We start from the raw sequence: 141,008 nt of genomic DNA on the forward strand, positions 1-141,008 counted from the left end.
AAACCACCCACCTTTGGGGAAAATTGCAGGGCAGGGAATGGGGTTGGAATGCTGTATCTGTGGGCACTCAGTTGGCTCCAAGATTACAAAGGTCAGGGCTAGATATTCATTTCCCATCTAAACAAAGCCCACACATGGTCCAGCCTGGGAGGAAGATGGACATAGTCCAGTCTCAATGAAGCTATTCCCTGAGGCCAAGCATTTGCCTCCCAAAGAACCAGATCCAGCCCTGAAGGAAAACATGGTCAATGGCCCAGAGGTTTTTAGTCTAACAAGCCCAGAATAGGGATGAGGGATCCTCTTGGTGAGGCTGTTTCTCATTATGTCTACTACAGAGGTAGGACTGCTAGGAGTAGCAGGAAAACACCCCCACTAAAGGCAGCCAGGCAGGCCATGGTGCTGGGCCCTCAGCTGTAGCTTTGACATGACCATGCCCTGGGCATGTGACTTGAGGGCAGTTGTGTCTCCAAACACAGTGGTGTTTATGGGGTTGACCTCAGTGTCAGAGGCTGGCTGGGGAGCCATTATACATGTAACATACAAAAGTGTGAATTGACTGATAACACATAAGGCTTCTGGTCAACAAATTTAACAATAGTTTAGTTTTGGGGGAGTCAAAATGTGGATATGTGGATTTTCTTTTTACATCAGGGTCACTGTCCCTAACCCCTGCATTATTCAAGGATCAACTGTGTATGCAGAACCATTTCTCATCATCTCCATCATTTCTAAGCTAATCAAAGCCACCATCATTTCTCATCTGGAATACTGCAATAGCCTCTTAATCTCCCTGCTTCTACTCTCACCCACCTTCAGACTGTTCTCAACAGAGCAGCCAGAGCAAATTTTTAAAATGTTATGTCATCGATTGAAACTTCCAAGTGTGGTTTTTGTCAGAATGACCAGGGACTATGAGCAAGAAATTCACAGAATTTTTAGAACAAGTTTCTTGGCTTCTTTTGTATCTAATAGTTAATAAATTTTGGATATGTGGCAAGAAAAGAAAAAGGTAAGATCATGTCACTCCTCAGTTCCAAAACCCTCCAATGTTATTACTGACACATCCAAAGCCCTTATGGTCTATAAGATCTGAAATGTGCCCTCCACCTCCCTCCTGATTCAAGGACTTCGTTCCTGATGTTCCCTCTGTTAGGAATACTCTTCCCCCAGATGTATTTATCATTGCATCCCCTGACTTGAATGTAAGCTTTATGAGGCAGCAAGTTCATTTTCTTCACTACCTCATCTGCAGTGTCTAATAAAACAGTGACATCCTAGGCACCCCATACGTATTTTTATATGCTACCAGTAATTGGGAACTGATCCTGGCTTTGAGGCTGAAAGGCGCGGGATTTGTGGAAGGAAAGATGACTTTTCTGTAGCAGGGAATGTGACTTCAGGGAGCCTCTCAGATGGAGAAAGGCAGCCTGCCCCCCTAGTTGATTGGTTCCTCTTCCCGCCCTAACCACGTCTCCCTCCCAATCTCCACCCCTTCTAGAGCCCTCTAGAGTTAATTGGCTGAACTCTCCAAGCCCTTTCACCCTCCCAAGTCAATGGTAGGGCAAAAACTGTGCGGGAGGCGGGGTCGGAGCTCCCGCGAGGCTGGCGGACTCCTGAGGGGGGCGGGAGGATCCAACCTCCGGGGCACAGAGAGGCCGAAACCTCCAGATGCCTAGAAGGGCCGGAGGGTAAGGTTGAGAGTTAGTGGGGAGTCAGTGACGCAGTTCCTTCTCCGCTGTGTTCCAAGATGTGGGCCGGGCGCTCTCGATGAGGGGTATGTGGCAGCCTGGCTTGGGGGTTCGGTCCGTGTTCTGGGAGAGGGTGGGCAACACAGGCTGAGACCCAGGCCTGCTTTAGCGCAGCCCGCTGCGGCGACGGGGAGGAGATCTCTAGGGGTAGTTGAGGGCCTCTCCCTCCCCTCGTTCGGTGCTGTCCCTTTGTCTGGGGTCTCGTCTCCCACACAGCGTAGCTGCTCGCTCTGACAGGGCTGATAATGGTTATAGAACTTTGTCATCCCCGCTCCTAGCCAGCAGGCCACCCTGGTAATAGCAGTTCCAGCCACGCTCAAAGGACTCCACAACCCCAGTTTGAATCGGATCACCAGTCCAATCCCAGGTGTGTTCCCAGTGAGGAACAGAGTTTTGCAGGAAGTTACTCATTCACTCATTCATTCATTCATTCAATACTTATTGAGCACCTACCAAAAAGTGCTAGGTCCTGAGGTTACAGTGTGGACAAAGAAGAGGTATTTTCTGGTAGGGAAGAAATGGAACAAGCTTGAAGGGCTAGAAGCCCAGTCTGGGAATCTGGAGGGGCTGAAAACACAAAACAGATTTTGAGGGCAAGTAATCCTAAGAACTAGGTAATCGTTAAAAACAAACAAACAAACAAACAAACAAACAAAACCAAGAAAACATCCACCTTTTATCCTCCTTTTAAAAACTTAAGTATTTCCTCTCTAAAGATACTTGACTCAAAAAGTCCCCTTCTCATCTCCCTGCTGCAAACTTTGGCTGGAAAGCAGGATTGCAGTTGGAATGCATTTTGCAGTTAGAGAAGAATATGGAGACTTTTAGATATCAAACAGAACAGGTGAAAAGGAGCAACTGTAGTTTGATGGAATGAGGATTACCTTCAGACACAGAAGATTTGTCTCTCACCAGCTATACGACCTTTGGCAAGTCATTCAATCTCTGGGAGCTGCATTTCCTCATCTTCAGAATGGGAATGATCATCCTTACTTTTCACAGTTCTTAGGAAAAGAAGTTGCCCAGGGATGGGACACTGCTCTGAGTGCCTGCTTGGAGTTGAGCTCTCAGAGAACTCAATCATTTCTATCTGTTTACAGTGATCCAACACCCCATTAGGAACTTCCTCACCAAACCCAAGGAAGGGATCAGGCAAGATTTGTGCTGGGCACATCCTTTGGAGTGAGGCTGTGCTGGGCAGGTGAGACCTATACTGTGAAATTAGTTATCTGGGGACAGGAATCCTGCTGACTAGAGGAAGGGGACCATGGCTGAAAGGGAGCATTTCTGGATGGCTATTTATTCAGGAGGAGAGAAGCAGAGAAGTGGGAGTGGGGCCTCTGGACCTTGAGGAGTACACTTTGGGGATGGGAAGAAAGGTAATATAGTTGAACTCAAATTTGGGTGTCAGGAGACTTGGATTTGAGTTGCAGCTTTCTTCTAAGTTTGTTTCCCCATCACTACATTTTGATAGAAGACACTGGGAGAGCTGGGTGATTCCTTCCAGCTCTGACATTATGAGAATCTCTGAGTAGTTAGACAGTCAGTATAGAATTGGGGCCCTGTTGGATGGCCCTGTTGAGACAGCATTGCCAAGATTGTAAATATACTGTCATGGTGTTCAGACAATATGCAGTACAAAAGGGATGAACAAGTGAAGGAAGGATGGTGGTGGTCATTGTGTGAAGAATGCTGTTCTTATCATCCCTGCACCCAGATAGACTTAGAATCTTGAACTTGTTTAACATTTCAAATCACAAAACATTTACTGAGCCCTCTTTGTGCTAGGTACTTTGTGGAATTCCACCTATGAATACCATGGCCCTTGCCCTCGGGGACTTAGAGCTTAATGTATACTTGTGAGGAGGAGTGACACAGACATACACCCAATTAATTCTAGTATAGGGCAACTCTAGTTTATATTACAGATTTGTTATGGTATTTTTTTGAAGTGCAGGAATTTCTGTATGATCAAATCTGCTTTTGTTACGATGTCGGGCTTTGTTTTATGCTTAAGGCATAGGCCTTTTGCTTCCTGAGATCAAGTAGTCTCCTGATATTTTCTCCCAGTTTTTTTTTTTTCTTTCAATTTTTATATTTCGTTCATCTGTCTTTGGAATTTTTCAGGTATTCCCTCTTACTCCTCACTCCATTGCAGCTAATCAGTAACCAAGGACCATCTGACTACTGCTCACAGAAACCTGTACAGGCAGGTGCTGCTGGTGAGTTAAAGGAATACAACCTCCCAAGATAAAACCTCTTTCTCTCTCTTTCTGGGAATAGGACTCTGCCCTTTGTGAGTTTCTCACAGCCTGAAGTGAATGGTGGTCCTAAGATCAGAACACTCACCCATCAGTCTCAGGGATTTGTAGGTCAGAGATTTGTGGGGCTTCATTTGTTCTCATCCATTTGCCAGTTGTCTCTGAGATTATGCTTTTATTCAGAGTTGCTTGGATCTCTTTTAGTGTTCTACTGGCCCTGTCCCTCCTTTTACTTCTCCAGCCAAGAGTTCACCTTCTCTCCTAGTGCCTGGGAATTCTTTCAGGGTTTTTTTTTTTTTTTTTAAGATTTTATTTATTTATTTGACAGAGAGAGAATGAGAGACAGAGCACATGAGAGAGGGGAGGGTCAGAGGGAGAAGCAGACTCCCTGCCGAGCAGGGAGCCCGATGCGGGACTCGATCCAGGGACTCCAGGATCATGACCCGAGCCGAAGGCAGTCGCCCAACCAACTGAGCCACCCAGGCGCCCTCTTTCAGGTTTTTTGAGGGAATTTCCCATCCAGTCAGGCAGAGGACAAATAGTTAGGTTTCTTTTTGACCAACCTCTCCTCAGACTGGCCCTCCCTGATCTTCTGATAAGTCTTGCTTCCTTCTCAGGCCCCCCAGAACCACCTTGGGCTTCCTTATGGCACATCCTTGTGCATTTCTCTTTCTCCGTTCCTGCTCTTCTAACCAAAATCTCTATCTCAGTGAGCTTCCTTTGCATGACTTCCTTTGTCCCTTCTGTCTTATTCTCAAATTTGCATTCCTGACATATTCTTCCTCTTCTCATCTAAAGTATTTTCCTACATCTTCATTTTCTTAGTGACATTACCATTATTGATATTCAGACCTGGATCTGATAACCTTGAATTCTTTCTTTTAGTCATCCTCTATGTCCAATCTGATACAAGTGTATGCTTTCCTGGAAATTGCTGGATTTCATTGTTCTCTTTCCTATCATTATCCTGGATTAGGGTCTCACTGTCTCATTCATTTGTTCAGTCATTCACAAACATTTATCGGATACCTAGAAAGTGGCAGACTCTCTAGTGGTCACCCATACTGCATTCCTAAACTTGTCTCCCAACTCATTTCCCTTCCTCCATTCTTTTTTTTTTTCACCTCTAATCCATCTGGGCTAATCTTCCTAAATCATTTTTTTAAAAAAATGTTTAATTGAAGTATAGTTGATATACAGTATTATACCCTAAAGCGTTCTTTTCCTAATTTCACTTTTAGGCAGGATGATATGAAATATATTGTCCAGACTGGAATATTTTTGTGAGTTAAGGGGGCCACTATTAATAATGATGCTAGAATGATGCTAGAAACTGTATTCTTGACAAGTGAGAGAGGAGAACGAGGTAGAAAAAAAAATGTAGAGTGGGGAAATAAAATGAGGATGGCTTGTTAGCCATTGACCATTAAATTATATCAATATATGCCCCATAATTTCCGTGTTCTGGCTCATATCACTTCAGGCAACTTAATTCTTTCATTTGTTCATTCAAAAAAAATTATTTTGGTGTCTACTATATGCTTGGAACTGTGCTAGATGCTGGGAAGACAAAGGTAAACAAAATGAATAAAATCCCCACCATCATGAAGCTACGTGATAGTGTAATCTCCCACTTATTTCTGAGTACACTGGCCCTGTGCAACCTTCCTTTTTTTTTTTTTTTGCCTCCCTCTCCCCCACGAGCTTCTTTTTGAGGAAATAATTCCTTCATGTTCTGGGGCTCAGCCAAAGGTTTGCCTTCTTAAAGCACCTCTCCCCGATCATTCCTCGCCCCAGTAATTGCTCCCTTCCCTAGCACCCTTCACCTCCTGGTTGGGTACTTTGTAAATCTTAATTTGGTCTCCTCATTTTTCACCATTTACTCCACTGTAAGCTCCTGAAAGGTAGATGTAATATTTCATGCTTCTATTAGTGTGCTCAGGCTGCCATAACAAAATCCCACAAACTGGGCAGTGTAAACAACAGATACTCCTTTTCTCACAGTTCTGGAGCCTGGAAGTCCAAGATCAAGGTGACCACCTGATTCAGTTTCTGGTGAGGACTCTTTTCCTGGCTAATAGATGGCCACCTTCTTCTTGTGTGCTCATGTAGCTATCCTCAGTTTGTTGGGGGGAGGGGAGGTAGGAGTGGAAGCAAAAGTGAGCTCTCTTCTGTCTTACAAGGACACACTAATCCTATCAGATCAAGCCCTTATGATCTCATTTAACTTCAATTACCTCCTTAAAGGTCACATCTTCAAATACAGTCACATTGGGGGTTAGAGCTTCAACATCTGAATCTGGTGGGGGGGGAGGACACATTCAGTATGTAACAATGCTTTATTTTATTTCTTTACTTTTTTATGTCCAGTAATGGTATTTATTGCTTTGTGATGGAGCCATGTAAATACCTGGCTATTAACAGTTTCCACGGACACCTCTTTCTTGAAAGCCACGATACTGATCTTTACCATAGCAGCTTTTAACAATAGAATAGTTACTATAGTAGCTAGCTAAGACGATTTAGATCAGTTATGCGTAGAAATGAGACATGCTGGTGTTGGCTTCAAGGCATTGTCTCATTCTGAATCTCTAAAATGTTTTGTTCTAGTAATTATGGGGATCCTCTAAGGTAATTTCCCAACTTTTCATAAGAAACACTATAAAAAGAATTAAAAAATAATACAAGTTAGCAGAAGACAATTTGCTAGCAAAATGAGAGGCCTCTATCATAGTAATTATATAAACTTACCCACCTGTTCATCCATCCATTCATTCATACCACAAATAGTTATTTTCTACTTTTCTGTAATAATGCTTTTTATTTATTTATTTATTTTTTAAAGATTGTATTTGACAGAGACACAGTGAGAGAGGGAACACAAGCAGGGGGAGTGGGAGAGGGAGAAGCAGGCCTCCCGCAGAGCAGGGAGCCTGATGCAGGGCTCGATCCCAGGACCCTGCGATCATGACCTGAGCCGAAGGCAGACGCCCAACGACTGAGCCACCCAGGCACCCCTGTAATAATGCTTTTTAAAATTTTCCCTGTTAGATCCAAAACAGAATATACAGAGTAGAATGCTCAATAATTACTACTTTAAGACATGTATGAAGAAAAGAGTTTCAGAGAAGATTACAAATGGAAAAGAAACTCAGAACCATCAACCTTCCCAGAGAACTCTGGAAATGGCTTCACTTACTGTTCTACTCTGCTCTGCAGGCACCTGGCTTCTCACTGAGTTTTCTCCTCTTTGATTAAGAGAGGTAGCAACAGCTGGATGTGAGTGTGCTTCAGGATCCTGGCAAGAATCCACCCCCCTACCACCATTTTCTCTGCCCCCCCTTTTCATCTTCAGCACACACATCTGTGTGTCCCTGTATGGCATCAGTGGCAGCTATATTCCTGAACTATGAACTGTAACCTCAGTTGGAAGTTCTCTTCCTTTCTTGCTGGTCTTGAGCACTCACCATTGGACATGTTCCTCCTTCAGAGTGTGACTCAGCTTATCAAAAGCTGTGAGACAGTGGAAACTGGTCAAACTTTTTTGAAAAGCAATAGGCAGTACTGCAAAAAAATTTCATTCCCTCTGACCCAGTAACTCCTTTGTGGAACTTTTATGCTAGGAATATATTTCATTAGGAGGAAAACTTTGCGTAAAGTGATCATGATAGCATTATTGAAGTGGTTAAACTGCAGGGAGCAACAAAAACATCTAACACTAGCAAAATTGTAGGTAAATCGTAATGAATTCAATTGGTAGTGTATTATATAATCATAAAATGATCTTATAATGATGAAATAGCAATGTAGAAAATTACATGTGGTAGGATGCAAAATTATATCTACCGTATATTTGTAACCATATATACTATAAAAATGGACACGTTTGGAGAGGAACATAGTAAAAAGAACATTAATTATGTGTTAATATCATGGAGTCATCTTTCCATTTTCTTTTATGACCCCGATCCCTTTCTGTGTATCCCAAGTTTCATGTCAAACCCGTTAGGAAGTTTCTGCTCGTTCCTGACATCGATTTCATGTATTGGCCCCTTTTGGTTGTGCTGTCTCCTACTTTCACCCTTTTGCCAATGTTAGATACTTTACCATTCTACCATGCAAGGTCTTATCAGAGCATGGCCTTACCCTGCCATGCTTTAGCTAGCCCTGTTCCCCAACTCAGCCTCTCAGGTTTGCACAGTAGATTGGGTGATAGCTTGTCAGAGTGATAGCTTGGTGAGAAGCAGACAGACTGAGCGCATGCAGCTGGATCCAGCTACAGAGCAGTCCCTACAGAGTAGGCTATGGTGTGACTAGGCTCCAGTAGGCTCTGGTACTGGAAGAACGGTATTACCCCTTATTAAGACAGGGCTTAAGAACAGAGATATAGGGGCGCCTGGGTGGCTCAGTTGGTTAAGCAACTGCCTTCAGCTCAGGTCATGATCTCAGGGTCCTGGGATCGAGCCCCGCATTGGGCTCCCTGCTCGGTGGGAAGCCTGCTTCTCTCTTTCCTACTCCCCCTGCTTGTGTTCCCTCCCTCGCTGTGTCTCTCTCTGTCAAATAAATAAATAAAATCTTTAAAAAAAAAAAAAAAAAGAACAGAGATATAGATAGGGGCCTCACACTTGGACTTAGAGCAAAAGATGAAATCTTAGTCATACCCTAAGGCAATCCCAGTTGCTGATCTATGAAACAATTCTTGAGCATCTATTTTGTGCCAGCCATTATATCATTGGTATTAGGGGAATAGGTCAGCAAGAACTAAAAGCCAAACTGATTTGAAGAGCTACTGAACTAAGGATCTTTCAGTTCATTTTTTCTAGGGACGAGATGAGGAGTTTGATGGCTCCAATTCTGGGAGTAGAGTGTGAGACAGGAGGAAACCTGGGTGGATTTTATATTACTCATTGCTTATCCTGATGCTGGACCTGTTGGGTTCCCCTCCTATCTTTCCGTAAGCCTTTACCTTGGCCTCTGGGTCTACCCTCATTTTTCTCATCTCGTTTTTGATCAGTTCCCTCTGTCTTTGAACACTTCCCCTTCCAAGTGAGACCTTGTGGTATACCACATCTTGTTATCTTTGGATAGAGAATAGGTGACATATGCAATTTCTGTTTCTTCTGTCAGATGGTGGAACTGGGACTGAGGAGGTGTTGATTCCAAAGTATCACTCCTGAAAAATCAGAATCTCACACTTTCAAGAGAACTCCACAGAGGTGTTGCCAGGGAAGTCAAAATTTAGAAAGCTCCTTCTGAAGAGAAAGAGAAGATTCAACAGGCCACTGTGATGCTTCAAGCAAGACAAAATGAGAAAGACAAGAAGCTTCAGGCATAAGACAGTTAAAGACAATGAAACACTTACAGAAGTGAGTGAGCAAGAATCTGAAAAAGATGGTAGTCAGTGCTTAGATCCTGCAACAAACATGAGAATTCAGGCTGAAAAGAAACAGTATGTATGTACTGAGTGTGGGAAAGCCTTTAGTCAGAGTGCAAATCTTACAGTACATGAAAGAATCCACACAGGAGAGAAACCCTATAAGTGTAAGGAGTGTGGAAAAGCCTTCAGTCATAGCTCCAACCTTGTTGTTCATCGAAGAATCCACACTGGACTGAAGCCCTACACATGCAGTGAATGTGGGAAATCTTTCAGTGGTAAGTCACACCTCATTCGGCACCAGGGAATCCATAGTGGGGAGAAAACTTATGAATGTAAGGAGTGTGGGAAAGCCTTTAGTCGGAGTTCAGGTCTTATTTCACATCATAGAGTTCACACTGGGGAAAAGCCCTACACTTGTATCGAGTGTGGGAAAGCCTTTAGCCGTAGTTCAAACCTTACTCAACATCAAAGAATGCACAAAGGAAAAAAAGTTTACAAATGTAAGGAGTGTGGGAAAACATGTGTTTCTAATACAAAGATTATGGACCATCAGAGAATTCACACAGGGGAGAAGCCTTACGAGTGTGATGAGTGTGGAAAAGCTTTCATTTTAAGGAAGACCCTTAGTGAACATCAGAGACTTCACCGTAGAGAGAAACCTTACAAATGTAATGAATGTGGGAAAGCTTTTACTTCTAACCGAAACCTTGTTGATCATCAGAGAGTTCACACTGGAGAGAAACCCTATAAATGTAACGAATGTGGAAAAACCTTCAGGCAGACTTCTCAAGTTATTCTACATTTGAGAACCCACACTAAGGAGAAACCCTATAAATGTAGTGAGTGTGGGAAAGCCTATCGTTATAGCTCACAGCTTCTTCAACACCAGAGAAAACATAATGAGGAGAAAGAAACATCATAAATAACATATATTGTTAGTAGGCCTAATTGCTACTTTTTGGAAAAACAATTTTTCATTATTCTCAACCTTAATTCAATTTCTAAGACTCCATACAGGGAAAGTAACCAGAAGCAAACAAAGATGAACAGAGGGATATTCATGCTAGCATCATATATAACTGAAGGAAGAGAACTAGATTTTCAGTAGTATAAGGTTTAAATAAATGATAGTCTATCTAACATGATGGTTTTGCAGCCATTATAAACATTCTTAAAGAATATTTAATGTCATGGGGAAAATTATTTGTATAAAATGGAAGATAAAAAACAAATTTGATCCAAATTTTTAAAAAATATTCACCTATAGGAGAAAAATGGGAATGAAATAACACCAAACCAAAACGTTGACAGTGATTATCATTGGGTGATAGGATTATAGGTGATTTCTATTTTCTTTATACTTTTCTAAGCTTCTTAGATTTTCTACAAGAATGTAGTACTTTTATATTCAGGAAAGAAGTACAATATTTTTTAAATGCAGTGAGTACATGCTCATTTTCACTCAGCAGTGTTATGAAAGGCATATAGAACATGGACCCTAAACTCATGGGATTCCACCCTAATACTGGCACTTGGTAGCAGTGGAAGCATGAGCAAGTCACTTCCTTTTAGAGCCTGTTTCCTGTTTATTAAATAATAAACACCAGTCGTTGGTCTTTTGCAGTTTTAAAATAAGCTGACTTTTTTTAACTCTTAGGTTAAAAGAACAACAAAAATTTACTGCATTCTTCTATCCCACAGTTGTAGAAGGCAGGTAATAGAGACTTCATCTTTCCAATATATATCTACAAAACCAGAAAAAACCCCTTACAAAATTGAAACAATTGCAGCTGCATAACCTGTAAAGATGTGGTCAGCATAATCTAAAATGAGGGGAAGACTCTGCCTTCTCATGTACAGTTTAATAGCTTAAAGTGCGAACTTTGGGATCAGAGATATGTGTTCTGATCCCAGATCTGCCACACATTAGCTTGTCAGTTTTGGACAAGTCACTTAACTATGCTGAGCCTTAGACTTATCTGTAAAAAGGGAATAATGACCTACCTAACAGGGTTGTGAGGATTTAATGAGATAATGCATGGATTGTGTGACAAAGCTGGCCCATAGTAAATGAAAATAGCTCAAGTATGGGACATTGGAGCAGTGTTTCTAAACTCTCAGAGTGATTCAGGAAGTTTAACCTGAGGTAGCATTTAGGACATTTTCAGGTGTAATGAACACAATATCACGTGCTAGTAGCTAAAACCTTAAGAACATTGATTGTTTATTTATGGGGAAGTCTAGAGGTATGCAGTTCCAAATTTGGTTTGGCAACTGAGCAATTCATAAAACTTAAGTCTTAACTCCATAATTTTCAGCATATAGGCTTTCATTTTTTGCAGCCTCTCGGTTGTAAGATGTTGGCCATAACTGGAAGCTCTTAACTGGAAGCTCTTCTCACACAACTCTTTCAGAATCAGGAAGTGAGGAAAGGAGCTGAGGCTTTCTGATCTGTTTGCTTTCTCCCTTTTATCATTGAGGAAACCTTTCTCGGGAGAAGGGAAGGATGCTGTGCAGTCAGTACTGCAGGTGCTCACTTGCTTCCTCTGCCTTTCTTTATGTCCAGCCCTTTGAGAAGGCCTTAACCCATTTTCAACCAGTGTTTTAAACTTCTAAGTCCTTAGCTCAAAATACATCTGGGAACACTTAGAATCTGCCCACTCTTTTTTTTTTTTTTTTAAGATTTTATTTTTTTTTTATTTGACAGAGAGAGAGAGAGAGCCAGAGAAGGAACACAAGCAAGGGGAGCGGGAGAGGGAAAAGCAGGCTTCCCGCAGAGCAGGGAGCCTGATTCAGGGCTAGATTCCAGGACCCTGGGATTATGACCAGAGCCAAAGGCAGATGCCCAACGACTGAGCCACCCAGGCGCCCCAGAATCTGCCCATTCTTAAACGCAGTCACCTCTCTTTCTTCATATACAGTGAATCCCTAAGCCTAATGTCATTTGTCTTATGCACGTAGTGATTATTGTTATCCCATTCAATTCTTACAACATTTGTACAAGAAAATTGAGTCTCAGTGAGATTAGGTGACTGACTAGTTAGTGATTGGAGCCAGGATGTGAACTCAGATTCGAGTTTTAGGTCCATGCTTTCTTCATATACCAAAGTGCCTCTGCCCACCATGGCAGTTCTATATGTGAGTGGGAGACCAGTTGGGACTCTCTTGAGTAGACACCTCTATGAAAGGCAGTTATATCTGGATAATTATTTGATCATGGTTTCATAAGGAAGATGCCTGTCTTCTCTGAGTTCGATTTACAGCTTATCTCTGCACCTTGTAATTTAGTTTTAAGGATTATATATTTCTTCCTTGCTGTTACTGGAGACAAAGAAACAGAAGGTTGTGAAGGGTATAGTTGTGTGAAAAGGGATTGTTTGCTTTTGTCCTATTTCGACAGGATAGTGGCTTACATTCAATTTTGGGATGTAATAGTCCCTCTTTGCATGGTTATTCAAAAACCTTTGCAAGGTTTGGAGGTTAGTCCCTCTTTGTATAGTTATTCCAAACAAGGTTTGCTGCATTCAGGGATAGGACTATTGGGTAGACACTTCCCCAAGAGTCTGGGTGGATACAAGGGTAGGGTAATCCACATGTGGCAGTGGGTTACACTACTGCAGTAAGGGTCCTTCCGTCATTTTTCCCTTGTCACGTGTCCTTTTAAAATTAAGGGAGGTGTTTGTAATTAGTATCCCATGCCTTTTGTCATGCCAGCCATCCTTACCTGCTGATTACCTATGTGGAGGCTCCCCATGACTAGTGTCTACTGGTGGCCAAAACTAAGAAAATAGGCAGTTGGCTTCTTGTATGCCTGTCAGAGGTTATTTTTTGAACATTTATTATTACCAAGCAGATTTGTTGATACTTCCTATGTTACTAAGCAGGTATTCTCTGACATTTTCCTATCATTGTCTCATAGTGTCTGAGATTTCTTCTTTCAAATAGGCTTTCTTTTTCATCTTAAAAGATTTTTGTGATCTTCAAGAGTAAATACCTTCTGGAAGGATACTGTGTCATCTCAAACCCAGCAATCTGAATACAGATCTTCACGTATCTTGCCCCAGGCAAGGTAAGATAATAGACCCTCGCCCATTTTCTAGGCTGATACTTGTCTTGAGCTGCAAGAGTAAATGCTGATAAGTGGTCCACATGCCCTTTCAGATAAATATTCTGCAGCATAATTTAAACTGATTATCCACCTTCCTCCAGGGACTTTTCAAGACTACCAGCTGTTAACTTCAGTCAGAGTTTAATTATGTATGCAATTCTTACCATACTTTCATCAAACTTAAGTCTTAACTCCATAATTTTCAGCATATTGGCTTTTCAAGATGCACTCTGGATTCAGGGTCTCCTTATGTTTTTTCCAGCTTCCTGTGCTAATGGAAACCTGGTTGTTCCTTAATAGCAGTGCTTCCTCTGCAGCCCCTCAATTGTTAGTTTGTCTCCCTCAACCCATTTACCTCTCTTTATTGCCATTTTTTCTGTATTCTCCATCAAAAACCCAGCTCTTTTGAAATACACATTGCTAGACTACTGTGTATTACCCATCCCTGTTTTTGTTATCTACTGGCTTCCTGTGTACTCACTTATTCATTTATGTTTTTAGTACCCTGAATATTCTGGAGGAATATGAAGAGGCGATATTTTTAGCCATAGATATCCTGGTTATGTAGAATTGCTCTTGTGTGGAATAGAAATATATATGTCTCCTTTTAGTTGAGATAGTGTGAAATAAAATCTCATTTTATATAGCCTTGATTAAAGGGAAATATGAAAGACAATGAATTCTGCATAGAGAGAAGAGTGTCTCCCTAGGTTTAGAGATATTTTTTATTGATGGTGTATACTGTATTAATTCTTACTTGGAACTGAGAAGAAAATCAAAACCAGAAAGGATTTTAAATAGCTGAATAATTCTGTTGCATTTAAATCCCATTAAGACTAAATTTCATTTCAGTTCTGTATCCTCAGTGACAGACTTTTTTTTTAAATTTTGCCATTAAATATAAATTCCATTTAATATAAATAAATAAAATAGTATGCTTGTATTGTTAGATTGTTTTCAGAAACTAGACTGTTTTTAATCACCTCTGATGTTATAAAACTGTTTTTGCAGGACATAGTTATAATTCCTCCAATAAATCTGTTATTATTGTTATAAATATCACTGAATTTTTTTTCTCGTTGCTTCCTTTGTTCAGAATGGGAAGAAAACAGTTCAGTTTGCTTTTCTTTAGGCAGCTGTTTTTGAAATGAAGTGATATGGCTTATTTCTGATTTAAACGCAACATGAAGCTTGTTATTTTCATGCTCCTACTACATAAATGAGAGCTCTCTAGCCAATAGAAAGTGTCCTGTAATTTCCTTAGAGGACTTGTACAGCTGGTTATTGTCCCAGCTCCTTTCTCTGGGCCCATTTGTGTTCAAATATTTACCATTATGTAGACCTCAGACGGCTATATAAAACTAGCCATGTTCCCTGACTTCTGTTTTCTGCTCCAGAAGGTAGGTTTATGAGTGGTGTAAAGGAGATGGCAGACTCCTTTCTAGGCAACATAGATAAGGACCTGACTAGTTCCCACTCTTCCCACTGACCATTCAAATGCACATGGCACAATTTGACCACAGGGATTATAGACATGCAAAAGCTATAACCAGTCTCTGAAACTAAGACCAGTGGACTCCAAATTTGGGAACCACAAGAGGTAACAGCACACATACAGATCAATTTCTGAGGCCCACCAAATCTGGACCAGGGTCCAGGGATCTATATAAAACAATACTTTTGCAGTGGGAATTGAAGAAAATTTTTCATTAGGATCCTAGACTCTACATGACTACTGTGATGATTGTCCATTTTTCCTTCAGAAGAACCTATAAATTACAAAATTATTGAGACATATACTAAAGTTTGTATAATCATTACAAATTAGCAACCAGTTTACAGAGTATGAAATAAAATGCTGTCACATTTGCAGTGTTTGTTTTACCACGGAATTGAGCAGATATTCATGTCTTTAAAAGGTATAATAGAACAGTACGGCAAACTAGATAATTGTAAAGCCCTTTGGCTACAAAACAACCTAGAAATTCTGGGTAAAATTTAAACATCCTTTTAAAGGACTTTTGAGAAGGTGAAATAAGTGCACAGAACCTAAAATGAAGAGGAGGTGGAAGCCAGCAAGGTAAGTGGGTGGTGATACCTTGGGTGCTGTGAGGCAGTTTGGTGATATTGGCCACGAAGGGACATAGATTTTATCTGCTGCAAGGGCAGGATTTGAATCTGTGGGCTTGTAAGAGGTGGAGAATTGGAAGTGAGATTTCCACAAGAAGCCCAGATGTTAAAGGGCTATACCCTCAGTGAAAGCATGCATTAGAAAAAAGTCAACCAGGAGGAGCAGAGGAGTACATCAAGGAAGGTTGTGAGATTTGTCATGGGCTCTAAGTGGCAAATAAAAGTCTCGCTAATAATTGTAGTCATGAGTCAATCCTCATGCTGTTACCTCTTGTGGTTCCCAAATGCAGCAAATTTATTGGAGAGTATTCTTGTGATAAACACCTATAGAGCAGGGAGAACACTAGATTAGTAGTAGGAGAAGTCATCTGAGTTGCTTCAAACTTGGCCAGACCAGGCTGTCTTTTCAGAACTGTGTAGACCAGAGGTGAGAGGTCTAGGCCCTTATACCCCTTCATCAATCAATCACTGAATACAAGCTCCATCATACCATCCGAAAGGGAACCATGATCTTGAGTGAGGTAGACTTCTTCAGCTGAGGATAGTTCCTGGAGAGAACTTACAGTTGAGGGCTTTCAGCCTGCCCCTCTAGTGGGTGGAAGGCAAGGGGACAATCTAGGGAAATCCAGACAGTGCAACAAAATGTCTTCTACACTGATCATAATGCAGTTAGAAAAGAAATTAACTAACAAAACCACATACATTTGGAAATTAAACACAACATTTCTAAATCAAGGGTTGAGGAAAGCTTAATGAAAATGAGAAAATAGGGCGCCTGGGTGGCTCAGTCGTTAAGCATCTGCCTTCGGCTCAGGTCATGATCCCAGGGTCCTGGGGTCGAGTCCCACATCGGGCTGAAGCCTGCTTCTCCCTCTCCCATTCCCCCTGCTTGTGTTCCTGCTCTCGCTATGTCTCTCTCTGTTAAATAAATAAAAATAAAAAAAGAAAATGAGAAAATACTTAGACATGAATAAAACTGAAGGAGAGACTTCCTCTTCTGGCCATATTAGAATTAGAGGGACCAGAATTACATTCCTGCCTGAAACAAAAATCCCAGACAAAGTATATGAAACAATGATTTTTAACACATTGATATCAGCAACAAAAAACAAGGATCCCTGATAGATAGAAACAAGTGAAATGAGCCTTTATGTGCCCCAGTTTATTGCCTTAAGAAAGTCCACAGGGGGGACGCCTGGGTGGCTCAGTCAGTTAAGCGTCTGCCTTCAGCTCAGGTCATGATCCCAGGGTCCTGGGATCGAGTCCCGCATCGGGCTCCCTGCTCCGTGGGGAGCCTGCTTCTCCCTCTGCCTCTGCCTCTCTCTCTATCTCTCATGAATAAATAAATAAAATCTTTAAAAAAAAAAAAAAAAGAAAGTCCCCAGGCAGTAGCATAGGAGGAGCCAAGTAGAGTCTGGTGAAATTCTTGAGTTGAAGAGAGAGCTGAGAATCCAAGGAGACCAAGGCAGGTGGGGTTCACAAAATAGTACTGGAGTGGGACGCCTGGGTGGCTCAGTTGGTTAAGCGACTGCCTTCGGCTCAGGTCATGATCCTGGAGTCCCGGGATCGAGTCCCACATAGGGCTCCCTGCTCAGCAGGGAGTCTGCTTCTCCCCCTGACCCTCTTCCCTACTATCATTCTCTCTCTCTCTCAATAAATAAAAATCTTTAAAAAAAAAAAAAGCTCTAAAAAAAAACCCAAAAAACCAAAATAGTACTGGAGGAGAGAGAACTACACAGAGATTTCTGGTGTCTGTGAATTGTTCCCCCCGCCCCCAGGATATTCAGCAGAGTATTAATGGGCACATTACATGAGGAAACTTATCTAAGGCCGGGGCGGGGGGGGGGGGGGACATTCCAAAGGATTTGAGTGAACAATTCTAGGCACAAACGCAAGGCCAGGAATTGTGTCTTCCCACAAGTCAGACTGAAAAAATCCAATTCCTTTGTGCATTGGGTAAAGTACTCAGAAGGGGCTTGCCTCAGTAGTGGAGAACAATAAGCCTAGAATAAATCTGAAGAAAACTACTCCAAGATACATCACAAATTGCCCAAAACCAGTAAAGAAGAGAAAATTATAAAAACAGCCAGAGGAAAAAACATGTGCAGAGGAAGAAGATAGGGATAACAGATTTCTCTTTGTACACCATGCAAGCATGAAGACAGTGAAGCAGCATCTTTAAAGTACTGAAAGAAAAACTTGCCATCCTGGAATTCTAGACCAGTCAATATATCATTCAAGCATGAACCAAGACACATCTTCAGACATTAAAATGCTAAAAGAGGGGCGCCTGGGTGGCTCAGTCAGTTAAGCGTCTACCTTGGGCTTGGGTCATGATCCCAGGTTCCTGGGATTGAGTTCCACATCAGGCTCCCTGCTCAGCAGGGAGTCTGCCTCTCCTTCTGGCTTGTGCTCTCTCTTTCTTGCTTTCTCTCTCTCAAATAAGTAAAATCTTAAAAAAAAAAAAAAACTAAAAATTCATCAGTAGCAGAACTTCGCTACAAAAAATGTTAAAGTAAGTCCTTCAGGAAGAAGAAAAATGACATCAGATGGAAATAATGGGGTTTTTTCCAACCTTTTTCTTACATGTTTTTAAAAGTTTATTTAAGTAATCTCCAGTGTGGGGCTCAAACTCACCACTCTGAGATGAAGAGCTACACACTCTTCCAATTGAGCCAGCCAGGTGCCCCTGTCTTACATTTACATTTTGGGCTGTTGTGTTGGCTGTCCTGTGCATTATAGGACACTTAGCAACATCCATGGCTTCTACCCACTAGATGCTGGTGTTTCAAAAATATCTCTAGGTATTGCCCCCAGGGGAGAACCAGTACAAAGCAAGTTGAAAACCACTGGTATACAGAAAGTGGTATAATGTCACTTAAAAGTGGATGGAACTAGAGGGTATTATGCTAAGCGAAATAAGTCAATCAGAGAAAGACATGTATCATATGATCTCACTGATACGAGGAATTTTTAATCTCGGGAAACAAACAAGGTTGCTGGAGTGGTGGGGGGTGGGAGGGATGGGGTGGCTGGGTGATAGACACTGGGGAGGGTAAGTACTATGGTGAGCGCTGTGAATTGTGTAAGACTGATGAATCACAGACCTGTACCTCTGAAACCAATAATACATTATATGTTAAAAAAAAAAAAGAAGATAGTAGGAAGGGAAAAATGAAGGGGGGAAATCAGAGGGGGAGACGAACCATGAGAGACTGGACTCTGAGAAACAAACTGAGGGTTCTGGAGGGGGGATGGGTTAGCCTGGTGATGGGTATTAAAGGGCATGTTCTGCATGGAGCACTGGGTGTTATATGCAAACAATGAATCATGGAACACTACATCAAAAACTAATGATGTAATGTATGGTGATTAACATAACAATAATAATTTAAAAAAACTAATGATGTAATGTACGGTGATTAACATAATAAAATAAAATTTTAAAAAAAGAAAGTAGATTAATAAAGATACATACTATAAATCCCAAAACAATCATTAAAATAACAAAATTATAGTTAATAACAAAAAGAGATAAAATTGCATAGAATTATACATCCACAAATTAGCATACGTAAAATTGGTGAAATCTCAATAAGCTCTGTAGATTGTACCATTCACTCTCCTGGTTGAATTTATATTGTGCTCTAGTTATGCAAGATGTGACCATTGGGGGAAATTGGGTGAAAGATACACAGGAACTCATTGTACCTTTTTTTTAACTTCCAAAATTTTAGAAAAATCAATCAAATCAATAAACCTCCAGCAAGATTAATTAGAGAAGACACAAGTACCAATATCGGGATTGAAAGAGATGATATCAATTAGATGAGATTCTACACCAATAAATTGTTGTGATGGTTAACTTTATATTGAACTTGACAGAACTAAGAGATGCCAGATAGTGATATTTCTGGGTGCGTCTGAGGTTATTTCCAGAAGAGATTAGCATTTGCATTGGTAAGCTCTGGGAGTTAGGAAGGGTTCTGACAGTTTGGTTGACTGGATGAAACACAAACCAAAAGGTATCCCTCCCCCCCCCCACTCCATGAATGAAATGGAAATGTCCAACCTCCCTTTCTTTAATTTAAAGGAAAGTATTTAGAGGCTTAGAGAGATTGCAATGTTCAGAGTGGATTTGTCATTTAAGATGTACTCACCCACCCTGGGTGGGTCCATAAGACATCCTTGTTGTCTTTCAGATTCTTTAAAAGACATAAAATCTCATTACATCAAGTACCCTCCTTAATACCCTCCTTAATCACCCAATTACCCCGTCCCCCCACCTACCTCCCCTCCAGCAACCCTCAGTTTGTTTCCTACAGTTAAGAGCCTCTATGGTTTGCCTCCCTCTCTGTTTTCCTCTTATTTTATTTTTCTTTCCCTTCCCCCATGTTCATCTGTTTTGTTTCTTAAATTCCCCATGAGTGAAATCATATGGTATTTGTCTTTCTCTGACTGACTTCTTTTGCTTAGCATAATACCCTCTAGTTCAATCCATACTGTTGCAAATGATAAGATTTCATTCTTTTTGATGACTAATGTTCCATTATATACCTACAGACACACGCACCACTTCTTTATCCATTCATCTGTTGATGAACATCTGGGCTCTTCCCATATTTTGGCTATTGTGGACATTGCTGCTATAAACATTATGATGCATGTGCCCCTTCAAATCACTATTTTTGTATCCTTTGGATAAATACCTAGAACACACCAATAATGACATTGAATGTGAATGGGTTAAGCAACCAAATAAAAAAGGAGAGAGGTCAGATTGGATAAAGAAACAATATATGTATATATTTCTACAGGAGACACACTTCAGGTTCAAAGATACAAATAGATTAAACGTAAAAGGATAGAAAAGTATCTATCATGCAAAGACCATAAGAAAGCTGGACTGGTTATGCTAATATCAGACAAAATAGACTTTGAAACAGGAAAAAAGTCATTAGAGATGAAGAAGTACATCTCATAATGATATGAAATGAGATGAGTTAATCCATCAGGAAGATAAAAGTTATATATGCATCTAATAAAAGGCCCCCAAAATATATGAAGGAAAAACTGATAGGAATGAAAGGAGAAATAAGACACTTCAACAATAGCTGGAAACACCAATATCCTATTTTCAAGAGCAGTTAGAAAAATCAGAGATCAACAAGGAAATGGAGGACTTGAACACTTTATCTAAAGAGACCTAACATACATCTCTATGACACTCCACCTAAGAACAGCATGATATACATTTCTCTCAAGTGCACACAGTACATTCTCCAGAATAGACCATATAGTAGGCCATAAAACAAACTTCAATACTTTTAAAAAGATTGAAATAATAAAGTATGTTCTCCGACCATAATGTAACTTAACTGCATCACTCTCTAAAAAAAAAAGCTCAAGAATATTTATAGGAACAAAATATATCCAGCCCCGAACGAAGTAAAATTCAAAATATCTGACCCAGAACTGATACAGGTATTAGAATCAACCAACAAGGATATTAAGACAGTTATAACGATATATCATGTAATCAAAAACCCAGAGGAAAGATTGAACTTTCAGACTTAGAAGAAATAAAAAAAGATCCAAACTGAACTTCTAGACATGAAAATTACAATGTTTGAGATAAAAAATACATTGGATTGAAAGTTCTGCCTGATGGTTTTACCACACTCATTACATTCATAAGGCTTCTCTTCATTGTGGATTCTCTAATGCCCAGTGAGGGGTGAGCTCTGCTTAATAGATTTGCCACATTCACCACATGGATAGAATTTCTACACCTTCAGAACTCCTTGATGTTCTGAAGGACATATTAGGATGTTCCCAAAGTTCCTTATATTCAGCACATCCACCCTTTTGTGTGTTTTTAAGATTCCTTGTCTATTACTTCTAAGAAAGCACTTTCCAATCTAATTCCTTCTTCATGTGAGGGTTGGCTTCTAGTATCTCTAAATTATCTTTAAGGGCATCTAGCTTCTGATCGCCCAGGAACCACCCCCACAGAGTCCTCCTGATGTACCACTAGATGATTCTGATCTTTTAGAAATTACCTTCTTTGGAATCAACTCTGAACTCTGCATCCTGTTCCCATCTGCTGCCAAAAGAAAGAAGAAAACTACTTTTACTAATTTTTGTCCTGTGGTGGAAATAGGATCATCAAGAAACCTGTACCTCTAAACAAAAACAAAAACCTTCATATTATGGTTAAGGAATGAGGTGACATATTTAGAACAGGAGGGGAAATTGGAAACAGCTCATTTTTTTTTCTTCAGGACAGAAAAAAAAATAGAAAAGGAGAAATTGATCAATTCAGGGGAGTAGAAGAGATATCAGGACAGATAAATGTTGAACCATCCCAGTCAAGTTAGAAGGGCAATTGAAAAGGAAGAGACAAGTTTGTGGTGTTATGTTACAGAAGTAAGATCCTTGGTAAAATGATTAACTCTAAGGTCCTTCCCAACCATGACATCATATGGTACCATGGCTCTCAGAGAAGATGTTGGGGAGACAAAGAGGTGGCAAACACTTCAAGTCAAATATGCAAGATGACAGAGTAATCATGGTCATGATTACTAAGCATGAAAATGTTGATTCCTTTCAATCTAGTTTTAACCAGGACCATAAACTATCATGCCATTTTAGCATGTGAGAAATTGAAGATGTCTGAGTCCCTGACTGTTAAGCCCACCTTCTCCACAGTTGACCACTGTCCTCGCTTAGTCAATCACAGAAACTGCCAAAGGCCTCTTCCAGGAGGCTTTCCTGACCCAGTTTTAGCTGAGAGGGAAGCTGAGGTAACCATATTTTTTGCCAAGTGACCCTACTTATTCCATAATGGGCCACAGGTGATTGGACCAGAGCCAGGCACTAGACTCATGTGTAGCTGATCTCTAGGTTAGTTATCATCCTCTGCTATGGCTTGGTGGTGGGGGGCAGGGATAAAACTCTGCCCAGAGATGATATTTAATGGCTGAGCCAACTGGAATACCTCTCTATGGAAATTCTGAATTATAAGTAGGGCAAAAACAAGATAGTTAAAAGCAGAACTGAAGGTGGAATGATGTATGGGAAGAAGCTAAGCCATTAGGAGCCACAGCAAATAAAGTATGATGGAACAGAAATTGAAATGAAGAAGAAGCTATGAGGGAGACAGAAGATTCTTCTTCACAGCTGAGGAGCAGTGAGAAAAGTAGAAAGAAAACATATATATGGAGCAACTAAGTTACATTCACAGTGCAACACTGGGGTAAAGATTCATTTATTTTTGTTCTTGAGGCTCCCAGGATGCCATCCATTGAGGTGTATTCTCCATTAGTACCTGTTTCTCACAGTCTCTTCTAGCTGGTTGGGCTTGGATCCCTTCTCATAGTGGTAAGAAATTATAACCATAGACCCCTCTTTGACTAGGGATGCTTCCTTTTCCTCATTATTGTATCATTTAGGAGGATGAGATGTGTTAATAAAGCTTGATAATATGTGCCCTGTGTAAAGTCCTATCTAACTTAGAAGTTAAAGAATTGGCTTCTGGATCCTCTGGAACAAGATAATTAGTCTCTAATCAGACTGATACATGAGTGATCACAAAATTGGGCATTGTGGAAGGACACATTCTTATTTGAATATAAAATGTTGATTGTAAGTTTAGGTTTCTCCAAAAGCAGAGCCTGACACAAGTCCTTAGGGATAGGTAGGTTATTTGGGAGGTGATCCCAAGAAGCAGAAGGGAGGCAGCAGGCAGAATAAGACAAGCAATAGAGGACAAGCCAATAAAGTGTGAATTATTGAGTGATTCTACTGTGAGCAACTAAGGCTCAATCTCACTTGGTGACCCCTAAGGATCCAAGTAGGACATAGCTGAGAATTTTCTTGCCAAAGCGTGGGAAGCTTGGGCATTTATGCACCAATTGTTAATGGTCATTCTTTTAGGGTTGCCCTTGGGGCTGTTTTTCTCATCCACTTCTTCCAGGCAGTACCTGAGACCTGGCTGGAAGAGAAAGCCCTGAAGCAAAATAGACTGAGTTGTCATAGTGCACACTACAAATGGAAGGCTGTCAGGATGGATAGAACCATTCCTCAAGAGTTGCACAAAAATTACAGGTCAGCAGAGGTGACTGTGGTATAGAACACAGATGGCATATTCTTCAGGTAACAGGCAAAAGCTACTTTTAATATTTGACTCAAAGAATTTAGTGTCAAGAAATAATCCCTTCAGGGGCGCCTGGGTGGCTCAGTCGGTTAAGCGGCTGCCTTCGGCTCAGGTCATGATCCCAGAGTCCTGGGATCGAGCCCCACATCGGGCTCCCTGCTCCTTGGAGAGCCTGCTTCTCCCTCTCCCTCTGCCTGCCTCTCTGCCTACTTGTGCTCTCTCTCTCCCTGTCAAATAAAAAATAAAATATTAAAAAATAATAATAATAATCCCTTCACCTGTGTAGTAACTACTTCCATTATTTTCCAGTACCCCCAAAAGAAGTATCTGCACAATCTCTTGGACTGGGAAGGCCTCAGTTACATTTTGTTCTGCTTACCAGCCACTTCTAAGGCTAGGAGATACTAGATTGATTTCAGGACTACCGCCTTTGGGCCTCTCCGAACCATAGTGTACTGAAGAACCATGACCTTCTATATATAAGTCCAGGTGGTACAAGCTAAGATAGTAGATCCAACTCATTGAGGAGGTAACAAGCGTCCTGAGGGCCCGGGCCATGTTATTCATCTATGCATCCTTCAAGTCTGGAACGCAACAGCTCCCACCAGTTCGTTGGGAGAAATGAAAACCAAAGGGCCCAGAATCTCAGCCATTCTCGCCCCCTCCAAAGAAAACAAGGAATCATAGAGATGTGGCTTCCCAGAGAGCCAGGGATGGGAGGGGTTGCTGAGCAACCGGAAGTAGCGGTACTCACAGGTCAGCCATTATTCTGAGCTTCGGCTGCCGTTGATGCCCGTGTCATCTCTCGGCGTCCTGGTGCCCAGGAGGCGATACCCAGTGCCGGAGGCGCAGCGGGAATCCCCGGTGAGCGGGGTGGGCTCGGGTCGGGAGGGCAGGCGCGGAGGGCGGCCCGGGGTAGGGGCTTAAGCTCCGTAGGGCTGCGCAACCCTCGCCGGCCGGTCCCCGGCACTGACCCCCAGCGCGGTCCCTCCTTAGCTCCGTATTGGCGTGGACGCCCTGGGCTCGACTTGGGCAGATGCCGGTTTGGGGAAGGTAGTGAGGGCAGCACGTCTGAATCCGTGTGTGTCTGGGGTGCTCGAGTCAAACAATGAGGACAGCTGCCTCAGTAGCCAGGCCTTTCTGCTTTTCGTCATTCTTTTTTGAGGCTGGTAGAGACAGCTTGAGACTTTCTAGAGCGGTGGCAACCAGACTCCTAGGGACTTCTTTTTTTTTTTTTTTGGTAGGGATGGAATAATTTCCATCTTTTAATTTTGTATTATAATGGTAATTTAAAAACAAACTTACACCACCCATACCACCATTACTTAAGGGAGTATATTTTCACGCTAAGTACTGACACTGTAAACTCAGAATAAATGCCATTCTTTGCAAGAAAGGTCATTGCCAACCTCTATCAGTGACTGTGTACAGTTACTGTATTTTTCGTTTTACGGTTTGCCAGATTAAATCTTTATAATGAACTAGCGTTTGGAAACTATTGCTTTAGAATGAATGTTGTTTGGCTTTCAGAAGTCTCCAGATGGAAGTATTTTGGACTTTTGGAATTCGGTTCCGTGATTTCAGAATTTGCTCCCACAACTTAACCAGTCCAGTGGCCTTGAACTGCTTAGCTCGCCTGAGCCTTCTTTTGTTCTTACTTGTAGCTCACAAGCCTTTGGTGAGAAACAAACTGTATGTTTTAGGATTTATTTGTATCTGTGAAGTAAGATTAAATAGAATTCTAATAATTTACTATAGAAAATCCTTTTTTCCCCAAGTTTTATTTATCTCAAAATAAACTTTATTCTTGGGATGCCTGGGTGGCTCAGTTGGTTAAGCGGCTGCCTTCGGCCCAGGTCATGATCCCAGGGTCTTGGGATCGAGTCCCACATCAGGCTCCTTGCTCAGCAGGGAACCTGCTTCTCCCTCTCTCTCCCGCTGCTTGTACTCTCTCTGTCAAATAAAATCTTAAATAAATAAATAAATAAATAAATAAATAAATAAATAAATAAATGGCAGAAAGAAAATACAAAAAAAAAAACAACTATTCTTTAGAGCAGTTTTAGTTTCACACCAAAATTGAGCAGAAAAACACAGAGATTTTCCATATACTTCCTACCTCCATTCATGCATAGCTTTCCTCACTAATAACATCCTCCACCAGACTGGTACATTTGTTAAAATCAATGAACCTACATTGATATGTCATAATCACCCAAATTCCATAGTCATTACATTAGGGTTTACTCTTGGGGTTATACATTCTGTGGGTTTGGACAAATGTAAAATGACGTGTATAATGTAGCCACCATTATAGTATCGTACAGAGTGGTTTCACTGCCCTAAAAATCCTCTCTGCTCTGCCTATTCATCTCTCTCTCCTCCCAACCCCCAGCAGCTATTGACCTTTTTACCGACTCCAACGTTTTACCTTTTCCAGAATGCCATGTAGTTGGAATTGTACAGTATATAGTTTTTTCACATTGGCTTCTTTCACTTAGTAATAGGCATTTTAAGATTCCTCCATATCTTTTCATGGCTTGACGGCTCTTTTTAGTGCTGAATAGTATTCCATTGTTGGGATGAACCACAGTTTATCCATTCACCTACTGAAGGACATCTTGGTTGCCTCTAGATTTTGGCAGTTATGCGAAGTGTTGTTTATACATGTGATGTTTATAATGTTTATACATCTGTGTCCAGGTTTTTGTATGGACATATTTTTTTAACTCCTTTTAATAAATACCAAGGAGCACGATTGCCAGATTGTATGGTAAAGAGTATGTTTAGTTTTGCAAAAAACTGCCAAACTGTCTTCCAAAGTTGGCTGTACCATTTTGCATTCCCACCAGTAATGAATGAGAGTTCCTGTTGCTTCACATCTCACCAGCATTTGGTGTTGTCTGGATGTGTTCTGGTGTATTCTGGATTTTGGCTATCTTAATAGGTAGCCAAAATAGCCACTTAATAGTGGTATCTTACTGTTTTAACTTGTATTTCTCTGATGACATATGATGTGGAGCATCTGTTCATGTTCTTATTTAGAATCTGTATATCTTCTTTGGTGAGGTGTCTGTTAAGGTCTTTGGGCCATTTTTTAAATTGAGTTGTTTGTTTTCTTATTGTTGATTTTTAAGAGTTCAGTTCTTTATCAGATATGTATGTCTTTTGCAAATATTTTTCTCAGTCTGTGGCTTGTCTTCTCATTCTCTTGACATTGTCTTTCACAGAGTAGAAGTTTTAAATTTTATCTAAGTCACACCTTTTGTGTTGTATCTAAAAAGTCATCACCATACCCAAGATCATTGAAGTTTTCTCCTCTGTTATCTTCTAGGAATTTTATAGTTTTGCATTTCACATTGAGATCCATTCTGAGTTAATTTTTGTGAAGGGTGTAAGATTTGTGTCTAGATTCATTTTTTTTTTTTTACATGTGTATGTCCAGTTATCTTGGCACCACTTGCCAAAAAGGCTTTGTTCCACTGTACTGCCTTTGCTCCTTTATCAAATAACAGTTCTATTTGTGTGGATCTATTTCTGAGCTTTGTATTCTGTTCTATTAATTTATCTGTTCTTTTGCCAATACCACACTGTTTTGATTACTATAGTTTTATCGTAACTCTTCATGTGTGGTGTCAGTCCTTCAGCTTTGTTCTTCTCCTTCAGTGTCATGTTGGCTATTCTGGGTCTTTTGCCTCTACTATAAACTATAGAATGAGTTTGTTGGTATCCACAAAATAACTTGCTGAGGTTGTAATTGGAATTGCACTTAACTATAGATAAAGTAGGGAAGAAGTGGCACTTTGGCAATATTGAGTCTGTCTGTGAACGTGGGATAGAAATCCTTTTTGAAAATTCCTTTCCATCACCCCCAGATCAGTTATCAAGAACAGCTCAGTTTTTCTCAATTATTTTATCCCTAGTGCTACTTAAGTTTAGAACTTAATCATTTGTTTAGACCATTGTAAAAACTTTACTGGCCTTCCTGAGATCTAGTCCTCCCTCCCCCATCATTCCTCCCATATAGAATTTTGACCCTGTTAGTTAATATTTCATTCATGCTCAGAGCAGGAAACGCCTTTCTAAATATGAAACAAAACAGAGCATTAAGAAAAAGATTGGGTTGTGTGGCAAAACAAATATAAGCAAAGTCACATGAGGTGTATGGTAAAGAGATGAGAAAAGGAAAAATTTGCCACTCCCATTGTAACAAAGGACTAATTTTCTTAATGTAAAGAGTGTGTACACATTAACAAGACCAAACATTCCAATAGAAACATGAGCAAAAGATATGAATAGGTAACAGAAAATAAAATATAAATGACTCTTAAAAATCTAAGTTAGATTTGGTGAAGGAGTGAGGAGAAAGGCACTCCCATACTGCTCATGCTTGGAGTGTAAATTGTAAATTAGTTTAGGCCCAAAGAAGGACTAATTGGCAATATCAAAATGATAAAGTCACAGGGCACCTGGGTGGCTCAGTCGGTTTGGTGTCTGCCTTTGGCTCAAGTCATGATCCCAGGATCCTGGGATCCAGCCCCATGTCAGGCTCCTTGCTAAGCTTCTCCCTCTCCCTTCTGCCCCTCCCCCTGCTTGTGCATGCACGCTCACTCTCTCTCAAATAAATAAATAAAATCTAAAAAAAAAATTATAAGGTCACATAAATTTTGATCCAGCAGTTCTTTGAGGAACTTTTCATGTATATGCCTACACACATGCAAATTGATGTATGCTCAAGGTTTTTAATGATAATATTGTTTTTAATAAGAAAAGATTGAAAACTGCCCATCTGTGATGGAGTAGATAAATAAATTAAGATACGCCCGTATAGTGATACCATGCATCAGTAAAAAGACAGGAGGGGCTATTTGTGACAGGAAAGATTTCTAAGATATATATTTTTTAAAGATTTTATTTTTAAGTAATCTCTGCACCCAATGTGGGGCTCAAATTCATAATCCTGACATCAAGAGTCCCATCCTGCACTGACTGAGCCAGCCAGGTGGCCCTAAGATACATTGTTAATTGGAAAAAGGAAGATGCAGTGCATGATTCATGGTGTTTTGTGAAAAAAAGGAAATACAAAACAATATATATTATACTTAATTGTATAAACATAAATAGCTGGAAAGGTACATAAGAAACTAATGCGGAGAGGGAAACTTTACACAGTATGCATTTTATAATTTAAAATTTTGAACCAATATTACCTATTTAAAAAAATAACAAGGAAAAATATAAAGTAAAATCTCTTTACTGGATACGTATCGCATACAGTACATGATCACCCTCTTGTTCTGCCTCTTAAGAGCCTTTAGAATTTAACTTCTGTTTACCTCTTGACTCTACACCTACAGCCTTGCCTCCAGAGTTTACCTCCCTTCTCTGGTTTGCAAAGCATATTCCTTCCTCCCTCCCGCCCTCCTTCCCTCCCTCCCTCCCTTCCTTCCTTCCTTCCTTCCCTCCTTCCTTCCTTCCTTGTAAAGTGCATTTCTAATAGAGCTATATGTGGTATTATTCCCATGCTTTTGAAAATATAGTTCTCTCTTCCTGGAATGGCTTGCCTAATACTCCAGTGGTCTTTTTATTTTTCTTTAAAGTCCAATCCAGAATAACCTTTCATGAATTCTTTCTGTGCTTGTATGACTTCCTATTAATTTTATTTATATACTATATCGAAATTGTGTTTACATTTCTGCCTCCTCTGCTTAGTTATAGACATGCTCTGTAAGAGTCCAAGTTTTAAATGAAATTAGTGAGGGTGCTTTCATGTCACTGACAGTGATGTAACTGTTATAATCTCAAAAGCTTAAAACTGTTTGTACCTTCCAACCCAACAATTTTTTTTTTCTGGGAATTTTTCCTGAAAAAATAAGCAGAAATGTAACCAAAAATTCATTAGCAAGGATAGTCAATGTGGCCTAATTTATAATAGGAGGAAATAATAAATAATTTAAATGTCTAACAACAGGGGAATGTTTAAGTATGAATGGGTTTATATGCTCTTAAAATAATGATGAGGATTATATTAAATATATTTACAAGATAACATGTGAAAAGCAAGTTAGAGAGATGTACTGTTGGTTCCAATCTTGTGATCCAAATTGGTGCAGAAGATCAGAAGAACAACTCTGGTTTTGTCTTTTCTGATTTTACAAATTTTATGTTTTGTAATAGGAAAAATAAATGTTATTTCTTAAAAAAAGCTTTTTAGCCACAAGCCTAAGTTTTGTATAATAAAAGTCAAATTTATCTAAATATTTTGATTGATGTAATGAACAATTTTCAGAGAATTCAAAGTATGTATAGTAAAGCTAACTGAGTTCAGCTTTTCTTTGTTAATTGAGGTGTTAGGATTTTGTCTCGTATCAGGATTAAGACCTTACTTGTTGACTGTACAGAACATAGGAAAGAGTTCTAGTTATAGAAAGATAATAACTAACATTTGAGCCCATATACCAGGCACTGTTCAAAACTTGGGGAAATATATGTAAAGACCAAATTCTTACACACGGCTATACAGTAGGACCTATTATTACCCCATTCTTCAGGTTAAGAAACAGACTTAGAAGTGAGGTAACTTGTTCAGGGTCACACAGGAGTAGCCAGGATGCCCAATGTTAGAGTGGTAGATAAAGATTTATTGTAATTAGGTGGAGGAGATATTGTGAATAAAGACTAAAGGGATTTCATTACTTTGGTTGCAGCAGTGGTCTAGGTAACATGAGTGTCTGTGTCCTTAGAGCCTTGGGCAGGGGCTTCTGTCAGAGGAGGCACTGCCCGGAACCTAGAACCTTGCATTTAGGAAGGTTCTCTTCATTACAGGAAATTGACTGGGGTCTGGAAATCTTGGTTATTGCTTTGGGTTAACTTTATCAATGATTTCTTGAGGTCTTCTAGATGATATTCTCCAAGTTTTAAGGAAGCAAGGATTGAAGCAAGGATTGAAGGGGCCTGGAGAGGAGCCTTTCTTAAATGACGACAATGACAAGAGAAAATTGGGCCCACAATGCTCTGAGACAAGAGGGTCTTGTTAAAGGGAAGGATGATACCTGGAAATGGGGAACCAGCTTCCAAGGAAGCAGCTCCTCTGTTTGGGAGACCTCCCACCTGCACTTTAGACAGTTACGTTACCATGAGACATCTGGACCCCAGGAAGCACTGAGCCGGCTCCGGGAGCTCTGTCGTCGATGGCTGAGGCCAGAAGCACGTACTAAGGCCCAGATCCTGGAACTGCTGGTCCTGGAGCAGTTCTTGAGCATTCTGCCTGGGGAGATTCGGACCTGGGTGCAGATCCATCGCCCTGGGAGTGGTGAGGAGGCTGTGGCCCTGGTAGAGGAGCTACAGAAAGACCTCGATGGACCAGCACTAAAAGTGAGAAAGGGGGAGGGGAGAGATTTGGGATGGAAGGAAGGAGAGAATTAAGGCAGGGCAAGCTGGGCTGGAGGGTGATCCTGTAATTTTTGTAAACAATTAATAGCTCATTAGCAACTGTAATGCTTATTACAGCAGGCTCATGAGCTATTTCAGATCATAGAATATCTGCAGAGAAATGGATTTATGATTGGCATCTTGGGTCTAATTCAGAATTAGTACACTTTATCCCTCTGGGTGATGCTTGCTAATGCAGAGTTTGGTTGAATAACCTGAAGAACATAATGTTTCTAAGTGTTCCCCTAAACAGAAGCATATGTATTATTTGTATAAGTTTGTTAGGAATGATGATGTAAGCTTGGAGTATAAATGGCAATGGGACAGCAAGAATGAAGCTTTCTAAATCTGGCAGGACCTTCCCATGTGTGCCCCTACTGGGGATTATGTGGGCCAAGGAATTGGGTTGAGATATTTACTTCTGGAAAGATTTTATATTCTTGACCATTAAATTGGGATCTTAATATATTTCCTAGTGTGTGTGAGATCTCTTTCTGTCACTCTGTAGTCCACCAGAAACATTTGTATATAAGAAGTCTGAAACCTAACTTAAAACTTGGGAGTGGCACCAAGGATGGGCTTGTTTATTTTAATCATAAAAATGAAGATTTTTAGAGCTATGTATTTCATTACAAGGCACTAATCCATTCTTATTTGAGAGAGAGGAAAGTGGAGGCAGAGAAAGGTTTGCTGGATTGTCTTATGTCAGATATCTAGGTAGCAGCAAAACCATGTGTCTAGACTCTGGTGTTCCTTCTATTGGAGCAAGAACGGATAATAAAGGGGTAAATAAGTAGAAGAGTGTATTGAACCCAAGTCTAATCTAAAACCAGGTCTGAAGCTAAAACCCATACTCTTAATTATTACTTGTTACTTCCCATTCCCTCCTAGCCCACACCCAGATCTCGCTTCTGTTTCCACCGTTCTGTTCAGTCTCAGTGGGAGAGGTCACCAGTGCCATGAGTGGGGCTAGAGGGCCAGCTCCATTGTTCTCAAGGCAAAGCTTTACTGCTGTTTTGATGCTCCATACTTGAGGTGGGTCTCTGATCTCACAGTTCGAGATTGTGGGCAGAAAGAGGTCCATAGTGGTTAGGTGAGCCCGTTTTCTGGAGGTACAAGAAAAGTCAGCTTATTTTGTTTTGCTTGTTCCTAGGTTCCAGTTCTTGTTCAGCACCAGGACATTCTTCAGGAAGGGATGAACACTCCAGGAACAGCAGTTCCTCATGCACCCATTGGCAGCCGCATAGCAACTGAAATTTGCCAAAATCCTTTTACTGACCCAGTGATGTTCAATCTTCAGGATCCACAACATGGTACTTAGTGATCCTGGCTTTGGACTTTCTCAGGATCTTTATTATGGCTCCTCCAACTTGCAGTTAGTTGCCTCCTCTCCTGTCTTGTATATGAAACCCTTATGGTACCAAGTTCTTTCTGTTATTCCCCCACCTATCCTTTCCTGGGTCCCTGTGATCTTTTATCCATTCTATTTGCTGTTCTTTTATTATTCCAGTCCTTCACATGGGGGTTACTCAGAAGAGGTTTGTAAGTCATTTTATAGCCATCATTGTCTAGTCCTGGGAGTTCTGGGTCTTTCTGAATTCCTTGTTTGTAGAAGAAATGGGACTTGGATTAGTGGTCAGGAACAGCAGTAATTTCATGTGCAGCTTTTGCTCCTTCAGATTCTTCTGCCCCTGAAGCTTCTGCCCTTTCCCAGGAAGAGAACCCAAGAAATCAATTAATGGCCCTCATGCTCCTAACAGCCCAGCCCCAGGTAGGTTTGCATTCTCTTTCCTTCCTAAGGCCCTCTCTGCACTACCAAACTATGGCTGAGGTATCCTCTGTCATCCTAGTGTTTGGGGCCCAATCAGTTCCTATCTGTAAATCACAGTCCATGTGATTGGAAGGTAGACTTTGTGTGGGGTTTTCTTATGTCTCTCTGATAGCCCTTGCTTGCCTCATGGCCTCATAATGTGTCCTTACCCAGAAGTGAAAGGAACTTTTCAGTAGGGGAGCTCCTGGGCATGGATAATCTCACACATACCTGTTATTTCAGGAGTTGGTGATGTTTGAGGAAGTGTCAGTATGCTTTACTTCAGAGGAATGGGAGTGTCTGGGCCCGATTCAGAGGGCTTTATACTGGGATGTGATGTTGGAGAACTATGGAAATGTGACCTCCCTAGGTAAGGACTCTTTCTTCCCATCATTCTTACCTTTATTTCATTAGCCTTTGTTTTCTGATTATGAAAGTAGTATATACTTATTTTGGAAAACATAGAATATTAGAAAGAAGAGAATACAACTTAAACCCACTCTTTGTAGACAACTACTGTTTTGACATATTACCTTTCTGATTTTCCTGAGTTTTTTTTATTGGCTACAAAGTTTGTCCCATAATTCAGCCATTTCCTTATTTTAGATAATTTCTGTAATAATCATCTGTCTCTGTACCTAACGTCTTTCTTTATTTCTCATTATTTTTTTAGAAGTAGAATTACTAGGCCTAAGTGTTTGAATTATTTTAAGGTTCTTCTTTCATACTGCCAAATTGCTTTCCTTGGTGATCTCTGTCCTCATGGAGAGATACATAGCACTCCTTTTGCTCTGCCTTTATTGGTACTGCGTAATCCCATTCTTTTAAATTGTTGCTGATATGGGTGCCTGGGTGACTCAGTTGGTTAAGCGACTGCCTTCGGCTCAGGTCATGATCCTGGAGTCCCGGGATTGAGTCCTGCATCGGACTCCCTGCTCAACGGGGAGTCTGCTTCTCCCTCTCCTATTCCCCTCTCTTGTGCTCTCTCTCTCTCATTCTCTCTCTCAAATAAATAAATAAAAATCTTAAATTGTTGCTGATACGATTTTTTAAAGTTGTAATATCTTTATTCTCTAGTGGATTTTTATGACTAGTAATAAAGTAAGAACTTTTTTCTTTTTAAGATTTTATTTATTTATTTCACAGAGAGAGACGCAGTGAGAGAGGGAACACAAGCAGGGGGAGTGGGAGAGGGAGAAGCAGGCTTCCCGCCGAGCAGGGAGCCTGATGCAGGGCTCGACCCCAGGACCCTGCGATCATGACCTGAGCCTAAGGCAGACGCTTAATGACTGAGCCACCCAGGCACCCCTAAAGTAAGAACATTTAAAAAATATTTAGTAGCCATTTGTGCTTCCAGCAAACATGAAAATATCTATCATGTGATAGCAACTGTGGAAATGATTCTGCCCTTAAGTAGCTTATCATGATTTGGGAGATGAGCATAGAAAGAATAAACAAGGCAGAGTAAAATAATTAGTATAAGAGTGTGATAAACCTTTTAAGATGGAAATGAAGAGGACAAAGCAACCAATACCATTCCTGAGATTAGGAAAGGCCATAAAGGAGTTAGCTTTGTGCTGGACTTTGAAGAAAAGGGTAAGATTTTGTTTGGACAAATATACATTAAAAATTGAGGAATCAACTAATGCACTGATCTAATTTGAACTGAAATACAGATTTATAGTATAATTAAATAGCTGCATACTATTCCATTGTTTGTGTATCATGCTTTACATTGACAGCTTTATGATACTGAATTTCTATTCAAGAACATTACATGCCTTTCCATTTGTTCAGCACTGCTTTTATGTTTCAGGCCTGTTTTTAAATTGTCTTCATCTGGATCTTGCATAGTTCAAGAGAACGTTGATTCTTTGGAATTAGAATCTTCTGATGTTTTCTAATTGACTATAGTGTACATATATGAAAATACTGATTTTTTTTGGTATGTTGCAACCTTATTATTTTGTTTACAGTAATTTATACTGTAAATTTTTACGCTTAATGAGAATGTATCTTTTACTATCTTAGATGTGCCGACTGTGGGCCAAACATTCTGTAGATTTTATATTTTGATACATGTTACCAAACTGCTTTCTACCAATGATGTACCAACTTATTTTCCCATGAAAAGAGCAAAAGAGGGCCCATCTCCCTTATATGTGCTTATGATTTGGTCAGTGTTTTAAATCTCTGCTAGGTAGATGACAAATACTATTTTTTGTTTTTCATTTCTTTGATTATTAGTGTGGTGGAAATCTTTTCACATTTATTGGTCATTTCACCCCTATTCATAGCCTTTCTACATATTTCTTTTATTTATGAGAACTGCCCCTTTGTCAAGTATTGACAAGTGTTTTTCCCATTTGTTTGCCTTTCAGCATTATTTATGAGTTATTATTTTTAAGCCTTAGGAAATCTTTTATGTAGTATTAAATTTAGCAGTATTTTCCTTTATGGTCTTTGTGGTCTTCTCAGTAAAATTATTTTTATTTGTTTAAGATTTTATTTATTTATTTAGAGAGAGTGTGTGCAAGCAGGGGAGGGGGAGGGGCAGAGAGAGAGGAAGAATCTCAAGCGGACTCCATGTTGAGCACAGGGCCCCTTGTGGGGTTCGATCCCATGACCCTGAGATCATGACCTGAGCCAAAATCAAGAGTCAGACACTTAACCGACTGAGCTTCCCAGGCGCCCCAGTAAAATTATTATTTTTTTAAAAATCACTTGTATTGTTTTCAGGTACTTTTATTGTTTCCTTTTTATTCTTAAGCTTTACTCTATCTAAAATTTATCTTGATATATAGAATGACATATGAATCTAATTTGTTTCTTTGTTTTTTAACCCAAGTGGCTTTTAGTAGTTGTAATGCTATTTACTCAATAATCCATCTTTTCTAAGAATTTAAAAATATGTTTTATGAGTAAATTGGTGAATTTTATGAAAAACACTCACCATGGATCCATATAACTCATGCTATAAGCCAAAATAAATTCTAGATGGGTCTAAGAGTTAAACTAAAAAAAAAGAGAAGAAAATGGAATTGCTTATTTAGTCTAGCTCTTTGAGGAAAGAGAAGTTTGAATCAATTTTAACAAATAAGATATGCTTCGGGATGCCTGGGTGGCTCAGTCATTAAGCGTCTGCCTTCGGCTCATGTCATGATCCCAGGGTCCTGGGATCGAGTCCCGCATCGGGCTCCCTGCTCCGCGGGGAACCTGCTTCTCCTTCTGCCACTCCCTCTCCATGTGCTCTCTCTTTCTCTCTCTCTCTGACAAATAAATAAAATCTTTAAAAAAAAACAAAAAATAAGATATGCTTCAACTGCAATATTGTTAGGACTTTAGCAAGCAGTATTGTTACGACTTTAGCAAGCAGATACCCAGGGGTTTATGCCTTTTGACCTAGTGATTTTCATTTGAGGATGATACCTTAAAGAAATGGTTCAGAAAGAGGAAAATAACTAACATGTCTAAGGATAGTACCAGCAAAGTATATATAAATGGTTAAAAGTTGGGCACAACGTAATTCCCCGAGATAGAGAAAGTACTAATAAGCAAACCATTGTGTTTGACTTGGAGTTATACTGTGACACTATCAAATATGACAATTCTGTGCTCAATTTCCATGCACTGATAAACTATTTGGTAGAAAAGCAGATTCTCAGATGGCTTGCACACACTGTTTCAGTATGTAAAAGATTTGTATATGTTTTATTTAAGGGATTGGAATAGAATTTGAAGGAAATTCAGGAAATATTGAGTACTTCCCATATGTTAAGCTTAACTACCCCTGCCTTCAAACATTCAAGTTGGAGTGGTAGACATTTATACTAATAATTACAGTACAGTGTGACAAATGCTATGTAATAAAAGCGTGCACAAGTATGGGAGCCCATAGGAGCTTGGGATAGTGGGACTAGGAGAGTGGGGGCAGGGGTGGGTGGCTAAGGGAAAGATTTACGTGGGGGTGACTTTTTATTTTAATAACAGTTTTATTGAGCTATAATTCACATACCTTATAATTCACCCATTTAAAGGTTACAGTGCAGTGGTTGTTAGTAATACACAGAGCTGTGTGACCATCACCACAATTAATTTTAGAATAGTTCATCACCCCAAAGAGAAGCTTTGTACCATATAGCAGTCAAATTCATTTCACCCAACTGCCCCTCCAACCCAGCCTTAGGCAACCATTAATCTGCTTTCTATCTCTCTAGATTTGCCTTTTCTATGGGCATTTTATATAAATGGAATCCTACAGTATGTGGTCTTTTGTGACTGCTTTTACTTAGCATAATGTTCTCAAGGTTCATCCATATTGTGGCATGTATTAATACTTTATTCCTTTTAATGCTGAATAATATTCTCTTGTGTGTGTATATATCACATTGTATTGATTCATCAGTTGATGGACATATAAACATTTTGTTTCCACCTTTGAGCTATATAAATAACACTGCTGTGAATATTTGTGCACAAGTTTTTGTGTGGATGTATGTTTTCATTTCTCTTGGATATATACCAAGGAGTGGAATACCTGGGTGTTCTGTGAAAATATTCACAACAGCTGCGTTTTGGTTTCTAAAAGGAGAGAAAAGTTTATTATTATAGAAACCTAATAGAAACAGAAGAAAGGAATCTACACATAAATGAGAGCAATAGTAAGCAATAAATGAGAATAAGACAATGTTACATTAGTCAGGTAACACAACATCCAACCTCATTAGCTGGGGAAGCCCCATGGAGACAGCCTGTCTGGAGTCCAGATTGAGAGGCTTGGGCGGAGCATCCTCCACTCAGGTGAGACTTCCAACTGACCATCCCCATAAGGGCCATATTTATAGGGCAAATGATGGGATCTGAAGTTAAACATTTGTTCACCTATGTGCAGTTTGGAGTTAGCTGCGTTTCTATGTTATCATGGAGCCTGGGCTATATTTTCAAGGAGCTACTTGCCTCCCCTCCCGGGTTACATTCTGGGGAGCCAGCCCTGCTTTGTAGGAGGAGGGGATGTGAGGCAAGATTTATAACTCTTGGCGCCCAGAAGGGTCAGTTCTGACCTGGAGGCCAGATAATATAGCTTAAATAATGAGGCTTCCAAGGTTATTCACATAGCCTGAGTCTCACAAACAACATTCTGTAGCCTGCCTGCATACATTCAGGTCTAGGTTGTTGGTTATGCAAGACAAATCACAGAAGCATCCATCCTTATAAAACACTGGGTCAGGGCGCCTGGGTGGCTCAGTCGTTAAGCATCTGCCTTCAGCTCAGGTCATGATCCCAGGGTCCTGGGATCGAGTCCCACATCGGGCTCCCTCCTCTAGGGGAAGCCTGCTTCTCCCTCTCCCACTCCCACTGCTTGTGTTCCTGCTCTCACTATCTCTGTGTCTGTCAAATAAATAAATAAAATAAATAAAATCTTAAAAAAAAAAAACAAAAACCACGGGGTCAAATGGTAACTCTGTTTAATCATATGAGGAGCTGACAGACTGTTCCAAAGTTGCTGCACCATTTTACACTCTCACCATTGGTATATAAGGGTTTCAGTTTCTCTGATCTTTCAGATCTTTTTTTTTTTAAGATTTTATTTATTTATATGAGAGAGAGAGAGCACAAGAAGGGGGAGGGTCAGAGGGAGAAGCAGACTCCCTGCTGAGGGGGGAGCACGATGCAGGGCTCTGTCCTGGGACTCCGGGATCATGACCTGAGCTGAAGGCAGACGCTTAACTGCCTGAGCCACCCAGGTATCCCGCAGTTTCTCCAGATTTTCCCCAGCATTTACAATCTTTAATAATTTAATAATTTTGGGGCTCCTGGGTGGCTCAGTCGTTAAGCATCTGCCTTCGGCTCAGATCATGATCCCAGGATCCTGGGATCGAGCCCTGCATCGGGCTCCCTGCTCTGCAGGAAGCCTGCTTCTCCCTCTCCCACTCCCCCTGCTTGTGTTCCCTCTCTCGCTGCATCTCTCTCTGTCAAATAAATAAAATCTTAAAAAATATATATATAATTTAATAATTTATATCTTTCTGATTATAGCCATCCTGGTGGATCTAAAAAGATAACTCATTGTGGTTTTCATTTGCATTTCCCTGATGACTAAAGATGTTGTGCAACTTTTCATGTGTTTATTGGTTGTATGTCTTTGAAGAAATGTCTTTTCAGATTCTTTGCCTATATTTTAATTGGGTTGTCTTTTTATTGTTGAGTTGTAGGAGTTTATATATTTTAGATACAAATACCTTATCAGGTATGGGACTTTCAAGTATTTTCTCCCATTCTGTGAGTGTCTTTTCACTTTCTCAGTGATATCCTTTGAAGCACAAAAGTTACTAATTTTGATGAATTTCAATTTATCCTTTCTTTTGTTGCTTGTGTTTTGCTGTCGCATCTAAGAAACTATTGCCTAATTCAAGGTCATGGAGATTTATGTATGTGTTTTCTTTTAAGAGTTTTATAGTTTCAGTTCTTAGTTTTGTTCTTTGATCCATTTTGAGTTAGTTTTTGTATGTGGTGTGAGTAAGGGTCCAACTTCATTCTTTCCATGTCTCAGCATCATGTCTCAGCACCATTCCATTATCTCAGCAGCATCTTCCCCCCACTGAATTGTTTTGGTACCCTTTTGAGAATCAGTTAACCATAAATGTGGAGGCTCATTTCTGCACTCTCAATTCTGTTCCTTTGATTATATGTCTATCCTTATGTCAGTGGAACCCTGTCTTATTACTGTTGCTTTGAAGTACATTTTAAAATCAGGAAGTGTGAGCCCTTCAATTGTGGTTCTACTTTTTCAGTATTATTTTAGCTATTCTAGGCTTGTTGAGTTTCCATATCAATTTTAGTATTAGCTTGTCAATTTCTGAAGAGGCCAGGGGATTTATGATAGGGATGATTGCACTGAATTTATAGATCAATGTGGGGATCATTGCGATTTTAACAGTATTAAATCTTCCAATCCATGAACATGGAATATGTTTTCATTTGTTGAGTCTTTAACTTCATTCAACAGTGTTTCTTAGTTTTCAGAGTATAAGTTTTGTACTTCTTTTTAAAATTTATTCCTAAGTCTTTTATTCTTTTTTATGCTGTTATTTCTTAATTTCCTTTTAAGATTGTTCAGTGCTATTGTGTAGAAATCCCACTTTTTTGCTTATTTATCTTGTGTCCTACAACCTTGCCGTACTTACTTAGTTTTAACAGTTTTTTTGGTAGATTCTTTAGGATTTTCTACATATAAGATCTTGTCATCTGCAAAGAGGTAGTTTTACTTCTTCCTTTTCAATCTGGATGACTTTTATTTCTTTCTATTGCCTAATTGCTCTGGCTGAAACCTGCAGTCTATGTTGCATAGAAGTGGCAAGAACAGAAATCTTTTTCTTGAGAGTTCTTAGAGAGAAATCATCAATTGTTCACCATTAAGTAATTGATGTTAGCTTTGGATTTTGTTTGTAGTTTTTGGCTGAAGAACTTTATCACATCGAAGAAGTTCTCCTTCTATTCCTACTGTGTCAAGTATTTTATTCATCAAGGGGTATTGGATTTTACCAGATGCTTTTTCTGCATCTATTGAGATGACTATGTGATTTTTGTCATTCATTACATTGATATGTAATTAATTGATTTTCCAATATTATACCAAATTGCATTTCTGTGATAAATCTCACTTGGTCATGGTGTATAATTTTTTTTCATGTGTTGCTGGCTAGTATTTTGTTGAGGATTTTCATGTCTATATTCATAAGGTCTATTTGTAGATTTCTTTCTTTTCTTTTTTATTTTTTTTTGTGATGTCTTTGTCTGGTTTTGGTTATCAGGGTAATACTGGTCTCATAGAGTGAGTTGTGAAGTGTTCCCAACTCTTCTGTTTATTGGAAGAGTTTGTGAAAAATTGGTATTTTAATGTTTGGTAGAATTCATCAGTGAAGCACTCTGGGCCTGGGCTTTTCTTTGTGGGTGGTTTTTTGATTACTGACTCAATTTCTTTATTTTTTAGAGATCTATTGATATTTTCTATATCTTCTTGAGTCAGTTTTAGTAATTTGTGTCCTTCTAGGAATTTGCCCATTTCATCTTAAATTGTCCAGTTTATTTGCACAGAATCATTTGTAGCATTCCCTTAGAATCCTTTTTATTTCTGTAATATTTGGTAATGTCTAGAGGGGGTGACTTTGGGCTTATTTTTAAGGGTGTGGATATTGGGCTTGTAGTGACTTGGGAAAAGGAAGAACAATTCAGGAAGAGAAGAGAGCATGGACAGTGATAGAGAAGCAAGCAAAAACATAACATTGGGCATCTGCATGTAGTTCTCTCTGGTTAGAGTCTAGGGGCATAAAGAATACTGGCAAGAAGTGAAACCAGAAAGATAGGCAGACAGTGGGTGAGGGCATCTCTTGGGCTATGCTGGTTACTTGTGCTTTATTGTCTAGGCAGTGAAGAATCATTTGTTTTGAGCAGGTGAGTGACATGATCAAATTTACCTATTGGAAAGATAATTGGCAATGGAATGATCGTGGATTAAAGAAGAGGAGAGGGTTGGAAGTAGGGAAGCCTGTTTGTTTCTTGCAGGCTTCATCAAAGATTGCAGAAAGTAACCAGCTTCCTCTATCAATCTGACATTTTTCTACCAAGTCTGCTAAAGCTCAATAGGTCTACACATTGTCTGATTTCTATAATAAAATTTCTATACTAAAATTGGTTAAAATAGCGTAACCAGCTCATAACTGTGTATATAAGAATTGCTAATTTCTCTATTTTTAAGAATTTTATTTTATTTTTAAAGATTTTATTTATTTGAGGGGTGCCTGGGTGGTTCGGTCAATTAAGTGGCTGCCTTCAGCTCAGGTCATGATCCCAGAGTCCTGGGATCGAGCCCTGCGTTGGGCTCCCTGCTTAGCTGGGAGCCTGCTTCTCCCTCTTCCTTTGCCCCTCCCCCTGCTTGTGAACTCTCTCTCTCTCTTTTTCTGTCAGATAAAGAAATAAAATCTTTAAAAAAAAAAAAGATTTTATTTATTTGAGAGAGACAAGCAGGGGGGAGGGGCAGAGGGAGAGGGAGAAGCAGACTCCTCACTGAGCAGGGAGTCCAATGTGGGACTCAGATCCCAGGACCCTGGGATCATGACCTGAGCCGAACGCAGACACTTAAACCAACTGAGCCACCCAGGCGCCCTCTTTTTTTAAGAATTTTAATCATTCTTAGGGGCTCCTGGGTGGCTCAGTTGGTTAAGCGACTGCCTTCGGCTTAGGTCGTGATCCTGGAGTCCCGGGATCGAGTCCCACATCGGGCTCCCTGCTCGGCAGGGAGTCTGCTTCTCCCTCTGACCATCCTCCCTCTCATGCTCTCTGTCTCTCATTCTCTCTCTTTCAAATAAATAAATAAAATCTTTAAAAAAAAAAAAAAGTATTTTAATCATTCTTTTTTCCTTTCAAGACATTTAGAATACTGAATATGTATTTTAAGGCATTTCTGTCTTTCTGTTTTTGTTTTTTGTTTTAAGTAAACTCTGTGCCCAATGTGAGGCTCAAACTCACAATCCCGAGATCAAGATTTTGCATGCTCTATGACTGAGCCAGCCAGGTGCCCCAAGAATTGCTAATTTCTTAACCATTTTTCATATCAATAAACCACTTGCAACACTTCCACTTCTTAAAAACTCTTCTACTTCTTTAAAACACTTCTACTTCCTTAAAGAGAATCTCCTTGAAACCAATCACTGTGGACGAGGAAACTGGAGTACCAGTATTGGATAGGACACATGCCCATCCCTATTGTCAGGTGAAGTAATGTGATTGGCAGTCCTGCCTGAATCCTGGAGAAAGGGGCAGTTGAGATATGTAAATCTGACCTAAGAATGTAGTTCAGGTGGACATTTATTAGGTATTTCCTATCCTTACCCTCTCATAAGTTAAATTTATAATGAAATAAAATAGCTATTTCTTTCCTATGTCTTTTCTCTCTATTTGGGTAGAAGAACAGGGTTGTTATCCTGTAATAGAAGATAATATTACTATTATTCACATTATTTTACTTACTAGATAATTTGGGAAACAAGTTCATGATTTCTCCTTACATTGGGATGGTGAAAGTAAGTTGCCAAAACATTTTCAAAAAGATAATTTCACATTTTACAATATTTGAGAATGTTGGAGTAGAAAGAGACTGGCAGTTTACTAGTTCAGCCACATCATTTTATAGATGTATTATGTTTTTAAAATGTGTCTATGTTTTTTTTTTTCATTCTGTATTTCTTCTTACATATGTATATATATATTTTTTAAGATTTTCATTTATTTATTTTAGAGAGAGAGGGAGCAAGCGGGGGAAGGGAGAGGGACAAGCAGACTCCATGCTGAGTGCAGAGCCTGATGTGGGGCTCAATCTCATTTGGGGCTCAATCTCATGACCCTGAGATCATGACCTGAGCTGAAATCAAGAGTCAGATGCTTAACCAACTGAGCCACCCAGGCACCCCTCTTCCTTTTTATATTTAGTTGAATCTAACTCAGTCCTGATGTTTTCCATTTCTCAATTTTAAAAGGAATAGTGGGAGTTATAGATGAATTCTAAGCATTAAGTTGCTTTTTAGTGGATTTTTTCCCTGTAGGTTACTTGCTTTCAAGTAATTAAAAAATATGCACTTGACTCTTCAAAAATTAAAGATGATTTTAGGGTCCTGACATATATTTTCTCTCCATTAGAGTTCCCATCTTCCTAGCAAGAAGAAAATAAAGAGACAGTTCTTTATAAGCCAAATGATTCTCCCTGTTCCATCCAGGTTCCTGAGCCTCATGTCTGAACCACCTATGCATGATCCCATGTTCTCTGTCTGGTTCTTCCTTATATCTGTTTACTCAACATCATTTATATTTTTCCATCTGCTCCCTGAAGACAAGGAGCTTAAAAGTGTCCGAGTAAGTTCTGTGTTAAAACACAACCTTATCAATGTAGGATTCTGTTTTGTACTTTCATTTAATGAAAAGTGTCTTCTTTTTGTATTCATATAAAAGTGTACCCTACTGGCTTGTTTTAAAGTCATTTGAAGATCTTATTCTTACTAACACAGGGACATGGTAACATTTGCATTTTTAATTCCTTTTACCAGAATGGGAGACCATGACTGAGAATGAGGAGGTGACACCAAAGCCAAGCATTTCTCAAAGAGCTGATTCTCAAAAAGGAACATCCAAAAGACTTCAGGGAGGTGTTCCTCAGATCCTAGATTTTGAGGAAGCATGTGAATGGCAAGTTTTGGCAAGTCATTGGGAAACTAAAACAGGGGAAAGAGATACCCTAAAGAAAGTTTCCGTCTGTGAAATAGATAAGAAGAAAAGGACTCTACCAGAAAAACAAGGCCAAAAGTGGAAGGAATTTGGAGAAAGCTTGACTTCAGGTTCAGCTCTTTCTGAAAGTTTAATAGGTACTGAAGGAAAGAAGTTTTATAAATGTGATATATGTTATAAACATTTCAATAAAATCTCCCATCTTATAAACCATCGGAGAATCCACACTGGTGAGAAACCTCATAAATGTAAGGAGTGTGGAAAAGGCTTTATTCAGCGCTCAAGCCTTCTAATGCATTTACGGAACCATTCTGGGGAGAAACCTTATAAATGTAATGAATGTGGGAAAGCCTTCTCTCAAAGTGCTTACCTTCTAAACCATCAGAGAATCCACACTGGGGAGAAGCCTTATAAATGTAAGGAGTGTGGAAAGGGCTTCTATAGGCATTCAGGCCTTATTATACATCTAAGGCGCCATTCTGGGGAGAGACCTTATAAATGTAATGAATGTGGGAAAGTTTTCTCTCAGAATGCTTACCTCATTGACCATCAGAGGCTCCACAAAGGGGAAGAACCTTATAAATGTAACAAGTGTCAGAAAGCTTTCATTCTGAAGAAGAGCCTCATTCTGCACCAGAGAATCCACTCTGGGGAAAAGCCCTATAAATGTGATGAATGTGGAAAAACCTTTGCTCAGACCACTTACCTTGTTGACCATCAGCGGCTCCACAGTACAGAGAACCCATATAAATGTAAAGAATGTGGAAAAGTTTTCATTCGAAGCAAAAGCCTCCTCTTACACCAGAGAGTACACACAGAAAAGAAGACTTTTGGTTGCAAAAAATGTGGGAAGATTTTCAATTCAAAGTCAAACCTCATTGACCATAAGAGGATGCATAGCAGAGAGAAGCCATATAAATGTACTGAATGTGGGAAAGCCTTCACTCAGAGTGCTTACCTTTTTGACCACCAGAGACTCCACAATGGAGAGAAACCTTACGAATGTAATGAGTGTGGGAAAGTTTTCATTCTAAAGAAGAGCCTCATTTTACATCAGAGGTTCCATACTGGAGAGAATCTCTATGAATGTAAAGACTGTGGCAAGGTCTTTGGTTCTAACAGAAACCTCATTGACCATGAAAGACTACACAATGGGGAGAAGCCCTATGAATGTCGAGAGTGTGGGAAGACTTTCATCATGAGCAAAAGTTTCATGGTCCATCAGAAACTACATACACAGGAGAAATCCTACAAATGTGAGGATTGTGGGAAGGCTTTTAGTTATAATTCAAGCCTGCTCGTACATCGGAGAATCCACACCGGAGAAAAGCCCTTTGAATGCAGTGAGTGTGGAAGGGCTTTCAGTTCTAACAGAAACCTCATTGAACATAAGAGAATCCACAGTGGTGAGAAACCCTATGAGTGTAATGAGTGTGGTAAATGCTTCATTTTGAAGAAAAGCCTCATTGGACATCAGCGGATTCACACAAGGGAAAAATCTTATAAATGCAGTGACTGTGGGAAAGTCTTCAGTTACCGCTCAAACCTTATAGCCCATCAGAGAATCCATACTGGTGAGAAGCCCTATGCATGTAATGAGTGTGGGAAAGGCTTTACTTACAACAGAAACCTCATTGAACATCAAAGAATTCACAGTGGGGAAAAAACCTATGAATGTCATATATGTAGAAAAGTTCTTACCTCTAGTAGAAATCTTATGGTACATCAAAGAATCCACACTGGAGAGAAGCCTTATAAATGTAATGAGTGTGGAAAAGACTTCAGTCAGAATAAAAACCTTGTTGTACATCAGAGGATGCACACTGGGGAAAAACCATATGAGTGTGAGAAGTGTAGAAAATCTTTTACTTCTAAAAGGAATTTAGTTGGCCACCAGAGAATCCATACAGGGGAGAAACCGTATGGGTGTAATGATTGTAGTAAAGTTTTTAGGCAGAGAAAAAACCTTACTGTACATCAGAAAATTCATACAGATGGAAAACTTTGTGAATGTGATGAGTCTGAAAAAGAATTCTCTCAAACTTCAAACCTTCATCTTCAACAAGAAATCCATACTGTGGAGGAATTCTCTTGGCTCCAAAATGCCAATGAGTCCAAGACAGAGATTCAGAAAATCTAGTGTCATTTGTAAAAGGGGATAAAATCCCTGCCTACCTAAGTAACTATTAGACAAATGGCAGTGTATGGTCCTTGCAAGGAAAAAATTCATGATTGACCCTTTTGTAGACAAATGATTTGCATGTGAAAGAAAGTTAATCTAGACTTTCAAGACTACATAAACCAAATTCTAGTTAAAGAATATTATGTCCCAGACCATTTGTTATGACTCTGGAAAGGAGCCTTAGAGCACTTGAAGGCTCTGAAGAACCTTACGATATGTAATGATGTAGTTGTAAATGATAGCAAAAATATCTTTGTATTAAGAAATGGACATTGTTTCTGGAAATGTGTATATTGTACATTTTAAAAATAGCTTCACTGCTACAAAAAGTCTCGAGCATATGATTGAGACATGTCAGACATGGAGTTGAGTGGGCAAGAGTCTGCTGTTTGAGGACAACTTAAGAAGAGCACTAGATTTGGAATTAGAAGACCGAGGTTTGGGTCCTGGCTCTTCCTCTTACTAGCTATGTGATGTTGTTAAGTCAGCCTCTAGGCCTCAGTTTCTCTGTCAGTCAAGTGTTGACATAATGCTTTCTTAAAAGGGTTTGAGGATTAAGTGAAAGGATGGTTGTGAACATACTTTGTGAAATAATTTAGTTGTCAATAAAGTTGGGTAAAAGAGGTATGGTCAAAATCTAGAACATAATGTATGTTTGGCATACATTATGGCATAATGTAATGTTTGTTTATTACATCAATATTAGGACTCTGGGAACTTCAAAAATACTCATTTTTTAAGAGGAAGTATGATGGATAGCTTACTTTGGATTTAATAGTCTAGAAGACTTTTTAAAAAGATAGTTTTCAGAATTTGATGGGATTAATAGATAATATGCCTAGTTTGTTTTGATGGTAAAATACTGGCTTATTATGGAAAAGCAATATTATGTCCAGTTGTTAACACTGAAGCCAAGGAAAACTGTTTTTCAACCTTCAGATTTGAAACCTGGCAGATGTAGAATGTCAAAATGGAAGGACAGTCCTGTGTTGCTTTCCTTGTTCATAGGGAAAAGTCCTTAACTCCAACCCCTGAGCTAATGATCACTGCCACTTTATTCTCAGTTCTAATCAACATTTCACCACTGCTGACATATGAAAGCTTGTTACTCAAGAAGCAACATTCTGTTCCAGTACTCAACTTACTAATAAGTTTCACAAGAACCAAGTCCTTAAAGCTCTGATTAAATCGATTCAGAATCCACCCCTGAGTGGTCAGGCCCATTACTGCCTGTGAACCAATCATTCATTCAGTCTGTTCTCTTTTGTACATTTGTAGATTTAATTCATCCTATATTCTTGAGTTGCTATTTTTATATTGTAATTCTCAAAACTCCCAGTTCTGCAGCTGGACTATAAATACCTTAATATCCAGATTGTGTTTCTAATAATAGCATTGAACTGATGTGTTGATAAATGTTACTAATTCAACCTCAGAGTTCCTTGAGGTCTGGTTCCTCGTTAGACTGAAAGGTAAACAAGAGTGAAAAATGGAAGGGCCCAAGATTTAAAGTCTTAAGACCTGGGTATAAGTCAGCTTCTGCCACTTTCCTTGGACAGATGCTTTTATTACTTGGAGCCTTGATTTCCTCATCTGTATAACAGGAGGGAGAATATCTACCTCACAAAGTTGTTATGAGGTAATGAATATGGAGATGCTTTGTATCTGTGCTATAGAAGAATCACTACAGATTATGTAATTACAAAGGGGAAGATGTACTTTAACAGAGAAGCTGGCATTCACCTCTTAACCATCACTAAGACCAAGACAACCTACATTATCTGCCTCCTCATGTGATGCAATAAGCCAGAAGTGTAACCTGAATTTATCAAGCTTCTTAGACCTAATCGCCAGTTTACAGGAAATACAGGAAGCAGACGAACAAGATAAATGACACAACAAGAAACAAATTTAGAACAGGGACTATTGTATAAGAAAACTGCACTGGATTCTTCAAAAATATGATGAAAAAGGAAGAGGGTGATAATTGTTGAAGCTGGATGAATATTGGGTGTTCATTGTACTGATCTCTGCTTTTGTATATGTGTTATATTTTCCAGAATGAAAGGTATAAAAAGTGGGTGAGGGAGGTTGTTTTTAAAAGATACTGAAGAACCATAAGACACTAAGAGCCAGAGATAGACTCACACAAATGCCCAATTGATTTTTGGCAAAGGTTGAACAATTCGGTAAAAGGGATAGCGTGTTCAACAAATGCTGCTGGTGGAATTTGATATCCATAGGCAAATATCCATCCATCCATCCGTCCATCCATCCATAGTCAGGAGCTAGGACTAAGCAAAAAACTCTTAGATTTACATCAAAAGCAGGCTCCATAAAAGGAAAAATGATAAATTGGACCTCATCACAATTAAAATAATTTGTTCTGCAAAAAAAACAAAAACAAACACTTTTTAAGAGTGATAAGACATTACAGACTTGGGGAAAATATTTGTAAATCATATATTCAACAGGATTTGTATCTATACTACATAAAGAAATCTCAAAACTCAACAATAATAGATTCATTCAATTAGAAAATGGGCAAAAGACATGTAAAGACATTTCACCAAAATATAGAGAGCAAATAAATGAAAAGATATTCACCATCATTAGCCAGTAGAGAAATACAAGTTAAAAAAAAAAATGCACACGTGTCAGAATAGCTTAAAAAAAGAAAAACAGTGTTATTAAATCTCGGCAAGGATGCAGAGAAACTGGGTCTTGTCTGTTGCTGGGAATGTTAAATGATACAGCCACTCTGGAAAATAGTTTGGCAGTTTCTTACAAAACCAAACAGGCGCTTACGATATGACCTGGTATTTGTACTCCTGAACGTTTACCCCCAGAGAAATGAAAACTTAATTCAGACAAACATATGTACATGACTGTTCATAGCAGTTTTACTTGTAATAGTCAAAATCTGTAAGTAACCCAAAATAGCTTCAACAAGTGGCCAAAACAGTATTCTATTTATACCATGAATACTTACTACTCTCCAATAAAATGGAATGACCTATTCCTGCAGTGACAAGTGAATTTCAAGAAAATTACGCTGAGTGAAAATACAATCTCAAAAGGTGGTATTCTGTATGATTCTACTTATATAATATTCTAAAATGACAAAACTATATAGAGATGAAAGACAGATTAGTGGTTGCCAGAGGTTGGGGATGGTGGGAGGGGGCAGGAGGGAGAGAGAGGGGTAGCACTTAGGAAGGTCTTTGTGATGTTGGAACAGTTACGTATCTTGATTGTGGTAGTGGTTACACAAATACATGTGATAAAATGAGGTAGAAGTCTACACAAACATTGTACCAGTGTCAACTTCCTGATTTTTATATTAAATGATAATTATGTAAATTGTACCTGTTGAGGGAAACTGGGAGAAGGGTATTTTTCCAACTTCCTGTGAATTGTTAAATTCAAAGTAAAAGGTAAAACAAGACCCTAAAAAAGCCATAACCAAATGCAGTGTGAAACCGATTTGAAAACAAAATGATGAAAATACATATTTTAGGGTAGCTGGGGAGATTTGAATATGACTGGATATTAGATGATATTAGGAAATTGTTAGTTTTCTTACCATTATGTAATGGTATTATAATGTTTGGAGAATATTATTATTAAAGGATGCATTTTGAAGAGTTTGGAATGAAGTGGTTTGATGTTTACAACTTTCAAAAAAATATTTTTCAGTATATATATAGAGAGAAGGAAAACGTAGTCAAGTGTTGAGTCCAGATGTAGGATACAGGTATTCATGGTACCATTCTTTCACCTTTTCTGTACCGTTTGTATTTTCAAAATAAAACGTTTGAGGCAAAATTGTCAGGGCTTTCTACAGACAAATGCTTTCTGGCTTCAGGCTCCTGCGTATGCGCCTCGCGTAACTACTACCAAGTCAGGGGATGTACCCTTCCCTGAAGCTCAGGGCCACAGTACACCTGCACCCTCCTAAACACTTTTGCTCCCATCCCTGGTCCGCAGCGATATTGGACACCCATCGAGAAGACAGCACCTCCGAGGTTCCCAGAGAGGCCGGCCTGGCGACTTGGGAAGCCGGAAGTCCGTCTCGAGGCACTTCCTGTCCGCTCATTGTTCTCGCGCCGGCAGGCGCAGGACGTCGGATTCTGCCGGCCTTTCGGCATAGAGCCCGTGACCTCCGGCCGGCGTCTTCTATGAACACGGTCAGTGGAGTTGGCGGTGGTGGGCACGGACGTTGCGGGTGCGGGAGGGGCCATTCCAGGGGCGGACTGCCGCGACCTCCCCTCGGAGGTCCAGGTTTGTCTGTCCCTAGGGCGGCTCCGCGTCCCACCACTTCAGAAACACGGCTGCCGCCTACCGGGGGTCTGGCCTGGGGGACCTTGGAGACGGACAACACCAGGGGCCAGGCTCACCCCGGGAATAGGGCTGTTTGAGGTATGAAGGGGGAGGAGGTGGGTTGCCACATTTGGAAATAGGGAAAGGACACTGAAAGGGAAGCCCCTGATAGGGAACTCGGTGCTGTCTGGGGTGGAGGCGATGTGAGTTTTGTCAGCAGTACGGTAAGAAGGCTCGAAGTGTAGGCAGTCTTGCCTATACACAGGTGAGACGAGTGTTAAGGGCCTTCGTACATGGTAGAATTCAGCTAATCATGGAAAGAATAATCCTCCAGGATTGAGAATTGTTGCAGGAGTGAAAGTGCTATTGTTATTTAAGAAATTCAGTGTGTACGGTAAATTCACAGTAAGTTGACATAGGAGAAAGCATGTGATTACTTCAATAATAGCAAAAGGGGACTTAATAGAATTTAGCACTCTTTCCCCCAATAAAACATCTGAAGGGGAATAGAAAAATCTTAATTTCTTCATAATAAACTAAACTAGTAAGATCGTTTTACTCACAAATTAAACAACAAAAACAACAAAGATCCGCTGGCTTGGCTATGATAAAAAGGGTGTTGTTAAGTTGGTGGTGGTGTGATTTGGTGTGATCCTTTTAGAAAGCAATTTGGCACTGTATCTCAACCATGAAATCCTTAAACCAGTAATCCCTCTATTCTGAAGGAATAATTCAGCAGAAGAAAAAACTATTTGCACAGAAAAAATTTTAACATTGTTAAGAATATAAACTGGAAACAAAACTTTTACTAAAGCAATGGCTCATAGATAGGGTTGGTTAAGTTATAATGCCAGAATGAGGTAGCTCTGTATGTACTTATGTTGAAAGATTTATTCAAGACTATGGAATAGTGTGAGAAATATAGAAATTGAGTTTAAATGCTGAAAAATGCACGAGTGTAATCTAATCTCTTTTGGGAAAATAAGCAATATATGTAAAGGTGTACATTATCTGTATGGAAATGCAGAGAAAACACTGATGACTGATAATTACTGTGTGTGTGTGTGTAGGACATATATTTACTTATACATATTTCTGTGTTGATCCTTTTTGGATGAGAATGACAGATTAGGAGAATTAATATAAGTTTTTGTATGTATAGCTACTAAAAATGATAAGCATGAAGAATGGCAACATAAAACATCTTTTTTTTATCTTAAGACGAATACAAGGCATTTAGAAGAAATGGAAAAAATAAACAAAAAGAAGCTCAAAACTACCTGTAAATAAATACATCACCTAGAGATGACCACCCCTAGATGGTGTCTAGACTCTCAGTCTTTTTCTTGAGATTCTTTATGCTATTGTGTATCTGGCGATAAAAAAAACCTCTTTGTGTTGTAATATTCCTTCTTAAAAAAAAATGGTGATAATTGTAAAAATATATATCCCCATAGTTAAAAAACAAAAAGTTTAATAAGTCATAATTGTCAGTGTGGTTGAAGGTTTTCCCTTAAAAGAAATATCTTAGATTCGGTGCTATAGCTCTTTGGAGATGGAGTAGGGCTGATATTTCTTAGTCATTTTCTGTATTTTTCAAGTTTTACAGTAAAAATACATTAACTCTATAATCAGGAAAAAAATAAACACTATGAAGCTGTTTGTAATGTGATTATTATGGGAATAAATTACATGTTTGCAGTTGAACCCTCTCCATCCTATGAGGGAGGAGTAGAGCAGACTCTTGCTATAGTGGCTGCTGCCTAGGCATTGGTGAAATTGGCCAGTGGGCTTAATGGCATCCAGGCAAACCTCTGCTTGATGCTAACAATGTTTTCTGGTTTTTCAGTAGACAGTCTTGGCCCTGGGAAGAAACTCAAGAAGAAGCTTTTGAAACTTAAAGATTAGATGGGGCTTGACCTCTGCTGGGCAGCCCCCAGCTGTAAGAGTTCCTGTCCTGAGCAAAGAAGATGACTGCACAACTGAGAGAGGCCATGGCCTTAGCCCCCTGGGGCTCAGTGACAGTGAAAAAGGAGGAGGAAGAGGAAGAAAACTTCCTAGGTCAGGCATCCAGCCAACAAGTGCATTCTGAGAACACCAAAGTCTGGGCTCCTGGGGAAGGTCCTCAGACAGGCCTTGATATATCAGAACAGGAGGAAAAGGTAAATAATGGTCTGGGAAGAAAGTGGGAGGAGAGACCTGAAGACCTCAAGTGGTTTCAGGGGCGACTATGTCCCTCTGCTTCCACGCCTGGAGTATTATTTTCTATCTAGGGCTCTAGCCTTTAGGCCTTTGGAATATAATAGAAACAGTCTCTTCTGATTGAGGGGACGTTTAGTGCTTTCTGTAAACTAGTGGTTCTCAAACCTTGCTACACAGAATTAATTGGGGAGCTTTTTATAAAATTGTGATGCTCATGCCATACTTGGTTCCAATTAAATGAGAATCTTGGGGTGGGACCCAGACATCTGTGTTTTTTAAAAACCCTTCAGGTGACTCCAGTCAGGATCTGATAGCTCTAACCTGTGCTTCTCAAATTTTAAAATGATTTAGTATCTCAAATTTTTTTTTTTTTAAAGATTTTATTTATTTATTTGAGAGAGAGAATGAGAGACAGAGAGCACGAGAGGGAAGAGGGTCAGAGGGAGAAGCAGACCCCCTGCTGAGCAGGGAGCCCGATGTGGGACTCGATCCCGGGACTCCAGGATCATGACCTGAGCTGAAGGCAGTTGCTTAACCAACTGAGCCACCCAGGCGCCCTAGTATCTCAAATTTTAATCACTAGGAGGTCTTGTTAAAATGCAGATTCTGATTCAAAAGGTCTGGGTTAAGATTCTGTACTTCTCACAAGCTCCCAGGTGTTGGTGATCTATGGGTTGCACTTCGAGTAGTGAGGATATACACTGTACTGTGCTCCCGAATGTTTTCAAATACTGCTCCTTACCATCACTAGACAGATGAGACTGAGGTTCCCCAAAGATCATGATCTTGCTTCTCTGATCCTTAGACCTCAGAAAACTCTAGCCTGGAAAATCTCCTCATACGCTCTTTTTGTCATGCACTCCCTGGCAAGCTAGTTTTGGATGCCAGAGTGGGCAATGAAGTGAAATCAAAGTGATAGAGAAGAAAGTTGCAGGCTTGATTGTCTATCTGACTCATGTTGGGGGATCAGAGAAGACTCTGACTTTATTTTCCCTTTTTGTTGTTTTAAAAAAAAAATCTTTTATGGTCTGCAGGAATAGGTACTTATGTTCTCACCTTGAAAACTAATCATACCACCTCCCACTAACAATCGCCTCATAAACTGACCTGTGCTTTCTTATCTCTAGAGTCCAAACATGTTCTGGGATATGGCTGTCATCCTGAAAGCAACACAGGAGGCACCTGCTGCCTCAGCCATTGGCAGCTACTCATTACCAGGGACTCTGGCCAAGAGTGAAATACTGGAGACTCATGGGATTATGACCTCTCTAGGTAAAGTTTAACTCCCTGATTCAGAATCTGACCATTGGGGTTTCTCAAAAATCTATTCAGAGACTGGTGGTCTGGTCTCCTAAGTTGAGAAACATAGAGTATTGAGGTATTGAAACTATCAGGGAGAGCTGGATAGAGGAATGCCAAAAGATGCATATGCATTTGTCACAGGAAATGGCTTATTTTGCACAGTCTTAAGACACCAGACAAACACAGGTGAACTCCAAATTCACCTTTTAATCACATTTACTGATTAGCAAGCTTCATATCTATTCACACATGGAGACACATCTTCTTCATGTGCTTTGTGTTTATCATTAGTTGGTGAGCCTGGAAGAGAAGCTAGCTAAGGCTAGCTATGTAAAAGACGGGTCAATTTTTGTGGTGATTTTGAGGAACTGTCCTGGAAATGTTCTGTTTTTATAGATCTTTGTGCAGATTCCAGAGGATTTTGAGCAGATGTGTCAACTATATTGATGTTCAAAGCTAGGTCTTCATGGATGTACAGACGGCTGGCTTATCACCTGGTTTTTTCTCTAAGCTGGGACTCAGGATATGTCTGACTAGCAATGGCAGAAGCTTACCTGTGGAGGAGTGACATGTAACTGTGGGTCAAGAATATGGTAGCCATGGGTCCTGTGTTGTAGAAGTAGTCTCTGGATGACTGCCAAGTTCCTTCTGGTACTCACATTCTATAAGTCTGCCTGGTCCAGAGCTACATCTGAATATTTTGAACCCACTCTGCTCTCTAACCCATTTCTCAGACTGACTGCTTTCTTTTTTTTTTTTTTTAAGATTTTATTTATTTATTTGAGAGACAGAATGAGAGAGAGAGAGAGAGAGCATGAGAGGGGGAGGGTCAGAGGGAGAAGCAGACTCCCTGCCGAGCAGGGAGCCCGATGCGGGACTCGATCCAGAGACTCCAGGATCATGACCTGAGCCAAAGGCAGTCGCTTAACCAACTGAGCCACCCAGGCGCCCAGACTGACTGCTTTCTTAAACCAGTATTGTGGGAAATGTTAGGATTATCACCTTTCATTTTCTTGTCTGTTCTTTCTTTAATCATTCCCCCTGTCAGCAGCTTCTGTTGCCCACTTTTCTGCTCTCTATTCATTCTCTCTGGTACATTCTGTTCATTATCACTTACTTTCTGTTTCCTTGCTTTAGCAATCATTCACTGTCTTAACTCCAGCAGTGGCACCCATCCATCAGGAATGGTCACTCTTTTCCTTCTTTGCCTCATACCTTAAGAACCTGTTCCCAGCCAAAATTTACCTTTTGTGTGCTGCCAGCTGTTTGCATAGCAGCAGGTAGCAATGACATGAGCTCTAGGAATTAAGAGAAAGATGCGAGTGTAGTTGCTGCCCTGCCTTTGATAACTCTGTGACCTTGAACAAGTCCTTTCTCTCTCAACCTCCATTTCCTGTTCTGTCAACTGGGATGTATTCATTCAGTAAATACAGGATTTTGGGGGGGGCCTGCTTTCTATGTGCTGGGTAGTGTTATAGGTGAATAAGACATAGTCTTGCCCCCTTTTTTTTGTTTTTAGCTCCCACACAGGTGAAAGAGAATAGTTTTATCTTGATGCTAAAATCATATAATATACATGAACATGTTTTGGAAATTTTGATGTGTTACTGGTGGATAATATTTGAGAGAGTTTTATCTACAATTTCCTGTGTATTAATTACTATTGGATTTATTAAAGTTTATACATTTAAAACCAAGTTTTTAAGCATTTAAACATAACTTATTTTTTTTATTTATTTTATTTTATTTTATTTTATTTTATTTTAAGATTTTATTTATTCATTTGAGACACAGAGATACAGAGAGAGAGAGAGAAAGCATGAGCAGGGGAGAGAGGCAGAGGGAGAGGGAGAAGCAGGCTCCTCGCCGAGCCAGGAGCCTGATGTGGGGCTCGATCCCAGGACCCTGGGATCATGACCTGAGCTGAAGGCAGACGCTTAACCATCTGAGCCACCCAGGTGCCCCTAAACATAACTTATTTTTATTTTACTTATACATCTAGAAAAATTTTTATAAAAATAAGAATATTTGTACTTTTTCTTTAATTCATGTTTAGTTAAGGCTCAGGTTTTACAGATTAATTTTTTAAACCTTTTAAAGCATTTTGCTCCACCTACATATCAATTTCTTTATATAAAAATTTCCTTATTTTTATTCTCAAATAAAAATAGTAAAATGTATTAAGTTTCAAATTTAATATATCTAATTTTTTTTTTTTTTTTAAGATTTTATTTATTTATTTGACAGAGACACAGCAAGAGAGGGAACACAAGCAGGGGGAGTGGAAGAGGGAGAAGCAGGCTTCCTGCTGAACAGGGAGCCCAATGCGGGGCTTGATCCCAGGACCCTGGGATCATGACCTGAGCCGAAGGCAGACGCCCAACTACTGAGCCACGCAGGCGCCCATACTATCTAATTCTGTAAAACATTTCAAACACCTAAGTAGGCAGACTTTCTAATCTTATATATAAAATCTTGATAAACACACGACTTTTGTAAATCTAATAAATTTGTAATGACTTACAAATTTAGTAAATTAAATCACCTTTCATATATTATAATACAGTCACCAACTAAGATGGCAGACTTGTATAGCATTTCAGATCTCTTTTTTAAAAAAATGAAGGAAGAGTATTGATTTCAGAAGTTATTACTTTGCCTATCCTCTGGTTGATTACAAGTACATTTTTAGTTTATTTCTGTACTTTACTTGGGTTACAGTAATCCTTCAAGATCCAGAAAAGGAAAAATACCATCTCAAACAAGCCAGAGGTACAGGTTCTACACTATTGGCTAATTAATAACCCAAGGGGATTTGAGCTTGAGTACACAGAATGAGCCTTCTTTCCTTTTCTTATACCCTGGGCATTGGCTAAGATCCTAGCTCTTACTTCATCCCTGTGATGAAACTGTTAAAATAACCACTACATGGAGACCCTTGTAGGCCACAGTTGTACCTGCTTCTGTAATAATTTTGACAGAAAGCATGATGCAAATAAAAAGAGTTGTTTCTGTTACTGGTTCTAGTTGGTTCAGTAATTCCCACCAGTCTTCTCTTTCATGTCTTTCTAGTGTTCTAAATCTCATGGTAAAAAGGTAGGAGTGAGGTCAGGGGATGGAAGTGAGGTCATAGACTGAAGTATTCTTGGACTTTGTTTTTGTTGGAGAGATGCTTAGTGGGAATAGGAGCCCCCCACCCCCCCTTTTAAGTAATGCAGGGCTAAAGCAAAGAAGGAGGAGATGGAAAAAAGCAGGAGGGAGATTTAGAAGGGAGAAAAATTAGGTGAGATGTATGGGATAAAGGAAGTAGAGAACATAAAAGAGAACAAAGTAATGAGCAAAAGGAAAGCAGAAGAGACATGAAACCATTACAAGGGAAAAATCAGAATATTTCACACACATTGATTTTTAAAATAAAAACCAAGAGAGGAGAGATGAAGAGGCAGTAGGGGAAAGAGATAGTGGGGAAAAAAGTAATATATGGAGACAGATGGTGACTATACTTAAGGTGGTAAGCATGGAATGTATGTATGGAATTGTTGAATTAATATGTTGTACACTTGAAACTAATAAAAGATTGTACGTTAATTATACTTCAGTTAAAAAAATAAAGAGAAAAAAATGATGTAAGGGCAGTTAAACTACAGGGAGAAAAATAGAATAGCTATGAGAAAGATAACAGAAGAGTAGTAATGAAATAACTGGAAAAAGACTAACATTTCAGAATTTGTTGTTACCACATTCAGTGCTCTGCTATGCAGCCCCTCAGGCATTGCCTTTTTCCAACATCACCCATCTTGTCTGAATGATTGTGAGGGGAGTGTCATATAACTGTTGTCTTAACCAGGCAGCCATAATGGGCTGTTTCCCTGCCCCCCATGATGCTTTGTATCCCGACATCCCTGTCTCACTCACTCATCTCCTAGGTTGGAGAGTTGCCTGGTCTGTGCTGGTCGGATGTTTTGTAGATGCTGGGTTGTCCCCTCTGCAATTGCTGCATGACCTGCAGCTCACAGCTTTCCTGCTTCAAAGCTGACACCAGTAGGAATACCTCCCCCTCTGAGAGGCTTGCCTTCCTCTGCTGTTCACCCTTGTTTCCTGTGCCTTTATCTGGGTAGTGCTCCTGAGCTTGGTATAGTTCAAATACTGTTGAAAGGTTCACTCTACCAACACTAGGCTGCATGGGTGCACATTCTTGGGTCAAGGGTACTAGGGGTGGAGAGGAGACAAACATAAAGAATTATGTTACTGACTGCAGGACCCCTTTTCTGACACCATTAGGGTTCTGAGGCAATGTAGAGCAGCCAGACACTAGTCAAGAGTTTTAAAACTTCAGGATGTTTTGGTGTTTTTGTGATATTGGCATAATGGAGCAGGCTATACAATGTCTCAGACTTAGAAAGGTCAGCTTTCCTTGACACAAAGCAAAGCTGTTTGCTCAACACAAGTGTTCAGCTGTTTACTCTGTTCAGTTGCCGTCTATCACCATAACAACTCCTATGCCCTAAGGTTCGTCTTTGCTCCTGGGCCCCAACACATGGATCCACAGCACTAATTGTCCAGCTCAAAGTCACTGCAGACCCTCACAGAGCCACTTCCTATGCTCCAAGGCTGTTTTCAGGCATTACTATAGAGTAACTCAGTTAATCTTCTCATGGTTTTATGGGCTAGATACTGTTATTGTCCCTAATTTGGAGATAAGGAAACTGAGGCACAGAGAAGCTAAGTTACTAGCCCAAAGTCATGCAGCTGGTAAGTGGCAGAGCAGGTATTTGAAACCAAGCAGTCTGGCTCCACAATCCATGTTCTTAATCTCTATGCTGCATAGCCTCTCAGTGTTTTAGGTACTCTCAGCTGCTCTGGTCCTTTTGGCATCCTCTGTGACCCATTCTTTTTATTTTTTTAAAATTTTTTTATTGTTATGTTAATCACCATACATTACATCATTAGTTTTTGATGTAGTGTTCCATGATCCATTGTTTGTGCATAACACCCAGTGCTCCATGCAGAACGTGCCCTCCTTAATATGTATCACCAGGCTAACCCATCCTCCCACCCCCCCTCCCCTCTAGAACCCTCAGTTTGTTTTTCAGAGTCCATTGTCTCTCATGGTTCGTTTCCCCCTCAGATTTCCCCCCTTTCATTCTTCCCCTTCTGCTGCTTTTTTCTTTCTTAACATATGCTGCATTATTTGTTTCAGAGGTACAGATCTGTGATTCAACAGTCTTGCACAATTCACAGTGCTCACCTCCCCAGTGTCTATCACCCAGCCACCCCATCCCTCCCACCCCACCCCCCTCTCCAGCAACCCTCACTTTGTTTCCTGAGATTAAGAATTCCTCATATCAGTGAGGTCATACAGTACATGTCTTTCTCTGATTGCCTTATTTCGTTCAGCATAACACCCTCCAGTTTCATCCACGTCGTTGCAAATGGCAAGATCTCATTCCTTTTGATGGCTGCATAATATTCCATTGTATATATATATACCACATCTTCTTTACCCATCACTGTGACCCATTCTTATCCTTTCTTTGATATCCAGCTTCCTCATACACGAAAGTCTAAGTTGTATAGATCTTCATTTCCAGGGACGGAATCCCCCTAATTAATTGGTGGGTTGTAAGCAAATCCACACTAAGTGGCCAAGGTAAGGAGGCAAGCCTGGGGAGAGATTGGTGTCCTTCATAACTGGTCTTAATTGTAAGATCATTCATCACACAACCAGGAGAGCTGTCTGGAGATGGCTTTCCTGGCATGAGGCAGTGGGTTGGATGTCTAATGGAGGTAAGTAGAAGTGCTGGAAAATCCATAAATCAGTGGATTCTGCTCTGGGTGTGGGGGAGAGAGGTGACACGTGAAGGGAATTCTTTCCTTTGATGAAGCCATTTTTTGTACACTGAAGTCATATACTTCCTGACATTTATCACTTAATGATCCTTTTCTTTTTCTAGGCCAGAATAAGCTGACATTTGTACTTTCTGTTTGTTGTTTCAGGTGCTGAAACCAAGAAGCCACAGTTACTGGTTCCAAAAACTGAGATATGTGATGAAGCAGAAAAACCGTTCATAAAATCAGGAAGAATCCAGAAAGTTAATCCTCAAGGACCTGAGTTAGGAGAAGCCTGTGAAAAAGGGAACATGTTAAAGAGGCAGACAATTAAGAGGGAAAAGAAAGATTTCAGACATGTGACAGTAAAGGACTGTCATGTACCTGAAAGCTTCAAAGTAGAGGAAGATCAGAAATGTCAGAAATCTGGGGAAAGATATAGCTTTAGTTCTAGCTCTGTTAAAAATCAGAAAAGCCAGCCTGGACAGAAACCTTTTACATGTAGTGTATGTGGGAAAGGCTTTAGTCAGAGTGCAAACCTCGTAGTGCATCAGCGAATCCACACAGGGGAGAAGCCCTTCGAATGTCATGAGTGTGGGAAAGCCTTCATTCAGAGTGCAAACCTTGTTGTACATCAGCGAATCCACACTGGACAGAAACCATATGTTTGTTCAAAATGTGGGAAAGCCTTCACTCAGAGTTCAAATCTGACCGTACATCAAAAAATCCACTCCTTAGAAAAAACCTTTAAGTGCAGTGAATGTGAGAAAGCCTTCAGTTATAGCTCACAACTTGCTCGGCACCAGAAAGTTCACATTACCGAAAAATGCTATGAATGTAATGAGTGTGGGAAAACATTTACTCGGAGCTCAAACCTCATTGTCCACCAGAGGATCCACACTGGGGAGAAGCCCTTTGCCTGTAATGATTGTGGCAAAGCCTTCACCCAGAGTGCAAATCTTATTGTACATCAACGAAGCCATACTGGTGAAAAGCCATATGAGTGTAAAGAGTGTGGAAAAGCCTTTAGTTGTTTTTCACACCTTATTGTGCACCAGAGAATTCACACTGCGGAGAAACCTTACGATTGCAGTGAGTGTGGAAAAGCCTTCAGTCAGCTGTCTTGCCTTATTGTGCATCAGAGGATTCACAGTGGAGATCTTCCTTATGTGTGTAATGAGTGTGGGAAGGCCTTCACGTGTAGCTCATACCTGCTTATTCATCAGAGAATTCATAATGGGGAAAAACCTTACACATGCAATGAATGTGGCAAGGCCTTCCGGCAGAGGTCAAGCCTCACTGTGCACCAGAGAACCCACACTGGGGAGAAGCCCTATGAGTGTGCCAAGTGTGGTGCAGCTTTCATTTCTAACTCGCACCTCATGCGACACCACAGAACCCATCTTGTTGAGTAACAAGTATTTGTTACTCCAGACATTGATCATAATCCACTACACCCTAATTGGACACGTCTTTGCTGTTACGTTCCTCTAAAAATGAGGCCCACCATATTCTTAAAAGTAAGTTTTTGGGAGTGTATCATAGAACATACACATTTCAGAAGCTGACTTAAAGTGAAAGCTAAGCACCTAAAGGCAAGGACTGTTTTTTAACTGTCGTCATGTTTGAAATGGAATGTGGCTTAGAAATGGGTCATACAAGGCTAAGTGATAAAGATCCTATTTGAGAAAAGGTATTTTAACTTAATCTTGTTTTTTAAAATTCATAATTTCTTGAGCAACAGGCAGGTTATTGGTATAGGTCTGCTTGGTGGAATTCTGGAGCTTTGAATCTTGTATTCTAGTATTTTGGGTTAAGAAGTAATGACTAAGGAAACTACCTGGGGTAGCAATTCACCAACAACTCACCTGTGAACATTTATAAGCTTTCCATTCCTTCGGCAATTTGAACATTAAAAGAAAAAAAAAAACATTATCTGCTGCTCCTAAAATAGAAGTAGGAAACAGCTGTTTCTTTTAATTGTCTATACCTCATGAACCTTGGTATGGTAAAGCTCTGGGGAGATCTCAAGTCTTCCATTCTGCAGTCTGTGTGGCCAAGCACTTGAGGATTGATGGTGACAAAACACTGGGGTCATACATGCTGCCAGGCAGTATTCATTTGCTAACATCAGCTCTCCAAGTGACCCTAACTTCCGTTGCATTCCATTGGAGTGAGATGCCTGTAACAGTCCCGTTCTCAGATAGAGGAGTCAAAGAATAAAGCTTGCTGAGAGGCATGCCCATATTATCTATGCTCATTCTGCTCAGGCCTAGCCAGGGGGCTCAGTTTGGGTGTCATTCTCACTTTTTGGCTGGTCTTTAGAAGAAATAATGGAGTCCTAATTTTAAGAGGACCAAAGAGGGAAATACAGGGAGAGGAAGGAGGCAGAGTGGGACTCCTAAGGTCTTTATTTTTTTGAGAAGCTCAAAGGTATTGGAATGTGAAAACTTAGAAAGATGAAGAAACTGGCTAAGGTAAGATAACCTTTATTACCATTGAGCCTTTATTCCTGGAAAAAATGATTTATAAAACTATGCAATAGGTAGAGCTATGTAATATTGCCTTGTATTTAATATAGAACTTAATTCTTTGTTTATACACCTTCATGTATAGAATCATAATCCCCAGCACTTCTCTTATGCTTTCACATAAATCCTTACTTTAATCCTTAGAACACTGAAAGAAGTGTTTGCCCCATTTAGTTGAGAGTGGTCAAACAACAAAGAACAGCCTACATTCAAATCCAGGACTTAAATCCAGGTTCTCTGTTCTGCCATGCTGTGTCTAACCACCCAGATCTGCGGAGAGCCTGAGAAAGTGGTATATGGGTCATTCTCAGGTGAGGAAGCTGAGGTGACAGATTTTAGGATGTGCCTTAGGCCATGTGACCAATAAGCAGCAAATCTGAGACTGGAATTTGAGTCTCCCAAGTTCTGGGTCTGTCTCTTCACCCCACTTAGTAAGCAAGAGCATATCATAAATGCCCTACCTGGTGATAAGCTATCTGATGCAACTCATGTAGAAGTCTCACCATTGGGACTCTTACTGGCTCATTTGTTCTGTATTTTACAGAGCACTTTCATGTACAGAAGGCATAAACAAAGCTTATTTCCTCTTTCTCCTCCCCTTGAACCATAGTCTTTCATCCAAGCATGTGCACCACCTTTTCCCAGTTTGCAGTCTAAATCATACACAATTCTAAGAAATTAATAGGATTCAAAAGTGAGAATCAAAAATGCTCATGTACTCACTGACCTTGAAAGTAACTGTTCCTGTCCCCCAGCTGGGAGTGGAGAGACCCAAAGATAACACTTATGTCTGCTGAGGAACAAGCTTAGGTTTTTCCCCCTTCAGGATCAGGAAGCCCAGAAGAGAGGGAGAGCAGGTCTGAAGATTGGGGATAAATCTGTGACCTGGACCTGTCCAGAGACCAAAAGTGTACTTTCCTGAATGATACCAGCTGGGTTAGGATTCTTACGGCAGTTAAATTGTTTTAGCTTCACATTGTATGTTCTTCCTCCTATTTGAATGTTTGTCATGGGTGATTGTGATTTCCTGGCTAAAGATTGCTGTTCATAGGCAGTTCAGAAAAGGCTACGTAGGTGATGGTGATGCAAAGCTGGATTTGGGAATCACTGAACCAACCTTGCAGTGAAACAGTGGTATTCACTTGGCTGCATGTTAGAATCACCTTGTGTACTTAAAAAATTTTTTCATTCCCAGGGCCAAGTATTTTTTTTTCAATTCTGGAGGGGAACCCAATGTGTAACCAAGGTAATGGCCAATGCAGTCAAGTAAAGTCTGCAGACCACAAATGCATCTGATCAAAGGTGGAGTGGGGAGGCCCTAGTATAAGGATGTGGATGTGCAGAGTGCTCTGTGGTTTCAGCAAAACAGAATGCTAACAACATTGGCTGCACTGGATGTCCTGTACCTTGGCTGTAAGGATTGTGTTCCCTAACTTTATTTGTATTTTAAATGAATATACCAAATACTTTATATATATGAGCAAACCAAGTTTTATGCATTTATATTCCTCATCCAACAAAATGACTTTTTACATTTGTACTTTATTTCATCTCCATGGCTTGATTTCCACAAACCTGCACACAGGTTCAGGACCTTCAATCCTGCACAAATCATGTGAGCCTAGTGGATTACCAGACAGACCAGATCCTTACCCAACTAACAACTCTTACTTCTAGTTCATTTCCAGTCCTCAGAATAGATTACCTGCCCTCCTTTTTCTGTATGGTTTCGGGTAGATGAGAAGTGACTACTACTAGTTGTCACCGTTGGCTTAGGTTCCTCTTTTCCTAGAGGTCAACTCCTTTCTCCCTTGGCTGTTATTTCTAGAAGTGGATGGGAACTCAAGCCCTGTTTCTTAAGTTGCCAAGAGCTATCAGAGTTTTAGTTATAAAAGAGCCAGGCCAATTGATGGGTATTAAGAGTAGAGCCAGGAAGTCTCAAGTGAGTACAACAGTTGTGTATTAAGGGGAGCACAGTGATGTGAAAGTGATAATACAGTCTTGTACTTTGAGGGGCATAGGAGAGACTCATCATTCACACACACACACACACACACACACACACACACACACACACACACACCCCTCAATCGCCCATGGATTCCTCCAAGCTCAGGAAGAGGTCCTTGGGCAAAGCTAATCTTAACTCTGTGTTCTGGGTCCCTTCCCTCCCTTGCCTAGGCAGTTGTCCTTTCACATCTGTCACTTTGCTCCTCCATCCAGTGTACTCAATCTTCCTGGGCTCACAGCCCCGTTGAGGATCTAATGGAAGTTGCAGATCCTCTTCCAAAGAAATGCGGATAGCACATTCAGTTTTTTGCTCATTTGTGGGGGCATATAGGCTCCCTGAGACCAGTTCTTGAATCCTCTAGGGCCTAAAGTCACACTTGGGGATGCACTACATAATTGCTGGTGGCATTTTTTAAAAATGAGGTCAGAAGTTATGGATGTTGCCCAAACACAACCTTCTAAATCTTGCTTTTCCTGGATTCCTTCCTTAAGCAAATGACAGCATTATCCAGCACCCAAACTGGAAACTCAGGAGGTATTTCTGGCTTTCTGTGTATCATTCTTTTGCTACAACAGTACTTTTCACTCTCTTTTTGGCAAACATGGTGCTAGTTCCTGGAGTGCAAAGGCAAACAAGGCCTACCAAATCCTTCTGATGTTTCATAGGAAACCTGTCCATACCCTTTAACATGATTTACTAAGTCTTCATAGTCTCTTTCCAACCTAATCTCTCCACTTTCCATGTACTTTTTACTGTAGCCTGGAGGTATATACTTGCTTTTCTCTGTGCCTTTGCTCACACTCTCCCCGGTGCTTATTATCATCACTTCTTATCCACCTCCTGTCTACTTTGCCTAGCTTTAGATTTCTTTTAAGGTTTGATTCCAGTCTCATCTTTGGGAGCCCTCTGATTGCCCTTTAGCAAGTATATATTTAGAAGTATGGAAGAGCATATGGTATGTTTCCACTTTATGCTTTAAAGTGAAAAAATGGATTCATAATTGTGTATATAGTACAGTTCTCATATAATGTTTCATATACTATGTACTGTTAAAAAGTAATTGATAAATTGCCTGAAGGAAATATAAGAAAATGTTGTTAAGTGGTTAAGTGATATATTCACAGCCATACAAATGGTAAATTGCAGAACTTAGGCTCAAACCCGGTCCTATAGATTATAGAATTATGGGTGATTAAAAGTCATTTTTTTCTTTTTAAGTAATTTCCACATTTTCTATAAGGAACAAGAATTTTATAATCAGGAAAAAAATTATATTTACATATACTTATTTTATGTATTAACTATAAACAGTATTTTAATTCTGTATTTTAAGATGTGGGATATACCCTGCCATTTCTTTCTCCTTTCCTATCCATCTCTCTGCCTCTGACAATGTCAAGTCTGAATCTTGAACTCTATTCTGTAACCATAGTTAGTCTTTTATGCTTTATTGATTTGTTCTAAAAATTGAAAATAAACAGCATGAATGTTATTATGACCATGTAAGTATTGCAGATCTAAGTAGCTTACTATGATTACACACACACACACATTCACTCACTCACTGAATTTTGTTTTTACTGGAGTTTTTAGTTGCCTTTCTTTCCCCCTTGTACGGGTTGCCTTTAGCACACTCTGAGTGATTTTCAGATTCTCCATCCAATTAGATAACTCTGTTGAATCCCCTTTTTTCTCTTCAAGAGATCTCTAGCTTCCTGCACTGGTCTGTCCTTGATGTTTTTCTGCCCACTGTTTTGTTGTTATACAGGATTTCGTTGTGTCCTGAATTGTACATGTTGCTCTTTTTTCATTAACTCCTTAATTTCACTGCAGCACATCTTCAAGGCACTTGCCAAGAAAGAGTATATGGAAGACAAAATTATTGAGGGCTTATATATTAAAAAAATATCTTTCTCTGTCCTCAAGCTTGATTGGTACTTGGACTGGCTTTGAAATTCTACATTGAAAAATTTCCCCAGAATTTGTAGATGCCTGGTTCCAATCTGATTCTTTTTTTAAAAAAATATATTTGTCAGAGAGCACAATGGGGAGCAGCAGGCAGAGGGAGAAGCAGGCTGAGCAAGGAGCCCGATGTGGGACTTGATCCCAGGACACTGGGATTATGACCTGAGCTGAAGGCAGCCGCTTAACCACCTGAGCTACCCAGGCATCCCTCCAGTCTGATTCTTATTTCTTTGACAATCAATAAATACTACTTGCATTACTGTAATCTGTTCCCATACCCCCATGCCTGGAAGCTTTTAAAGTCTTCTTGGTGCAATCGATTCCCCAGTGTACTCAGTGGAATTTTTCAATCTAGTGACTCAGGTTACTTTTATTCTTGGAAATTTTCTTGTGTTATGTGATAATTCCCTTTCCATATATTTTTTTTTCTGTTTTTACTCTTTTTGGAATTCCTGTCAATCACATATTGACCTTGTGGATTGATCCTCAACTACTTTCTGTGTTATTACCATGTCCTTGTTTTGTGCTATTTTCAGGGAGAATACCTTCGTTATTTTTCAATCTGTCTAGTGAATTTCTTATTTTGGCAATAATTAATTTCTAAAAAGCCTTTTTTCCCTGTTTGTTCCTTTTTTGTAGTATACTATTCTAGTTTTAGAGATACCTTTTCTTAAAGGTTTCTCTTGTCACCTGATAACTCACGCCTTCATGCCCTTGCCCCTGAGTTCTTTTTTCTCTTTGTTTACTCTCATTGGAGACTTCCCTCAAATATGTTGTGATTCTTACTGACATATACAAATAAATCTGTGTGTGTGTATCAAAAGTCCAATTGAGACCTCTGTGTGTGGGGGTGGAATTTGCTCAGTCAAGAGGCTTCCTTCAAGAGTACTTGGTAGGGAGCAAGCTCTTTCCCTAGAAACCTCTAAGTGCCAGAATGATGAGATCTTTTGTCTGGGGCTCATATGCTTCTTTAGCAGGAAATCCTCTGATGTTTTTGTCTGGGGCTTGGATGCCATAAGTGCTTCTGTAGGAATGGGAGAGAAGAAAATCAAGTGTTATTATAGATTTTTGGTTAATGCCCTCATTTTTAGCCTCACTTTTCCCTCCCACCCTTAATGTACCTGGGGTTTCCAAGTCCCAAGTTGCTTTGGGATTTGGCAGGGTATGTTAGCTACCTCCTTCCATTGTATTGCCCTCAGCAAGTGTTCCAAGCTGTTACTCCCTCCATGCAACTTTCTCAGTTACCACTTCATCCATTTTCCATCTTACAAAGATTTGTTCCCCTTATCACATTATTATTTATACATTTTAAGTCATTATAATTCATTATAATGTTTTATAAAAAGGAAAACATCAGTCACAGGTTGTTTTCCTTTTTTTTTTTTTTAATTAAACAGTAACACTGGCAAGTATACAAATCACTGTCAAAATATTCATTTTTAGGATAGCTAAGTCAAAGCATATCAACATTGTTTTTTTAAATGTTTTAACTTCCCCTAATATTAGCAGCAGAATAAGGGACTGGGGAATAAAGAGACCAGTTACCTAGAACCTAATGGTGAACAGAGTTCAGGCAGGGAATATATGTAACCGCAGTGACTTACAGTTGTGGCTGGAGTGTGGGGGCTAGGCCGTGAGGGGAGAAAGGAATCTTGGAGACCATACAGATAGCTTTTGTCAGACTACATGGGAGATTCTGACCCAGGCAGGGTCAGGGGGCCAGAAGAAAAGGGACAGATGCACTGAGCAGGCCTTAGGGGCATGAAAGATCAAGCAGCAAATCACCAAGCCAGAAATCAGCCTCTACACCCCGGTGAAACATGACTTGTGACAAATGGGTCCTGGCCCAGTCCTGAGAAGCCCTGGTTTCCTTGTGCCTCTCGGGCCACCCTGTGTTCATAGTGGTCAATACTTCTGTGGTGTTGGGCAGGGGTTTGGGAGAAGGAACCTAAGTCCTAGCAGGCTAGTAGCAAGGTTGTAACCACCCCATTCATTGAGGGGTTCCTGTTTGGGAGGCTAAATGCCAAATGTTCTTTTTTTTTTTTTTTTAAGATTTATTTATTTATTTATTTGAGACAGAGAGAATGAGAGAGAGAGCACATGAGAGGGGGGAGGGTCAGAGGCAGAAGCAGGCTCCCTGCCGAGCAGGGCGCCCGATGCGGGACTCGATCCAGGGACTCCAGGATCATGACCTGAGCCGAAGGCAGTTGCTTAACCAACTGAGCCACCCAGGCGCCCAAATGCCAAATGTTCTTTATTCCATTTAGTCCTCACCTGAGGAGGGAAGTTCTTTTATAATCCCCATTTTCAAGGGTAGTATTCACAGTCAGTATTAGAATAATTCTGAGGTCAAAGCCTGTGCCCCTTTCTCCCAAGCTACTTTCTCAATGTCTCTCCAGAGACCCTTCTCATCAAAAGTTACAAAAGGAAACAATGAAGAGTAAGTCTTCTTCCTAGCCCAGAGTACCCCAGGTTAGGAGTACCCTGGAAATAACTGTTGCAAATTTCTTGATCCTTCCAGAGAGAGTCTGTGCATTTACAGTCTTACGTATCCCCCGTTAAAACACACAAACAGGAACTTAGGATATGCACTGTCTACACCTTGTTTTTTTGTTTGTTCTTTTTTTTCATTTAGTGTATCTTGGAGATGGTTTTATATTAGCCTATAAGATCTACCTCATTCTTTTTTTTTCTTTGCCATGTGATAGTCAATTGTATGGGTATACCATAATTCATGTAGCAGTATCCTGTTGGTGGGCATGTAGGTTCTTTTCTATCTTTTGTTTTACAAACAATGCCATGGTGAATAGCCCAACACACCATCTTGTTGTGTGTGTGACTTTGCAGGATAAGTTGATAGAGGGTAGGTACATTTGGTATTTTGATAGAAATTGCAAATGCAGTTCCCAGTATGTATATGAAAATGCCCATTTCCATGAGTCTTCTATAAAACTATTGTTTTCTGGTCTGATAAGTGAGAACTTCTCTCATGTTTTATTTTGTGTTCAATACAACTGAAACTGGATATTGTGTCAGCTGTTTACAAAGTCGTGTGTTTCTTTTTTCTGTCATTTGCTTGTTCATGTTCTTTAGCAGTTTTCTGTTGGGTTGATCCTTTTAAGAATTGGTCCTTTCTTGATTAAAACTTCACAGTGTAGGTATAGAAGGTACAAACCTCAGTATCATAAAAGCCATCTATGAAAAACCCACAGCAAATATCATTCTCAATGGGGAAAAACAGAGCTTTTCCTGTAAGGTCAGAAACATGGCAGGGATGTCCACTCTCACCACTACTGTTCAACACAGTACTAGAAGTCCTCGCCTCAGCAATCAGACAACAAAAAAGGAATAAAAGGCAGCTGAACCAGCAAAGAAGTCAAACTCTCATTCTTTGCAGGTGATATGATACTTTATGTGGAAAACCCAAAAGACTCCACTCCAAAATTGCTTTAACTCATACAGGAATTCAGCAACATGGCAGGATATAAAATCAATGCACAGAAATCAGTTGCATTTCTATACACCAATAACAGAAGAAAGAGAAGTTAAGGAGTCAATCGCATTTACAATTGCACCCAAAACCATAAGATACCTGGGAATAAATCTAACCAAAGAGGCAAAAGATCTGTACTCAGAAAACTATGGAATACTCATGAAAGAAATTGAGGAAGACACAAAGAAATGGAAAAACATTCCATGCTCATGGATTGGAAGAACAAATATTGTTAAAATTTCTATGCTACCTAGAGCAATCTACACATTAAATGCAATCCCTATTAAAATGCCATCAAATTTTTTCACAGAACTGGAACAAATAATCCTAAAATTTGTATGGAACCAGAAAAGACCTTGAGTAGCCAGAGGAATGTTGAAAAAGAAAAGCAGGGGCGCCTGGGTGGCTCAGTTGTTAAGCGTCTGCCTTCGGCTCAGGTTATGATCCCAGAGTCCTGGGATCGAGCCCCACATCGGGCTCCCTCCTCAGCGGGAAGCCTGCTGTTTTTCTTTTCCAACATCTCCTTGGCGATTCGGGGTCTTTTCTGATTCCATACAAATTTTAGGATTGTTTGTTCCAGCACTTTGAAAAATGTCATTGGAATTTTGATCGGGATGGCATTGAAGGTATAGATTGCTCTGGGTAGCATAGACATTTTAACAATATTTATTCTTCCAATCCATGAGCATGGAATATTTTTCCATCTTTTTGTGTCTTCTTCAATTTCTTTCATGAGTGTTTTGTAGTTCCTAGAGTACTACCTCTTTGGTTAGGTTTATTCTGAGGTATCTTATGGTTTTTGGTGCTATTGTAAATGGAATCGTTTCTTTAATTTCTCTTTCTATAGTTGTGTTCTTAGTGTATAAGAAAGCAACTGATTTCTGTGCATTGATTTTGGATCCTGCCACATTACTGAATTGCTGGATGAGTTCTAGTAATTTGGGGGTGGAGTCTTCTGGGTTTTCCACATAAAGTATCATGTCGTCTGCGAAAAGAGAGAGTTTGACTTCTTCTTTGCCAATTTGAATACCTTTTATTTCTTTTTGTTGTCTGATTGCTGTTGCTAGGACTTCTAGTACTATGTTGAACAACAGTGGTGAGAGTGGGCACCCTTGATGTGTTCCTGATCTTAAGGGAAAGGCTCTCAGCTTTTCCCCATTGAGGATGATATTCGCTGTGGGCTTTTCATAGATGGATTTTATGAGCTTGAGGAATGTTCCCTCTATCCCTATACTCTGGAGAATTTTAATCAGGAAAGGATGTTGTATTTCGTCAAATGCTTTTTCTGCATCAATTGAGAGGACCATATGGTTCTTCTCTCTCCTCTTATTAATGTGTTCTATCACATTGATTGATTGGTGAATGTTGAATCACCCTTGCATCTCGGGGATAAATCCCACTTGGTCGTGGTGGATGATCCTTTTAATGTATTGTTGGATCCTATTAGCTAGGATTTTGTTGAGAATTTTGGAATCCATATTCATCAGGGATATCGGTCTGAAATTCTTTTTGATGGGGTCTTTGCCTGGTTTGGGGATTAAGGTAATGCTGGCCTCATAGAATGAGTTTGGAAGTTTTCCTTCTGTTTCTATTTTTTGAAACAGCTTCAGTAGAGTAGGTATTATTTCTTCTTTGTTTTTGTTTTTTTTTTTTTTTAAGATTTTATTTATTTATTTGACAGAGAGAGACACAGCGAGAGAAGAAACACAAGCAGGGGGAATGGGAGAGGGAGAAGCAGGCCTCCCGCGGAGCAGGGAGCCCGATGCGGGGCCCGATCCCAGGACCCTGGGATCATGACCCGAGCCGAAGGCAGACGCCTAACGACTGAGCCACCCAGGCGCCCCGGTATTATTTCTTCTTTGAATATTTGGTAGAATTCCCCAGGGAATCCATCAGGCCCTGGACTCTTGTTTTTTGGGAGGTTTTGGATCACTGCTTCAATCTCGTTACTGATTATTGGCCTATTCAGGTTGTCAATTTCTTTCTGTTTCAGTCTTGGCAGCTTATAGGTTTCCAGGAAGGCCTCCATTTCATCCAGATTGCTCAGTTTATTGGCATATAGTTGATGATAATAATTTCTAATAACTGTTTCTATTTCTTTGGTGTTAGTGGTGATCTCTCCCCTTCATTCATAATTTTATTAATTTGGGTCCTTTCTCTCTTCTTTTGGATAAGACTGGCCAGTGGTTTATCAATCTTATTAATTCTTTCAAAGAACCAACTTCTAGTTTCATTGATCTGATCTACTGTGTTTCTGGTTTCTAATTCATTGATTTCTGCTCTAATTTTAATTATTTCTCTTCTAATGCGTGATTTAGGTTGTTTGTTGCTTTTTCTCTAGTTCTTTAAGGTGTAGAGTTAGTTGATGAATTTGGGATTTTTCTATTTTTTTGATTGAGGCTTGGATGGGTATGTATTTCCCCCTTAGGACCGCCTTTATAGTATCCCATAGGTTTTGGACCGATGTGTTTTCATTCTCATTGATTTCCATGAATTGTTTAAGTTCTTTGATTTCTTGGTTGACCCAAACATTCTTGAGCAGAGTGGTCTTTAGCTTCCAAGTGTTTGAATTTCTGCCAAATTTTTTCTTGTGATTGAGTTCCAGTTTTAGAGCATTGTGGTCTGAGAATATGCAGGGAATAATCTCAGTCTTTTGGTATCGGTTGAGACCTGATTTGTGACCCGGTATATGGTCTATTCTGGAGAAAGTTCCATGTGCACTCAAGAAGAATGAGTATTCTGTTGTTTTAGGATGGAATGTTCTGTAAATATCTATGAGGTCCATCTGGTCCAATGTATCATTCAAAGCTCTTGTTTCCTTGTTGATTTTCTGCTTAGATGATCTGTCCATTGCTGAGAGTGGAGTATTGAGGTCTCCTACAATTAACGTATTGTTATCAATATGACTCTTTATTTTGGTTAACAGTTGGCTTATGTAGATGGCTGCTCCCATGTTGGGGGCATAGATATTTACAATTGATAGATCTTCTTGTTGGATAGACCCTTTAAGAGTGATATAGTGTACTTCTGTGTCTCTTATTACAGACTTTAGTTTAAAATCTAATTTGTCTGATATAAGAATTGCTACCCCAGCTGTCTTTTGAGGTCCGCTGTCATGGAAGATGGAACTCCATCCCTTCACACTCAGTCTGGATCTATCTTTAGGTTCAAAATGAGTCTCTTGTAGACAGCATATGGATGGGTCCTGTCTTTTTATCCAATCTGCAACCCTGTGCCATTTTATGGGAGCGTTTAGGCCATTCACGTTGAGAGTGATTATTGAAAGATATGAATTAATTGTCATCATGTTGCCTGTGAAGACGTTTTTATAGATTGTCCCTGTAAATTTCTGTTGTAGATCACTCTTGGGGTCTTTCTCCTTTTATAGCGCCCCCCGTAATATTTCTTGCAGGGCCGGCTTAGTGGTCACATATTCTTTCAACTTCTGCCAGTCGTGGAAGCTCTGCATCTCTCCATCCATTCTAAATGAAAGCCTTGCCAGATAAAGAATTCTTGGCTGCATGTTCTTCTCATTTAGTACCCTGAATATGTCTTGCCAGGCCTTTCTGGCTTGCCAGGTCTCTGTGGATAGGTCTGACGTTATTCTGATGTTCCTCCCTCTGTACATAAGGAATCTCTTCCCCCTAACTGCCCTTAAGATGGTTTGCTTGGTTCTAAGATTTGCAAGTTTTACTATTACATGCTGGGGTGTTGGCCTGTTTCCCTTGATCTTGGGAGGGGTCCTCTCTGCCTCTAGGACTCGAATGTTTGTTTCATTCTCCAGATTAGGGAAGTTCTCAGCTACGATTTGCTCAAATACATCTTCTAGCCCCCTCTCTCTCTCCACTGCCTCCGGGATTCCAATTATTCTGACATTGGAATGCCTCATGGCATCACTTATTTCTCTGATTCTATTTTCATGGATTCTGAGTTGTTTTCCCCTGGCCTCCTCTTTTCCCTTTTTATGTATTATACTGTCTTCCAGATCGCTTAGTCTCTCTTCTGTCTCAGTTACCCTAGCTGTTAGATTATCTAGATTGGATTGGATCTCATTGATAGCATTTTTAAGTTCTGCCAATTCACCTTTTATTTCTGCTCTTAGAGACTCTATGTTGCCATTAATTGATTCCTCCATTCTAGCCATTGTCTTCACAATTGCTAGCCTGAATTCCATCTCCGACATCTTGGTTATGTCTGCATCCATTTGTAAATCTGCAGCGTAAGTCATAATCTCTGAGTCTTCTCTGTTTTGGGGGCTCCTCCTCCTAGTCATTCTGTTGATGGGTGTTTGAGGGAATGTATAGAGTCGAAATTATTGACCAGAACCCAAGCAAGATGCACCTGTTTTCTCGGGACCTTAGGGTTGCTGGCCTCTTGTTTTCCCAGCCTGTCTTTTGTGGGAGGGGCCTGCTGCGCTGTTACTCAGGCAACCCTGTTTGGGCGGAGTTGCCCTGCGCCCCTGTGGCAGGGGATGGGCTCAGTGAGAATCAGTCTTTGGGGCTTTTGTTCTCTGGCGCCTTTCCCTGGCGGCTTTCTGCATCTCTTCCACAAGTCAGAGCAGAAGAGACCGTTTCCAACCCTCTGCCTCAGAGCAGAGAGACCTCAGTCTGTTCTTCAGTGAGCTCTCCAGGCCACACTGTCTCTGTTTCTGTTTGTGCTGCTATAAACTGCAGCATCCTGGGTTGTGCGGCCCTTTGCAGCGCTCCCAGTCCTGCCTCCAGGTCGGGGCACGTCTCCGCCCTTTGTGCTTCTAAAACCGCCAGCCACTCCCAATTTGTGCACGCGTGACTCTGCCACTTGGGGTTTCCACCCCCGGGGGTTGCAGTTCACCGGCGCGACCCCGGCGCCCTGGGTTTCCGTCTCAGAGGCTGCAGCTGGCATGCGCATGACTGTTGCTCCGGTTTCTGTCTGGGGGGCCTGCGGTTCACGTGCGCACGACCCATCCGGTCTGGTTTTCTACCCTGGGGGCTGCCCTAAAGTTCTTTCCCAACGCTACCGGTCTGCGACTCTGTGCCCTGTCCGCAGTGCGTGAGGCTGTCACTCACTGGCGGTGTAGGATCCCCACATCCAGGCACCCTGCCGCCTCCGTTTATCCTCTGATATCTGCCCGCAGGATCACGGCTCTCCGCTTCGTACCTCAAAACTAACTGCCTGTGATATTCTGTTTGTAGAGATCCAGATCTTCTTACATCTCAGGCTGGTTTTGTGGGTGCTCAAAGTGGTCTGGTAGATATCCAGCTCAATTCAGGGGACCAGTTGAAATAGGGTCCCCTACCCCTCCGCCATCTTTCCCCCCTGCTCAACTAATCTTTGAAAAATCAGGATAGAATATCCAATGGAAAAAAACGACAATCTCGTCAACAAATGGTGTTGGGAAAATTGGATAGCCACATGCAGAAGAATGAAACTGGACCATTTCTTTATACCATATACAAAAATAGACTCAAAATGGTTGAAAGACTTCAATGTGGGACAGGAATCCATCAAAATCCTTGAGGAGAACACAGGCAGCAACCTCTTCAACCTTGGCCACAGCAACTTCTTGCTAGACACGTCTCCAAAGACAAGGGAAACAAAAGCAAAAATGAACTTTTGGGACTTCATCAGCATAAAAAGCTTTTGCACAGCAAAGGAAACAGTCAACAAACCGAAAGACAACTGACAGAATGGGAGAAGATATTTGCAAATGACATATCAGATAAAGGGCTAGTATCTAAAATCTATAAAGGATTTTTCAAACTCAACACCCAAAGAACAAATAATCCAATCAGGAAATGGACAGAAGACATGAACAGACATTTCTCCAAAGAAAACATCCAAATGGCCAACAGACACATGAAAAAGTGCTCAACATCACTTGACCGCAGGGAAATACAAATCAAAACCACAATGAGATACCACCTTACACCAGTCACAATGGCAAAAATTAACAAAACAAGAAACAAATGTTGGCGAGAATTTGGAGAATGTTTGCATATTTCAGTTTTAAAGTCAAATCCAAGACTCTCCCTCTTCAAATTATACATTCTCCCATGATTTCGCCTAGTCCTTTGAGTTAGGTCCATTTGAAATTCATTTTGGAGTAACGACTGAATTGGGTCCTAGTCCCGCTGCCCACCCCTTTTCCTCTGGGCCTCACAGGAGGAACGAAGCTGCAGAACCACAAAGATGAAGACACCCCCTGGCTTCCTTGAATTACTGGGTGAAAGCCTGCAGCGGGGTACTTCCTTCCCAGTGGTGTGGGGGGGTACACTCCAGCAACCCAACCTGACGTCAGCCAAGGTCTGCACTGGGCCCCAGTGCCACCCCCTTGCACTCTGGTTAATAGAGGACAGGAATAACAGGGAAGGGGGCGACATGGGAAAGAAGTGCTAGGGGTGGGAGAGGAGAGGCCACATTCATGGGCAAGGGAGAGGGAGGACCCAGTACTGTGCAGGCAGGGGCGTGTTGGAAGAGGAAGTGAAGTGGGGACTGATGCCTGACGTCAGTGAGGGGACAGAGTAGTCTGCAATTGAGGTGGGGGATGGAGGAAGTGTTGGGGGTGGGGCTAGGGCCAGCAGGGGGAGAATCAGCAATGGATGGGCAGAGTGGAGACGTGGAGGAGGTGGTGGGTAAGAAAGGGGTCAGCTGGGGTGGTGTGGAGGGTTGGGGAGTAGGGGGTTGAAGAAGGAGAGGATTAGCCCAGAGCAAGGGCAGCTTCCTTTAAGACCTGAGCTTGCCCAAGCTGATCTCTCTGGCCTTCGGTGGGTGGAGCAGGAACCAGGTTGTACTTTTGGGGACAAGACGATTCTCTCAAACCTCCTAGTAGGTAAAAGGGCATTCTAGACTGGCAGTGCCTCTCACCACCACCCTAACCATTCCAAACATCAGTCATCCCTTCACTCCCTCCAAGCTGTGTGTGAGGCTGAGATACATGAAGGATTTGAAAAGACACTGTAACCATTAAAAGGCTCCTGGTTGCACAGGCCTGCCATGCTCCTGTTGGAGGACAGCATGGGCATGTATAAAAGGAAACCAAGCAGGAGTTAAGATTGTGGAGGAGTAAGGGGCCCTAATTTCATCTGGTCCCTGAAATTCAGTTAGATATCAAATCATTCTGAACATCTGTGAAATCAGCCAGAGATCTGATAAAAGAATTGCTGCAATCCTACAAATAGAAAAATGACCACTCAGGGTGCTCAGATGGTTAAGCTCAGGTCATGATCCTGGAGTCCTGGATCAAGTCCCACATCGGGCTCCCTGCTCAGCAGGGAGTCCGCTTCTCCCTCTGACCCTCCCCCCTCACGCTCTCTCTCATTCTCTCTCTCTCAAATAAAATCTTTGAAAAGAAAAGCGACCACTTTTTGCACAGTAGGAGGTGCAGAGAAGTAAATCCCAGGTAATATGTTGGAAGATCAACCACTGAGAGAGGGAGCCTCTAGAAGTGGGGTAATGGAAATTGTTATAAGCAGTGGAGCACTAAATCAGAACCTTTAGAAGTCTGCATGACAGATCCTCAGGTGGTGAAGTGGGAGGGAACCCCAGATGGGAGAACATGGTCCTAGAATCCCAGGGTCACAAAAAGAAAGAGGGTGCCACAGTGTGGTACAGTCCCCAACTGTTGGAGAGGAAAAGCCGGCTGAAAACAGCAAGTCCAGGGGTTGGATTATGGATTAGTATTGCCATAGACCAAAAATCATTGCACAGTTGGGTATATTATCCAAGCAAAGGACCAAAGAGAGAGAGACCTTAGATTTGGCTCTGGCACTACTTGGCCCCAAATACTAATTCTAAGGAATTAGGATTAGGAACAAAAGGAATTAGGATTAGGAACAAAAGATTAGGAACAAAAGATAGATTAGGAACAAAAGACTGTTGCATGATACCCAAAGAGTACAGAAGCAGGCAATACCATGGGAAACACCACAGTGAAGGTAATAGCATGGTTCTAGCAAAAACCTAACCCACAACCCTACAATGTGCCTAGTCCCTGAAACAAAAAACCCTGAGTTTCACCCGAGACTTTACGCTCAACTCAGACCTCAGGGCAGGTCTCCACACAACCATCGATTGACTACTACTATGTCCCAGAAATGAACGATAACCTAAACCCTGGCTGTGAAACTTTTTATTCTCAAACATGAGTTCTGGAGGGGCAAAACAATTCAGTCACCTGACTGAAACCGGACACTGTAGTCAGGAACACGCAGAAAGCATGTCCCTTACAATCAAGGGATGAACTGGAGAACATGCTTCTAGCGAAATACCTGAAACTCAGCCCCACTAGGAGCATGCCCCTGAGGCCAAAACTGAAGACTGAACCACACCCTAATGCTACCCTTCCACTCAGCCCTCAGGATAAGATGGCCTCTATGTTGGCTAAATGAACCTAATAAAAAATACATACAAATTTCGGCTTTTCACCACAATCGTGGTCGACAGCCACATCCCAGGGGTTGCAAATCGCCTGGTTTCCTTCTTGGTTCTTGCCTGATTAGCCTGGCACTGCCCAGGTATCCACAATCAATCTGATGCATACAAATAGGGTTTGGGCCTCATCAGGGCCACACCCAGGGGTAGGGTAGGGTTATAGTCCTGAAGACGCCAGGAACAAAAGTTCGATGGCAAGGCAGAGTCCTAACTCTTTCATTTTTGATGTACTGTTCAACAATTCATTACTTGTGTGCAACACCCACTGCTCATTACTTCACGTGCCCTCCTTAATACCCATGACCTAGTTAACCCACCCACCTCGTTTCTGAAACCATCAGTTTGTTTCCCAGAGTCCAGACTTTCTCATGGTTACTCTCCATCTCTGAATTCTTCCCATTCAGGTTTCCCTCCCTTCCCCTGTGGTCCTTGGCGCTATTCCTTAAGTTCCACATATGAGTGAAAGCTTACAATAACTGTGTTTCTCTGCTTGATTTCTGTCACTTAGCATAATCCTGTCCAGTTCCATCCCTGTCGATGCAAATGGTAGGTATTCTTCCTTTCTGGCGGTGGAGTAATGTTCCATTGTATATAGGAACAACATATTCTTTATCCATTGATCTGTTGAAGGACATCTCAGCTCCTTCTACAGATAATTATCATACACATTGCTGCTATGAACAGTGTGGTGCAGGTGCACCTTATTTGCACTATGTCAAAAACACAGAATTCAAGTTTCAACTAACATTTGGTTTCACGAAGATAGAAGCATTGACAAATGTATGTGTAGAAGCATAAGGAAAGGGACATATAATAAAACTATACTAAACAACACTGTAGAGAAGCTGAATTTCACCTAACGTCTCCTTCCCTGCATATTGAGCTTTGTCAAATTGAGGTAGAAAGAATAAGGAAAGTACCATAGGCTTAACTAGGCGACGCAAGACTGTGTAGAATGCAACATACACTGACATCTTGTTTCATGCAGACAGAAGTGATTACAAGTATATATGTGGAAGCAGAAGGAGAGTGCCACAAGCATAACTCTGAGAAACAATACTGTAGAGAAACAGTGTTTCACAGAAAAGCATTTTCAAAGGCGAGTCTGAAAACTTTAGAAAAGTACCATATATACTTATATATATACGCCCCAAATCTAGCAACACTTGGAGAGTCCCCCTGAGGCCGAACCCCAAGCCCGCCCCTCACACTAATGCTGGCCGTCCCCTCAGCCCTCAGGCTAGGACTCTGTACTGCCATCGAACTGGCCCCTAACATCTTCAGGACTCTAACCCTAACCCTGGACCTGGATGTGGCCCTGACCAGACCCAAACCCTAGCTGGGAGGGTCCAGTGGATTTGTGGACGCCTGGGCAGTGCCAGGCCGATCAGGCGAGAACAAATTCAGAAAGCCGGCGACTTGCAACCACTGGGATGGGCATGAAGACCATGACTGTAGTGAAAAGCCGAAACCCCAGGGACACTAGGAGCGTCTCCCTAAGGCCAAACCGGAAGCTAGAGACACCCTACGGCCAGGCCTCAACTCTGCCCTCCAAGCACTTCTATGCACCACCGTCGGATAGGTGCCGACACTCTCCTAGATTCTCACCCTCGCCGTAGGCATGTCTCTGGCCCTACCTGGGCCCCAGTGCTTAATCCTGAGGAACGAGGGGTCTGGGGACCCAAGACTGTCACAGGACAAAAGCCCCAAGAAGATGGAAGCACGCCACCCCACGGGCAACCAGCGGCACCACAGTGAAGCTAATAACACACTTCTAGCAAAACCATGACCCTCCGACCCACAAGGTGCCAAGGCCCTGAAACCAAGCCCTAAGCCTGAGCATCCCCCTAGGGCTCACCCTCAACTCGGGCCTCCAGGTGGGTCTCCACACTGCCAGCGGAGTGATTCCTAACATCTCCCAGAACGGAACCCTTACCCTAGCCCCACTGTGCAGCCTCTTCTGCCCGAACCCTAGTTGTGAGGGCGCAGTGGATTGGGGTCACCATGTCGATGCCAGACGCATCTGTCAGGGACAGAGAAGGAACCCGTGCCCCTTGGCACCCACGGATATTGCTGGAGAACGTGACTCCAGCGAAACACCTGAAACGCAGCCCCACTGGGAGCATGCCCCTGAGACCAAAGCTGAGGACTGAGCCGCACCCTAATGCTAGCCATCCACTCAGCCCTCAGGATAGGATTCTGCCTTGCCATCGAATTGTTGGCCCCCAGCGTCTTCAGGACTCGAACCCTAACCCTGGCCCTGGGCGTGCCCCTGACCAGACCCAAACCCTAGTTGTGTGCGTCAGATGGATCGTGGACCCCTGGGCGGTGCCAGGCTAATCAGGCGCACGAGGAAGGAAACCGGGCGACATGCAAACCCTGCAATGCGGCTGGCGACCATGATTGTAGTGAAAAGCTGAAACTTGTGTGCGCTTTTTATTCCTCTGTGCAGTTAGCTAATGTAGAGTCCATCTTTCGTTTTCGATGTAGTGTCCAATGGTTCATTAGTTGCGTGCAACGCCCAGTGCTCCTCACGACACGTGCCCTCCTTCATGCCCATCACCCGGGTACCCCACCCCCTCCCTTTTGGAATCGCTCAGTTTGTTTCCCAGAGTCCAGACTCTCTCACGCTTACTCTCCCTCTCTGATGTCTTCCCACTCAATTTTCCCTCCCTCCCTTCCCCTGTGGTCCTTGGAATGCTTCTGGACCTTGCACGTAGGAGGGAAAGCTTTCTTTCCCTCAAAGCTGTCGTTCCCTGCTTGACTTCTATCTCTTAGCCTAATCCCGTCCAGTTCCATCCCTGTCGATGCAAACTGTAGGCATTCCTCCTTTCTGACGGCTGAGGAGTAGCCCATTGTGTAGAGGAACAACATGTTCCTATATACATTCATCTATGGAAGGACATCTCGGCTCCATCCACAGTTTGGTTATCGTGGGCATTGCTGCTATGAAACTATGTAGTTTCACAAAATATATGTGCGGCAGCGTGCCTGAAAGCATGAGGAAAGTATCGTATATACTTCACTCTGAGATGCAAGTCTGCTTTGGGTGTGTCTTTCAACGAACGTCTTGTTTCTGAGATACAAGTCTGCTTTGGGTGTGTCTTTCAACGAACGTCTTGTTTCAGGAAGAGAGACGCGTTTTCAAATGTATGGGTGGAAGCGTGAGCAAAGTGCCCTATAGGTAACTCCAAGAAATAACACGGTAGGTGAACCGTCTTCCCAATAACATCATCTGTACGGAAGATAGAAGCCTTTCGAACAATTGCGTGTCCAAAGCCTAAGGAAAGTACAACATGCACAGAAGAACTCCAAGAAAAAAAAACCCACGGAGAAACCGACTTTCCACTAGCACCTTCTTTCGTGAAGACGGGCACTTTCTGAAGTATGTGTCGAAACATAAGGGAAGCGCCATAGGCTGAACTCTGAGAAACCAGTGTGCGGAGAGGGCAACTACCGACACACTTCCCCCCACACGTGCCACCCCCCACCCCTCGCCCTCCCCGCCCCCACCCAGGAAGATAGAAAGGATCCCAAAGGTGCGAGTGGAAGCATGAGGAAAGTGCCATAGACTAAAACAAGAAACCACCATGCCAGGCGGAGAGACTCCTACTGCCAATTCCCAGACGGAAACCCTATCCCTAGCCGTGATGTGCAAGTTCTTGTGCGCGAACCCTAGTTCTGAGGGAGCAGGCGATTTGAGTCCCCTGACGGATGCCAGATTAGAGAAACCATGCCACTTGCAACCCCCAGATGTTGCTGGAGAAGATGATGCTAGTGAAACTCCCCAAATGTAGCAACACTTGGAGAGTCCCCCTGAGGCCGAACCCCAAGCCGGCCATTCACGCTAATGCTGGCCGTCCCCTCAGCCCTCAGGCTAGGACTCTGTACTGCCATCAAACTGGCCCCTAACATCTTCAGGACTCTAACCCTAACCCTGGACCTGGATGTGGCCCTGACCAGACCCAAACCCTAGCTGGGAAGGTCCAGTGGATTTGTGGATGCCTGGGCAGTGCCAGGCCGATCAGGCGAGAACAAATTCAGAAAGCCGGCGACTTGCAACCACTGGGATGGGAATGAAGACCATGATGTAGTGAAAAGCTGAAACCCCAGGGACACTAGGAGCGTCTCCCTAAGGCCAAACCAGAAGCTAGAGACTCACCCTAAGGCCAGGTCTCAACTCTGCCCTCCAGGCACTTCTACGCACCACCGTGGGATAGGTGCTGACACTCTCCTAGACTCTCACCCTCGCCGTAGACATGTCTCTGGCCCTACCCGGGCCCCAGTGCTTAATCCTGAGGAACAGGGGTCTGGGGACCCAAGACTGTCACACGACAAAAACCCCAAAGAGACGGAAGCACGCCATGCAACAGGCAACCACCGGCACCGCAGTGAAGCTAATAACACACTTCTAGCAAAACCATGACCCTCCTACACTACACCCTAAACTGCTTCCTCCCACAAAGAGGTGGATGGTACCTAAGCACGGTTTCTCTACAGTGTTGTTTCTTCGACTTAGAACGCTAGCGATTAGATTTCCATGCGAAAGTGGGGCCGCAGTGCTAGCTTCATGGAACAAGTGGGGAGTCGTGTTCTACCTTCTGTTGGGGCCTGAGTCTCACTCAGAAAATGCTTTCGGACTCACATGCAGTGCTCTCACGCATTCCCACAGAAAAAGGCTTCTACGCTCAAGAACGTCTATTTTAGCTAGAGAACGGATTCTCACCAGAGTTGTTCTTTCAACTTAGGGGGTTGCCTTTAGGATTGCACGCAGACATGGGGCAATGATACTACCATCATAAACATGATGTGAGTTGAGAGCTACCTTCTGTACCAGCCTGTTTCTCCCTCAATTTTATGTAGGGAACCCGTCCCCAGGCTCGCACCAACGGTAGCCTGGAAACTGCTTCCTCCCTCAGAGAGGTGGATGGTAGCTAAAGCACGGTTTCTCTACCGTGTTGTTTCTTCGAGTGAGAACGCTAGCGATTAGACTTGCATGCAAAAGTGGGGCCTCAGTGCTAGCTTGATGAACCGAGGGGGGAGGGTCGTGTGCTGCCTTCTGCAGAGGCCTGAGGCTCCCTCGGATTTAGCTTTGGGACTCCCTTGCAGTGCTCTCACGCACGCACACAACAACATGCTTCCACCCTCAGGAGCGGCTCTTTTAGCTGAAGCACGCATTCTCTACCGAGTTTTTCCTTCGAGTTAGGTGGCTGTCTTTAAGCCTGCACGCACAGCCGGGGCAACAGGACTAGCCCCATAAGCATGATGTGAGTCGAGAGCTGCCTTCTGTACCTGCCTGTCTCTACCCCGATTTTACCCAGTGGAAGCCGTCCCCAGGCCCTCACCCACAGTCCACCCTCAACTGCTTCCTGCCACAGAGAGGTCGACGGTAGCTCAAGCACGGGTTCTCTACAGTGTTGTTTCTTTCCAGTTAGAATGCTAGCGATTACACTTGCATGCCAAAGTGGGGCCGCAGTGCTAGCTTCAGGAAACAAGTGGGGAGTCGTGTTCGGCCTTCTGCCGGGGCCTGAGTCTCACACGGAAAATGGTTTTGGACTCCCTTGCAGGGCGCTCACGCATGCACACAGCAAAACGCGTCCACCCTCAGGCATGGCTCTTTTCGCCGAAGCAGGAATTCGCTACAGAGTTGTTCCTTTAGAGTCAGGTGGTTGGCTTGAGGCCTGCAGGCACAGCCGGGGCAAGGGTACTTTCCCTCGTCAACCAGAGGTGAGCTGAGAGTTGCCTTCCGCTCTGGCCTGTTTCTCCCTCTCTTTTACGTATGGAACCCGACCCCCAGGCTCTCACCCACAGTGCAGCATAAACTGCTTCCTCCCACAGAGAGGTCGACGGTAGCTAAAGCACGGTTTCTCTACACGGTTGTTTCTTCGCGATAGAACGCAAGCGATTAGACTTCCAGGCAAAAGTGGGGCCTCAGTGCTAGCTTGAGGAAACAAGTGGGGAGTCGTGTGCTGCATCCCGCAAGGGCCTGAGGCTCCCTCGGAATGAGGTTTGGGACTCCCTTGCAGTGCTCTCACGAACGCACACAACAAAAATGCTTCCACCCTCAGGAGCGGCTCTTTTAGCTGAAGCACGCATTCTCTACCGAGTTTTTCCTTCGAGTTAGGTGGCTGTCTTTAACCCCGCACGCACACCCGGGGCAACGGGACTAGCCCCGTAAGCATGATGTGAGTTGCGAGCTGCCTGCTGTGCGGCCTGTCTCTCCCTTGATTTGACGAAATGGAAGCCGTCCCCAGGCTCTCACCCACAGTCCACCCTCAACTGCTTCCTCCCAGGGAGAGTTCAACGGTAGCTCAAGCACGGTTTCTCTACAGTGTTGTTTCTTCGAGTGAGTATGCTAGCGATTAGACTTGCATGCCAAAGTGGGGCCGCAGTGCTAGCTTCAGGAAACAAGTGGGGAGTCGTGTTCGGCCTTCTGCCGGGGCCTGAGTCTCACACGGAAAATGGTTTTGGACTCCCTTGCAGGGCGCTCACGCATGCACACAGCAAAACGCGTCCAACCTCAGGCATGGCTCTTTTCGCCGAAGCAGGAATTCGCTACAGAGTTGTTCCTTTAGAGTCAGGTGGTTGGCTTGAGGCCTGCAGGCACAGCCGGGGCAAGGGTACTTTCCCTCGTCAACCAGACGTGAGCTGAGAGCTGCCTTCCGCACCGGCCTGTTGCTCACTCCATTTCACGGATGGGACCCTTTCCCCAGTCTCTCCAACACGAGCACTGTAAAATTCCTCTGGCTTCAGGAACGGCAGTGTCAACTAAAGCGCCGTCATTCTATAGCATTGATTCTTGCTCTTAGCAGCCTGGTAACTAGGCATCCAGGCACACAGGGTACAGCAGTGCTAATCTCCTAAAACCAGAGGTGAGTCGACAGCAGCCTTCCTTACGGGCCTGCCTCTCACTCCGCGTTCCGTTTAGGTTCCATTTCTCATGCTTTCACAAAAACACACAATAGATGAAGTTCACGCTCATGAAGGGCGATCTTTGCTGAGGCACGGGTTCTGTAGAGTTTGGTTCCTTTGCGTTGGGTGGATGGCACTTAGGACTCCACGCACCCACGGGAGAGCCGATCTAGTTTCCCGAAACAAGAGTTGAGTCGACAGGTGCCTTCTGCCCATGCTTATTTCTCCCTCAGAATTCTGCTGGGGCTCATGCCCCAGGTTGGCACTCCCGTAGGGTTGAAAATGCTGCCACCCTGTGGAGAGGCGAATGAGCTGAAGCTAGGATTCTTTCCCGGCTTCTTCCGGCCAAATCAGTGCGGAGCACTTAGCATTCCTAGGCACACAGGGAGCAGTAGTGTTAGCTCCAGGTAACAAGAGCTGAGTCGAGAGGTGCCTTTTGGCCCGGACTCCTTCTCCCTCGGTTTCGCGGAAGGAACCCGTTCCCCAGGCTCTCACCCACGGTAGCCTGGAAACTGCTTCCTCCCTCAGAGAGGTGGATGGTAGCTAAAGCACGGTTTCTCTACCGTGTTGTTTCTTCGAGTGAGAACGCTAGCAATTAGACTTGCATGCAAAAGTGGGGCCTCAGTGCTAACTTGATGAACCAAGGGGGGAGGGTCGTGTGCTGCCTTCTGCAGAGGCCTGAGGCTCCCTCGGATTTAGCTTTGGGACTCCCTTGCAGTGCTCTCACGCACGCACACAACAACATGCTTCCACCCTCAGGAGCGGCTCTTTTAGCTGAAGCACGCATTCTCTACCGAGTTTTTCCTTCGAGTTAGGTGGCTGTCTTTAAGCCTGCACGCACAGCCAGGGCAACGGGACTAGCCCCATAAGCATGATGTGCATCGAGAGCTACCTTCTGTACCTGCCTGTCTCTACCCCGATTTTACCCAGTGGAAGCCGTCCCCAGGCCCTCACCCACAGTCCACCCTCAACTGCTTCCTGCCACAGAGAGGTCGACCGTAGCTCAAGCACGGGTTCTCTACATTGTTGTTTCTTTCCAGTTAGAATGCTAGCGATTACACTTGCATGCCAAAGTGGGGCCGCAGTGCTACCTTCAGGAAACAAGTGGGGAGTCGTGTTCGGCCTTCTGCCGGGGCCTGAGTCTCACACGGAAAATGGTTTTGGACTCCCTTGCAGGGCGCTCACGCATGCACACAGCAAAACGCGTCCACCCTCAGGCATGGCTCTTTTCGCCCAAGCAGGAATTCGCTACAGAGTTGTTCCTTTAGAGTCAGGGGGTTGGCTTGAGGCCTGCAGGCACAGCCGGGGCAAGGGTACTTTCCCTCGTCAACCAGAGGTGAGCTGAGAGCTGCCTTCCGCACCGGCCTGTTGCTCACTCCATTTCACGGATGGGACCCTTTCCCCAGTCTCTCCAACACGAGCACTGTAAAATGCCTCTGGCTTCAGGAACGGCCCTGTCAACTAGAGCGCAGTCCTTCTATAGCATTCACTCTTGCTCTTAGCAGCCTGGGAACTAGGCATCCAGGCACACAGGGTGCAGCAGGGCTCAGCTCCTAAAACAAGGCGTGAGTCGACAGCAGCCTTCGTTACGGGCCTGCTTCTCACTCCGAGTCACGTTTAGCTTCCATTTCTCATGCTTTCACAAAGGCACCCCACAGGTGACTTCCCGGCTCAGGAAGGGCCGTCTGTGCTGAGGCCCGCGTTCTCTACAGGTTTGTTCCTCGGCGTTGGCTGGATGGCCCTTAGGACTCCACGCACACACGGGAGAGCCGATCGAGTTTCCCGAAACCAGAGTTGAGGCGACAGGGTGCCCTCTGCCCATGCTGATTTCTCCCCCCGGAACCCAGCTGTGACTCCCTCCCCAGGCTTGCACTCCAGCAGAAGGGAAAATGGCTGCCACCCTGTGGCGAGGCGAGGAGCTGAAGCTGGGCTTCTTTAGCGGCTTCTCCCTGCCAAACCAGTGCGGAGCACTTAGCATTCCTGTGCACACCTGGAGCAGTAGTGTTAGCTCCAGGTGACAACAGCTGAGTCGAGAGGTGCCTTCCTGGCCCGGGCTGCTTCTCCCTCAGTGGCGGGCACGGAAGGAGCCCGTTCCCCAGGCGCTCACCCGCGGTAGCAGGGAAAGTGCTCCCTCCCCCTCAGAGCGCTGGATGGTAGCTCAAGCACGGTCTCTGTACACTGCTGTTTCTTGGAGGTAGAACGCAGGCGATCAGGCTTCCATGCGAAAGCGGGGCCTCGGTGCGAGCTTCATGAAACAAGTGGGGTACTCGAGGGCTGCCTTGTGCAGCAGCCGGCGGCTCCCTCGGATTTAGGTTTGGGACTCCCTTGCAGTGCTCTCACGCACGCACACAACAAAATGCCTCCACCATCGGGAGCCGCCGTTTTAGCTGGGGCACGCATTCTCTACCGAGTTTTCCCTTCGAGTGGGGTGGCTGTCCTTCATCCTGCACGCACCCCCCTGGGGCAACGGTACCAGCCCCAGAGGCATGGTGTGAGAGGAGAGCTCCCTGCTGTCCGGCCTGTCTCCCCGCCAACCCCCCCACCCCCCCACCCCCGGCCTTACGGAATGGAGCCCGGCCCCGGGCCCCCTCACCCACAGGACCCTCTCAACTGCTTCCTCCCACACAGAGGTCGACGGTAGCTAAAGCACGGTGTCTCTGGAGTGTTGCTGCTTCGAGTTAGAACGCTTGCGGTTACACTTCCAAGCCAAAGCGGGACCGCAGTGCTCCCTTCCTGAAACAAGCGGGGAGTCGTGTGCTGCCTTCTGCCGGTGCCTCCGTCTCACACGGAAAGCGGTTTGGGCCTCCCTTGCCGGGCGCTCACGCGTGCACACAGCAGAACGCTTCCAGCCTCCGGCCTGGCTCTTTTAGCCGAAGCGGGAGTTCTGTACAGGGCGGTTCCTTTGAGTTAGGGGGTTGGCTTGAGGCCTGCGGGCGCGCGCCCGGGGCAAGGGGAGTAGCCTCAGAAACGAGAGGTGAGTGGAGAGCTGCCTTCCGCACCGGCCCCTTTCTCGCTCCATTTCCCGCAGGGGACCCTGTCCCCAGTCTCTCCAACACGAGCACTGTAAAATGCCTCTGGCTTCAGGAACGGCCCTGTCAACTAGAGCGCAGTCCTTCTGTAGCATTCACTCTTGCTCTTAGCAGCCTGGGAACTAGGCATCCAGGCACACAGGGTGCAGCAGGGCTCAGCTCCTAAAACAAGGCGTGAGTCGACAGCAGCCTTCCTTACGGGCCTGCTTCTCACTCCGAGTCACGTTTAGCTTCCATTTCTCATGCTTTCACAAAGGCACCCCACAGGTGACGTCCCGGCTCAGGAAGGGCCGTCTGTGCTGAGGCCCGCGTTCTCTACAGGTTTGTTCCTCGGCGTTGGCTGGATGGCCCTTAGGACTCCACGCACACACGGGAGAGCCGATCGAGTTTCCCGAAACCAGAGTTGAGGCGACAGGGTGCCCTCTGCCCATGCTGATTTCTCGCCCCGGAACCCAGCTGGGACTCCCTCCCCAGGCTTGCACTCCAGCAGAGGGGAAAATGGCTGCCACCCTGTGGCGAGGCGAAGGAGCTGAAGCTGGGCTTCTTTAGAGGCTTCTCCCTGCCAAACCAGTGCGGAGCACTTAGCATTCCTGTGCACACCTGGAGCAGTAGTGTTAGCTCCAGGTGACAACAGCTGAGTCGAGAGGTGCCTTCCTGGCCCGGGCTGCTTCTCCCTCGGTGGCGGGCACGGAAGGAGCCCGTTCCCCAGGCGCTCACCCACGGTAGCCGGGAAACTGCTCCCTCCCCCTCAGAGCGCTGGATGGTAGCTCAAGCACGGTCTCTGTACACTGCTGTTTCTTGGAGGTAGAACGCAGGCGATCAGGCTTCCATGCGAAAGCGGGGCCTCGGTGCGAGCTTCATGAAACAAGTGGGGGAGTCGAGGGCTGCCTTGTGCAGCAGCCGGCGGCTCCCTCGGATTTAGGTTTGGGACTCCCTTGCAGTGCTCTCACGCACGCACACAACAAAATGCCTCCACCCTCGGGAGCGGCCGTTTTAGCTGGGGCACGCATTCTCTCCCGAGTTTTCCCTTCGAGTGGGGTGGCTGTCCTTCAGCCTGCACGCACCCCCCCGGGGCAACGGTACCAGCCCCAGAGGCATGGTGTGAGTGGAGAGCTCCCTGCAGTCCGGCCTGTCTCCCCCCCACCTCCCCACCCCCCCACCCCCGGCCTTACGGAATGGAGCCCGGCCCCGGGCCCCCTCACCCACAGGACCCCCTCAACTGCTTCCTCCCACACAGAGGTCGACGGTAGCTAAAGCACGGTGTCTCTGCAGTGTTGCTGCTTCGAGTTAGAACGCTTGCGGTTAGACTTCCATGCCAAAGCGGGACCGCAGTGCTCCCTTCCTGAAACAAGCGGGGAGTCGTGTGCTGCCTTCTGCCGGGGCCTGCGTCTCACACGGAAAGCGGTTTGGGCCTCCCTTGCCGGGCGCTCACGCGTGCACACAGCAGAACGCTTCCAGCCTCCGGCCTGGCTCTTTTAGCCAAAGTGGGAGTTCTCTACAGGGCGGGTCCTTTGAGTTAGGGGGTTGGCTTGAGGCCTGCGGGCGCGCGCCCGGGGCAAGGGGAGTAGCCTCAGAAACGAGAGGTGAGTGGAGAGCTGCCTCCCACACAGGCCCCTTTCTCGCTCCATTTCCCGCAGGGGACCCTGTCCCCAGTCTCTCCAACACGAGCACTGTAAAATGCCTCTGGCTTCAGGAACGGCCCTGTCAACTAGAGCGCAGTCCTTCTGTAGCATTCACTCTTGCTCTTAGCAGCCTGGGAACTAGGCATCCAGGCACACAGGGTGCAGCAGGGCTCAGCTCCTAAAACAAGGCGTGAGTCGACAGCAGCCTTCCTTACGGGCCTGCTTCTCACTCCGAGTCACGTTTAGCTTCCATTTCTCATGCTTTCACAAAGGCACCCCACAGGTGACGTCCCGGCTCAGGAAGGGCCGTCTGTGCTGAGGCCCGCGTTCTCTACAGGTTTGTTCCTCGGCGTTGGCTGGATGGCCCTTAGGACTCCACGCACACACGGGAGAGCCGATCGAGTTTCCCGAAACCAGAGTTGAGGCGACAGGGTGCCCTCTGCCCATGCTGATTTCTCCCCCCGGAACCCAGCTGGGACTCCCTCCCCAGGCTTGCACTCCAGCAGAGGGGAAAATGGCTGCCACCCTGTGGCGAGGCGAAGGAGCTGAAGCTGGGCTTCTTTAGCGGCTTCTCCCTGCCAAACCAGTGCGGAGGACTTAGCATTCCTGTGCACACCTGGAACAGTAGTGTTAGCTCCAGGTGACAACAGCTGAGTCGAGAGGTGCCTTCCTGGCCCGGGCTGCTTCTCCCTCGGTGGCGGGCACGGAAGGAGCCCGTTCCCCAGGCGCTCACCCACAGTAGCCGGGAAACTGCTCCCTCCCCCTCAGAACGCTGGATGGTAGCTCAAGCAAGGCCTCTGTACACTGCTGTTTCTTGGAGGTAGAACGCAGGCGATCAGGCTTCCATGCGAAAGCGGGGCCTCGGTGCGCGCTTCATGAAACAAGTGGGGGAGTCGAGGGCTGCCTTGTGCAGCAGCCGGCGGCTCCCTTGGATTTAGGTTTGGGACTCCCTTGCAGTGCTCTCACGCACGCACACAACAAAATGCCTCCACCCTCGGGAGCGGCCGTTTTAGCTGGGGCACGCATTCTCTCCCGAGTTTTCCCTTCGAGTGGGGTGGCTGTCCTTCAGCCTGCACGCACCCCCCCGGGGCAACGGTACCAGCCCCAGAGGCATGGTGTGAGTGGAGAGCTCCCTGCAGTCCGGCCTGTCTCCCCCCCACCTCCCCACCCCTCTACCCCCGGCCTTACGGAATGGAGCCCGGCCCCGGGCCCCCTCACCCACAGGACCCCCTCAACTGCTTCCTCCCACACAGAGGTCGACGGTAGCTAAAGCACGGTGTCTCTGCAGTGTTGCTGCTTCGAGTTAGAACGCTTGCGGTTAGACTTCCATGCCAAAGCGGGACCGCAGTGCTCCCTTCCTGAAACAAGCGGGGAGTCGTGTGCTGCCTTCTGCCGGGGCCTGCGTCTCACACGGAAAGCGGTTTGGGCCTCCCTTGCCGGGCGCTCACGCGTGCACACAGCAGAACGCTTCCAGCCTCCGGCCTGGCTCTTTTAGCCGAAGCGGGAGTTCTCTACAGGGCGGTTCCTTTGAGTTAGGGGGTTGGCTTGAGGCCTGCGGGCGCGGGCCCGGGGTAAGGGGAGTAGCCTCAGAAAGGAGAGGTGAGTGGAGAGCTGCCTCCCGCACCGGCCCCTTTCTCGCTCCATTTCCCGCAGGGGACCCTGTCCCCAGTCTCTCCAACACGAGCACTGTAAAATGCCTCTGGCTTCAGGAACGGCCCTGTCAACTAGAGCGCAGTCCTTCTGTAGCATTCACTCTTGCTCTTAGCAGCCTGGGAACTAGGCATCCAGGCACACAGGGTGCAGCAGGGCTCAGCTCCTAAAACAAGGCGTGAGTCGACAGCAGCCTTCCTTACGGGCCTGCTTCTCACTCCGAGTCACGTTTAGCTTCCATTTCTCATGCTTTCACAAAGGCACCCCACAGGTGACGTCCCGGCTCAGGAAGGGCCGTCTGTGCTGAGGCCCGCGTTCTCTACAGGTTTGTTCCTCGGCGTTGGCTGGATGGCCCTTAGGACTCCACGCACACACGGGAGAGCCGATCGAGTTTCCCGAAACCAGAGTTGAGGCGACAGGGTGCCCTCTGCCCATGCTGATTTCTCGCCCCGGAACCCAGCTGGGACTCCCTCCCCAGGCTTGCACTCCAGCAGAGGGGAAAATGGCTGCCACCCTGTGGCGAGGCGAAGGAGCTGAAGCTGGGCTTCTCTAGCGGCTTCTCCCTGCCAAACCAGTGCGGAGCACTTAGCATTCCTGTGCACACCTGGAGCAGTAGTGTTAGCTCCAGGTGACAACAGCTGAGTCGAGAGGTGCCTTCCTGGCCCAGGCAGCTTCTCGCTCGGTGGCGGGCACGGAAGGAGCCCGTTCCCCAGGCGCTCACCCACGGTAGCCGGGAAACTGCTCCCTCCCCCTCAGAGCGCTGGATGGTAGCTCAAGCACGGTCTCTGTACACTGCTGTTTCTTGGAGGTAGAACGCAGGCGATCAGGCTTCCATGCGAAAGCGGGGCCTCGGTGCGAGCTTCATGAAACAAGTGGGGGAGTCGAGGGCTGCCTTGTGCAGCAGCCGGCGGCTCCCTCGGATTTAGGTTTGGGACTCCCTTGCAGTGCTCTCACGCACGCACACAACAAAATGCCTCCACCCTCGGGAGCGGCCGTTTTAGCTGGGGCACGCATTCTCTCCCGAGTTTTCCCTTCGAGTGGGGTGGCTGTCCTTCAGCCTGCACGCACCCCCCCGGGGCAACGGTACCAGCCCCAGAGGCATGGTGTGAGTGGAGAGCTCCCTGCAGTCCGGCCTGTCTCCCCCCCACCTCCCCACCCCCCAACCCCCGGCCTTACGGAATGGAGCCCGGCCCCGGGCCCCCTCACCCACAGGACCCCCTCAACTGCTTCCTCCCACACAGAGGTCGACGGTAGCTAAAGCACGGTGTCTCTGCAGTGTTGCTGCTTCGAGTTAGAACGCTTGCGGTTAGACTTCCAGGCCAAAGCGGGACCGCAGTGCTCCCTTCCTGAAACAAGCGGGGAGTCGTGTGCTGCCTTCTGCCGGGGCCTGCGTCTCACACGGAAAGCGGTTTGGGCCTCCCTTGCCGGGCGCTCACGCGTGCACACAGCAGAACGCTTCCAGCCTCCGGCCTGGCTCTTTTAGCCAAAGTGGGAGTTCTCTACAGGGCGGGTCCTTTGAGTTAGGGGGTTGGCTTGAGGCCTGCGGGCGCGCGCCCGGGGCAAGGGGAGTAGCCTCAGAAACGAGAGGTGAGTGGAGAGCTGCCTCCCACACAGGCCCCTTTCTCGCTCCATTTCCCGCAGGGGACCCTGTCCCCAGTCTCTCCAACACGAGCACTGTAAAATGCCTCTGGCTTCAGGAACGGCCCTGTCAACTAGAGCGCAGTCCTTCTGTAGCATTCACTCTTGCTCTTAGCAGCCTGGGAACTAGGCATCCAGGCACACAGGGTGCAGCAGGGCTCAGCTCCTAAAACAAGGCGTGAGTCGACAGCAGCCTTCCTTACGGGCCTGCTTCTCACTCCGAGTCACGTTTAGCTTCCATTTCTCATGCTTTCACAAAGGCACCCCACAGGTGACGTCCCGGCTCAGGAAGGGCCGTCTGTGCTGAGGCCCGCGTTCTCTACAGGTTTGTTCCTCGGCGTTGGCTGGATGGCCCTTAGGACTCCAGGCACACACGGGAGAGCCGATCGAGTTTCCCGAAACCAGAGTTGAGGCGACAGGGTGCCCTCTGCCCATGCTGATTTCTCGCCCCGGAACCCAGCTGGGACTCCCTCCCCAGGCTTGCACTCCAGCAGAGGGGAAAATGGCTGCCACCCTGTGGCGAGGCGAAGGAGCTGAAGCTGGGCTTCTTTAGCGGCTTCTCCCTGCCAAACCAGTGCGGAGGACTTAGCATTCCTGTGCACACCTGGAACAGTAGTGTTAGCTCCAGGTGACAACAGCTGAGTCGAGAGGTGCCTTCCTGGCCCGGGCTGCTTCTCCCTCGGTGGCGGGCACGGAAGGAGCCCGTTCCCCAGGCGCTCACCCACAGTAGCCGGGAAACTGCTCCTTCCCCCTCAGAGCGCTGGATGGTAGCTCAAGCAAGGCCTCTGTACACTGCTGTTTCTTGGAGGTAGAACGCAGGCGATCAGGCTTCCATGCGAAAGCGGGGCCTCGGTGCGCGCTTCATGAAACAAGTGGGGGAGTCGAGGGCTGCCTTGTGCAGCAGCCGGCGGCTCCCTTGGATTTAGGTTTGGGACTCCCTTGCAGTGCTCTCACGCACGCACACAACAAAATGCCTCCACCCTCGGGAGCGGCCGTTTTAGCTGGGGCTCGCATTCTCTCGCGAGTTTTCCCTTCGAGTGGGGTGGCTGTCCTTCAGCCTGCACGCACCCCCCCGGGGCAACGGTACCAGCCCCAGAGGCATGGTGTGAGTGGAGAGCTCCCTGCAGTCCGGCCTGTCTCCCCCCCACCTCCCCACCCCTCCACCCCCGGCCTTACGGAATGGAGCCCGGCCCCGGGCCCCCTCACCCACAGGACCCCCTCAACTGCTTCCTCCCACACAGAGGTCGACGGTAGCTAAAGCACGGTGTCTCTGCAGTGTTGCTGCTTCGAGTTAGAACGCTTGCGGTTAGACTTCCATGCCAAAGCGGGACCGCAGTGCTCCCTTCCTGAAACAAGCGGGGAGTCGTGTGCTGCCTTCTGCCGGGGCCTGCGTCTCACACGGAAAGCGGTTTGGGCCTCCCTTGCCGGGCGCTCACGCGTGCACACAGCAGAACGCTTCCAGCCTCCGGCCTGGCTCTTTTAGCCGAAGCGGGAGTTCTCTACAGGGCGGTTCCTTTGAGTTAGGGGGTTGGCTTGAGGCCTGCGGGCGCGCGCCCGGGGTAAGGGGAGTAGCCTCAGAAACGAGAGGTGAGTGGAGAGCTGCCTCCCGCACCGGCCCCTTTCTCGCTCCATTTCCCGCAGGGGACCCTGTCCCCAGTCTCTCCAACACGAGCACTGTAAAATGCCTCTGGCTTCAGGAACGGCCCTGTCAACTAGAGCGCAGTCCTTCTGTAGCATTCACTCTTGCTCTTAGCAGCCTGGGAACTAGGCATCCAGGCACACAGGGTGCAGCAGGGCTCAGCTCCTAAAACAAGGCGTGAGTCGACAGCAGCCTTCCTTACGGGCCTGCTTCTCACTCCGAGTCACGTTTAGCTTCCATTTCTCATGCTTTCACAAAGGCACCCCACAGGTGACGTCCCGGCTCAGGAAGGGCCGTCTGTGCTGAGGCCCGCGTTCTCTACAGGTTTGTTCCTCGGCGTTGGCTGGATGGCCCTTAGGACTCCAGGCACACACGGGAGAGCCGATCGAGTTTCCCGAAACCAGAGTTGAGGCGACAGGGTGCCCTCTGCCCATGCTGATTTCTCCCCCCGGAACCCAGCTGGGACTCCCTCCCCAGGCTTGCACTCCAGCAGAGGGGAAAATGGCTGCCACCCTGTGGCGAGGCGAAGGAGCTGAAGCTGGGCTTCTTTAGCGGCTTCTCCCTGCCAAACCAGTGCGGAGCACTTAGCATTCCTGTGCACACCTGGAGCAGTAGTGTTAGCTCCAGGTGACAACAGCTGAGTCGAGAGGTGCCTTCCTGGCCCGGGCTGCTTCTCCCTCGGTGGCGGGCACGGAAGGAGCCCGTTCCCCAGGCGCTCACCCACGGTAGCCGGGAAACTGCTCCCTCCCCCTCAGAGCGCTGGATGGTAGCTCAAGCACGGTCTCTGTACACTGCTGTTTCTTGGAGGTAGAACGCAGGCGATCAGGCTTCCATGCGAAAGCGGGGCCTCGGTGCGAGCTTCATGAAACAAGTGGGGGAGTCGAGGGCTGCCTTGTGCAGCAGCCGGCGGCTCCCTCGGATTTAGGTTTGGGACTCCCTTGCAGTGCTCTCACGCACGCACACAACAAAATGCCTCCACCCTCGGGAGCGGCCGTTTTAGCTGGGGCACGCATTCTCTCCCGAGTTTTCCCTTCGAGTGGGGTGGCTGTCCTTCAGCCTGCACGCACCCCCCCGGGGCAACGGTACCAGCCCCAGAGGCATGGTGTGAGTGGAGAGCTCCCTGCAGTCCGGCCTGTCTCCCCCCCACCTCCCCACCCCCCCACCCCCGGCCTTACGGAATGGAGCCCGGCCCCGGGCCCCCTCACCCACAGGACCCCCTCAACTGCTTCCTCCCACACAGAGGTCGACGGTAGCTAAAGCACGGTGTCTCTGCAGTGTTGCTGCTTCGAGTTAGAACGCTTGCGGTTAGACTTCCAGGCCAAAGCGGAACCGCAGTGCTCCCTTCCTGAAACAACCGGGGAGTCGTGTGCTGCCTTCTGCCGGGGCCTGCGTCTCACACGGAAAGCGGTTTGGGCCTCCCTTGCCGGGCGCTCACGCGTGCACACAGCAGAACGCTTCCAGCCTCCGGCCTGGCTCTTTTAGCCGAAGCGGGAGTTCTCTACAGGGCGGTTCCTTTGAGTTAGGGGGTTGGCTTGAGGCCTGCGGGCGCGCGCCCGGGGTAAGGGGAGTAGCCTCAGAAACGAGAGGTGAGTGGAGAGCTGCCTCCCACACAGGCCCCTTTCTCGCTCCATTTCCCGCAGGGGACCCTGTCCCCAGTCTCTCCAACACGAGCACTGTAAAATGCCTCTGGCTTCAGGAACGGCCCTGTCAACTAGAGCGCAGTCCTTCTGTAGCATTCACTCTTGCTCTTAGCAGCCTGGGAACTAGGCATCCAGGCACACAGGGTGCAGCAGGGCTCAGCTCCTAAAACAAGGCGTGAGTCGACAGCAGCCTTCCTTACGGGCCTGCTTCTCACTCCGAGTCACGTTTAGCTTCCATTTCTCATGCTTTCACAAAGGCACCCCACAGGTGACGTCCCGGCTCAGGAAGGGCCGTCTGTGCTGAGGCCCGCGTTCTCTACAGGTTTGTTCCTCGGCGTTGGCTGGATGGCCCTTAGGACTCCAGGCACACACGGGAGAGCCGATCGAGTTTCCCGAAACCAGAGTTGAGGCGACAGGGTGCCCTCTGCCCATGCTGATTTCTCCCCCCGGAACCCAGCTGGGACTCCCTCCCCAGGCCTGCACTCCAGCAGAGGGGAAAATGGCTGCCACCCTGTGGCGAGGCGAAGGAGCTGAAGCTGGGCTTCTTTAGCGGCTTCTCCCTGCCAAACCAGTGCGGAGCACTTAGCATTCCTGTGCACACCTGGAGCAGTAGTGTTAGCTCCAGGTGACAACAGCTGAGTCGAGAGGTGCCTTCCTGGCCCGGGCAGCTTCTCGCTCGGTGGCGGGCACGGAAGGAGCCCGTTCCCCAGGCGCTCACCCACGGTAGCCGGGAAACTGCTCCCTCCCCCTCAGAGCGCTGGATGGTAGCTCAAGCACGGTCTCTGTACACTGCTGTTTCTTGGAGGTAGAACGCAGGCGATCAGGCTTCCATGCGAAAGCGGGGCCTCGGTGCGAGCTTCATGAAACAAGTGGGGGAGTCGAGGGCTGCCTTGTGCAGCAGCCGGCGGCTCCCTCGGATTTAGGTTTGGGACTCCCTTGCAGTGCTCTCACGCACGCACACAACAAAATGCCTCCACCCTCGGGAGCGGCCGTTTTAGCTGGGGCACGCATTCTCTCCCGAGTTTTCCCTTCGAGTGGGGTGGCTGTCCTTCAGCCTGCACGCACCCCCCCGGGGCAACGGTACCAGCCCCAGAGGCATGGTGTGAGTGGAGAGCTCCCTGCAGTCCGGTCTGTCTCCCCCCCACGCCCCCACCCCCGGCCTTACGGAATGGAGCCCGGCCCCGGGCCCCCTCACCCACAGGACCCCCTCAGCTGCTTCCTCCCACACAGAGGTCGACGGTAGCTAAAGCACGGTGTCTCTGCAGTGTTGCTGCTTCGAGTTAGAACGCTTGCGGTTAGACTTCCATGCCAAAGCGGGACCGCAGTGCTCCCTTCCTGAAACAAGCGGGGAGTCGTGTGCTGCCTTCTGCCGGTGCCTCCGTCTCACACGGAAAGCGGTTTGGGCCTCCCTTGCCGGGCGCTCACGCGTGCACACAGCAGAACGCTTCCAGCCTCCGGCCTGGCTCTTTTAGCCGAAGCGGGAGTTCTCTACAGGGCGGTTCCTTTGAGTTAGGGGGTTGGCTTGAGGCCTGCGGGCGCGCGCCCGGGGCAAGGGGAGTAGCCTCAGAAACGAGAGGTGAGTGGAGAGCTGCCTTCCGCACCGGCCCCTTTCTCGCTCCATTTCCCGCAGGGGACCCTGTCCCCAGTCTCTCCAACACGAGCACTGTAAAATGCCTCTGGCTTCAGGAACGGCCCTGTCAACTAGAGCGCAGTCCTTCTGTAGCATTCACTCTTGCTCTTAGCAGCCTGGGAACTAGGCATCCAGGCACACAGGGTGCAGCAGGGCTCAGCTCCTAAAACAAGGCGTGAGTCGACAGCAGCCTTCCTTACGGGCCTGCTTCTCACTCCGAGTCACGTTTAGCTTCCATTTCTCATGCTTTCACAAAGGCACCCCACAGGTGACGTCCCGGCTCAGGAAGGGCCGTCTGTGCTGAGGCCCGCGTTCTCTACAGGTTTGTTCCTCGGCGTTGGCTGGATGGCCCTTAGGACTCCACGCACACACGGGAGAGCCGATCGAGTTTCCCGAAACCAGAGTTGAGGCGACAGGGTGCCCTCTGCCCATGCTGATTTCTCGCCCCGGAACCCAGCTGGGACTCCCTCCCCAGGCTTGCACTCCAGCAGAGGGGAAAATGGCTGCCACCCTGTGGCGAGGCGAAGGAGCTGAAGCTGGGCTTCTCTAGCGGCTTCTCCCTGCCAAACCAGTGCGGAGCACTTAGCATTCCTGTGCACACCTGGAGCAGTAGTGTTAGCTCCAGGTGACAACAGCTGAGTCGAGAGGTGCCTTCCTGGCCCAGGCAGCTTCTCGCTCGGTGGCGGGCACGGAAGGAGCCCGTTCCCCAGGCGCTCACCCACGGTAGCCGGGAAACTGCTCCCTCCCCCTCAGAGCGCTGGATGGTAGCTCAAGCACGGTCTCTGTACACTGCTGTTTCTTGGAGGTAGAACGCAGGCGATCAGGCTTCCATGCGAAAGCGGGGCCTCGGTGCGAGCTTCATGAAACAAGTGGGGGAGTCGAGGGCTGCCTTGTGCAGCAGCCGGCGGCTCCCTCGGATTTAGGTTTGGGACTCCCTTGCAGTGCTCTCACGCACGCACACAACAAAATGCCTCCACCCTCGGGAGCGGCCGTTTTAGCTGGGGCACGCATTCTCTCCCGAGTTTTCCCTTCGAGTGGGGTGGCTGTCCTTCAGCCTGCACGCACCCCCCCGGGGCAACGGTACCAGCCCCAGAGGCATGGTGTGAGTGGAGAGCTCCCTGCAGTCCGGCCTGTCTCCCCCCCACCTCCCCACCCCCCCACCCCCGGCCTTACGGAATGGAGCCCGGCCCCGGGCCCCCTCACCCACAGGACCCCCTCAACTGCTTCCTCCCACACAGAGGTCGACGGTAGCTAAAGCACGGTGTCTCTGCAGTGTTGCTGCTTCGAGTTAGAACGCTTCCGGTTAGACTTCCAGGCCAAAGCGGGACCGCAGTGCTCCCTTCCTGAAACAAGCGGGGAGTCGTGTGCTGCCTTCTGCCGGGGCCTGCGTCTCACACGGAAAGCGGTTTGGGCCTCCCTTGCCGGGCGCTCACGCGTGCACACAGCAGAACGCTTCCAGCCTCCGGCCTGGCTCTTTTAGCCAAAGTGGGAGTTCTCTACAGGGCGGGTCCTTTGAGTTAGGGGGTTGGCTTGAGGCCTGCGGGCGCGCGCCCGGGGCAAGGGGAGTAGCCTCAGAAACGAGAGGTGAGTGGAGAGCTGCCTCCCACACAGGCCCCTTTCTCGCTCCATTTCCCGCAGGGGACCCTGTCCCCAGTCTCTCCAACACGAGCACTGTAAAATGCCTCTGGCTTCAGGAACGGCCCTGTCAACTAGAGCGCAGTCCTTCTGTAGCATTCACTCTTGCTCTTAGCAGCCTGGGAACTAGGCATCCAGGCACACAGGGTGCAGCAGGGCTCAGCTCCTAAAACAAGGCGTGAGTCGACAGCAGCCTTCCTTACGGGCCTGCTTCTCACTCCGAGTCACGTTTAGCTTCCATTTCTCATGCTTTCACAAAGGCACCCCACAGGTGACGTCCCGGCTCAGGAAGGGCCGTCTGTGCTGAGGCCCGCGTTCTCTACAGGTTTGTTCCTCGGCGTTGGCTGGATGGCCCTTAGGACTCCAGGCACACACGGGAGAGCCGATCGAGTTTCCCGAAACCAGAGTTGAGGCGACAGGGTGCCCTCTGCCCATGCTGATTTCTCCCCCCGGAACCCAGCTGGGACTCCCTCCCCAGGCTTGCACTCCAGCAGAGGGGAAAATGGCTGCCACCCTGTGGCGAGGCGAAGGAGCTGAAGCTGGGCTTCTTTAGCGGCTTCTCCCTGCCAAACCAGTGCGGAGCACTTAGCATTCCTGTGCACACCTGGAGCAGTAGTGTTAGCTCCAGGTGACAACAGCTGAGTCGAGAGGTGCCTTCCTGGCCCGGGCTGCTTCTCCCTCGGTGGCGGGCACGGAAGGAGCCCGTTCCCCAGGCGCTCACCCACGGTAGCCGGGAAACTGCTCCCTCCCCCTCAGAGCGCTGGATGGTAGCTCAAGCACGGTCTCTGTACACTGCTGTTTCTTGGAGGTAGAACGCAGGCGATCAGGCTTCCATGCGAAAGCGGGGCCTCGGTGCGAGCTTCATGAAACAAGTGGGGGAGTCGAGGGCTGCCTTGTGCAGCAGCCGGCGGCTCCCTCGGATTTAGGTTTGGGACTCCCTTGCAGTGCTCTCACGCACGCACACAACAAAATGCCTCCACCCTCGGGAGCGGCCGTTTTAGCTGGGGCACGCATTCTCTCCCGAGTTTTCCCTTCGAGTGGGGTGGCTGTCCTTCAGCCTGCACGCACCCCCCCGGGGCAACGGTACCAGCCCCAGAGGCATGGTGTGAGTGGAGAGCTCCCTGCAGTCCGGCCTGTCTCCCCCCCACCTCCCCACCCCCCCACCCCCGGCCTTACGGAATGGAGCCCGGCCCCGGGCCCCCTCACCCACAGGACCCCCTCAACTGCTTCCTCCCACACAGAGGTCGACGGTAGCTAAAGCACGGTGTCTCTGCAGTGTTGCTGCTTCGAGTTAGAACGCTTGCGGTTAGACTTCCAGGCCAAAGCGGGACCGCAGTGCTCCCTTCCTGAAACAAGCGGGGAGTCGTGTGCTGCCTTCTGCCGGGGCCTGCGTCTCACACGGAAAGCGGTTTGGGCCTCCCTTGCCGGGCGCTCACGCGTGCACACAGCAGAACGCTTCCAGCCTCCGGCCTGGCTCTTTTAGCCGAAGCGGGAGTTCTCTACAGGGCGGTTCCTTTGAGTTAGGGGGTTGGCTTGAGGCCTGCGGGCGCGCGCCCGGGGTAAGGGGAGTAGCCTCAGAAACGAGAGGTGAGTGGAGAGCTGCCTCCCACACAGGCCCCTTTCTCGCTCCATTTCCCGCAGGGGACCCTGTCCCCAGTCTCTCCAACACGAGCACTGTAAAATGCCTCTGGCTTCAGGAACGGCCCTGTCAACTAGAGCGCAGTCCTTCTGTAGCATTCACTCTTGCTCTTAGCAGCCTGGGAACTAGGCATCCAGGCACACAGGGTGCAGCAGGGCTCAGCTCCTAAAACAAGGCGTGAGTCGACAGCAGCCTTCCTTACGGGCCTGCTTCTCACTCCGAGTCACGTTTAGCTTCCATTTCTCATGCTTTCACAAAGGCACCCCACAGGTGACGTCCCGGCTCAGGAAGGGCCGTCTGTGCTGAGGCCCGCGTTCTCTACAGGTTTGTTCCTCGGCGTTGGCTGGATGGCCCTTAGGACTCCAGGCACACACGGGAGAGCCGATCGAGTTTCCCGAAACCAGAGTTGAGGCGACAGGGTGCCCTCTGCCCATGCTGATTTCTCCCCCCGGAACCCAGCTGGGACTCCCTCCCCAGGCCTGCACTCCAGCAGAGGGGAAAATGGCTGCCACCCTGTGGCGAGGCGAAGGAGCTGAAGCTGGGCTTCTTTAGCGGCTTCTCCCTGCCAAACCAGTGCGGAGCACTTAGCATTCCTGTGCACACCTGGAGCAGTAGTGTTAGCTCCAGGTGACAACAGCTGAGTCGAGAGGTGCCTTCCTGGCCCGGGCAGCTTCTCGCTCGGTGGCGGGCACGGAAGGAGCCCGTTCCCCAGGCGCTCACCCACGGTAGCCGGGAAACTGCTCCCTCCCCCTCAGAGCGCTGGATGGTAGCTCAAGCACGGTCTCTGTACACTGCTGTTTCTTGGAGGTAGAACGCAGGCGATCAGGCTTCCATGCGAAAGCGGGGCCTCGGTGCGAGCTTCATGAAACAAGTGGGGGAGTCGAGGGCTGCCTTGTGCAGCAGCCGGCGGCTCCCTCGGATTTAGGTTTGGGACTCCCTTGCAGTGCTCTCACGCACGCACACAACAAAATGCCTCCACCCTCGGGAGCGGCCGTTTTAGCTGGGGCACGCATTCTCTCCCGAGTTTTCCCTTCGAGTGGGTTGGCTGTCCTTCAGCCTGCACGCACCCCCCCGGGGCAACGGTACCAGCCCCAGAGGCATGGTGTGAGTGGAGAGCTCCCTGCAGTCCGGTCTGTCTCCCCCCCACGCCCCCACCCCCGGCCTTACGGAATGGAGCCCGGCCCCGGGCCCCCTCACCCACAGGACCCCCTCAGCTGCTTCCTCCCACACAGAGGTCGACGGTAGCTAAAGCACGGTGTCTCTGCAGTGTTGCTGCTTCGAGTTAGAACGCTTGCGGTTACACTTCCATGCCAAAGCGGGACCGCAGTGCTCCCTTCCTGAAACAAGCGGGGAGTCGTGTGCTGCCTTCTGCCGGTGCCTCCGTCTCACACGGAAAGCGGTTTGGGCCTCCCTTGCCGGGCGCTCACGCGTGCACACAGCAGAACACTTCCAGCCTCCGGCCTGGCTCTTTTAGCCGAAGCGGGAGTTCTCTACAGGGCGGTTCCTTTGAGTTAGGGGGTTGGCTTGAGGCCTGCGGGCGCGCGCCCGGGGCAAGGGGAGTAGCCTCAGAAACGAGAGGTGAGTGGAGAGCTGCCTTCCGCACCGGCCCCTTTCTCGCTCCATTTCCCGCAGGGGACCCTGTCCCCAGTCTCTCCAACACGAGCACTGTAAAATGCCTCTGGCTTCAGGAACGGCCCTGTCAACTAGAGCGCAGTCCTTCTGTAGCATTCACTCTTGCTCTTAGCAGCCTGGGAACTAGGCATCCAGGCACACAGGGTGCAGCAGGGCTCAGCTCCTAAAACAAGGCGTGAGTCGACAGCAGCCTTCCTTACGGGCCTGCTTCTCACTCCGAGTCACGTTTAGCTTCCATTTCTCATGCTTTCACAAAGGCACCCCACAGGTGACGTCCCGGCTCAGGAAGGGCCGTCTGTGCTGAGGCCCGCGTTCTCTACAGGTTTGTTCCTCGGCGTTGGCTGGATGGCCCTTAGGACTCCAGGCACACACGGGAGAGCCGATCGAGTTTCCCGAAACCAGAGTTGAGGCGACAGGGTGCCCTCTGCCCATGCTGATTTCTCCCCCCGGAACCCAGCTAGGACTCCCTCCAAAGGCTTGCACTCCAGCAGAGGGGAAAATGGCTGCCACCCTGTGGCGAGGCGAAGGAGCTGAAGCTGGGCTTCTTTAGCGGCTTCTCCCTGCCAAACCAGTGCGGAGCACTTAGCATTCCTGTGCACACCTGGAGCAGTAGTGTTAGCTCCAGGTGACAACAGCTGAGTCGAGAGGTGCCTTCCTGGCCCGGGCTGCTTCTCCCTCGGTGGCGGGCACGGAAGGAGCCCGTTCCCCAGGCGCTCACCCACGGTAGCCGGGAAACTGCTCCCTCCCCCTCAGAGCGCTGGATGGTAGCTCAAGCACGGTCTCTGTACACTGCTGTTTCTTGGAGGTAGAACGCAGGCGATCAGGCTTCCATGCGAAAGCGGGGCCTCGGTGCGAGCTTCATGAAACAAGTGGGGGAGTCGAGGGCTGCCTTGTGCAGCAGCCGGCGGCTCCCTCGGATTTAGGTTTGGGACTCCCTTGCAGTGCTCTCACGCACGCACACAACAAAATGCCTCCACCCTCGGGAGCGGCCGTTTTAGCTGGGGCACGCATTCTCTCCCGAGTTTTCCCTTCGAGTGGGGTGGCTGTCCTTCAGCCTGCACGCACCCCCCCGGGGCAACGGTACCAGCCCCAGAGGCATGGTGTGAGTGGAGAGCTCCCTGCAGTCCGGCCTGTCTCCCCCCCATCTCCCCACCCCTCCACCCCCGGCCTTACGGAATGGAGCCCGGCCCCGGGCCCCCTCACCCACAGTACCCCCTCAACTGCTTCCTCCCACACAGAGGTCGACGGTAGCTAAAGCACGGTGTCTCTGCAGTGTTGCTGCTTCGAGTTAGAACGCTTGCGGTTAGACTTCCAGGCCAAAGCGGGACCGCAGTGCTCCCTTCCTGAAACAAGCGGGGAGTCGTGTGCTGCCTTCTGCCGGTGCCTCCGTCTCACACGGAAAGCGGTTTGGGCCTCCCTTGCCGGGCGCTCACGCGTGCACACAGCAGAACGCTTCCAGCCTCCGGCCTGGCTCTTTTAGCCAAAGTGGGAGTTCTCTACAGGGCGGGTCCTTTGAGTTAGGGGGTTGGCTTGAGGCCTGCGGGCGCGCGCCCGGGGCAAGGGGAGTAGCCTCAGAAACGAGAGGTGAGTGGAGAGCTGCCTCCCACACAGGCCCCTTTCTCGCTCCATTTCCCGCAGGGGACCCTGTCCCCAGTCTCTCCAACACGAGCACTGTAAAATGCCTCTGGCTTCAGGAACGGCCCTGTCAACTAGAGCGCAGTCCTTCTGTAGCATTCACTCTTGCTCTTAGCAGCCTGGGAACTAGGCATCCAGGCACACAGGGTGCAGCAGGGCTCAGCTCCTAAAACAAGGCGTGAGTCGACAGCAGCCTTCCTTACGGGCCTGCTTCTCACTCCGAGTCACGTTTAGCTTCCATTTCTCATGCTTTCACAAAGGCACCCCACAGGTGACGTCCCGGCTCAGGAAGGGCCGTCTGTGCTGAGGCCCGCGTTCTCTACAGGTTTGTTCCTCGGCGTTGGCTGGATGGCCCTTAGGACTCCACGCACACACGGGAGAGCCGATCGAGTTTCCCGAAACCAGAGTTGAGGCGACAGGGTGCCCTCTGCCCATGCTGATTTCTCGCCCCGGAACCCAGCTGGGACTCCCTCCCCAGGCTTGCACTCCAGCAGAGGGGAAAATGGCTGCCACCCTGTGGCGAGGCGAAGGAGCTGAAGCTGGGCTTCTTTAGCGGCTTCTCCCTGCCAAACCAGTGCGGAGGACTTAGCATTCCTGTGCACACCTGGAACAGTAGTGTTAGCTCCAGGTGACAACAGCTGAGTCGAGAGGTGCCTTCCTGGCCCGGGCTGCTTCTCCCTCGGTGGCGGGCACGGAAGGAGCCCGTTCCCCAGGCGGTCACCCACAGTAGCCGGGAAACTGCTCCCTCCCCCTCAGAGCGCTGGATGGTAGCTCAAGCAAGGCCTCTGTACACTGCTGTTTCTTGGAGGTAGAACGCAGGCGATCAGGCTTCCATGCGAAAGCGGGGCCTCGGTGCGCGCTTCATGAAACAAGTGGGGGAGTCGAGGGCTGCCTTGTGCAGCAGCCGGCGGCTCCCTCGGATTTAGGTTTGGGACTCCCTTGCAGTGCTCTCACGCACGCACACAACAAAATGCCTCCACCCTCGGGAGCGGCCGTTTTAGCTGGGGCACGCATTCTCTCCCGAGTTTTCCCTTCGAGTGGGGTGGCTGTCCTTCAGCCTGCACGCACCCCCCCGGGGCAACGGTACCAGCCCCAGAGGCATGGTGTGAGTGGAGAGCTCCCTGCAGTCCGGCCTGTCTCCCCCCCACGCCCCCACCCCCGGCCTTACGGAATGGAGCCCGGCCCCGGGCCCCCTCACCCACAGGACCCCCTCAACTGCTTCCTCCCACACAGAGGTCGACGGTAGCTAAAGCACGGTGTCTCTGCAGTGTTGCTGCTTCGAGTTAGAACGCTTGCGGTTAGACTTCCAGGCCAAAGCGGGACCGCAGTGCTCCCTTCCTGAAACAAGCGGGGAGTCGTGTGCTGCCTTCTGCCGGTGCCTCCGTCTCACACGGAAAGCGGTTTGGGCCTCCCTTGCCGGGCGCTCACGCGTGCACACAGCAGAACGCTTCCAGCCTCCGGCCTGGCTCTTTTAGCCAAAGTGGGAGTTCTCTACAGGGCGGGTCCTTTGAGTTAGGGGGTTGGCTTGAGGCCTGCAGGCGCGCGCCCGGGGCAAGGGGAGTAGCCTCAGAAACGAGAGGTGAGTGGAGAGCTGCCTCCCACACAGGCCCCTTTCTCGCTCCATTTCCCGCAGGGGACCCTGTCCCCAGTCTCTCCAACACGAGCACTGTAAAATGCCTCTGGCTTCAGGAACGGCCCTGTCAACTAGAGCGCAGTCCTTCTGTAGCATTCACTCTTGCTCTTAGCAGCCTGGGAACTAGGCATCAAGGCACACAGGGTGCAGCAGGGCTCAGCTCCTAAAACAAGGCGTGAGTCGACAGCAGCCTTCCTTACGGGCCTGCTTCTCACTCCGAGTCACGTTTAGCTTCCATTTCTCATGCTTTCACAAAGGCACCCCACAGGTGACGTCCCGGCTCAGGAAGGGCCGTCTGTGCTGAGGCCCGCGTTCTCTACAGGTTTGTTCCTCGGCGTTGGCTGGATGGCCCTTAGGACTCCACGCACACACGGGAGAGCCGATCGAGTTTCCCGAAACCAGAGTTGAGGCGACAGGGTGCCCTCTGCCCATGCTGATTTCTCGCCCCGGAACCCAGCTGGGACTCCCTCCCCAGGCTTGCACTCCAGCAGAGGGGAAAATGGCTGCCACCCTGTGGCGAGGCGAAGGAGCTGAAGCTGGGCTTCTTTAGCGGCTTCTCCCTGCCAAACCAGTGCGGAGGACTTAGCATTCCTGTGCACACCTGGAACAGTAGTGTTAGCTCCAGGTGACAACAGCTGAGTCGAGAGGTGCCTTCCTGGCCCGGGCTGCTTCTCCCTCGGTGGCGGGCACGGAAGGAGCCCGTTCCCCAGGCGCTCACCCACAGTAGCCGGGAAAATGCTCCCTCCCCCTCAGAGCGCTGGATGGTAGCTCAAGCAAGGCCTCTGTACACTGCTGTTTCTTGGAGGTAGAACGCAGGCGATCAGGCTTCCATGCGAAAGCGGGGCCTCGGTGCGCGCTTCATGAAACAAGTGGGGGAGTCGAGGGCTGCCTTGTGCAGCAGCCGGCGGCTCCCTCGGATTTAGGTTTGGGACTCCCTTGCAGTGCTCTCACGCACGCACACAACAAAATGCCTCCACCCTCGGGAGCGGCCGTTTTAGCTGGGGCACGCATTCTCTCCCGAGTTTTCCCTTCGAGTGGGGTGGCTGTCCTTCAGCCTGCACGCACCCCCCCGGGGCAACGGTACCAGCCCCAGAGGCATGGTGTGAGTGGAGAGCTCCCTGCAGTCCGGCCTGTCTCCCCCCCACCTCCCCACCCCCCCACCCCCGGCCTTACGGAATGGAGCCCGGCCCCGGGCCCCCTCACCCACAGGACCCCCTCAACTGCTTCCTCCCACACAGAGGTCGACGGTAGCTAAAGCACGGTGTCTCTGCAGTGTTGCTGCTTCGAGTTAGAACGCTTGCGGTTAGACTTCCAGGCCAAAGCGGGACCGCAGTGCTCCCTTCCTGAAACAAGCGGGGAGTCGTGTGCTGCCTTCTGCCGGGGCCTGCGTCTCACACGGAAAGCGGTTTGGGCCTCCCTTGCCGGGCGCTCACGCGTGCACACAGCAGAACGCTTCCAGCCTCCGGCCTGGCTCTTTTAGCCAAAGTGGGAGTTCTCTACAGGGCGGGTCCTTTGAGTTAGGGGGTTGGCTTGAGGCCTGCGGGCGCGCGCCCGGGGCAAGGGGAGTAGCCTCAGAAACGAGAGGTGAGTGGAGAGCTGCCTCCCACACAGGCCCCTTTCTCGCTCCATTTCCCGCAGGGGACCCTGTCCCCAGTCTCTCCAACACGAGCACTGTAAAATGCCTCTGGCTTCAGGAACGGCCCTGTCAACTAGAGCGCAGTCCTTCTGTAGCATTCACTCTTGCTCTTAGCAGCCTGGGAACTAGGCATCCAGGCACACAGGGTGCAGCAGGGCTCAGCTCCTAAAACAAGGCGTGAGTCGACAGCAGCCTTCCTTACGGGCCTGCTTCTCACTCCGAGTCACGTTTAGCTTCCATTTCTCATGCTTTCACAAAGGCACCCCACAGGTGACGTCCCGGCTCAGGAAGGGCCGTCTGTGCTGAGGCCCGCGTTCTCTACAGGTTTGTTCCTCGGCGTTGGCTGGATGGCCCTTAGGACTCCAGGCACACACGGGAGAGCCGATCGAGTTTCCCGAAACCAGAGTTGAGGCGACAGGGTGCCCTCTGCCCATGCTGATTTCTCCCCCCGGAACCCAGCTGGGACTCCCTCCAAAGGCTTGCACTCCAGCAGAGGGGAAAATGGCTGCCACCCTGTGGCGAGGCGAAGGAGCTGAAGCTGGGCTTCTTTAGCGGCTTCTCCCTGCCAAACCAGTGCGGAGCACTTAGCATTCCTGTGCACACCTGGAGCAGTAGTGTTAGCTCCAGGTGACAACAGCTGAGTCGAGAGGTGCCTTCCTGGCCCGGGCTGCTTCTCCCTCGGTGGCGGGCACGGAAGGAGCCCGTTCCCCAGGCGCTCACCCACGGTAGCCGGGAAACTGCTCCCTCCCCCTCAGAGCGCTGGATGGTAGCTCAAGCACGGTCTCTGTACACTGCTGTTTCTTGGAGGTAGAACGCAGGCGATCAGGCTTCCATGCGAAAGCGGGGCCTCGGTGCGAGCTTCATGAAACAAGTGGGGGAGTCGAGGGCTGCCTTGTGCAGCAGCCGGCGGCTCCCTCGGATTTAGGTTTGGGACTCCCTTGCAGTGCTCTCACGCACGCACACAACAAAATGCCTCCACCCTCGGGAGCGGCCGTTTTAGCTGGGGCACGCATTCTCTCCCGAGTTTTCCCTTCGAGTGGGGTGGCTGTCCTTCAGCCTGCACGCACCCCCCCGGGGCAACGGTACCAGCCCCAGAGGCATGGTGTGAGTGGAGAGCTCCCTGCAGTCCGGCCTGTCTCCCCCCCACCTCCCCACCCCCCCACCCCCGGCCTTACGGAATGGAGCCCGGCCCCGGGCCCCCTCACCCACAGGACCCCCTCAACTGCTTCCTCCCACACAGAGGTCGACGGTAGCTAAAGCACGGTGTCTCTGCAGTGTTGCTGCTTCGAGTTAGAACGCTTGCGGTTAGACTTCCAGGCCAAAGCGGGACCGCAGTGCTCCCTTCCTGAAACAAGCGGGGAGTCGTGTGCTGCCTTCTGCCGGGGCCTGCGTCTCACACGGAAAGCGGTTTGGGCCTCCCTTGCCGGGCGCTCACGCGTGCACACAGCAGAACGCTTCCAGCCTCCGGCCTGGCTCTTTTAGCCGAAGCGGGAGTTCTCTACAGGGCGGTTCCTTTGAGTTAGGGGGTTGGCTTGAGGCCTGCGGGCGCGCGCCCGGGGTAAGGGGAGTAGCCTCAGAAACGAGAGGTGAGTGGAGAGCTGCCTCCCACACAGGCCCCTTTCTCGCTCCATTTCCCGCAGGGGACCCTGTCCCCAGTCTCTCCAACACGAGCACTGTAAAATGCCTCTGGCTTCAGGAACGGCCCTGTCAACTAGAGCGCAGTCCTTCTGTAGCATTCACTCTTGCTCTTAGCAGCCTGGGAACTAGGCATCCAGGCACACAGGGTGCAGCAGGGCTCAGCTCCTAAAACAAGGCGTGAGTCGACAGCAGCCTTCCTTACGGGCCTGCTTCTCACTCCGAGTCACGTTTAGCTTCCATTTCTCATGCTTTCACAAAGGCACCCCACAGGTGACGTCCCGGCTCAGGAAGGGCCGTCTGTGCTGAGGCCCGCGTTCTCTACAGGTTTGTTCCTCGGCGTTGGCTGGATGGCCCTTAGGACTCCAGGCACACACGGGAGAGCCGATCGAGTTTCCCGAAACCAGAGTTGAGGCGACAGGGTGCCCTCTGCCCATGCTGATTTCTCCCCCCGGAACCCAGCTGGGACTCCCTCCCCAGGCCTGCACTCCAGCAGAGGGGAAAATGGCTGCCACCCTGTGGCGAGGCGAAGGAGCTGAAGCTGGGCTTCTTTAGCGGCTTCTCCCTGCCAAACCAGTGCGGAGCACTTAGCATTCCTGTGCACACCTGGAGCAGTAGTGTTAGCTCCAGGTGACAACAGCTGAGTCGAGAGGTGCCTTCCTGGCCCGGGCAGCTTCTCGCTCGGTGGCGGGCACGGAAGGAGCCCGTTCCCCAGGCGCTCACCCACGGTAGCCGGGAAACTGCTCCCTCCCCCTCAGAGCGCTGGATGGTAGCTCAAGCACGGTCTCTGTACACTGCTGTTTCTTGGAGGTAGAACGCAGGCGATCAGGCTTCCATGCGAAAGCGGGGCCTCGGTGCGAGCTTCATGAAACAAGTGGGGGAGTCGAGGGCTGCCTTGTGCAGCAGCCGGCGGCTCCCTCGGATTTAGGTTTGGGACTCCCTTGCAGTGCTCTCACGCACGCACACAACAAAATGCCTCCACCCTCGGGAGCGGCCGTTTTAGCTGGGGCACGCATTCTCTCCCGAGTTTTCCCTTCGAGTGGGGTGGCTGTCCTTCAGCCTGCACGCACCCCCCCGGGGCAACGGTACCAGCCCCAGAGGCATGGTGTGAGTGGAGAGCTCCCTGCAGTCCGGTCTGTCTCCCCCCCACGCCCCCACCCCCGGCCTTACGGAATGGAGCCCGGCCCCGGGCCCCCTCACCCACAGGACCCCCTCAGCTGCTTCCTCCCACACAGAGGTCGACGGTAGCTAAAGCACGGTGTCTCTGCAGTGTTGCTGCTTCGAGTTAGAACGCTTGCGGTTAGACTTCCATGCCAAAGCGGGACCGCAGTGCTCCCTTCCTGAAACAAGCGGGGAGTCGTGTGCTGCCTTCTGCCGGTGCCTCCGTCTCACACGGAAAGCGGTTTGGGCCTCCCTTGCCGGGCGCTCACGCGTGCACACAGCAGAACGCTTCCAGCCTCCGGCCTGGCTCTTTTAGCCAAAGTGGGAGTTCTCTACAGGGCGGGTCCTTTGAGTTAGGGGGTTGGCTTGAGGCCTGCGGGCGCGCGCCCGGGGCAAGGGGAGTAGCCTCAGAAACGAGAGGTGAGTGGAGAGCTGCCTCCCACACAGGCCCCTTTCTCGCTCCATTTCCCGCAGGGGACCCTGTCCCCAGTCTCTCCAACACGAGCACTGTAAAATGCCTCTGGCTTCAGGAACGGCCCTGTCAACTAGAGCGCAGTCCTTCTGTAGCATTCACTCTTGCTCTTAGCAGCCTGGGAACTTGGCATCCAGGCACACAGGGTGCAGCAGGGCTCAGCTCCTAAAACAAGGCGTGAGTCGACAGCAGCCTTCCTTACGGGCCTGCTTCTCACTCCGAGTCACGTTTAGCTTCCATTTCTCATGCTTTCACAAAGGCACCCCACAGGTGACGTCCCGGCTCAGGAAGGGCCGTCTGTGCTGAGGCCCGCGTTCTCTACAGGTTTGTTCCTCGGCGTTGGCTGGATGGCCCTTAGGACTCCACGCACACACGGGAGAGCCGATCGAGTTTCCCGAAACCAGAGTTGAGGCGACAGGGTGCCCTCTGCCCATGCTGATTTCTCGCCCCGGAACCCAGCTGGGACTCCCTCCCCAGGCTTGCACTCCAGCAGAGGGGAAAATGGCTGCCACCCTGTGGCGAGGCGAAGGAGCTGAAGCTGGGCTTCTTTAGCGGCTTCTCCCTGCCAAACCAGTGCGGAGGACTTAGCATTCCTGTGCACACCTGGAACAGTAGTGTTAGCTCCAGGTGACAACAGCTGAGTCGAGAGGTGCCTTCCTGGCCCGGGCTGCTTCTCCCTCGGTGGCGGGCACGGAAGGAGCCCGTTCCCCAGGCGCTCACCCACAGTAGCCGGGAAACTGCTCCCTCCCCCTCAGAGCGCTGGATGGTAGCTCAAGCAAGGCCTCTGTACACTGCTGTTTCTTGGAGGTAGAACGCAGGCGATCAGGCTTCCATGCGAAAGCGGGGCCTCGGTGCGCGCTTCATGAAACAAGTGGGGGAGTCGAGGGCTGCCTTGTGCAGCAGCCGGCGGCTCCCTCGGATTTAGGTTTGGGACTCCCTTGCAGTGCTCTCAGGCACGCACACAACAAAATGCCTCCACCCTCGGGAGCGGCCGTTTTAGCTGGGGCACGCATTCTCTCCCGAGTTTTCCCTTCGAGTGGGGTGGCTGTCCTTCAGCCTGCACGCATCCCCCCGGGGCAACGGTACCAGCGCCAGAGGCATGGTGTGAGTGGAGAGCTCCCTGCAGTCCGGCCTGTCTCCCCCCCACGCCCCCACCCCCGGCCTTACGGAATGGAGCCCGGCCCCGGGCCCCCTCACCCACAGGACCCCCTCAACTGCTTCCTCCCACACAGAGGTCGACGGTAGCTAAAGCACGGTGTCTCTGCAGTGTTGCTGCTTCGAGTTAGAACGCTTGCGGTTAGACTTCCAGGCCAAAGCGAGACCGCAGTGCTCCCTTCCTGAAACAAGCGGGGAGTCGTGTGCTGCCTTCTGCCGGGGCCTGCGTCTCACACGGAAAGCGGTTTGGGCCTCCCTTGCCGGGCGCTCACGCGTGCACACAGCAGAACGCTTCCAGCCTCCGGCCTGGCTCTTTTAGCCAAAGTGGGAGTTCTCTACAGGGCGGGTCCTTTGAGTTAGGGGGTTGGCTTGAGGCCTGCGGGCGCGCGCCCGGGGCAAGGGGAGTAGCCTCAGAAACGAGAGGTGAGTGGAGAGCTGCCTCCCACACAGGCCCCTTTCTCGCTCCATTTCCCGCAGGGGACCCTGTCCCCAGTCTCTCCAACACGAGCACTGTAAAATGCCTCTGGCTTCAGGAACGGCCCTGTCAACTAGAGCGCAGTCCTTCTGTAGCATTCACTCTTGCTCTTAGCAGCCTGGGAACTAGGCATCCAGGCACACAGGGTGCAGCAGGGCTCAGCTCCTAAAACAAGGCGTGAGTCGACAGCAGCCTTCCTTACGGGCCTGCTTCTCACTCCGAGTCACGTTTAGCTTCCATTTCTCATGCTTTCACAAAGGCACCCCACAGGTGACGTCCCGGCTCAGGAAGGGCCGTCTGTGCTGAGGCCCGCGTTCTCTACAGGTTTGTTCCTCGGCGTTGGCTGGATGGCCCTTAGGACTCCAGGCACACACGGGAGAGCCGATCGAGTTTCCCGAAACCAGAGTTGAGGCGACAGGGTGCCCTCTGCCCATGCTGATTTCTCCCCCCGGAACCCAGCTGGGACTCCCTCCAAAGGCTTGCACTCCAGCAGAGGGGAAAATGGCTGCCACCCTGTGGCGAGGCGAAGGAGCTGAAGCTGGGCTTCTTTAGCGGCTTCTCCCTGCCAAACCAGTGCGGAGCACTTAGCATTCCTGTGCACACCTGGAGCAGTAGTGTTAGCTCCAGGTGACAACAGCTGAGTCGAGAGGTGCCTTCCTGGCCCGGGCTGCTTCTCCCTCGGTGGCGGGCACGGAAGGAGCCCGTTCCCCAGGCGCTCACCCACGGTAGCCGGGAAACTGCTCCCTCCCCCTCAGAGCGCTGGATGGTAGCTCAAGCACGGTCTCTGTACACTGCTGTTTCTTGGAGGTAGAACGCAGGCGATCAGGCTTCCATGCGAAAGCGGGGCCTCGGTGCGAGCTTCATGAAACAAGTGGGGGAGTCGAGGGCTGCCTTGTGCAGCAGCCGGCGGCTCCCTCGGATTTAGGTTTGGGACTCCCTTGCAGTGCTCTCACGCACGCACACAACAAAATGCCTCCACCCTCGGGAGCGGCCGTTTTAGCTGGGGCACGCATTCTCTCCCGAGTTTTCCCTTCGAGTGGGGTGGCTGTCCTTCAGCCTGCACGCACCCCCCCGGGGCAACGGTACCAGCCCCAGAGGCATGGTGTGAGTGGAGAGCTCCCTGCAGTCCGGCCTGTCTCCCCCCCACGCCCCCACCCCCGGCCTTACGGAATGGAGCCCGGCCCCGGGCCCCCTCACCCACAGGACCCCCTCAACTGCTTCCTCCCACACAGAGGTCGACGGTAGCTAAAGCACGGTGTCTCTGCAGTGTTGCTGCTTCGAGTTAGAACGCTTGCGGTTAGACTTCCATGCCAAAGCGGGACCGCAGTGCTCCCTTCCTGAAACAAGCGGGGAGTCGTGTGCTGCCTTCTGCCGGTGCCTCCGTCTCACACGGAAAGCGGTTTGGGCCTCCCTTGCCGGGCGCTCACGCGTGCACACAGCAGAACGCTTCCAGCCTCCGGCCTGGCTCTTTTAGCCGAAGCGGGAGTTCTCTACAGGGCGGTTCCTTTGAGTTAGGGGGTTGGCTTGAGGCCTGCGGGCGCGCGCCCGAGGCAAGGGGAGTAGCCTCAGAAACGAGAGGTGAGTGGAGAGCTGCCTTCCGCACCGGCACCTTTCTCGCTCCATTTCCCGCAGGGGACCCTGTCCCCAGTCTCTCCAACACGAGCACTGTAAAATGCCTCTGGCTTCAGGAACGGCCCTGTCAACTAGAGCGCAGTCCTTCTGTAGCATTCACTCTTGCTCTTAGCAGCCTGGGAACTAGGCATCCAGGCACACAGGGTGCAGCAGGGCTCAGCTCCTAAAACAAGGCGTGAGTCGACAGCAGCCTTCCTTACGGGCCTGCTTCTCACTCCGAGTCACGTTTAGCTTCCATTTCTCATGCTTTCACAAAGGCACCCCACAGGTGACGTCCCGGCTCAGGAAGGGCCGTCTGTGCTGAGGCCCGCGTTCTCTACAGGTTTGTTCCTCGGCGTTGGCTGGATGGCCCTTAGGACTCCAGGCACACACGGGAGAGCCGATCGAGTTTCCCGAAACCAGAGTTGAGGCGACAGGGTGCCCTCTGCCCATGCTGATTTCTCCCCCCGGAACCCAGCTGGGACTCCCTCCAAAGGCTTGCACTCCAGCAGAGGGGAAAATGGCTGCCACCCTGTGGCGAGGCGAAGGAGCTGAAGCTGGGCTTCTTTAGCGGCTTCTCCCTGCCAAACCAGTGCGGAGCACTTAGCATTCCTGTGCACACCTGGAGCAGTAGTGTTAGCTCCAGGTGACAACAGCTGAGTCGAGAGGTGCCTTCCTGGCCCGGGCTGCTTCTCCCTCGGTGGCGGGCACGGAAGGAGCCCGTTCCCCAGGCGCTCACCCACGGTAGCCGGGAAACTGCTCCCTCCCCCTCAGAGCGCTGGATGGTAGCTCAAGCACGGTCTCTGTACACTGCTGTTTCTTGGAGGTAGAACGCAGGCGATCAGGCTTCCATGCGAAAGCGGGGCCTCGGTGCGAGCTTCATGAAACAAGTGGGGGAGTCGAGGGCTGCCTTGTGCAGCAGCCGGCGGCTCCCTCGGATTTAGGTTTGGGACTCCCTTGCAGTGCTCTCACGCACGCACACAACAAAATGCCTCCACCCTCGGGAGCGGCCGTTTTAGCTGGGGCACGCATTCTCTCCCGAGTTTTCCCTTCGAGTGGGGTGGCTGTCCTTCAGCCTGCACGCACCCCCCCGGGGCAACGGTACCAGCCCCAGAGGCATGGTGTGAGTGGAGAGCTCCCTGCAGTCCGGCCTGTCTCCCCCCCACGCCCCCACCCCCGGCCTTACGGAATGGAGCCCGGCCCCGGGCCCCCTCACCCACAGGACCCCCTCAACTGCTTCCTCCCACACAGAGGTCTACGGTAGCTAAAGCACGGTGTCTCTGCAGTGTTGCTGCTTCGAGTTAGAACGCTTGCGGTTAGACTTCCAGGCCAAAGCGGGACCGCAGTGCTCCCTTCCTGAAACAAGCGGGGAGTCGTGTGCTGCCTTCTGCCGGGGCCTGCGTCTCACACGGAAAGCGGTTTGGGCCTCCCTTGCCGGGCGCTCACGCGTGCACACAGCAGAACGCTTCCAGCCTCCGGCCTGGCTCTTTTAGCCAAAGTGGGAGTTCTCTACAGGGCGGGTCCTTTGAGTTAGGGGGTTGGCTAGAGGCCTGCGGGCGCGCGCCCGGGGCAAGGGGAGTAGCCTCAGAAACGAGAGGTGAGTGGAGAGCTGCCTCCCACACAGGCCCCTTTCTCGCTCCATTTCCCGCAGGGGACCCTGTCCCCAGTCTCTCCAACACGAGCACTGTAAAATGCCTCTGGCTTCAGGAACGGCCCTGTCAACTAGAGCGCAGTCCTTCTGTAGCATTCACTCTTGCTCTTAGCAGCCTGGGAACTAGGCATCCAGGCACACAGGGTGCAGCAGGGCTCAGCTCCTAAAACAAGGCGTGAGTCGACAGCAGCCTTCCTTACGGGCCTGCTTCTCACTCCGAGTCACGTTTAGCTTCCATTTCTCATGCTTTCACAAAGGCACCCCACAGGTGACGTCCCGGCTCAGGAAGGGCCGTCTGTGCTGAGGCCCGCGTTCTCTACAGGTTTGTTCCTCGGCGTTGGCTGGATGGCCCTTAGGACTCCAGGCACACACGGGAGAGCCGATCGAGTTTCCCGAAACCAGAGTTGAGGCGACAGGGTGCCCTCTGCCCATGCTGATTTCTCCCCCCGGAACCCAGCTGGGACTCCCTCCAAAGGCTTGCACTCCAGCAGAGGGGAAAATGGCTGCCACCCTGTGGCGAGGCGAAGGAGCTGAAGCTGGGCTTCTTTAGCGGCTTCTCCCTGCCAAACCAGTGCGGAGCACTTAGCATTCCTGTGCACACCTGGAGCAGTAGTGTTAGCTCCAGGTGACAACAGCTGAGTCGAGAGGTGCCTTCCTGGCCCGGGCTGCTTCTCCCTCGGTGGCGGGCACGGAAGGAGCCCGTTCCCCAGGCGCTCACCCACGGTAGCCGGGAAACTGCTCCCTCCCCCTCAGAGCGCTGGATGGTAGCTCAAGCACGGTCTCTGTACACTGCTGTTTCTTGGAGGTAGAACGCAGGCGATCAGGCTTCCATGCGAAAGCGGGGCCTCGGTGCGAGCTTCATGAAACAAGTGGGGGAGTCGAGGGCTGCCTTGTGCAGCAGCCGGCGGCTCCCTCGGATTTAGGTTTGGGACTCCCTTGCAGTGCTCTCACGCACGCACACAACAAAATGCCTCCACCCTCGGGAGCGGCCGTTTTAGCTGGGGCACGCATTCTCTCCCGAGTTTTCCCTTCGAGTGGGGTGGCTGTCCTTCAGCCTGCACGCACCCCCCCGGGGCAACGGTACCAGCCCCAGAGGCATGGTGTGAGTGGAGAGCTCCCTGCAGTCCGGCCTGTCTCCCCCCCATCTCCCCACCCCTCCACCCCCGGCCTTACGGAATGGAGCCCGGCCCCGGGCCCCCTCACCCACAGGACCCCCTCAACTGCTTCCTCCCACACAGAGGTCGACGGTAGCTAAAGCACGGTGTCTCTGCAGTGTTGCTGCTTCGAGTTAGAACGCTTGCGGTTAGACTTCCAGGCCAAAGCGGGACCGCAGTGCTCCCTTCCTGAAACAAGCGGGGAGTCGTGTGCTGCCTTCTGCCGGTGCCTCCGTCTCACACGGAAAGCGGTTTGGGCCTCCCTTGCCGGGCGCTCACGCGTGCACACAGCAGAACGCTTCCAGCCTCCGGCCTGGCTCTTTTAGCCAAAGTGGGAGTTCTCTACAGGGCGGGTCCTTTGAGTTAGGGGGTTGGCTTGAGGCCTGCGGGCGCGCGCCCGGGGCAAGGGGAGTAGCCTCAGAAACGAGAGGTGAGTGGAGAGCTGCCTCCCACACAGGCCCCTTTCTCGCTCCATTTCCCGCAGGGGACCCTGTCCCCAGTCTCTCCAACACGAGCACTGTAAAATGCCTCTGGCTTCAGGAACGGCCCTGTCAACTAGAGCGCAGTCCTTCTGTAGCATTCACTCTTGCTCTTAGCAGCCTGGGAACTAGGCATCCAGGCACACAGGGTGCAGCAGGGCTCAGCTCCTAAAACAAGGCGTGAGTCGACAGCAGCCTTCCTTACGGGCCTGCTTCTCACTCCGAGTCACGTTTAGCTTCCATTTCTCATGCTTTCACAAAGGCACCCCACAGGTGACGTCCCGGCTCAGGAAGGGCCGTCTGTGCTGAGGCCCGCGTTCTCTACAGGTTTGTTCCTCGGCGTTGGCTGGATGGCCCTTAGGACTCCACGCACACACGGGAGAGCCGATCGAGTTTCCCGAAACCAGAGTTGAGGCGACAGGGTGCCCTCTGCCCATGCTGATTTCTCGCCCCGGAACCCAGCTGGGACTCCCTCCCCAGGCTTGCACTCCAGCAGAGGGGAAAATGGCTGCCACCCTGTGGCGAGGCGAAGGAGCTGAAGCTGGGCTTCTTTAGCGGCTTCTCCCTGCCAAACCAGTGCGGAGGACTTAGCATTCCTGTGCACACCTGGAACAGTAGTGTTAGCTCCAGGTGACAACAGCTGAGTCGAGAGGTGCCTTCCTGGCCCGGGCTGCTTCTCCCTCGGTGGCGGGCACGGAAGGAGCCCGTTCCCCAGGCGCTCACCCACAGTAGCCGGGAAACTGCTCCCTCCCCCTCAGAGCGCTGGATGGTAGCTCAAGCAAGGCCTCTGTACACTGCTGTTTCTTGGAGGTAGAACGCAGGCGATCAGGCTTCCATGCGAAAGCGGGGCCTCGGTGCGCGCTTCATGAAACAAGTGGGGGAGTCGAGGGCTGCCTTGTGCAGCAGCCGGCGGCTCCCTCGGATTTAGGTTTGGGACTCCCTTGCAGTGCTCTCAGGCACGCACACAACAAAATGCCTCCACCCTCGGGAGCGGCCGTTTTAGCTGGGGCACGCATTCTCTCCCGAGTTTTCCCTTCGAGTGGGGTGGCTGTCCTTCAGCCTGCACGCATCCCCCCGGGGCAACGGTACCAGCGCCAGAGGCATGGTGTGAGTGGAGAGCTCCCTGCAGTCCGGCCTGTCTCCCCCCCACGCCCCCACCCCCGGCCTTACGGAATGGAGCCCGGCCCCGGGCCCCCTCACCCACAGGACCCCCTCAACTGCTTCCTCCCACACAGAGGTCGACGGTAGCTAAAGCACGGTGTCTCTGCAGTGTTGCTGCTTCGAGTTAGAACGCTTGCGGTTAGACTTCCAGGCCAAAGCGGGACCGCAGTGCTCCCTTCCTGAAACAAGCGGGGAGTCGTGTGCTGCCTTCTGCCGGGGCCTGCGTCTCACACGGAAAGCGGTTTGGGCCTCCCTTGCCGGGCGCTCACGCGTGCACACAGCAGAACGCTTCCAGCCTCCGGCCTGGCTCTTTTAGCCAAAGTGGGAGTTCTCTACAGGGCGGGTCCTTTGAGTTAGGGGGTTGGCTTGAGGCCTGCGGGCGCGCGCCCGGGGCAAGGGGAGTAGCCTCAGAAACGAGAGGTGAGTGGAGAGCTGCCTCCCACACAGGCCCCTTTCTCGCTCCATTTCCCGCAGGGGACCCTGTCCCCAGTCTCTCCAACACGAGCACTGTAAAATGCCTCTGGCTTCAGGAACGGCCCTGTCAACTAGAGCGCAGTCCTTCTGTAGCATTCACTCTTGCTCTTAGCAGCCTGGGAACTAGGCATCCAGGCACACAGGGTGCAGCAGGGCTCAGCTCCTAAAACAAGGCGTGAGTCGACAGCAGCCTTCCTTACGGGCCTGCTTCTCACTCCGAGTCACGTTTAGCTTCCATTTCTCATGCTTTCACAAAGGCACCCCACAGGTGACGTCCCGGCTCAGGAAGGGCCGTCTGTGCTGAGGCCCGCGTTCTCTACAGGTTTGTTCCTCGGCGTTGGCTGGATGGCCCTTAGGACTCCACGCACACACGGGAGAGCCGATCGAGTTTCCCGAAACCAGAGTTGAGGCGACAGGGTGCCCTCTGCCCATGCTGATTTCTCGCCCCGGAACCCAGCTGGGACTCCCTCCCCAGGCTTGCACTCCAGCAGAGGGGAAAATGGCTGCCACCCTGTGGCGAGGCGAAGGAGCTGAAGCTGGGCTTCTTTAGCGGCTTCTCCCTGCCAAACCAGTGCGGAGGACTTAGCATTCCTGTGCACACCTGGAACAGTAGTGTTAGCTCCAGGTGACAACAGCTGAGTCGAGAGGTGCCTTCCTGGCCCGGGCTGCTTCTCCCTCGGTGGCGGGCACGGAAGGAGCCCGTTCCCCAGGCGCTCACCCACAGTAGCCGGGAAACTGCTCCCTCCCCCTCAGAGCGCTGGATGGTAGCTCAAGCAAGGCCTCTGTACACTGCTGTTTCTTGGAGGTAGAACGCAGGCGATCAGGCTTCCATGCGAAAGCGGGGCCTCGGTGCGCGCTTCATGAAACAAGTGGGGGAGTCGAGGGCTGCCTTGTGCAGCAGCCGGCGGCTCCCTCGGATTTAGGTTTGGGACTCCCTTGCAGTGCTCTCACGCACGCACACAACAAAATGCCTCCACCCTCGGGAGCGGCCGTTTTAGCTGGGGCACGCATTCTCTCCCGAGTTTTCCCTTCGAGTGGGGTGGCTGTCCTTCAGCCTGCACGCACCCCCCCGGGGCAACGGTACCAGCCCCAGAGGCATGGTGTGAGTGGAGAGCTCCCTGCAGTCCGGCCTGTCTCCCCCCCACGCCCCCACCCCCGGCCTTACGGAATGGAGCCCGGCCCCGGGCCCCCTCACCCACAGGACCCCCTCAACTGCTTCCTCCCACACAGAGGTCGACGGTAGCTAAAGCACGGTGTCTCTGCAGTGTTGCTGCTTCGAGTTAGAACGCTTGCGGTTAGACTTCCAGGCCAAAGCGGGACCGCAGTGCTCCCTTCCTGAAACAAGCGGGGAGTCGTGTGCTGCCTTCTGCCGGTGCCTCCGTCTCACACGGAAAGCGGTTTGGGCCTCCCTTGCCGGGCGCTCACGCGTGCACACAGCAGAACGCTTCCAGCCTCCGGCCTGGCTCTTTTAGCCAAAGTGGGAGTTCTCTACAGGGCGGGTCCTTTGAGTTAGGGGGTTGGCTTGAGGCCTGCGGGCGCGCGCCCGGGGCAAGGGGAGTAGCCTCAGAAACGAGAGGTGAGTGGAGAGCTGCCTCCCACACAGGCCCCTTTCTCGCTCCATTTCCCGCAGGGGACCCTGTCCCCAGTCTCTCCAACACGAGCACTGTAAAATGCCTCTGGCTTCAGGAACGGCCCTGTCAACTAGAGCGCAGTCCTTCTGTAGCATTCACTCTTGCTCTTAGCAGCCTGGGAACTAGGCATCCAGGCACACAGGGTGCAGCAGGGCTCAGCTCCTAAAACAAGGCGTGAGTCGACAGCAGCCTTCCTTACGGGCCTGATTCTCACTCCGAGTCACGTTTAGCTTCCATTTCTCATGCTTTCACAAAGGCACCCCACAGGTGACGTCCCGGCTCAGGAAGGGCCGTCTGTGCTGAGGCCCGCGTTCTCTACAGGTTTGTTCCTCGGCGTTGGCTGGATGGCCCTTAGGACTCCACGCACACACGGGAGAGCCGATCGAGTTTCCCGAAACCAGAGTTGAGGCGACAGGGTGCCCTCTGCCCATGCTGATTTCTCGCCCCGGAACCCAGCTGGGACTCCCTCCCCAGGCTTGCACTCCAGCAGAGGGGAAAATGGCTGCCACCCTGTGGCGAGGCGAAGGAGCTGAAGCTGGGCTTCTTTAGCGGCTTCTCCCTGCCAAACCAGTGCGGAGGACTTAGCATTCCTGAGCACACCTGGAACAGTAGTGTTAGCTCCAGGTGACAACAGCTGAGTCGAGAGGTGCCTTCCTGGCCCGGGCTGCTTCTCCCTCGGTGGCGGGCACGGAAGGAGCCCGTTCCCCAGGCGCTCACCCACAGTAGCCGGGAAACTGCTCCCTCCCCGTCAGAGCGCTGGATGGTAGCTCAAGCAAGGCCTCTGTACACTGCTGTTTCTTGGAGGTAGAACGCAGGCGATCAGGCTTCCATGCGAAAGCGGGGCCTCGGTGCGCGCTTCATGAAACAAGTGGGGGAGTCGAGGGCTGCCTTGTGCAGCAGCCGGCGGCTCCCTTGGATTTAGGTTTGGGACTCCCTTGCAGTGCTCTCACGCACGCACACAACAAAATGCCTCCACCCTCGGGAGCGGCCGTTTTAGCTGGGGCACGCATTCTCTCCCGAGTTTTCCCTTCGAGTGGGGTGGCTGTCCTTCAGCCTGCACGCACCCCCCCGGGGCAACGGTACCAGCCCCAGAGGCATGGTGTGAGTGGAGAGCTCCCTGCAGTCCGGCCTGTCTCCCCCCCACCTCCCCACCCCTCCACCCCCGGCCTTACGGAATGGAGCCCGGCCCCGGGCCCCCTCACCCACAGGACCCCCTCAACTGCTTCCTCCCACACAGAGGTCGACGGTAGCTAAAGCACGGTGTCTCTGCAGTGTTGCTGCTTCGAGTTAGAACGCTTGCGGTTAGACTTCCATGCCAAAGCGGGACCGCAGTGCTCCCTTCCTGAAACAAGCGGGGAGTCGTGTGCTGCCTTCTGCCGGGGCCTGCGTCTCACACGGAAAGCGGTTTGGGCCTCCCTTGCCGGGCGCTCACGCGTGCACACAGCAGAACGCTTCCAGCCTCCGGCCTGGCTCTTTTAGCCGAAGCGGGAGTTCTCTACAGGGCGGTTCCTTTGAGTTAGGGGGTTGGCTTGAGGCCTGCGGGCACGGGCCCGGGGTAAGCGGAGTAGCCTCAGAAACGAGAGGTGAGTGGAGAGCTGCCTCCCGCACCGGCCCCTTTCTCGCTCCATTTCCCGCAGGGGACCCTGTCCCCAGTCTCTCCAACACGAGCACTGTAAAATGCCTCTGGCTTCAGGAACGGCCCTGTCAACTAGAGCGCAGTCCTTCTGTAGCATTCACTCTTGCTCTTAGCAGCCTGGGAACTAGGCATCCAGGCACACAGGGTGCAGCAGGGCTCAGCTCCTAAAACAAGGCGTGAGTCGACAGCAGCCTTCCTTACGGGCCTGCTTCTCACTCCGAGTCACGTTTAGCTTCCATTTCTCATGCTTTCACAAAGGCACCCCACAGGTGACGTCCCGGCTCAGGAAGGGCCGTCTGTGCTGAGGCCCGCGTTCTCTACAGGTTTGTTCCTCGGCGTTGGCTGGATGGCCCTTAGGACTCCAGGCACACACGGGAGAGCCGATCGAGTTTCCCGAAACCAGAGTTGAGGCGACAGGGTGCCCTCTGCCCATGCTGATTTCTCCCCCCGGAACCCAGCTGGGACTCCCTCCCCAGGCTTGCACTCCAGCAGAGGGGAAAATGGCTGCCACCCTGTGGCGAGGCGAAGGAGCTGAAGCTGGGCTTCTTTAGCGGCTTCTCCCTGCCAAACCAGTGCGGAGCACTTAGCATTCCTGTGCACACCTGGAGCAGTAGTGTTAGCTCCAGGTGACAACAGCTGAGTCGAGAGGTGCCTTCCTGGCCCGGGCTGCTTCTCGCTCGGTGGCGGGCACGGAAGGAGCCCGTTCCCCAGGCGCTCACCCACGGTAGCCGGGAAACTGCTCCCTCCCCCTCAGAGCGCTGGATGGTAGCTCAAGCACGGTCTCTGTACACTGCTGTTTCTTGGAGGTAGAACGCAGGCGATCAGGCTTCCATGCGAAAGCGGGGCCTCGGTGCGAGCTTCATGAAACAAGTGGGGGAGTCGAGGGCTGCCTTGTGCAGCAGCCGGCGGCTCCCTCGGATTTAGGTTTGGGACTCCCTTGCAGTGCTCTCAGGCACGCACACAACAAAATGCCTCCACCCTCGGGAGCGGCCGTTTTAGCTGGGGCACGCATTCTCTCCCGAGTTTTCCCTTCGAGTGGGGTGGCTGTCCTTCAGCCTGCACGCACCCCCCCGGGGCAACGGTACCAGCCCCAGAGGCATGGTGTGAGTGGAGAGCTCCCTGCAGTCCGGCCTGTCTCCCCCCCACGCCCCCACCCCCGGCCTTACGGAATGGAGCCCGGCCCCGGGCCCCCTCACCCACAGGACCCCCTCAGCTGCTTCCTCCCACACAGAGGTCGACGGTAGCTAAAGCACGGTGTCTCTGCAGTGTTGCTGCTTCGAGTTAGAACGCTTGCGGTTACACTTCCATGCCAAAGCGGGACCGCAGTGCTCCCTTCCTGAAACAAGCGGGGAGTCGTGTGCTGCCTTCTGCCGGTGCCTCCGTCTCACACGGAAAGCGGTTTGGGCCTCCCTTGCCGGGCGCTCACGCGTGCACACAGCAGAACGCTTCCAGCCTCCGGCCTGGCTCTTTTAGCCGAAGCGGGAGTTCTCTACAGGGCGGTTCCTTTGAGTTAGGGGGTTGGCTTGAGGCCTGCGGGCGCGCGCCCGGGGCAAGGGGAGTAGCCTCAGAAACGAGAGGTGAGTGGAGAGCTGCCTTCCGCACCGGCCCCTTTCTCGCTCCATTTCCCGCAGGGGACCCTGTCCCCAGTCTCTCCAACACGAGCACTGTAAAATGCCTCTGGCTTCAGGAACGGCCCTGTCAACTAGAGCGCAGTCCTTCTGTAGCATTCACTCTTGCTCTTAGCAGCCTGGGAACTAGGCATCCAGGCACACAGGGTGCAGCAGGGCTCAGCTCCTAAAACAAGGCGTGAGTCGACAGCAGCCTTCCTTACGGGCCTGCTTCTCACTCCGAGTCACGTTTAGCTTCCATTTCTCATGCTTTCACAAAGGCACCCCACAGGTGACGTCCCGGCTCAGGAAGGGCCGTCTGTGCTGAGGCCCGCGTTCTCTACAGGTTTGTTCCTCGGCGTTGGCTGGATGGCCCTTAGGACTCCAGGCACACACGGGAGAGCCGATCGAGTTTCCCGAAACCAGAGTTGAGGCGACAGGGTGCCCTCTGCCCATGCTGATTTCTCGCCCCGGAACCCAGCTGGGACTCCCTCCCCAGGCTTGCACTCCAGCAGAGGGGAAAATGGCTGCCACCCTGTGGCGAGGCGAAGGAGCTGAAGCTGGGCTTCTTTAGCGGCTTCTCCCTGCCAAACCAGTGCGGAGGACTTAGCATTCCTGTGCACACCTGGAACAGTAGTGTTAGCTCCAGGTGACAACAGCTGAGTCGAGAGGTGCCTTCCTGGCCCGGGCTGCTTCTCCCTCGGTGGCGGGCACGGAAGGAGCCCGTTCCCCAGGCGCTCACCCACAGTAGCCGGGAAACTGCTCCCTCCCCCTCAGAGCGCTGGATGGTAGCTCAAGCAAGGCCTCTGTACACTGCTGTTTCTTGGAGGTAGAACGCAGGCGATCAGGCTTCCATGCGAAAGCGGGGCCTCGGTGCGCGCTTCATGAAACAAGTGGGGGAGTCGAGGGCTGCCTTGTGCAGCAGCCGGCGGCTCCCTTGGATTTAGGTTTGGGACTCCCTTGCAGTGCTCTCACGCACGCACACAACAAAATGCCTCCACCCTCGGGAGCGGCCGTTTTAGCTGGGGCACGCATTCTCTCCCGAGTTTTCCCTTCGAGTGGGGTGGCTGTCCTTCAGCCTGCACGCACCCCCCCGGGGCAACGGTACCAGCCCCAGAGGCATGGTGTGAGTGGAGAGCTCCCTGCAGTCCGGCCTGTCTCCCCCCCACCTCCCCACCCCTCCACCCCCGGCCTTACGGAATGGAGCCCGGCCCCGGGCCCCCTCACCCACAGGACCCCCTCAACTGCTTCCTCCCACACAGAGGTCGACGGTAGCTAAAGCACGGTGTCTCTGCAGTGTTGCTGCTTCGAGTTAGAACGCTTGCGGTTAGACTTCCATGCCAAAGCGGGACCGCAGTGCTCCCTTCCTGAAACAAGCGGGGAGTCGTGTGCTGCCTTCTGCCGGGGCCTGCGTCTCACACGGAAAGCGTTTTGGGCCTCCCTTGCCGGGCGCTCACGCGTGCACACAGCAGAACGCTTCCAGCCTCCGGCCTGGCTCTTTTAGCCGAAGGGGGAGTTCTCTACAGGGCGGTTCCTTTGAGTTAGGGGGTTGGCTTGAGGCCTGCGGGCGCGGGCCCGGGGTAAGCGGAGTAGCCTCAGAAACGAGAGGTGAGTGGAGAGCTGCCTCCCGCACCGGCCCCTTTCTCGCTCCATTTCCCGCAGGGGACCCTGTCCCCAGTCTCTCCAACACGAGCACTGTAAAATGCCTCTGGCTTCAGGAACGGCCCTGTCAACTAGAGCGCAGTCCTTCTGTAGCATTCACTCTTGCTCTTAGCAGCCTGGGAACTAGGCATCCAGGCACACAGGGTGCAGCAGGGCTCAGCTCCTAAAACAAGGCGTGAGTCGACAGCAGCCTTCCTTACGGGCCTGCTTCTCACTCCGAGTCACGTTTAGCTTCCATTTCTCATGCTTTCACAAAGGCACCCCACAGGTGACGTCCCGGCTCAGGAAGGGCCGTCTGGGCTGAGGCCCGCGTTCTCTACAGGTTTGTTCCTCGGCGTTGGCTGGATGGCCCTTAGGACTCCAGGCACACACGGGAGAGCCGATCGAGTTTCCCGAAACCAGAGTTGAGGCGACAGGGTGCCCTCTGCCCATGCTGATTTCTCCCCCCGGAACCCAGCTGGGACTCCCTCCCCAGGCTTGCACTCCAGCAGAGGGGAAAATGGCTGCCACCCTGTGGCGAGGCGAAGGAGCTGAAGCTGGGCTTCTTTAGCGGCTTCTCCCTGCCAAACCAGTGCGGAGCACTTAGCATTCCTGTGCACACCTGGAGCAGTAGTGTTAGCTCCAGGTGACAACAGCTGAGTCGAGAGGTGCCTTCCTGGCCCGGGCTGCTTCTCGCTCGGTGGCGGGCACGGAAGGAGCCCGTTCCCCAGGCGCTCACCCACGGTAGCCGGGAAACTGCTCCCTCCCCCTCAGAGCGCTGGATGGTAGCTCAAGCACGGTCTCTGTACACTGCTGTTTCTTGGAGGTAGAACGCAGGCGATCAGGCTTCCATGCGAAAGCGGGGCCTCGGTGCGAGCTTCATGAAACAAGTGGGGGAGTCGAGGGCTGCCTTGTGCAGCAGCCGGCGGCTCCCTCGGATTTAGGTTTGGGACTCCCTTGCAGTGCTCTCACGCACGCACACAACAAAATGCCTCCACCCTCGGGAGCGGCCGTTTTAGCTGGGGCACGCATTCTCTCCCGAGTTTTCCCTTCGAGTGGGGTGGCTGTCCTTCAGCCTGCACGCACCCCCCCGGGGCAACGGTACCAGCCCCAGAGGCATGGTGTGAGTGGAGAGCTCCCTGCAGTCCGGCCTGTCTCCCCCCCACCTCCCCACCCCTCCACCCCCGGCCTTACGGAATGGAGCCCGGCCCCGGGCCCCCTCACCCACAGGACCCCCTCAACTGCTTCCTCCCACACAGAGGTCGACGGTAGCTAAAGCACGGTGTCTCTGCAGTGTTGCTGCTTCGAGTTAGAACGCTTGCGGTTAGACTTCCATGCCAAAGCGGGACCGCAGTGCTCCCTTCCTGAAACAAGCGGGGAGTCGTGTGCTGCCTTCTGCCGGGGCCTGCGTCTCACACGGAAAGCGGTTTGGGCCTCCCTTGCCGGGCGCTCACGCGTGCACACAGCAGAACGCTTCCAGCCTCCGGCCTGGCTCTTTTAGCCGAAGCGGGAGTTCTCTACAGGGCGGTTCCTTTGAGTTAGGGGGTTGGCTTGAGGCCTGCGGGCGCGCGCCCGGGGTAAGGGGAGTAGCCTCAGAAACGAGAGGTGAGTGGAGAGCTGCCTCCCACACAGGCCGCTTTCTCGCTCCATTTCCCGCAGGGGACCCTGTCCCCAGTCTCTCCAACACGAGCACTGTAAAATGCCTCTGGCTTCAGGAACGGCCCTGTCAACTAGAGCGCAGTCCTTCTGTAGCATTCACTCTTGCTCTTAGCAGCCTGGGAACTAGGCATCCAGGCACACAGGGTGCAGCAGGGCTCAGCTCCTAAAACAAGGCGTGAGTCGACAGCAGCCTTCCTTACGGGCCTGCTTCTCACTCCGAGTCACGTTTAGCTTCCATTTCTCATGCTTTCACAAAGGCACCCCACAGGTGACGTCCCGGCTCAGGAAGGGCCGTCTGTGCTGAGGCCCGCGTTCTCTACAGGTTTGTTCCTCGGCGTTGGCTGGATGGCCCTTAGGACTCCAGGCACACACGGGAGAGCCGATCGAGTTTCCCGAAACCAGAGTTGAGGCGACAGGGTGCCCTCTGCCCATGCTGATTTCTCCCCCCGGAACCCAGCTGGGACTCCCTCCCCAGGCTTGCACTCCAGCAGAGGGGAAAATGGCTGCCACCCTGTGGCGAGGCGAAGGAGCTGAAGCTGGGCTTCTTTAGCGGCTTCTCCCTGCCAAACCAGTGCGGAGCACTTAGCATTCCTGTGCACACCTGGAGCAGTAGTGTTAGCTCCAGGTGACAACAGCTGAGTCGAGAGGTGCCTTCCTGGCCCGGGCTGCTTCTCGCTCGGTGGCGGGCACGGAAGGAGCCCGTTCCCCAGGCGCTCACCCACGGTAGCCGGGAAACTGCTCCCTCCCCCTCAGAGCGCTGGATGGTAGCTCAAGCACGGTCTCTGTACACTGCTGTTTCTTGGAGGTAGAACGCAGGCGATCAGGCTTCCATGCGAAAGCGGGGCCTCGGTGCGAGCTTCATGAAACAAGTGGGGGAGTCGAGGGCTGCCTTGTGCAGCAGCCGGCGGCTCCCTCGGATTTAGGTTTGGGACTCCCTTGCAGTGCTCTCACGCACGCACACAACAAAATGCCTCCACCCTCGGGAGCGGCCGTTTTAGCTGGGGCACGCATTCTCTCCCGAGTTTTCCCTTCGAGTGGGGTGGCTGTCCTTCAGCCTGCACGCACCCCCCCGGGGCAACGGTACCAGCCCCAGAGGCATGGTGTGAGTGGAGAGCTCCCTGCAGTCCGGCCTGTCTCCCCCCCACCTCCCCACCCCCCCACCCCCGGCCTTACGGAATGGAGCCCGGCCCCGGGCCCCCTCACCCACAGGACCCCCTCAACTGCTTCCTCCCACACAGAGGTCGACGGTAGCTAAAGCACGGTGTCTCTGCAGTGTTGCTGCTTCGAGTTAGAACGCTTGCGGTTAGACTTCCAGGCCAAAGCGGGACCGCAGTGCTCCCTTCCTGAAACAAGTGGGGAGTCGTGTGCTGCCTTCTGCCGGGGCCTGCGTCTCACACGGAAAGCGGTTTGGGCCTCCCTTGCCGGGCGCTCACGCGTGCACACAGCAGAACGCTTCCAGCCTCCGGCCTGGCTCTTTTAGCCAAAGTGGGAGTTCTCTACAGGGCGGGTCCTTTGAGTTAGGGGGTTGGCTTGAGGCCTGCGGGCGCGCGCCCGGGGCAAGGGGAGTAGCCTCAGAAACGAGAGGTGAGTGGAGAGCTGCCTCCCACACAGGCCCCTTTCTCGCTCCATTTCCCGCAGGGGACCCTGTCCCCAGTCTCTCCAACACGAGCACTGTAAAATGCCTCTGGCTTCAGGAACGGCCCTGTCAACTAGAGCGCAGTCCTTCTGTAGCATTCACTCTTGCTCTTAGCAGCCTGGGAACTAGGCATCCAGGCACACAGGGTGCAGCAGGGCTCAGCTCCTAAAACAAGGCGTGAGTCGACAGCAGCCTTCCTTACGGGCCTGCTTCTCACTCCGAGTCACGTTTAGCTTCCATTTCTCATGCTTTCACAAAGGCACCCCACAGGTGACGTCCCGGCTCAGGAAGGGCCGTCTGGGCTGAGGCCCGCGTTCTCTACAGGTTTGTTCCTCGGCGTTGGCTGGATGGCCCTTAGGACTCCACACACACACGGGAGAGCCGATCGAGTTTCCCGAAACCAGAGTTGAGGCGACAGGGTGCCCTCTGCCCATGCTGATTTCTCGCCCCGGAACCCAGCTGGGACTCCCTCCCCAGGCTTGCACTCCAGCAGAGGGGAAAATGGCTGCCACCCTGTGGCGAGGCGAAGGAGCTGAAGCTGGGCTTCTTTAGCGGCTTCTCCCTGCCAAACCAGTGCGGAGCACTTAGCATTCCTGTGCACACCTGGAGCAGTAGTGTTAGCTCCAGGTGACAACAGCTGAGTCGAGAGGTGCCTTCCTGGCCCAGGCAGCTTCTCGCTCGGTGGCGGGCACGGAAGGAGCCCGTTCCCCAGGCGCTCACCCACGGTAGCCGGGAAACTGCTCCCTCCCCCTCAGAGCGCTGGATGGTAGCTCAAGCACGGTCTCTGTACACTGCTGTTTCTTGGAGGTAGAACGCAGGCGATCAGGCTTCCATGCGAAAGCGGGGCCTCGGTGCGAGCTTCATGAAACAAGTGGGGGAGTCGAGGGCTGCCTTGTGCAGCAGCCGGCGGCTCCCTCGGATTTAGGTTTGGGACTCCCTTGCAGTGCTCTCACGCACGCACACAACAAAATGCCTCCACCCTCGGGAGCGGCCGTTTTAGCTGGGGCACGCATTCTCTCCCGAGTTTTCCCTTCGAGTGGGGTGGCTGTCCTTCAGCCTGCACGCACCCCCCCGGGGCAACGGTACCAGCCCCAGAGGCATGGTGTGAGTGGAGAGCTCCCTGCAGTCCGGCCTGTCTCCCCCCCACGCCCCCACCCCCGGCCTTACGGAATGGAGCCCGGCCCCGGGCCCCCTCACCCACAGGACCCCCTCAGCTGCTTCCTCCCACACAGAGGTCGACGGTAGCTAAAGCACGGTGTCTCTGCAGTGTTGCTGCTTCGAGTTAGAACGCTTGCGGTTAGACTTCCATGCCAAAGCGGGACCGCAGTGCTCCCTTCCTGAAACAAGCGGGGAGTCGTGTGCTGCCTTCTGCCGGGGCCTGCGTCTCACACGGAAAGCGGTTTGGGCCTCCCTTGCCGGGCGCTCACGCGTGCACACAGCAGAACGCTTCCAGCCTCCGGCCTGGCTCTTTTAGCCGAAGCGAGAGTTCTCTACAGGGCGGTTCCTTTGAGTTAGGGGGTTGGCTTGAGGCCTGCGGGCGCGCGCCCTGGGCAAGGGGAGTAGCCTCAGAAACGAGAGGTGAGTGGAGAGCTGCCTTCCGCACCGGCCCCTTTCTCGCTCCATTTCCCGCAGGGGACCCTGTCCCCAGTCTCTCCAACACGAGCACTGTAAAATGCCTCTGGCTTCAGGAACGGCCCTGTCAACTAGAGCGCAGTCCTTCTGTAGCATTCACTCTTGCTCTTAGCAGCCTGGGAACTAGGCATCCAGGCACACAGGGTGCAGCAGGGCTCAGCTCCTAAAACAAGGCGTGAGTCGACAGCAGCCTTCCTTACGGGCCTGCTTCTCACTCCGAGTCACGTTTAGCTTCCATTTCTCATGCTTTCACAAAGGCACCCCACAGGTGACGTCCCGGCTCAGGAAGGGCCGTCTGTGCTGAGGCCCGCGTTCTCTACAGGTTTGTTCCTCGGCGTTGGCTGGATGGCCCTTAGGACTCCAGGCACACACGGGAGAGCCGATCGAGTTTCCCGAAACCAGAGTTGAGGCGACAGGGTGCCCTCTGCCCATGCTGATTTCTCGCCCCGGAACCCAGCTGGGACTCCCTCCCCAGGCTTGCACTCCAGCAGAGGGGAAAATGGCTGCCACCCTGTGGCGAGGCGAAGGAGCTGAAGCTGGGCTTCTTTAGCGGCTTCTCCCTGCCAAACCAGTGCGGAGGACTTAGCATTCCTGTGCACACCTGGAACAGTAGTGTTAGCTCCAGGTGACAACAGCTGAGTCGAGAGGTGCCTTCCTGGCCCGGGCTGCTTCTCCCTCGGTGGCGGGCACGGAAGGAGCCCGTTCCCCAGGCGCTCACCCACAGTAGCCGGGAAACTGCTCCCTCCCCCTCAGAGCGCTGGATGGTAGCTCAAGCAAGGCCTCTGTACACTGCTGTTTCTTGGAGGTAGAACGCAGGCGATCAGGCTTCCATGCGAAAGCGGGGCCTCGGTGCGCGCTTCATGAAACAAGTGGGGGAGTCGAGGGCTGCCTTGTGCAGCAGCCGGCGGCTCCCTCGGATTTAGGTTTGGGACTCCCTTGCAGTGCTCTCACGCACGCACACAACAAAATGCCTCCACCCTCGGGAGCGGCCGTTTTAGCTGGGGCACGCATTCTCTCCCGAGTTTTCCCTTCGAGTGGGGTGGCTGTCCTTCAGCCTGCACGCACCCCCCCGGGGCAACGGTACCAGCCCCAGAGGCATGGTGTGAGTGGAGAGCTCCCTGCAGTCCGGCCTGTCTCCCCCCCACGCCCCCACCCCCGGCCTTACGGAATGGAGCCCGGCCCCGGGCCCCCTCACCCACAGGACCCCCTCAACTGCTTCCTCCCACACAGAGGTCGACGGTAGCTAAAGCACGGTGTCTCTGCAGTGTTGCTGCTTCGAGTTAGAACGCTTGCGGTTAGACTTCCAGGCCAAAGCGGGACCGCAGTGCTCCCTTCCTGAAACAAGCGGGGAGTCGTGTGCTGCCTTCTGCCGGTGCCTCCGTCTCACACGGAAAGCGGTTTGGGCCTCCCTTGCCGGGCGCTCACGCGTGCACACAGCAGAACGCTTCCAGCCTCCGGCCTGGCTCTTTTAGCCAAAGTGGGAGTTCTCTACAGGGCGGGTCCTTTGAGTTAGGGGGTTGGCTTGAGGCCTGCGGGCGCGCGCCCGGGGCAAGGGGAGTAGCCTCAGAAACGAGAGGTGAGTGGAGAGCTGCCTCCCACACAGGCCCCTTTCTCGCTCCATTTCCCGCAGGGGACCCTGTCCCCAGTCTCTCCAACACGAGCACTGTAAAATGCCTCTGGCTTCAGGAACGGCCCTGTCAACTAGAGCGCAGTCCTTCTGTAGCATTCACTCTTGCTCTTAGCAGCCTGGGAACTAGGCATCCAGGCACACAGGGTGCAGCAGGGCTCAGCTCCTAAAACAAGGCGTGAGTCGACAGCAGCCTTCCTTACGGGCCTGATTCTCACTCCGAGTCACGTTTAGCTTCCATTTCTCATGCTTTCACAAAGGCACCCCACAGGTGACGTCCCGGCTCAGGAAGGGCCGTCTGTGCTGAGGCCCGCGTTCTCTACAGGTTTGTTCCTCGGCGTTGGCTGGATGGCCCTTAGGACTCCACGCACACACGGGAGAGCCGATCGAGTTTCCCGAAACCAGAGTTGAGGCGACAGGGTGCCCTCTGCCCATGCTGATTTCTCGCCCCGGAACCCAGCTGGGACTCCCTCCCCAGGCTTGCACTCCAGCAGAGGGGAAAATGGCTGCCACCCTGTGGCGAGGCGAAGGAGCTGAAGCTGGGCTTCTTTAGCGGCTTCTCCCTGCCAAACCAGTGCGGAGGACTTAGCATTCCTGAGCACACCTGGAACAGTAGTGTTAGCTCCAGGTGACAACAGCTGAGTCGAGAGGTGCCTTCCTGGCCCGGGCTGCTTCTCCCTCGGTGGCGGGCACGGAAGGAGCCCGTTCCCCAGGCGCTCACCCACAGTAGCCGGGAAACTGCTCCCTCCCCGTCAGAGCGCTGGATGGTAGCTCAAGCAAGGCCTCTGTACACTGCTGTTTCTTGGAGGTAGAACGCAGGCGATCAGGCTTCCATGCGAAAGCGGGGCCTCGGTGCGCGCTTCATGAAACAAGTGGGGGAGTCGAGGGCTGCCTTGTGCAGCAGCCGGCGGCTCCCTTGGATTTAGGTTTGGGACTCCCTTGCAGTGCTCTCACGCACGCACACAACAAAATGCCTCCACCCTCGGGAGCGGCCGTTTTAGCTGGGGCACGCATTCTCTCCCGAGTTTTCCCTTCGAGTGGGGTGGCTGTCCTTCAGCCTGCACGCACCCCCCCGGGGCAACGGTACCAGCCCCAGAGGCATGGTGTGAGTGGAGAGCTCCCTGCAGTCCGGCCTGTCTCCCCCCCACCTCCCCACCCCTCCACCCCCGGCCTTACGGAATGGAGCCCGGCCCCGGGCCCCCTCACCCACAGGACCCCCTCAACTGCTTCCTCCCACACAGAGGTCGACGGTAGCTAAAGCACGGTGTCTCTGCAGTGTTGCTGCTTCGAGTTAGAACGCTTGCGGTTAGACTTCCATGCCAAAGCGGGACCGCAGTGCTCCCTTCCTGAAACAAGCGGGGAGTCGTGTGCTGCCTTCTGCCGGGGCCTGCGTCTCACACGGAAAGCGGTTTGGGCCTCCCTTGCCGGGCGCTCACGCGTGCACACAGCAGAACGCTTCCAGCCTCCGGCCTGGCTCTTTTAGCCGAAGCGGGAGTTCTCTACAGGGCGGTTCCTTTGAGTTAGGGGGTTGGCTTGAGGCCTGCGGGCGCGGGCCCGGGGTAAGCGGAGTAGCCTCAGAAACGAGAGGTGAGTGGAGAGCTGCCTCCCGCACCGGCCCCTTTCTCGCTCCATTTCCCGCAGGGGACCCTGTCCCCAGTCTCTCCAACACGAGCACTGTAAAATGCCTCTGGCTTCAGGAACGGCCCTGTCAACTAGAGCGCAGTCCTTCTGTAGCATTCACTCTTGCTCTTAGCAGCCTGGGAACTAGGCATCCAGGCACACAGGGTGCAGCAGGGCTCAGCTCCTAAAACAAGGCGTGAGTCGACAGCAGCCTTCCTTACGGGCCTGCTTCTCACTCCGAGTCACGTTTAGCTTCCATTTCTCATGCTTTCACAAAGGCACCCCACAGGTGACGTCCCGGCTCAGGAAGGGCCGTCTGTGCTGAGGCCCGCGTTCTCTACAGGTTTGTTCCTCGGCGTTGGCTGGATGGCCCTTAGGACTCCAGGCACACACGGGAGAGCCGATCGAGTTTCCCGAAACCAGAGTTGAGGCGACAGGGTGCCCTCTGCCCATGCTGATTTCTCCCCCCGGAACCCAGCTGGGACTCCCTCCCCAGGCTTGCACTCCAGCAGAGGGGAAAATGGCTGCCACCCTGTGGCGAGGCGAAGGAGCTGAAGCTGGGCTTCTTTAGCGGCTTCTCCCTGCCAAACCAGTGCGGAGCACTTAGCATTCCTGTGCACACCTGGAGCAGTAGTGTTAGCTCCAGGTGACAACAGCTGAGTCGAGAGGTGCCTTCCTGGCCCGGGCTGCTTCTCGCTCGGTGGCGGGCACGGAAGGAGCCCGTTCCCCAGGCGCTCACCCACGGTAGCCGGGAAACTGCTCCCTCCCCCTCAGAGCGCTGGATGGTAGCTCAAGCACGGTCTCTGTACACTGCTGTTTCTTGGAGGTAGAACGCAGGCGATCAGGCTTCCATGCGAAAGCGGGGCCTCGGTGCGAGCTTCATGAAACAAGTGGGGGAGTCGAGGGCTGCCTTGTGCAGCAGCCGGCGGCTCCCTCGGATTTAGGTTTGGGACTCCCTTGCAGTGCTCTCAGGCACGCACACAACAAAATGCCTCCACCCTCGGGAGCGGCCGTTTTAGCTGGGGCACGCATTCTCTCCCGAGTTTTCCCTTCGAGTGGGGTGGCTGTCCTTCAGCCTGCACGCACCCCCCCGGGGCAACGGTACCAGCCCCAGAGGCATGGTGTGAGTGGAGAGCTCCCTGCAGTCCGGCCTGTCTCCCCCCCACGCCCCCACCCCCGGCCTTACGGAATGGAGCCCGGCCCCGGGCCCCCTCACCCACAGGACCCCCTCAGCTGCTTCCTCCCACACAGAGGTCGACGGTAGCTAAAGCACGGTGTCTCTGCAGTGTTGCTGCTTCGAGTTAGAACGCTTGCGGTTACACTTCCATGCCAAAGCGGGACCGCAGTGCTCCCTTCCTGAAACAAGCGGGGAGTCGTGTGCTGCCTTCTGCCGGTGCCTCCGTCTCACACGGAAAGCGGTTTGGGCCTCCCTTGCCGGGCGCTCACGCGTGCACACAGCAGAACGCTTCCAGCCTCCGGCCTGGCTCTTTTAGCCGAAGCGGGAGTTCTCTACAGGGCGGTTCCTTTGAGTTAGGGGGTTGGCTTGAGGCCTGCGGGCGCGCGCCCGGGGCAAGGGGAGTAGCCTCAGAAACGAGAGGTGAGTGGAGAGCTGCCTTCCGCACCGGCCCCTTTCTCGCTCCATTTCCCGCAGGGGACCCTGTCCCCAGTCTCTCCAACACGAGCACTGTAAAATGCCTCTGGCTTCAGGAACGGCCCTGTCAACTAGAGCGCAGTCCTTCTGTAGCATTCACTCTTGCTCTTAGCAGCCTGGGAACTAGGCATCCAGGCACACAGGGTGCAGCAGGGCTCAGCTCCTAAAACAAGGCGTGAGTCGACAGCAGCCTTCCTTACGGGCCTGCTTCTCACTCCGAGTCACGTTTAGCTTCCATTTCTCATGCTTTCACAAAGGCACCCCACAGGTGACGTCCCGGCTCAGGAAGGGCCGTCTGTGCTGAGGCCCGCGTTCTCTACAGGTTTGTTCCTCGGCGTTGGCTGGATGGCCCTTAGGACTCCAGGCACACACGGGAGAGCCGATCGAGTTTCCCGAAACCAGAGTTGAGGCGACAGGGTGCCCTCTGCCCATGCTGATTTCTCGCCCCGGAACCCAGCTGGGACTCCCTCCCCAGGCTTGCACTCCAGCAGAGGGGAAAATGGCTGCCACCCTGTGGCGAGGCGAAGGAGCTGAAGATGGGCTTCTTTAGCGGCTTCTCCCTGCCAAACCAGTGCGGAGGACTTAGCATTCCTGTGCACACCTGGAACAGTAGTGTTAGCTCCAGGTGACAACAGCTGAGTCGAGAGGTGCCTTCCTGGCCCGGGCTGCTTCTCCCTCGGTGGCGGGCACGGAAGGAGCCCGTTCCCCAGGCGCTCACCCACAGTAGCCGGGAAACTGCTCCCTCCCCCTCAGAGCGCTGGATGGTAGCTCAAGCAAGGCCTCTGTACACTGCTGTTTCTTGGAGGTAGAACGCAGGCGATCAGGCTTCCATGCGAAAGCGGGGCCTCGGTGCGCGCTTCATGAAACAAGTGGGGGAGTCGAGGGCTGCCTTGTGCAGCAGCCGGCGGCTCCCTTGGATTTAGGTTTGGGACTCCCTTGCAGTGCTCTCACGCACGCACACAACAAAATGCCTCCACCCTCGGGAGCGGCCGTTTTAGCTGGGGCACGCATTCTCTCCCGAGTTTTCCCTTCGAGTGGGGTGGCTGTCCTTCAGCCTGCACGCACCCCCCCGGGGCAACGGTACCAGCCCCAGAGGCATGGTGTGAGTGGAGAGCTCCCTGCAGTCCGGCCTGTCTCCCCCCCACCTCCCCACCCCTCCACCCCCGGCCTTACGGAATGGAGCCCGGCCCCGGGCCCCCTCACCCACAGGACCCCCTCAACTGCTTCCTCCCACACAGAGGTCGACGGTAGCTAAAGCACGGTGTCTCTGCAGTGTTGCTGCTTCGAGTTAGAACGCTTGCGGTTAGACTTCCATGCCAAAGCGGGACCGCAGTGCTCCCTTCCTGAAACAAGCGGGGAGTCGTGTGCTGCCTTCTGCCGGGGCCTGCGTCTCACACGGAAAGCGTTTTGGGCCTCCCTTGCCGGGCGCTCACGCGTGCACACAGCAGAACGCTTCCAGCCTCCGGCCTGGCTCTTTTAGCCGAAGGGGGAGTTCTCTACAGGGCGGTTCCTTTGAGTTAGGGGGTTGGCTTGAGGCCTGCGGGCGCGGGGCCGGGGTAAGCGGAGTAGCCTCAGAAACGAGAGGTGAGTGGAGAGCTGCCTCCCGCACCGGCCCCTTTCTCGCTCCATTTCCCGCAGGGGACCCTGTCCCCAGTCTCTCCAACACGAGCACTGTAAAATGCCTCTGGCTTCAGGAACGGCCCTGTCAACTAGAGCGCAGTCCTTCTGTAGCATTCACTCTTGCTCTTAGCAGCCTGGGAACTAGGCATCCAGGCACACAGGGTGCAGCAGGGCTCAGCTCCTAAAACAAGGCGTGAGTCGACAGCAGCCTTCCTTACGGGCCTGCTTCTCACTCCGAGTCACGTTTAGCTTCCATTTCTCATGCTTTCACAAAGGCACCCCACAGGTGACGTCCCGGCTCAGGAAGGGCCGTCTGGGCTGAGGCCCGCGTTCTCTACAGGTTTGTTCCTCGGCGTTGGCTGGATGGCCCTTAGGACTCCAGGCACACACGGGAGAGCCGATCGAGTTTCCCGAAACCAGAGTTGAGGCGACAGGGTGCCCTCTGCCCATGCTGATTTCTCCCCCCGGAACCCAGCTGGGACTCCCTCCCCAGGCTTGCACTCCAGCAGAGGGGAAAATGGCTGCCACCCTGTGGCGAGGCGAAGGAGCTGAAGCTGGGCTTCTTTAGCGGCTTCTCCCTGCCAAACCAGTGCGGAGCACTTAGCATTCCTGTGCACACCTGGAGCAGTAGTGTTAGCTCCAGGTGACAACAGCTGAGTCGAGAGGTGCCTTCCTGGCCCGGGCTGCTTCTCGCTCGGTGGCGGGCACGGAAGGAGCCCGTTCCCCAGGCGCTCACCCACGGTAGCCGGGAAACTGCTCCCTCCCCCTCAGAGCGCTGGATGGTAGCTCAAGCACGGTCTCTGTACACTGCTGTTTCTTGGAGGTAGAACGCAGGCGATCAGGCTTCCATGCGAAAGCGGGGCCTCGGTGCGAGCTTCATGAAACAAGTGGGGGAGTCGAGGGCTGCCTTGTGCAGCAGCCGGCGGCTCCCTCGGATTTAGGTTTGGGACTCCCTTGCAGTGCTCTCACGCACGCACACAACAAAATGCCTCCACCCTCGGGAGCGGCCGTTTTAGCTGGGGCACGCATTCTCTCCCGAGTTTTCCCTTCGAGTGGGGTGGCTGTCCTTCAGCCTGCACGCACCCCCCCGGGGCAACGGTACCAGCCCCAGAGGCATGGTGTGAGTGGAGAGCTCCCTGCAGTCCGGCCTGTCTCCCCCCCACCTCCCCACCCCTCCACCCCCGGCCTTACGGAATGGAGCCCGGCCCCGGGCCCCCTCACCCACAGGACCCCCTCAACTGCTTCCTCCCACACAGAGGTCGACGGTAGCTAAAGCACGGTGTCTCTGCAGTGTTGCTGCTTCGAGTTAGAACGCTTGCGGTTAGACTTCCATGCCAAAGCGGGACCGCAGTGCTCCCTTCCTGAAACAAGCGGGGAGTCGTGTGCTGCCTTCTGCCGGGGCCTGCGTCTCACACGGAAAGCGGTTTGGGCCTCCCTTGCCGGGCGCTCACGCGTGCACACAGCAGAACGCTTCCAGCCTCCGGCCTGGCTCTTTTAGCCGAAGCGGGAGTTCTCTACAGGGCGGTTCCTTTGAGTTAGGGGGTTGGCTTGAGGCCTGCGGGCGCGCGCCCGGGGTAAGGGGAGTAGCCTCAGAAACGAGAGGTGAGTGGAGAGCTGCCTCCCACACAGGCCGCTTTCTCGCTCCATTTCCCGCAGGGGACCCTGTCCCCAGTCTCTCCAACACGAGCACTGTAAAATGCCTCTGGCTTCAGGAACGGCCCTGTCAACTAGAGCGCAGTCCTTCTGTAGCATTCACTCTTGCTCTTAGCAGCCTGGGAACTAGGCATCCAGGCACACAGGGTGCAGCAGGGCTCAGCTCCTAAAACAAGGCGTGAGTCGACAGCAGCCTTCCTTACGGGCCTGCTTCTCACTCCGAGTCACGTTTAGCTTCCATTTCTCATGCTTTCACAAAGGCACCCCACAGGTGACGTCCCGGCTCAGGAAGGGCCGTCTGTGCTGAGGCCCGCGTTCTCTACAGGTTTGTTCCTCGGCGTTGGCTGGATGGCCCTTAGGACTCCAGGCACACACGGGAGAGCCGATCGAGTTTCCCGAAACCAGAGTTGAGGCGACAGGGTGCCCTCTGCCCATGCTGATTTCTCCCCCCGGAACCCAGCTGGGACTCCCTCCCCAGGCTTGCACTCCAGCAGAGGGGAAAATGGCTGCCACCCTGTGGCGAGGCGAAGGAGCTGAAGCTGGGCTTCTTTAGCGGCTTCTCCCTGCCAAACCAGTGCGGAGCACTTAGCATTCCTGTGCACACCTGGAGCAGTAGTGTTAGCTCCAGGTGACAACAGCTGAGTCGAGAGGTGCCTTCCTGGCCCGGGCTGCTTCTCGCTCGGTGGCGGGCACGGAAGGAGCCCGTTCCCCAGGCGCTCACCCACGGTAGCCGGGAAACTGCTCCCTCCCCCTCAGAGCGCTGGATGGTAGCTCAAGCACGGTCTCTGTACACTGCTGTTTCTTGGAGGTAGAACGCAGGCGATCAGGCTTCCATGCGAAAGCGGGGCCTCGGTGCGAGCTTCATGAAACAAGTGGGGGAGTCGAGGGCTGCCTTGTGCAGCAGCCGGCGGCTCCCTCGGATTTAGGTTTGGGACTCCCTTGCAGTGCTCTCACGCACGCACACAACAAAATGCCTCCACCCTCGGGAGCGGCCGTTTTAGCTGGGGCACGCATTCTCTCCCGAGTTTTCCCTTCGAGTGGGGTGGCTGTCCTTCAGCCTGCACGCACCCCCCCGGGGCAACGGTACCAGCCCCAGAGGCATGGTGTGAGTGGAGAGCTCCCTGCAGTCCGGCCTGTCTCCCCCCCACCTCCCCACCCCCCCACCCCCGGCCTTACGGAATGGAGCCCGGCCCCGGGCCCCCTCACCCACAGGACCCCCTCAACTGCTTCCTCCCACACAGAGGTCGACGGTAGCTAAAGCACGGTGTCTCTGCAGTGTTGCTGCTTCGAGTTAGAACGCTTGCGGTTAGACTTCCAGGCCAAAGCGGGACCGCAGTGCTCCCTTCCTGAAACAAGTGGGGAGTCGTGTGCTGCCTTCTGCCGGGGCCTGCGTCTCACACGGAAAGCGGTTTGGGCCTCCCTTGCCGGGCGCTCACGCGTGCACACAGCAGAACGCTTCCAGCCTCCGGCCTGGCTCTTTTAGCCAAAGTGGGAGTTCTCTACAGGGCGGGTCCTTTGAGTTAGGGGGTTGGCTTGAGGCCTGCGGGCGCGCGCCCGGGGCAAGGGGAGTAGCCTCAGAAACGAGAGGTGAGTGGAGAGCTGCCTCCCACACAGGCCCCTTTCTCGCTCCATTTCCCGCAGGGGACCCTGTCCCCAGTCTCTCCAACACGAGCACTGTAAAATGCCTCTGGCTTCAGGAACGGCCCTGTCAACTAGAGCGCAGTCCTTCTGTAGCATTCACTCTTGCTCTTAGCAGCCTGGGAACTAGGCATCCAGGCACACAGGGTGCAGCAGGGCTCAGCTCCTAAAACAAGGCGTGAGTCGACAGCAGCCTTCCTTACGGGCCTGCTTCT

General features: G+C 49.5%; 3 protein-coding genes across 12 annotated transcripts; all 3 read left to right on the forward strand.

Moving 5' to 3' along the window:
- Positions 1-1,647: 1,647 nt before the first annotated feature.
- On the forward strand, positions 1,648-14,556 carry ZNF660 (zinc finger protein 660). Of its 2 annotated transcripts, XM_064590804.1 has the most exons (5): positions 1,648-1,774; positions 2,849-2,949; positions 3,876-3,970; positions 6,014-6,064; positions 9,137-14,556. In XM_064590804.1, the coding sequence occupies exon 5, from the start codon at positions 9,316-9,318 to the stop codon at positions 10,306-10,308; it is 993 nt and encodes a 330-aa protein (XP_064446874.1). In that variant the 5' UTR covers positions 1,648-1,774; positions 2,849-2,949; positions 3,876-3,970; positions 6,014-6,064; positions 9,137-9,315; the 3' UTR covers positions 10,309-14,556. The 2 variants fall into 2 exon arrangements, with proteins under 2 accessions (XP_064446874.1, XP_045760123.1); XM_045904167.3 differs by lacking the exon at positions 6,014-6,064.
- Positions 9,531-49,128, forward strand: ZNF197 (zinc finger protein 197). 6 transcript variants are annotated; one of them, XM_064590720.1, is made up of 6 exons: positions 24,512-24,646; positions 30,674-31,156; positions 32,367-32,526; positions 32,878-32,984; positions 33,267-33,393; positions 44,120-48,424. In XM_064590720.1, exons 2-6 carry the CDS (start codon positions 30,758-30,760, stop codon positions 46,435-46,437), a joined length of 3,111 nt encoding a protein of 1,036 aa, XP_064446790.1. In that variant the 5' UTR covers positions 24,512-24,646; positions 30,674-30,757; the 3' UTR covers positions 46,438-48,424. The 6 variants fall into 6 exon arrangements, with proteins under 6 accessions (XP_064446805.1, XP_064446790.1, XP_064446796.1 ...); XM_064590715.1 differs by having other exon boundaries at positions 24,525-24,646; positions 30,683-31,156; XM_045904163.3 differs by having other exon boundaries at positions 24,525-24,646; positions 30,683-31,156; positions 32,893-32,984.
- Positions 49,129-49,269: 141 nt separating this feature from the next.
- Positions 49,270-66,169, forward strand: ZNF35 (zinc finger protein 35). 4 transcript variants are annotated; one of them, XM_064590775.1, is made up of 4 exons: positions 49,270-50,669; positions 52,652-52,964; positions 54,132-54,276; positions 60,304-66,169. In XM_064590775.1, the coding sequence occupies exons 2-4, from the start codon at positions 52,773-52,775 to the stop codon at positions 61,548-61,550; spliced, it is 1,584 nt and encodes a 527-aa protein (XP_064446845.1). In that variant the 5' UTR covers positions 49,270-50,669; positions 52,652-52,772; the 3' UTR covers positions 61,551-66,169. The 4 variants fall into 4 exon arrangements, with proteins under 4 accessions (XP_064446845.1, XP_045760132.1, XP_064446849.1 ...); XM_045904176.3 differs by having other exon boundaries at positions 52,655-52,964; XM_064590779.1 differs by lacking the exon at positions 49,270-50,669 and adding an exon at positions 50,684-50,901.
- The last annotated feature ends 74,839 nt before the right edge of the window (positions 66,170-141,008 follow it).

This window comes from Mirounga angustirostris, unplaced genomic scaffold, assembly GCF_029215605.1.
Source record: "Mirounga angustirostris isolate CCGP_5_RB_7025 unplaced genomic scaffold, mMirAng1.0.hap1 SCAF_1, whole genome shotgun sequence".
Lineage (NCBI taxonomy): Eukaryota > Metazoa > Chordata > Mammalia > Carnivora > Phocidae > Mirounga > Mirounga angustirostris.

What these genes read in the sequence shown, in the direction of transcription:
- ZNF197 (XM_064590720.1), top strand. Translation starts at nt 30,758, where the DNA reads ATGACGACAATGACAAGAGAAAATTGGGCCCACAATGCTCTGAGACAA. An exon ending in TCTTCAGGATCCACAACATG is followed by an intron (nt 32,527 to 32,877) that starts GTACTTAGTGAT and finishes TTTCATGTGCAG; the next exon opens with CTTTTGCTCCTTCAGATTCT. An exon ending in TGGAAATGTGACCTCCCTAG is followed by an intron (nt 33,394 to 44,119) that starts GTAAGGACTCTT and finishes TCCTTTTACCAG; the next exon opens with AATGGGAGACCATGACTGAG.
- ZNF660 (XM_064590804.1), top strand. Translation starts at nt 9,316, where the DNA reads ATGAGAAAGACAAGAAGCTTCAGGCATAAGACAGTTAAAGACAATGAA.
- ZNF35 (XM_064590775.1), top strand. Translation starts at nt 52,773, where the DNA reads ATGACTGCACAACTGAGAGAGGCCATGGCCTTAGCCCCCTGGGGCTCA. An exon ending in TATCAGAACAGGAGGAAAAG is followed by an intron (nt 52,965 to 54,131) that starts GTAAATAATGGT and finishes TCTTATCTCTAG; the next exon opens with AGTCCAAACATGTTCTGGGA. An exon ending in TGGGATTATGACCTCTCTAG is followed by an intron (nt 54,277 to 60,303) that starts GTAAAGTTTAAC and finishes TTGTTGTTTCAG; the next exon opens with GTGCTGAAACCAAGAAGCCA.